Source organism: Prosopis cineraria, unplaced genomic scaffold (genome assembly GCF_029017545.1).
Source record: "Prosopis cineraria cultivar Desert tree isolate PC_DT_omini unplaced genomic scaffold, ASM2901754v1 PC8, whole genome shotgun sequence".
Taxonomy (NCBI): Eukaryota; Viridiplantae; Streptophyta; class Magnoliopsida; order Fabales; family Fabaceae; genus Prosopis; species Prosopis cineraria.
This window is the reverse complement of record NW_026555339.1, coordinates 1144516-1284512: the sequence shown is the minus strand read 5'-3', so window position 1 is coordinate 1284512 and position 139997 is coordinate 1144516. Positions and strand designations below refer to the sequence as shown.

General features: G+C 34.6%; 15 protein-coding genes, 1 non-coding gene and 2 pseudogenes across 30 annotated transcripts in view; 7 read left to right on the top strand and 11 right to left on the bottom strand.

The window, feature by feature from the left end:
• Nucleotides 1–897, top strand: part of LOC129317027 (uncharacterized) — a 4083-nt gene extending 3186 nt beyond the window's left edge. Inside the window, exons 4-5 of one of the 3 annotated variants that reach the window (XM_054961335.1) lie at nt 136–303; nt 380–897. In XM_054961335.1, coding sequence (XP_054817310.1) covers nt 136–303; nt 380–385 — 174 coding nt within the window. In that variant the 3' untranslated portion in view covers nt 386–897. The other 2 variants (XM_054961334.1, XM_054961336.1) reach the window with 2 other exon arrangements.
• Nucleotides 898–986: 89 nt separating this feature from the next.
• LOC129317029 (uncharacterized) lies at nt 987–2403 on the bottom strand. Its single transcript, XM_054961339.1, has one exon. It carries the CDS (start codon nt 2106–2108, stop codon nt 1434–1436), a length of 675 nt encoding a protein of 224 aa, XP_054817314.1. The 5' UTR covers nt 2109–2403; the 3' UTR covers nt 987–1433.
• Nucleotides 2404–5127: 2724 nt separating this feature from the next.
• On the bottom strand, nt 5128–9624 carry LOC129318525 (GPN-loop GTPase QQT1). 2 transcript variants are annotated; one of them, XM_054963349.1, is made up of 11 exons: nt 9322–9624; nt 8971–9015; nt 8792–8871; nt 8506–8580; nt 8278–8381; nt 8129–8173; nt 7825–7913; nt 6486–6558; nt 6272–6402; nt 5820–5923; nt 5128–5717 (listed from the first exon to the last, which is right to left on the bottom strand). In XM_054963349.1, exons 1-10 carry the CDS (start codon nt 9411–9413, stop codon nt 5863–5865), a joined length of 795 nt encoding a protein of 264 aa, XP_054819324.1. In that variant the 5' UTR covers nt 9414–9624; the 3' UTR covers nt 5128–5717; nt 5820–5862. The 2 variants fall into 2 exon arrangements, with proteins under 2 accessions (XP_054819324.1, XP_054819323.1); XM_054963348.1 differs by having other exon boundaries at nt 7825–7912; nt 8017–8173; nt 9322–9623.
• An 8447-nt stretch (nt 9625–18071) lies between these two features.
• On the top strand, nt 18072–20232 carry LOC129318969 (protein SOB FIVE-LIKE 5-like). The gene is made up of 5 exons (XM_054963994.1): nt 18072–18888; nt 19017–19492; nt 19592–19672; nt 19756–19813; nt 19936–20232. Exons 2-5 carry the CDS (start codon nt 19154–19156, stop codon nt 19953–19955), a joined length of 498 nt encoding a protein of 165 aa, XP_054819969.1. The 5' UTR covers nt 18072–18888; nt 19017–19153; the 3' UTR covers nt 19956–20232.
• Nucleotides 20233–24835: 4603 nt separating this feature from the next.
• Nucleotides 24836–29607, bottom strand: LOC129317882 (serine carboxypeptidase-like 13). 3 transcript variants are annotated; one of them, XM_054962296.1, is made up of 15 exons: nt 29522–29607; nt 29241–29340; nt 29001–29146; nt 28783–28859; nt 28583–28696; nt 28363–28465; nt 27710–27747; nt 26675–26770; nt 26186–26272; nt 25941–26096; nt 25751–25822; nt 25523–25638; nt 25299–25412; nt 25150–25195; nt 24836–25064 (listed from the first exon to the last, which is right to left on the bottom strand). In XM_054962296.1, exons 3-15 carry the CDS (start codon nt 29059–29061, stop codon nt 24981–24983), a joined length of 1164 nt encoding a protein of 387 aa, XP_054818271.1. In that variant the 5' UTR covers nt 29062–29146; nt 29241–29340; nt 29522–29607; the 3' UTR covers nt 24836–24980. The 3 variants fall into 3 exon arrangements, with proteins under 3 accessions (XP_054818271.1, XP_054818269.1, XP_054818270.1); XM_054962294.1 differs by having other exon boundaries at nt 29241–29447; nt 29522–29594; XM_054962295.1 differs by lacking the exons at nt 26675–26770; nt 29522–29607 and having other exon boundaries at nt 29241–29515.
• Nucleotides 29608–30797: 1190 nt separating this feature from the next.
• On the bottom strand, nt 30798–34299 carry LOC129317880 (serine carboxypeptidase-like 7). Of its 2 annotated transcripts, none has more exons than XM_054962293.1 (14): nt 33915–34299; nt 33648–33793; nt 33475–33551; nt 33254–33376; nt 33029–33131; nt 32778–32815; nt 32579–32680; nt 32407–32493; nt 32157–32315; nt 31934–32005; nt 31708–31823; nt 31499–31607; nt 31358–31419; nt 30798–31266 (listed from the first exon to the last, which is right to left on the bottom strand). In XM_054962293.1, exons 1-13 carry the CDS (start codon nt 34112–34114, stop codon nt 31375–31377), a joined length of 1377 nt encoding a protein of 458 aa, XP_054818268.1. In that variant the 5' UTR covers nt 34115–34299; the 3' UTR covers nt 30798–31266; nt 31358–31374. The 2 variants fall into 2 exon arrangements, with proteins under 2 accessions (XP_054818268.1, XP_054818266.1); XM_054962291.1 differs by having other exon boundaries at nt 30818–31266; nt 31358–31403; nt 31494–31607; nt 33915–34292.
• Nucleotides 34300–42012: 7713 nt separating this feature from the next.
• Nucleotides 42013–47572, bottom strand: LOC129317794 (peptidyl-prolyl cis-trans isomerase FKBP62-like). Its single transcript, XM_054962175.1, has 13 exons — nt 47173–47572; nt 46940–47026; nt 46547–46804; nt 46340–46420; nt 46179–46259; nt 45473–45667; nt 44579–44668; nt 44297–44472; nt 44028–44150; nt 43789–43935; nt 43198–43325; nt 42976–43096; nt 42013–42312 (listed from the first exon to the last, which is right to left on the bottom strand). Exons 1-13 carry the CDS (start codon nt 47369–47371, stop codon nt 42199–42201), a joined length of 1800 nt encoding a protein of 599 aa, XP_054818150.1. The 5' UTR covers nt 47372–47572; the 3' UTR covers nt 42013–42198.
• Nucleotides 47573–55721: 8149 nt separating this feature from the next.
• LOC129317070 (uncharacterized) lies at nt 55722–56549 on the bottom strand. The gene is made up of 2 exons (XM_054961406.1): nt 55884–56549; nt 55722–55802 (listed from the first exon to the last, which is right to left on the bottom strand). The coding sequence occupies exon 1, from the start codon at nt 56357–56359 to the stop codon at nt 55907–55909; it is 453 nt and encodes a 150-aa protein (XP_054817381.1). The 5' UTR covers nt 56360–56549; the 3' UTR covers nt 55722–55802; nt 55884–55906.
• A 4825-nt stretch (nt 56550–61374) lies between these two features.
• On the top strand, nt 61375–63566 carry LOC129317069 (U-box domain-containing protein 30-like). The gene has a single exon (XM_054961405.1). It carries the CDS (start codon nt 61949–61951, stop codon nt 63275–63277), a length of 1329 nt encoding a protein of 442 aa, XP_054817380.1. The 5' UTR covers nt 61375–61948; the 3' UTR covers nt 63278–63566.
• An 8464-nt stretch (nt 63567–72030) lies between these two features.
• On the top strand, nt 72031–74814 carry LOC129318575 (uncharacterized; annotated as a pseudogene).
• A 4431-nt stretch (nt 74815–79245) lies between these two features.
• Nucleotides 79246–79317, bottom strand: TRNAD-GUC (transfer RNA aspartic acid (anticodon GUC)). The gene has a single exon. It is a non-coding gene; the product is annotated as a tRNA-Asp (tRNA).
• A 3547-nt stretch (nt 79318–82864) lies between these two features.
• Nucleotides 82865–83674, top strand: LOC129317168 (basic leucine zipper 4-like). Its single transcript, XM_054961531.1, has one exon. It carries the CDS (start codon nt 82902–82904, stop codon nt 83361–83363), a length of 462 nt encoding a protein of 153 aa, XP_054817506.1. The 5' UTR covers nt 82865–82901; the 3' UTR covers nt 83364–83674.
• Nucleotides 83675–89309: 5635 nt separating this feature from the next.
• On the top strand, nt 89310–90846 carry LOC129317828 (uncharacterized). Of its 4 annotated transcripts, XM_054962218.1 has the most exons (3): nt 89312–89992; nt 90111–90208; nt 90300–90846. In XM_054962218.1, exons 1-3 carry the CDS (start codon nt 89556–89558, stop codon nt 90833–90835), a joined length of 1071 nt encoding a protein of 356 aa, XP_054818193.1. In that variant the 5' UTR covers nt 89312–89555; the 3' UTR covers nt 90836–90846. The 4 variants fall into 4 exon arrangements, with proteins under 4 accessions (XP_054818192.1, XP_054818189.1, XP_054818190.1 ...); XM_054962217.1 differs by having other exon boundaries at nt 89310–89982; nt 90111–90846; XM_054962214.1 differs by having other exon boundaries at nt 89310–89982; nt 90063–90846.
• Nucleotides 90847–91652: 806 nt separating this feature from the next.
• On the bottom strand, nt 91653–100692 carry LOC129318242 (pre-mRNA-processing protein 40A). 3 transcript variants are annotated; one of them, XM_054962900.1, is made up of 29 exons: nt 100580–100692; nt 99970–100017; nt 99283–99345; nt 98880–99194; nt 98591–98773; nt 98337–98404; nt 98103–98172; nt 97371–97423; nt 97166–97223; nt 96717–97075; nt 96544–96610; nt 96218–96316; nt 96061–96129; nt 95905–95982; nt 95649–95735; nt 95531–95565; nt 95310–95415; nt 95087–95167; nt 94871–94963; nt 94752–94805; nt 94562–94678; nt 94381–94479; nt 93821–93868; nt 93656–93748; nt 93041–93148; nt 92904–92968; nt 92708–92810; nt 92139–92441; nt 91653–92040 (listed from the first exon to the last, which is right to left on the bottom strand). In XM_054962900.1, exons 2-29 carry the CDS (start codon nt 100000–100002, stop codon nt 91903–91905), a joined length of 3045 nt encoding a protein of 1014 aa, XP_054818875.1. In that variant the 5' UTR covers nt 100003–100017; nt 100580–100692; the 3' UTR covers nt 91653–91902. The 3 variants fall into 3 exon arrangements, with proteins under 3 accessions (XP_054818875.1, XP_054818876.1, XP_054818877.1); XM_054962901.1 differs by having other exon boundaries at nt 98591–98716; XM_054962902.1 differs by lacking the exon at nt 99283–99345 and having other exon boundaries at nt 100580–100684.
• An 8563-nt stretch (nt 100693–109255) lies between these two features.
• Nucleotides 109256–112752, top strand: LOC129317574 (transcription factor bHLH74-like). Of its 2 annotated transcripts, none has more exons than XM_054961887.1 (8): nt 109256–110921; nt 111133–111366; nt 111463–111528; nt 111618–111686; nt 111958–112029; nt 112109–112255; nt 112321–112409; nt 112564–112752. In XM_054961887.1, exons 1-8 carry the CDS (start codon nt 110403–110405, stop codon nt 112643–112645), a joined length of 1278 nt encoding a protein of 425 aa, XP_054817862.1. In that variant the 5' UTR covers nt 109256–110402; the 3' UTR covers nt 112646–112752. The 2 variants fall into 2 exon arrangements, with proteins under 2 accessions (XP_054817862.1, XP_054817863.1); XM_054961888.1 differs by having other exon boundaries at nt 109257–110921; nt 112567–112752.
• Nucleotides 112753–114673: 1921 nt separating this feature from the next.
• Nucleotides 114674–118324, bottom strand: LOC129318783 (probable xyloglucan glycosyltransferase 12). 2 transcript variants are annotated; one of them, XM_054963736.1, is made up of 6 exons: nt 116866–118324; nt 116472–116780; nt 116028–116318; nt 115829–115942; nt 115588–115731; nt 114674–115446 (listed from the first exon to the last, which is right to left on the bottom strand). In XM_054963736.1, the coding sequence occupies exons 1-6, from the start codon at nt 117637–117639 to the stop codon at nt 115105–115107; spliced, it is 1974 nt and encodes a 657-aa protein (XP_054819711.1). In that variant the 5' UTR covers nt 117640–118324; the 3' UTR covers nt 114674–115104. The 2 variants fall into 2 exon arrangements, with proteins under 2 accessions (XP_054819711.1, XP_054819710.1); XM_054963735.1 differs by having other exon boundaries at nt 114674–115731; nt 116866–118320.
• A 3725-nt stretch (nt 118325–122049) lies between these two features.
• LOC129317702 (amino acid transporter AVT6B-like) lies at nt 122050–125416 on the bottom strand (annotated as a pseudogene).
• A 1114-nt stretch (nt 125417–126530) lies between these two features.
• LOC129318580 (uncharacterized) lies at nt 126531–128693 on the bottom strand. Of its 2 annotated transcripts, XM_054963425.1 has the most exons (5): nt 128635–128693; nt 128118–128540; nt 127836–128031; nt 127671–127757; nt 126531–127047 (listed from the first exon to the last, which is right to left on the bottom strand). In XM_054963425.1, exons 2-5 carry the CDS (start codon nt 128333–128335, stop codon nt 126883–126885), a joined length of 666 nt encoding a protein of 221 aa, XP_054819400.1. In that variant the 5' UTR covers nt 128336–128540; nt 128635–128693; the 3' UTR covers nt 126531–126882. The 2 variants fall into 2 exon arrangements, with proteins under 2 accessions (XP_054819400.1, XP_054819399.1); XM_054963424.1 differs by lacking the exon at nt 128635–128693 and having other exon boundaries at nt 126531–127032; nt 128118–128505.
• Between the last annotated feature and the right edge of the window lie 11304 nt (nt 128694–139997).

Sequence of the window (139997 nt, the reverse complement as noted above, 5' to 3'; positions counted from 1 at the left end):
AAAAAAAAAAAACAATGTTGTCAACAATAACAGAAACTAGAATAAGAAAGCATTTGAGATGGAGAATACTTTACTAAAATGGAAGCTTGGGGTACTTTGCTAAATAGTGATGATTTATGGGCTGTTAATGAACAGCAAGGGTCACGTTTAAAGGCTGATTATGAAGTTAGTTGGGAGAAAGATGCGCCTTTTCGGAGTTCAAGGAATCAGATACAGGAGAAAGATAACAGGAGTGAAGCTCCCAGGCGCCACTCCTACAGCTCCCGCCACAGTCCAGAGACTATGCGCCCTAGGAGGTTTAAGGTTAGATTACTGTAAAATCGGTGATAGTTTACAAGTCTTCCATCATTTGACCACAAACGCTTTATGTGATATGCAGGAATAAGGAATATTCATTTTAATCGTGGACTGAGCTACCAAAGATTAGAATTTGGATTGTTGTGGTATATGGACTGCAGCCACTTTCTTTGGGAGAGAGACTTTGGGCTCTTTGGGTCTAAGTCAAGGACGCGGTTTTACTCGGTGCATTGTATTGTGCCAAGGTTTTAAGCATTTTCCCCCGGGTTGGCTAAAATCCATGACGCTGATTGCATGAAAGTCTAGCAATTCAGATGTGAAGTAGATGATATTTTCACCTTTTGTTCCTATGGATATCTATCTTGTCCTTATTCTGATGTTGCATTGCCAGCATTGGTCGTGAATTTTATAGGTTTGTGTAGGATGACAGCTGATCCATATGAAATTACACAGATTTGGCTAGGCCTAATCAAAATTATTCAGTTGGGAAGGAGTTGGATGATGAGAGTGCATTTGAAATGTGAGTAAGATTGGATTTTTTTTATATTCATGTGCCAACAACACTGGAAATTTTACCCAATAAAACGGCACATTTAATTCGTTGGTTGATGGCAGAGTTTGGAAGGATGCCTAATATAATATAGGCCAATTGATTAGTGGCAAATACACATTTAAATGAGTAACAATGATTAAAAACCATATTTAATATATTCATTTTATTAGTTATAACCCATGTCCTCTCAAAAGCAAATTGAGTGTGGCAGGCATAGAGCCAATTAATGAGCCACCACATTTACCCTTTTCTCATTGGCTTACCTGCCCGGCCATCCTTTGAAAATAGTTCACCGTATCAGATTTGACTGCACAACCAATGATTTTGTAGGTGAGATGAAGCTCATGACTTACTTGAAGCAGGCGACTACTTGATTTTCAAGATTCTTACAAAATAACCATAGGCTGACATTGATAACCATCTGGATCTAACTCTACCTTGACAGTCAATTCCACAATTTACAAATGGCAAAGGCATAGATTGAATTTTCAACCCCGCCTTCAAAACCCGGCACCAAGAAAACGTAAAACAAAATCCTACCTCGTGATGGGAAAAAGAAGGCAAAAAAGGAGATCAACTGAATTCACCAGCTTTTCTGACGGCCAAATGTTCTGGCAGACTTGTCCTCCGAAGTCCCAGACTTCTCACTCAAGCCTCGTTTATAATGTTTCTTCTTCTTCGACTTTCTTGATGATGGGCTGTCCTTCACGGTGGTGGCTGTGTACCACAAAATACAGGTGCAGATAGTTGCAACTGATCGCCCAAACACTGCCAAGAGCCCCAAAATTATAATCAACATCAGCGGCAGACAGAAAGAAGGGCGCCCCCACATATTCCAACAGAAATTCTTCTTCTCTGCCTTTTCATCAGATCCCAACTTGGATTGCTTTCGCTCTTCCACGGAAGCAGACTCGTTCGGTACTTGCAGTGAGTTAGACGTGACAGCATGTCGTCCCTTGAGTTCTTCACTCTTGTGCTTCTGGTCCTTGTTTTTCGCTTTGACAACAATCGGGACGAAATCATTAGAGCTGGAATTGGAGGACACGAATCGAATAAAAGAGATGTCCTGCGGCCTGGCCTTGGAGTAAATCTCCTGCCTTTTCCTGTCGAGATCAGCTAAGAGTGCAGAAAACTGGTCTAAGCCTCGCGTGGAATACGGGTTTTTATTCCTGCTCTTTCTGGATTTTCTTGGACTATCCACACAAGCTTCATCTTCTTCTTCGTGATGATAGGAGCCGCACACCAAATGATTCAACATGTGGAAGGAACTAGGAAGTACAGGTGGTTTTGGAGAGCAATGTATATGTTTTGGGTATATCTTCTTTGGAAGGTATATATGATTAATATTATTTACTACAGAGGAGGGAAGACTTAGAAGGAGCGTTATTCAAAGTCCACGGAGAATATTGAATTTGAAACCTGGAATTTGAAGAAGAGCTTCAATCCTATAGAAGTTTCCGCTTTCGATTTCGTGGAGAGGAGGAAGCAAACAGTGCCTCAGAAAATGGGAAAAAAATTCAACCTGTTACTTGTTGAGAATGGCCTTGGCCAAGTCCATGTCTATCATTCATTGATCTTAAAAATTCCAAAATAGTGCTGTAGTCTATTTATCCAGGAGATCTATTGTCAATACCTTCTAGAAGCAGGTGGAAATACATATCGCCGGTTGCTTGACCACCAAATGCCCTTTAATGTCAGATTAATAGATGGGGTGCTTGGGGGAAAAAAACAGAGAAAAGATCACGTATGCAAAAACGAAAAGGAAACAATTATGATAATGTGATAAAATGATTGTGTTTAATATATTACAAAAAATGTAGGTTTCATTTTACTTTTAGGTTTAGTCATACAAAATAAATTTTTAAGAAAATTTCATAGAACGAAAGTAGTGTTAAAAAATAAGTTCTTTTGTATAAATAATATTTCATCCTATCCTTTTTATAAGTCATTTATAATATATTTTATCAAAATAAAAAAACTTAAATATTATTAATTTTGTGTTAAAATTAAATAAGTTTTCAATTTTATACCCCTAATCAGGATAAAAAAATTATTTTTAATAAACTTTTCCGACACTTAATAAGAATAGAAAAGTAAAAAATATAAAAAATAGTAAAATGTTTTATAAATAAAATTAAAATTAATCTTTTCTCTGTCTTAAAAATAAGATCAAAAGAGTAAATGCCTATATTGACAAAAAAAATGAGAATATATGTCCATATCAGGGAAAATGAATTCTTTGTTATCCTTAAAATTTGTTTGAAATCAGATTATTTAATATTTTTTGTATTTTCAAATCATGCTTAGTCAATACAGGCCTGAAAAAAAAAATTGTATATCAGATCGGAATAATCTGAACATACACAATAACATCTGCAACATATATACGTGTGTCTGCGCATATACATTCTTTTCAGAGTGCTGCTTTTACAATAGATATCGTTCAGATTTCAATCATCTGCGCGGAAAACGGGTTTGCCAAAGTTTATTTTGACAATTCCGCGAGGAAATTAAAAATTTCAGACTAAATAAGAAGGATAATAAGATAATGGAAGAATGACAAACAAATTTCTATCAAGGGTTGATGAGTCTAAATTTTAAAATATTATGCAAAAAGTGCTTAAACTCTGAAATTTTAAAATTTATAAAATAAATTTTAAATTTTTAAATCCAAAATAAATTACCCTTGTCATTAACTTATAGATAATTTTGTTACTATTAATTTTGTGAGGCCCAATCAAATGTTAATGTAACAATCCTTTACTAATGTGTCATTTGTTAATGAGCACTATGGACTCTCAACTATTGTGTGAGTAATATTTTAAATTTTAAACTTTAAAATTCAGAGCAATTTACCATATTATTTACATGTAGAATGTTAACAGTTATATTGACCAAATAAATCTTACTATGGTTGACAACGGCAAATGCATTGTTGGCCACATTGAATGACTCAAATGACATTTTTTGTCCTCTTTTTTTAATATTTTATAAACGATTGATATCTTATACTTTCGTATATTTTATAACTCTGATTTAATTTTATTGTGAATAATATTTATTTATTTAATAGTAAAAATTTAGGATTTTACTTGAAAAAAATTTAAAATATCAGAGAATTTTTCATATGATGGATGTGAAAGATACTGATTTCATCAATAGATTTTCAATCCAAATTAACCTGTTGATTAAAATCTTTTAATACTTGAACTTTTTTTAAATTAAGGGATATTTTTATCATTTTATAAAAAAATCAATGACAATTAAGTCTCTTAAAATTTAAGAGACATTAGCATATTTTAAAGGATCAAATTGTAATTTTTTACAGGAATTTATTCGTGTTTTTCCTAAAATTATTTTAAAATTTTCAGATTTTAAAATTTTAATTAATAATTAATTAAAGACTTTGATCCTGACATTCCGCAGTAGGCCGTTCTAGTTGCATGACGCCATGACCTATTTATAGAAGAGAGATAGGTAATTATATAAGCTTAGATTTTCAGCACATGGCGGCTGAGTGATATAAAAGATATAGGGGGACTTAACTACACTCTATTCGCTGGCGTTGACTGGAAAATGATTTCTAATTTTTCAATGCCCGCAACCAAATAAGTACTTTAATTACTTTTCCGTCGAACTCCATATTTTCCGCTAATCCACATTGTAGCTTTGCCAGCCGGCACATGCAAGATGCAACACCACCAAAATAATAATGATAATGATAATCATTTTGATAGGAAAAAAAAATAATGATTTTACTTTTTTTGAAAATTAACTTCAGAAAAATAATATCAGACATATAAGGCCAAGTACTTGAATAATTCTTAAAAAAAATCACTTTTTATGCCTTCGCTCGCGAGATGAAAATTATGTTTTTATCATGGTGAGGTGAACTTGTATGTGTTATATTTTCGCCTATTGACCTCCGCTGATGAGCCAATATGAATGTTTCTATCATCTCTCTCTCTCTCTCTCTCTCTCTCTTTTTAAATGACCACGAGGAAACTTAATGTCAGTTTACCCCGAGAAAATTTCAAGCAATCTGCGTCCTGATTACGGCAGCCATGATGTCATGAAAAATAAAAACATCAGCTTGTTTGAGTTTTAAATCCCAGAAATTCCAAGCACGTTATTTATCTGTAATAGGACACTTCTCTTCAATCTTCGTGCCGCAATGTGACGCCCACAACGTCGTCTGTAGTCTATTGGTTTTTGATATTATGGTTCTTAATAAAAAGTTGACGAGTTCTTATATATAGATAAATATTGGAACATCATTGAATCTTCTAAAAACATTCTCAACATTTCACTGGAGAACCTTAAAACAACGCTGGGATATCTTGTACCAGCCCCTTTTCAAGTTTGCGAGACGCCTTACTTTCTTATATAATAATCTGACAATTGAAAAGGAAAAGAGAAATTAACAAGATTCAAGGCCCAACAACCATGCCGCACTTTGTTCCGTCGTTCAAGTCCATTTAAAAATCTTGAAAATTTTGTAGCAGCAGCTTCTTCCAGATGTCGCTCCTGTAAATTTTGTTCCAGCCACCGACTTTCTTTCAATCTGAGCATGGGGACTGTTTCGGCTTGATGGATGGATGTCGCGAACATGACATTACTGTTAAATGCCGGGACCCCACAGTGTATCCAACATTGTTCAAATTCTGACATTCCACAATTACTTAGCACCGATAAATAGGTAAACTTTTTCGAAATCCATTTTACACAAACATAACAATCTCATTTGAAGAACAAGATTCCCATCCACAAATTTAGCTGCCACTTGCTGTTGGCCTGTTCCGGGTAATTCTATGAAAGTAAATGTCAGCTCTGGCGCTTTGACTGAATTCACAAGAGCCTCTAACACCTGCAAAGGGAGTCAAGATCCAATTGGTTGAGTCCAACAATTATTTGACGATCCCCACAAACCCTAAACAGCAAAAGGATTGAAGCAAAGCAACAGACTCACTTGGGTGTCATTCTCCTCCCAAAATGTTTCTCAACTTCCCCCATCAATCATCGTAATCAATGTTTTCATCATACTTCATGTACTTTTCTTGCACTGCTGCAACTGTGGATAGTTGAGTTAAGGGGAAACTATGAACTGAATTCTCCAAATAACGCTTTCATTGGGAGAGGCGGTGAAGTGCAAGTATGCAGTGAATTTGAGACATGGATATTAACCGGAGAACAAGCTAAAAGTATTCTAAAATAGCACAAGTATATTCAACATATCATCTCAGATTTCAGTTTTGCACAAATATGATTATGTACAATTACCTCGTCATCATGATCATTCTGGCTACCCAACCGCAGGTTTCATTTTATTTTAAAACAGTATATAGCAGAAAAGCATAATTCTTCCCATACAATCAGCGTGCAGAACAAAGGTAATTCTGTCATGCCACAATCCAAGGATATCTATAATAATCCCAATCAACAGGGCCAACAGCAATTTTGCTGAATTCAACTGCACTAGCTTCTATGCCAGCAAATATGTACCCATTGCTTTTGTCTATCAGCTTCACTAAATTCCCAACACTTTCTTTGTCCTGAAAAGGAGATACTGACATATAACCGAATTCTAAAATTTTGACACAAACTCATCAAAGACCAGATTATAGATTCGGGGTACCTGAATATCTAAGGTTGTGAAGTTTACAAGACCAAAGTCTTCTACAACTTCACATAATTCCTTCGTTAATTTTCTGCACAGATATATAACATCAGGGTATTGGCACACAACTCAGAAAAGCAAATGCTTATTTTATGGCTGTAAATGAAAGCATAAGAAAATAATCACCTGAGACCTTAAGAGAAGACAATAAAACCAAAAGCTTATCAGTTTGTTTCACATAGGTGTGGCCATGTGTTCATAACCATAATATTCTAATCCAAAACGACAGCCCCTTCTCATCCAAAGATGTGACCAAGTGTTCATAATCATAATATAAATGGACAACAAATTTAATCCAACTCGTAATGCACCTCTTTTACACTGGCTCACATTGGTTCAGGTTAACATTTTCAAAATTATGAAATCTAGAAGATACACAATCACATAATTTGGCACGGTCAAAAATCTTGTGAGGAACTTCAATCCTATTCTGTTCTTGCAGATTACTATTTATTGCCTTTACTCCCTGATAAGATTCCAAATAATATTCCCATGAAGACTCATTCAAGAAGGAAGCGTCAAAAGTAAATTCGGATTGATTTCATTATATATTTTATTCATTATTTTATTTTTAGATGTTTCTTTAGATTTAGTATTTTATTTAGTCAGATTTTATTCTTTAGATTTTATTTAGATCTAGTATTTTATCTATTTAGATTTTATTCAGTATTTTAGATTATAAAAGATATTATTTAGTTATCTAGTTATCTAGATTTTATTCATTATTTTAAATTGTATTTAGCATTATAAATATGACTAGCAACTTAGAAGCTAGCATATCGCTTTATCAATAAAATAGTCTTTCAAACTCTTTGAAGATTCTCCTGAACGTGGCTATTAAGGAAAATATAGAACAAGATTCTCGTTCTATATCATCCTAATAGAGTTGTTCTTATTTTATTATTTTAAGCACCTATCACTCTCCCAAAGAACACTTCTCATTTTGACCTCCTACAACCAAGGGCAAAGCCCACACACCAAGAAATTGTAGCATATAAAATTACAAGCGTAGTCACCTAATATGTTCAAAGATGCCATTTCCTGTATTAGCATCACTCAATATCCATGTGTTCCCACCTCCATGGTGCATAGAATTAATCAACGACAAATCAATACAACAAAAACATTATCAAGTTCAATATCCAAAGTAAACAAGAATAAAAAAATAAAATAAGAAATTGCTACATCATAAATAAGGAAGTTGTGACCAGAAAACATATTCAATGCTATTTAAAACAAAGCACAACAGGGTTTCTCCACATGATTGAGGACAGCAAATTTTTTCCAGACATCAAACCTGTACTTAGCAGCACGAGGATCCTGATCAAGATGGCGCTGTAAATATGACAAGTCTTGCACATCTGTGTAGAAATCAAGGTTAAATGCTGCACCATCAAAATATAATGGTTAGAATGGATCTCTGTCACCCACCAGCACTAAGAGTAACACACATTGCACCTCTAGGACCTAAAAGTAAGTAGCAGCACACCTAGCCTTCCATAGCTCTCAATTAAATCAATTTTTGACAAGACATTAATATGAGGGAGTTCTAGATGTAGCATCGTTGATAAAGATAGAAGCAATGCACTAATATACTTTCCAGGGTCACTGCAAAGATGAGCATCAACCAAATGCACTGCAGTCAACTGCATAAAATGAGCAAGCAAATAACTATTAATAATCTGGCCAAAAAAGGATTAATAAAATAAACAATCTCACAAAAACCAATATGTAGAGATCAGAAGTATACCCTTAGGTTCAATTTTTTAATAAGTTTCATGATAACCTCCTTGGCATTTGAATGAAGAAAGAATAGCTCAACTTGGCCAGGAAAATCAAACAGTAGATAGTGATCTGAAATGATCAATCCATTGTAAGAACAAGAGAAAAGTAATACTTGGTCTGCTCAAGACATTGCTAGAATTGCTGGCTGTCTATAAAGCAAATAAATCTAGTAATCAAGGCATATTGCACGAACCTTTCAGAAGGGGTTCCAACTTAGCTTCTAACCAGTCAATATTTTTCTCTAGATAGTCCATGCAATACACAAGGCCTGGTTGTAGAACACAGGAAACTTTAGAGAACACACTCTTGGTTAGGTTTGAATAGGTTATGATAGTTTTTCCAGCACATTCAAGGTCTCATTCGCGAGAACCATTACCCATATTAGAAAACCATTAGCCATTGCTTTCCATAACCACTTACGTCCCCCCCCAAAAAAAAAAATCTGAATAACAAATAAACTGAAGTTTTTGAAGGCTTACCCCCATTAGGACCTAGAGAATGTTCCGCCATTATATCACTTAATTTCACAATATCCTCGATGTTCACAGCACATTCGTAGCTGTCTTTTATATAAGGGTAAACATGCAAATCAAATTGTGCAGATATAAACGACATTCAGAAGAGTGACAAGGTTTGAAGGAAAAAGAGGAGAGGATACGGCAATGAGTCATTAGCAGGATCCAGATTGATTACAGCAACCTTCCTGCACATTAAAAATAAAGTTGCCATTGGACTGTAGTAGTTGCTAAATTAGCAGCACCATAAATTTCCACCAGACAATCTAACAAATTTATCCTATTTTAGGTCCTGAGCATGCAATTGCCCACATATATTATTACTGTCAACTGAAACTAACAATAGCTATAGGTAGTGCTAGCTTCAGTCAAAGGGCGCTTATCGCTATCCTTGTCATATCTTCTCGGAAACAAAAGAAACCATCATTTGAAAATCAAAAGATTTATTACTTATTTAGTTTCCTTTAAAGGATGCCGTAAAAAGAACACTTTACCTTCCAATTAGTTTCAGGAACTGAGACATGCCATTGCAGTAGGTTGTTTTGCCGGATCCAGGAGGACCGATTACAATTTGCCCAAAGACCATCTTCCCCCTCTGGCTGGAAATAAAATTAAGAAAATTGGGGAACAGCACCCGCGTGAAGCTGGCGACAACCGGCCAGACTTCGAGAATCGGAAGAGGGGCGAACTAGAAAGGAAACAAACAGGCCATCTTCGGTACGCTGGAATGATCTGGAAGGCGGTGATGGGAGAGAGGGGGTGGGGATGGGGATGATATTTAAAAATTTGTGTGGAATGTTAATGAAGGGCGAATGGCAGATAAATCTTTTTTAAATTGATAGAAAGAAAAAGGAAAAATCACGTATTAATATTATGAAATAAATTTATTTATAAACAAGTCTTATAAAATTTAAAAATCACAATTAAATTTATTAAAATTTAAATTTTATTTGAAATTGGAATATATGAATAATAATATTTTTATTAAATACACATAACTTAATCAAATACTTTATAACTATTTCATTATATCAGTTTAATTATTAAATTTATAAAATTATAATTATAAAAAAATTATAATTATAATTATAAATTACTGATAAAATGTTTATAAATAATTAGCATCAATTAACATTAAATTTTATTAGTAATGCATGATCATTTAAGTTTTATTAGTAATGCATGATCATTTGATTATTAAATATGTGAAATTATAATTGTAAAATATTAATGTGATGGTTATAAATTATTGATGAGGTAGTTATAAATAATAAATGTTAAACTTTATTAGTAATACATGTTTGATTTAACTATTAAACATGTGAAATTATAATTGTAAAGTGTCGAAATGATAGTTGTAAATTACTGATACGGTAATTGTATACAATTGGTATTAAATTTGTAATGTATGATTAATTTAACTATTAAATATAGTAAGTTACAATCGTAAAAAGTTTAAGTTATAGTTAAAAACTATTTGCTTGATATAATAAATGTTTAATAGTGGTATTATTATACTTGTACTTTAATTTTAAATTATATCTTAATCCCTACCTAGTTGTGGTTTTTAAATTTTACAATACTTATTGTCTACTCCACAAAACCTGTGTATAATTTTCTTGTAGAAAAATAATATTTTGACCCCGTGAAATGTGAGATTTCAAGAAAGTTTTTTGAAATTAAATTTTTGTATAAAATTACTTTAGTATTTATTTATAACTAATTTTATATGATTCACAAGTTTGGTATAAAAATTCTTAAGTTTGGGTTCACCAATGACTAAAATAATTTATAAAATCACAACCTTCTATCGGTAATTTTCTTTGTTTAGTAAAGTCTAACTAATTTTATATAATTCACAAGTTTGATTTAAGTATTTGTAAGTTTGGCTTTATTAATAACTAAAATTATTAAAAATACTAGTTAAAATGAATGGCGTGGACTTCTCTTTTTCAATAATTGTAAAGTCCTAGAGATAAGTTAACTTTGAAATCATTGTCCTGTTATGATTAAGCTAAACTTAGCTTTCCTTTTCTCCTGACTATAGCTGTCTTGACCTAAGAAAACTATCCTAAACTAATTAACCTAATTAGCTAAATTTTTTAGGTTTTATATTAAAATCCCTAGTTCAATTAATCAATTGGTGTAAAAATTAGCTAAGTGAATCACTCAAATTCTCCCCTCTTATGCCACGACCAAAGTAATGAAGTGAGCAGCCACAGAATTATGTCAAGCTACTCCATAATACAAGTATTAACATCATAAGACTATACAATATCAATACATGTAATTCACTAAATGAAAAACACAGTATTATGTGCTAAGCACCAAGTAGTCAAAATTACTAAGGCAGCAAAAGGAACAATTAAATAACACAATCCTCTTCTCTTTACATTAAGATTAAATTCACATTAGAGTTTATGAGCCAAGATTATCAAACTCAAGATTGAGACATCAAATTATCAAGTAAAAAGAGAAGAGAATAAAAAATAAAAGAAACTTAGACAAATGAAGCTCTAAATTCATCTAAAAATATATTAGGTTTTCTTTGTAAAATATGTCAACATTATTTTTGGTCCCCTACTTTCTTGTGATGTTTCATTTTTGGCCCCCCGTATATCAACTTATGGATCTGTCCCTAATTGCAGATGCTGCTCCACATATGAGATAAAATGAATTGAATGTGATTAAAATGAACAAAATTGAATTACTAGAGAATTATTTTTATATTCTTGCAATACAATTAAATATTACAAGGTATTAATAATTGATCACCTCAAATGACAACTATTTTAATCATCATTTTATTACGATTAGTTGTGATTTATTAATATATTTGATTATATTGTAGGGTATTTCAGAGTGATTTTTCTTTGAAATATCCACCTTGAGAACACATCTCACTTTCTGCTTATTCAAAAAGGGCTATACATTCATCTATGATTACTGTTGGAACATTAAGTGTAAATATGTTATTATTGTTAATCATATTTGTTAATTGGTATCTATGGGTTCTATATAAAGGGTGTCATACTGTGTTTAAAGGTTAGGGAGTTGAAATTTATCTCAATTAATCATATTTGTTAATTGGTATCTATGAGTTCTATATAAAGGGTGTCATACTGTGTTTAAAGGTTAGGGAGTTGAAATTCTATCTCAAAACTTAAGATGAAGGCTAACTTGATCCTCATCTCATGATTAGTTCTCATGTTTGATGTTTGTTTACCACCCAAGTTAAAGGTTGATTAGATTTACAATCCTTCAACAAAAAAAATGTTCTGTTTTGTAATTATTGTTATTGTATAATTAAAGTGTTCAATCCATATCATTCTTAAATTTTTTTTCAACAATTATTACCATTTAGAATAGGCATATGAAGCAAGTCTGCATTGGCGTTTTCTTCTCATGCAATGAGATATTTAATAAGATAATTGAACTCCGTAATCATGAATATTTTAGTATCTATATATGTATAATAGTAAAATAACAAGCATAACTACAATGATGACAAGTGTCCATTCTTTCCATTCTTGTAATTTTTTGCAGCTACATAGAATCTAGTTTTTATATTCATTTTTAATTTTTTTATTAAGTTTTTTAAAAAGAGACTTGGACAAACTATATAAAATTATTATTTTGAAAATCAACAAAAACAGCTTTCTTTAATCTTTGATATTTTCTCCCATGATCTCAAATATATATAACTTCTTAAATTATAATTTAATTTTTAAAAATGTAATTTAATTCAATCCCTACATCTTTTATCTATAAATCTCTATAAATTATACCAATTCATCTCATGACCGGAATATGAATTTGAGTAAATTTGATTTTTTTATTTATAAGATTGTAATCAAAAAATACAACTTCTCTCCCATGATCTCAAATTTTTAAGTATAATTTTCTAACTAATTCATAATTTAAAATTTTAATTTTAAAAATCTTAAATATATTTATATAAATAATAACTATTTCTATATAAAATTATTATTTTGAAAATCAACAAAAATTGATTTCCTCTATTCTTGATATTCTCTTCCATAATTTCAAATATAACCTCTCAAATACTACCATTTTGTGAATAATTTTGAATTGGCATAATAATTTTGTGAATAATAATTTAAATGATTTTCTTGCAAATTAAATCATATAAATAGACAAATTAAAATTGAATTATAATAACATGAATTAGTAAAATACTTACATTAAATTCTATAGATGTTATTAATTAATATAATTCTCATTTATGAATTAAGTAATAATTAGGAGAAATTACCTTGAAGTTGCTTTGTGGGGAGTCTTTGTCGATGATGTTTTTCATTGTATGAGAGGTTTCACACATTGTCTTATCATCATGATTGTTCAGTAGTAGAAGATGTGTGTTTTCAAGGATGTGTTGTCATGTTAACAATTAACTACTCAACTAACATTTTCATGGATATTCATCGTGGTAGTTCAACTCTCTTTTTGCTTCTTTTGTTCATCCATCCTATCATGGATAAAGTTAGCACTTGTGAAGCATCGATACCAAATTGCATTATGCATTAGTATCAATATTGTATTGTATTCGATACCAATACTCACCAATGCTTCTTCGATACGTATTCGTAGAGTATTAAAATATTATTTTTTTAATTTTTAAAATTTTTTATTTTTAATATGTATCTGATACTTCTGGATTGCGAATTGGTACTTTAAAGCTAATATTTCAAGACCATTTTTAAAAAATTAAATTTTGTTAAATATTGTGATATTAATCTCTGTTATTCTTAATATATTTTTATGATTTACTTTTAAAATCAAAGATTATATTTTTCTTAAAAAGTAAGTTTTATATATAATAAAAAGAGAAATATTATATTTTTTAATTATAAAAATGTAGCAATATAATTTTTTGGCAATTAAACCCTAGGTGGGGAACAATTAGCAGAGATCAAGTGATAGACAATTAGGTATAAATAGAATAAAAGTACAAGTGTTGTTTTGGATATTTTATAAATTAAAATTATGTTTGTAATGTTTTTTATAAACATATAATTAGGCATAGATAGAATAAAAATATGAGTAATGATTATGTTTTGATTGATATTATTTTACAAGACTATATATATGTGCTATTTTAGATATTTACTAAATTAAAATTATATTTTTAATGGTTTTATTATTTTTATAAATAAATATATGTGTGTGTATGCAAATTGAAAATGTATTGTATCTTACATTATTAAAAGTGAAAGTATCAAAGTATCAAATACGTATCATATTCAATACACGTACTATCATTCACACATCATAGGTCAGCACCTTTATTAAAAGGTAAATTTTACACATTTTAATATTTTAAGCAAAATATTTTATATTACAATTATTTATTACCGATTTAAATTTATTCATTACTTCTTTGAATTTAGCCTTAAAGCTGCTCGTGTTAAAATTGAGAAAGGTGAGTTCAACTATTTACATTGATTATTGTAACACCATCATATATTTTTAATTATTTTAAAATATACTTATGATTATAATTGTGTCTAAATAACCTCACTTAGTAATATAAATTGTGTCTAAATAACCCCACTTAGTAATATAAATTGAATTAAAAATTTAAAATTATTATAATTCTTACAAGAGGATGCACGAGTGAATTACTAGTTTCTTAGTAAATGTTTAATATCTATACGGACAATTGGGGTGCGGTTTTGGTTATGCGAATCAATAAATTTTCTTAGTAAATGGGCTTCTCAGGTGTGGCCTGCCATGGTACAGTAACAATTCCATGTCTTGGTGGTGGCGGGGGCTTGCAGTTGCAGACATTGTCGTGCTGGGTTGATCTCCCGCAGACGGAGAGACTTGACTGATGTATGCTCTTCCTTCAGGTTCCCCCTCTTGCATCATTCTTACATGCTGTACTGGGTTCATAGTAATTGACTGGAGCAATAATATCGCTGCATTGATACTTTTTGACGGCTCTTGTCATGTCGGATAATTCATAATTTGAACATACATGTCATAAGGCTCTGCTAAAACATTAGCTTTCTTTAGTTGTTGCCTTTGGTTGAATCACAATGCTAGGCCTGAACAAAATTAGTGCTGCCAACAAGTAACAACATGGTGCATTAAGAGTGCCTAGAATTTAGAGACCTGAGCATCCGATCGAGGTCATGTTCATAAGTCTCAACCTGTTTGGTAGCAACAAGCATGGAATTTGGGCAATGGAATGGTAAATAGAAAGGGAACAAGTCGCTTGTTTGGCATGCAAGAAAGAAAGCTGCTTATTGGAAATTGTAAAATTCCATTAAACTGCGGAATTTGTAAACTTCCTAGGAATAATGTTTTTTAATCTTACCTTCATGACTAAAGCAAAATTTTGGACATACGAGTGCCCATCCCTTCACATAGCTCTCATCTTTCCGCAGCATCTCCATTGTCTACGCACACTACCCATGGATGCCAAGCTCCATTTCTAGAACCCAGACTTCTTGAGGCAATGATTTTGTGTTCTCACCTTCGCATCGCTCCCTTCGTGTGGCTAACTATGGCTTCTGGATCTTGTGCTCCCATTTGCAGAACCCATGCTTCTTCAACCTGGCAAAATTGAAGACAATGACACAGGACTGGACCCATGAGACGTTGAAAGCATCGGCATGGAACTTGGTAGTCCTTTCCCCTCCATTTTCCTCTGCTTCCCGTAGATTTCGGCGTCCTGTGATCTGGTTTTTTGGTTAGGGCACTACATTGACAAGAAGATAAGGGTTTTTCCGGGGTTTTTTTCCTCCTAAAACATTGTTTATTTCTCGCATAGGCATTATTATCCTTTCATATTACGCAGCTCCATTTCTAATCCAATCATATTAGGCAAACCAAATAAAAAGTAAATATTATTTATTTTTTTGAAAAAATTACATTCAAATCCCACAAAAAGAAATTTATTACTAAAAGATCTCATAAATTTCATAAAATACTCTCAAATTTTATGGATTGACAATTTGACTAAGGGCCATTTGCTTAATTGCTAGTGTCTTTAGTTAAATTATTAATTCACAAGATTTGATATTTGAGAATATTTTGTAAAATTTATGAGATCTCTTGATAATAAATTACTTTTTGTGAGATTTAAATGTAATTTTTTCTAATTTTTTTTACATATTAGAAACGTATTTTTAAAATCCATTCTATTATTTTTTTCTTTTTTATTCCCATCTTTTCTTTTTTATTTATTAAAAAATAATTTTAGAATACTAATCGAGATTGAGGATCTAAAATCTTAGAAAGTGAAATGAATTGAAAATTTAAAATAATGGCATTTATTGTTCAGCTCAATCTTGACATTGATGATCACACGTAAAGTATTATGAAACATGCAACAACAAAAATAAGGATGGCAAACACATCCGGAATGCCTTTAGTTTTTTTTTTTTTTTGTTTTTAAATAACGTGCCTCTACCACATTACGTCGCATTTTGGGAGAAAAATAGGACTTAAAAAACAAACTAACTGCGCACGTACAACTCATTTTCCACATAAAGTAATAAAATTTCGCGGGTTTAACAGAGACGTATCACCTGAAGGCATAAAAATTCAGTCACATGGAAAACTGGAAAGGAGGAGGTGAGGAGCTGAGGAAGGTTGGACGGCAAATGGCTCCTGAGGACCTATTATGCTATTGCGATGGGAGGGGGGCTTCTAAATTAGCATCCTTTTCTGCATCATTATACGGGTATGATCCCCAAACCATGTACTTGTTCGTATCAAGTAATCTTGAAACTATATTTTGCAATCTAACAGAGGCTGCATCTGAACATTAGTCTGATTTTCTCTTTCTGACCACAACAGGATTGCCACTGTCATTGTGAATTCAGTTAGAGTTAACTCTTGAATCTGGACTCCTTGAGAAAGCTCATGGTTCATGAGCCCTAAATCTTCCAGTCCAATAGCTCTCCATAGTATGATATCTTTCTAGGTATGCTTTGATACGTGATGCATGAAGTTTGAAAAACCAATGGTAACTTGAGAATAGTGTAGTTCATTATAAATTATAAATTTAATAATAAGACCGCGCGTGAGTTCCATTACAATTACAAAGTGAAACCATGTGCTGTGATATGGACGGGATCATTTGTCTTTGCTGAGAAAGAGGAAGGAAGGTGAGGATTTTTTTTTGGGTGGTTCTCTGGAATTCCGGATTTCGGTGGTTATGCACTATGCCACTGTTTCACCTGGCAATTTTTGGCCTTGGCATCCAAAGGGGATCATCCTAGCAATTACCAAACTCCAGTGTTGCTGCAAAAGCTCATGCATACTCTATGTGCTTACGACTCGAAAGGTCCTGGACATGTTCTCTTCTTTGTCATGCTATTATTTTCATGTCCTTTTCTTTCATTTTCAATTTCGTTTTCTTTTAATAAATATAGCTCTGAAATAACTTGCATGATCATCGTCCCTGATTTCAACTGCTCATCTACATGCTTGCAAGGTAATTGGCTCATCCTTTTAACCTTCTTGGCATTTATTCTAAAATTAGATATATTATGGCTTTTCTTTTCTGAAAGTTCTTTGGATGAAAATATCAGTATTTTGACAATTTTCCATTCCTTTTACCTTTGAACAAACCAGACTGATTTGCAATATATTAGGCAGAGGAGTGTCATGCGAAGAAAGATGAGTTTTGAAGTTAGATTCCTCCGTAGTTCCAATTCTACGAACCTTGGAATTCCTATGGGCAGCATTTGTTTGCTCTAGCAGAATAGAGGTTGATATGATTAAGAATAATAAACCGAGTGCTTCAAAGAGCATAGAGTATCAGAAAATAGCAAAGAGACAGCCTATTAAAGAGAAGGGACCAGCCCAGCTTTTATGAAAATCATAGTGGCCCACTATCCTTACACATAGTTGCATTTCATTGCCATTCGGCACAATTAATAAAATTAAAAAAAAAAAGGCGAGAATAAATGAATTCAGAGTCACTCACCTTTGGTATGAGCGAGGGTTGAACAAATACTCTCTACTGACAAACTAATTCAAAACCTATATAGCAAGGCAATATAATTTAATATCACAATATTACCACGTTTCCGATTTCAACCCACAGATTAATCTATACTGTTCTTGTTTTGCAATCCCTCATTAGACAGGCATACATAGTATTATATTCCAAACGGGGTGTACTTGTACCCTATGCAGCTTCGTAATCAGATGCTATTTTCCCAGCACAAGATCACTGACAAAGGAAGACCTAAGCTAGTTTACTTTGCCCGTGATGAGTTGGAAGTACTATTTGGAATTTTAGCTTTTTTGGGCGAGCGGAATTTTGTCAGTAAAGGAACAAATTGCACGAGGGATATATCTTGATTGTACTCCAGTATCTTGCTTCAGCGGTTCACTTTGTAAATTCAGTTTGGCGCCTGCTTAAACTGATCCAAATTTAGGAAGGAGAACATATGCAGCTAAATTACAAATAGTAACGACTGATGACCATTTAAGGTTTAAGAAATAGTAACCAGCAGTGTTTTTCGCTTTTACCATACTTGCTTTAATTTGGCTTGCATTCACTTTGGGGCTCACTAGTGTTTTTGCTTTACCAGACATATTGGTCTGTCTAGTTCCACTCTTGGTGTGCTAAAAAGGACTTGGCTGCTGAAGACTTGGATTAGTTGATTTGCAAACACTAAATTTTTTGTGGGCAGAAGAAAAGTAAGGGTAGGTGAGAGGGAGCAGGCCTTTTATAGATGCGTGTGTGTAGTTTATTTATTAGTCCCAAACATTAATAGAAACAAGGTTGAAGGTAATAATTAAAGTGTCATTAGTTGTGACTTTAGCAAACAGGGATAACTTTTTCTCTCGAAAGGACAGCACTATCATTCTTTGGGAGCATTGATAATGCCACAATTGTTAAGGTTGTGGTGATTGATGACCTCTATGCTTACCACTTTCTCATTTACTCTCACTGTACGCAAAAAATACACTCTATACACACGCACACGAAGCCAACTGGCAATATTAATCCATTCAAATAATGATAGCAAAATGAAGGCCCAAGGATTGAACAGAAGGACTTGAATAATTTGGTAGTTTATTGCAATTCGTTTGTTTCTCTCTTTCTCTCCCTCTGTATCTGCCTCTTTTTATTTGTCAATGAGTTATTCGTTTCTCCTTCTTTTACTGTTTCTCCTCCTACTTATATTTCGAAGAACAGAATAGCAAGCACAAAGAGTCAGAGAGTAAGAGCAAATTAGCTCTTTCTCTAAACTCTTTTGCCCTGATCGCTGATATTGAGATTCCAATTTGAGATAACCCACCTTACGGTGTTTACTAGAGTAAAAGAAGGGTTGAATGGATTTGTCAGCTTCACAGTGCAACAGCGCGAGTGAATCCGGTTGGACCAGTTACATAGACCAATCCTCTCTTTCGGAAAAATATTTCCGGAGAAGTGGGATGGTGGAATATGAGGGAAAAGGAGAAGGACTGGAGGATGAGGAGGAGGAGGAAGGTCTATCCATGGTGTCTGATGCTTCTTCCGGGCCTCCACATTATCATGATGAGGTTGATAAATACTCTAGTCATTCTTCTACTTCCGTACCCAATCAGAAGGTCAGAGAATGTGGCCGAAGAAATCAACAACCTTCGCAGCTTGATGACACTGCCAGTTCCCCTGTTCAGAGTTTTCCCCAGGCAAGTCATGCAATTTAACTACAATGTTTCCATGCTCTTCTGTTATGATTTTAGAATACCAACAAATATTTTGGTTGAGGGTCTTTTATAATCGAACAGAAGAAAGTCAGTTTCTCAGGGAAAGGAGCAGCGGAGAATGCCATGGCCCTCTCTCAAGGTTTCTCCGTAGCAAGATTAAAGGTACGATATCCAGTTTTTTTACGATATAGTTTCAGGTTTCATTACATTATGCCTGTGACCCACCCTCACATTTCATTACCCAGACGAACTTCAATTTCTTAGATTGCTCAAACGCTGGCAAACAAGCCTCAAAAGATCAAGGTGATACACTTTCATGTACATTTTTATTTGTTTGCCTTTTAGCGAAGGCTTTCCATGGGAACATAAAACAGCTGGCAAGTGCCTCATCTTAGTTAGTTTGTTTGTTTATATCTCCTGTTTAGGTGATTCCGAACGGAGATGAAAATCAAACGCTGCTTTTTTCGTCTCTGCTGTTGTTACTAGTTGGAGCATTCCTGTCCAAGGAGAGGCCATTCAATATCGAAGAGGGAATTTCCTTTCCCATCTCCTTCACCTTTTCCTTTTTGGGAAGGAAAAAACTCTTTCGTTGTAATTTCACCATTTCAATCTCTCTCTCTTTTTTTTCTTTTTCTAATTGCTGTACTGCTACTGCCAATGCAGATGGTGAAAACCTCACCTAAAAGAGTATAAGAAATGAAATAAGGTCTCTATTTTTAATATCTTTCTAGTCATGATGCCATCAGGTCAGTTTTTATGGGATGTGTGGGTGTTCTTCAACGTGCAGCTACCCATGTACAAACATTGTATTAGAATTTATGAGGCCTTCATCCCTTTTTGCTGTGCTAAACACAAGTAATTTATCCAACAGGTTAACAAAAGCCTGCCTGTACTGGACAGTCAGGATAAAAAACTTGGTAGTTCAGAGCTAAAACGTCATGGTGGTTTCAATAGCCAGGTTCAAGAATTTATAAGTAGTGAGCATGCAGTCAGAAGGGAGAGGTAGAGAGGCCCTGTGAGGTCTCCTATATTAAGCTGAGCTACTGCCAGCCTAGCTCCCCACAGGGTTGGGTAGGTTAATTTAGTTTAACGTATTCTAGGGGACGCCCTAAATAGACAACATGTCCATATGAAACCAACACGCAGGCTTTATTTTTCAGACAATAGTCCAAACAGAACAACCCCACCAACATCCGATAGGTACTCACTTAAGATGTGATCCATACGTTATCGTTACCCCGGTACAATTATTGAATTTGTTCTGTTGGGACGGGAATATCCAACAAAATCTGTGCTCAAGTGTTTATATCCTCAGACTCTGGCAACACATGGATCTAGAGCACAATAACTAAGATATCAGGAAACGGACAATGCTAGCATGCCTCTTGTTAAAAAAATAGTAAATGGATAGGGTGATTGCATAACCTGTCATTGAAAATATAAATATAAGAAATCGCTCAAACCAGGTATGGTTAAATTTTATATATTGGGAAAAACTCAAAACCTGATGCGAAATTAACCGGTTAATCATATCTTCAACCAAGATTCGCAAGTTTGGTGACAATGACATGACAGGCTTAAGGCCAGTAATTGGTCCGTATGAATGGTAAAGGGGACAATAATACAAATGTAAATTGAAAAGGAAGGCCACGGCATCTGTTGAGTGTTGATCCCTTGAAAAGAAGCGAGCAATAATTGTAGAATTCATTCGGCGTCCACGTTGTCTTTCGATGCCGATCATCAGATGCTCCGCCAATCATGTGAATGAACCATTTCAGAGGGCATCAACATTCCGTTGACCTCATGACTCATCAGATAACGAAAGCGTGGGCCCTTCACAGCTTTCTCCACGAAACATACGACCACACAGCTCAGAAACAAGACAATGCATTAATGCCCCAAGGATTTTATTTTTTTTTGGGAGTGAAGATGGAATTCAATTGGCAAAAGATACGTACTGAGGGGGTTAGAAATTACACAAGACAAGCCAGCGAGGCCTGAGGATCAATAGACCTATGAGATCCTGGGCTTTAGTGGTATGATGAGCAAGAGAACAGACAACATTAACGATGCTCTCGGGCGTAAGGGACTCGATTGTAAACATTCTTTTGTTTATATTTCCCAAAAGCTTCCGTCCTAAGGTGCCAAAGAAGAGTCTCCAGTAGGTTCCCATGATGCGTGGATTGAGATTCCATAACATCCAGTCTCTGAAGGGTTAATTGAAAAGGTCTCTACCCGGAGAATAACCTCTGACCAACAAGCTCGAGCAATGTGTCATTTCTGCGGGACATGATCTGCGTCCTGGATATCATTATGTATGACAGATTTCGCAAAGCCCAGAGGATTACTGTCACTCAAAACCCTAAGTCATGTTTGATTTGCTTGAATGAGGAAGAAGGAAAAGGAAAACAATGTACGGAAGGATTATGACCTGCGTTCAGTTTCAGTGATTTTTATTCCATCGCCCATTCCTTTTCCTTTTGATTTCAGTTTGATCATCCCATTGTTAAATAGATGGCATAAAACAGTGCAGATAAGAAATAAGCATGTAAAGTCGCATTTGCCTTACCTATATGGTTAAAATTTTATAATCAGAGGTAATTTGGTCTATTCATATTATATCATTTCTATTTTATCATTCTTCTACTCTGCCAAGCAAAGGAACGCAAAAATATTCCGATATCATTTAAAACATAGCACTGAAGGAAGTAATATTCGTTGGAAAAAAAGAAGAAGAAGCAGAAGGAAGTAATATTCTTCACATTATGACTCCTATTCAAATTTTTATTTTGAAAAAATAATAAGTAAGGATTTCTATATAAAATTTATATTAATCAAGGACAAGTTATTATCAAAACTCAAATAAAAAACAAACTCGAATGAATCGTTATTAATTTAAAATGAGTTATTATTAAAACTCAAATTGATACTCATTGATAAAAGACCAACCCAAATTAAAAAATATTTATTTAAATTTTAATAATAACTGATTCTTAATTAATATAAATTTCATACAGTGGTCCTTAATTGCTATTTTTCCTTTTATTCTCTTTCACATCCTTGTTCTTGTTTTCATTATTATTCTTATTTATATTCTATTCAATTCTTTTATAATCTATTTTCACACACCAACAATGAAGGAGAATATTAAAGAGGTCCCAAAAGGATCAATTAATTTAAGTTAAATTTTAAGTATCAAATTTCAAAAATATGTAATTTAATTTCTTAATTTTACAATTTTGTTATAATAAATTTATAATTTTTATTTTAAATTTTAACAAGAAAAATATTTTTTATTCTTTAATTATGTCAAAATTTAAAAATAAATTACAAATTTATCACAATATAATTACAAAATTGAGAGATTAATTTGTTAATTTTTAGAGTTTGACACTTAAAATCTAATTTAAATTAATTAATTTTTTTGAGACTTCTTTATCATTCTTCCCAATAATGAATGCTGCTAACTAAGTGCTTGGGCGTTATAGTTTAATCTAAAACCCTTTTTTTTTTTGGGAGAACAAGGTAATCTGTGCAGCTGCCTTTTTAAGGTAGAGGACATAGGACTCCTCCAAATGTGGAAGTCGTATTTTTGGTTCTAAATTATTTAAGATTATAATTTTTTTAACCGTCTAGTTTAATTTATTTCTTATTTCAATAATATTTAAAAATATTAAATTTAAACCATCTGAAAGTGACTTGAGTATAAATCTTGATGCGTCGTTAAAGAAGCCAGCAACCTTTGAAAAACCATCTCTTATTAAAAGTAATGTCCCAGAATCATGTCCGTAGACAGGTTGTGTTTCTAAACCTCTTAATTTGAAAGATGAGCTGAAAATGAAACACGACTCTACATATGCAAAACCAGAGTTCCTTTTTTGTGTAAATATGTTGAGCACATTTTGAGTTCTTTTAAAATAAAAATGTAAGTTATTCGCTTTTTTCGTTTTAAAAGAATTCATAAACTCCACACAAATGAATCCGAGAATTTAGCACATCACTATCATCTTGCTCCACAATTGCCCCACCTCAAAGGAGCACATTGTCAATAATGAGCTCCAGATATTATATATGATGAAATTAAAAACAATTTTTCCATGTTGAATTTATTATTGACTTTGTTAGTCTGCATAGTGCTAATGACTGATCAATCTCTCACGAAGATAATCAGGCAATAGAATAAGGATGTTTTAGCCAAATCTAAACCTAATTTAGCTAGACGAACGGTTTATAGTTTTCGTTTGCTTTCCATTCTGTTGTGTCAATAATCTTGGAAACAGCAATGCCCATCACCTCCCCCCCCCCCCAAAAAAAAAAAAAAACAATGAATGTCAACCTTTTTATTAAAAAAATTAGATGGGTTAGAATTCAGAAGGTCACTGTTACTATATGAAAATTTGATTAGAGAGAATACTGAAATTTAATTTTATTTCGCTATTTCAAAAAAGTAATCTTTATAATGAAATCACTCTCATGCACTATACAAGCAATCTTTATACAAAAAAGTTTAATGAAATCATAAAATTATTTTAAAATCTCACGTTATTTGCTGAACTTGTCTATTTATGTCAAATAGTTATAAATTATTGTTGCTTATTTATTAAATAAATCGATTAACAACTATTAAACAGTAATAATAGAGAACGTCAATATAAAAAACTAACAACTTCAATAATGAACATTAGACTTCAAAATAATTTTGAAATTTCATGAAAAATTTATGTATTATTAATTTTGAAATTTCATGAAAAATTTATGTATTATTGTATTTAGATTTTTTGTGTGAGTGCGTGTGAGACTTGAGAATTATTTTTGTTTGAAAATGCTGAAATATACAAGAGACCCATGAGTCCACCATTGGTAATAATGGTATGTGATCCCACGCAACAAGGTTCATATTAGTCTAGACGGGCTGTAGCAATATTCCAGATTCTTTAATACATGGAGCAATAAAAAAAAAAAAAAAAAGAGGAAGGGTCTAATTCAACTGTAAGGGGCCTTATAGAACGTGGCCCATTAGCCCGTGATAGCTCTTAACAAGCTGAGCATGAAAACGAAGAAGCGGGCACCAACTGAAACAACCCCTTACATACGTACTAACACTCACCAGGGCAGCATGGCCAGACCACGATGCAGGAAGCATGATCGGACGATCATTTTATTTGAATCCTTTTATTTTATTTTATTTTTTTATGGAGTTATAGTATCGCCTCAACTTTCACTCTCATACAAAAATTATACTCAACGCATGTGAAATATTTTACGCGAGGCTAATGGTAAACAGCTGCCAAAGACACAAGACAAGAAATATATTGCAAGTAATGATACCAATAAAATATAGGGATATTTTATTTATTAGTTTTCAGTTTCTTTATAGTAATTATACAGTTCTCAGGTGTCATCATCTGATCACAAGAAACAATCTCAGGCCAGTTTTTATGGATTGTCCCCTTGACTCAACGGCATCTTCCTACAAAGGTCCATTAGATATCCATCGACTGAACATGGCAAAACATTCTTCACGCTTGTATTCTGGAGCTGTATGTCCTCCACCCTGTACTTTCATCAACAACATATCATAAAGATTTTCATTCCACAAAAGATCAAGTTATATATATCAGAAGAAATCCAACACTTGCCTTCACGGTTGCAAATGTCATTTGATTGGAATAAGACCTCGTGTATCTACCCGAAAAGGGAAAAAGGCGGCCAGCTTTGTTATAGCTTCAAGAACAAATATATAATATATATTAGGGTTGTTTTATTGAGTGACGAGATGTATATTTACCCTGCAACCTGGCCATTAGTATCCCATGGCCTCCAGTCATCCACGATAGAGTAATTCAAAGATCTTATCCAGGCTTGAGTGTCCAAGAAAGGAACCATCATGTCATGATCGCCACTGCATTTTAACGCCTTAAAATTAATAAATTAAGCGTACTTAAACTTCATATTGTCAATACCAGCTAGGTTAGGTGAGCATTGAGCAAAGGTACGTAACAAAAATCTAACCTGTAGATCAAAGAACGATAGCCTTTTCTGCTAAGATTCATATGATATTCCAAAGACCCATTGATCTCGAACTTGTAGTTTCTATTTTCACAACGCTGCCATTTCCCTATACTTCCCTGCACCACATGCAGTTTGTAATCTGTATCTTTCGTTCATATCTGAAAACTGGAATATTCCTTACGAATCATAAATCATAAACCACACACACACACACACACACACACACACCTCTCGGATACCCAGCGCCTTGCGAACATCGGGGTGGTTGGCCCAGTAACCACATAGGAAATAAGCATACGTCTGTGATGATGGCAAACCAACAAATATATAAATATTTGAGATACATTACTAAAGTGGGTTAGTTTGTGAAAGAATTAAATTACAGTACAGGCACAGTGCATCGTGCCGGAAAAATTACCCGGCAGCTTAAGGGTGGCACTGAGAGATGAGATTCGAGAACTGCCCTGGGCTTGTAAGTGAAATATTTTCTCCAAGAAATCTCATCAAATGGCTTTTGCAATGCGAATTCGCATAGGGGTTCCAAGATATGGGCAAAATTAATTCCTGAAATGCACTGAAGCAATGCTAGAATAGATTAGGGGAGCTTAGAAACACTATGATCGATCTAGGATTAATATGGATGACCACGAATTGTACGTTTACCTTTTGGAAGGACTGCATATCTCTGACACAGTTTAAATTTTTGGGGTCTATGCTTGTATACTCTCCCCCGCAACTATTTTGAAGTGACTGCTCATTGAGTATATGAAATTATTTAGATTTGTTTACAACATTTAGATTTGCTGGAATATTAGGAGTGATTAGTATTAATCACCTAGTTAGTTGATACTTCTAAATCTATATAAAGGGATCATATCATTGTGTTGAGCAAGGAGGTTAATCCCTCCTTCAAGAGGGTGGTTAACATAAGTTCTCACCTCAAATTGGTCTCCAAAATGACATTTGAGAGTCATCCAAGTGGGTAGATTAATTTGATAAATCCTTTAAGTGAAGGATCAATCCCATTGTCATATTGTATCACTTCCATTAATGAATATTTAGCTTTTCTCTCTATCATTTTATCAACAAAATTACCGGCCTTTAACAATGATTGTCCTTTAATGGTTTTCGGTGATAATTAAAATTAACTACCTCATTAAGCTCATCAGAAATTAACCCCATTCCATGAGCAAATGGAACTCCGTAATTGGCTTGGAATGATGTCACCGGATTACCCAGCAGGTATCCCTGAAGAAACAAGCATCATATACCCTATCCATTTTTAAATATGAAATAAAATATTCAATTCATACAATCTAAAAAAATGAATGAAACAGATTTATTTAATGAAAATAAACATCAATTTTATGAGGGACAATTTGGAGCTAACAAACTATGATAAATTCTTTTTAACATTTATAGTTTATTACTTAGCCGTGCCCCTTTGCAATTGACTGGAGAATTAAACCATCTTGGAAAAAAGACGCGTAGATCCATAAATAACACTCCTGTTTTAAAAATATAAGTCATTTTGGAGAATTTTATTTGTTTTCTTTTAAATGCCATTTTAAAATAACAGTATTTTTTAAAAATATTTTTCCTATCATGCTCTTATTTAACTCCGAAAACATCAAAGCATCGTTTATTAAATTTTAGTAACAGGTTTGACAATATAATCAGTATTCTTCTCTATTAATTGTACTTTCTTAATTTATTTGCATATATCTTAAATTTTAATAAATGATGCTTTGGAGTTGTATCAAAACGTATATCTTATTAAAGATAAAAAAATGTAATCAAATCAAATATTCTCACGAGCAATATTAATTTTTATTAAAAACTTGAAGGTAACTCGGTTAGCCATGTTCATGGTAAAGAGGTTTTTTTCCCCCCACATTCATATTGTCCAGAAATCTTTTTTCACTATTTATAAATCATTGGTTTCTTATAATTTTTATACTCTCCGCTGTTTCAAAGTTAAAAATTCAAAGTTAAGAGTATCTACATACTATTAAGACCGTATCAGTGAATTCACAAAATTCAAATTCGTAATGTTTATCATATCTAACAATTTTCTAAATATGTTTTAAGAGCTCTTTTTTATCCTTGAAAATTCAAATCTCTCGTGCACGTAAAAACACCAGCATAAAATCAAGAAAAAGAAAGTAAAATAGAGTAAATACAAACCTGAAGGTTTATCCGGGGCTGGACACCAGCTTCATTTCCTGCGAATAATGGAATCTTTCGGTGAGCGATCAAGCTATCAGATAACCGTGGCCATGATAATGATCACGATAATGATAACAATCAACACTACGAGAAGTGCAAGAGGAGTTTTTTTTTTGTGCGGAAAGAGTGTGACATGAGTGCTTTATCTGGCCCTATTTATAACATAAGGTAAGAAGAATTTTTATCTTATTTATAAATTATATCATTAAATTTTTATTGTAAATTTTTCTTTTTACTATTATTGTGAAAAAAATATATTATTAAAACATGTATACTTAATAAAAATAATATTAAAAATTATTAAATTTTTAATATAAAATTAATAAATTTTAGTATTTTCAATTTCTGTCAAACATATTTAAACGACATATATTATATGAATAAATATTAAAGTTTCTATAAAGCCGATTCACGTGCGGCCCACTAAGAGGTCCCAGGTGGAGATCCCTATAGGAACACATAGGCGCACTTTGAATGAAGCGTTGGCTGGCTGTTGCCCAGAACTCAATTGAGAATTGAGACGGTAGATTAGAGGGCAAAAATGAGAGACCTGACTCCAGACCTTGCTAAGTTTCTTACGACTACTAATTTCAACAGTGGCCTACGCTTACCATTTGATATCTCTTCAACAATCCCAGGGAGAGTAATGCCGGAGTAGGAGTCGCCGCCGATATATACTTTATTGGTCAGGAACTCTTGGTGATCAATCAGCCACTAAAAACAATAAACATGATTATTACCCGCACGCTACTTCCAAGTATGTCGAATCTATTCCCATCCTTCTCCTCACTGGAACTTAATGAAAAATAACTTAGCACAAGGGAACATTACCTTCCTGAGAAATTGATGGGCATGATGAATTGTTATCCAGTCACCTTGCTGGATGGTTCTGGAGTAAGAGAAGCCGGTACCAGCAGGCAAATCTACGAATATGATGCTGCTCACCTGATCACTTTGAAAACTTTGTATAACTAGCAGAAAGTTTGACCAAAGCACATGATAAATCAAGCAAAGAATAATGATAATGTCACCTCTGTCCAAGAACTGGGTCTCAAGACAAGATCAGGCACGCTCCCATTGTATTCCTGGTTTCGAAATCCAACGGGACCTGCGAAAGTGATTACTTTCATTTCAAGGGTCTGGCTTTTATCTTCTGCTCAAGGAAATATCACTTGCCGTTGCCATGAACCAGTGTACTTTCAAACTTATTAGCTATTTGCAGAGAAAGGGTTTGTATTTCAACTATTACCAATTTCAAAAGCGAGACCCGAAATTCCAGAGCAACCGGGTCCGCCGGTCAGCCAGAGCATGAGAGGGTCATCTCTGGGATTGTTCTGTGACTCGATAAAGTAGTAAAACAGCTGCACATCCCCTGTTTCACCAACTCCAACATACCTGGCCCAAATTCAACACTAAACACTGATCAGCCTCAAAGCGACATACTCTTTCACGCTCTAAATCTCAGAGATCGCGGTTTAACCGAGCCTACCCTGTCTCTAAAACAAAAGGGAGCGGTCCCTGGAAGCCAGGAAGAGACTTGACAATCGAGCCACATGTTGCTGACTGAGACGAAATGTGCAACAGGAGTGCTGCAAGGAGGAGGAGAATTTCAATCAAGTGATGATTACAACTAAGACTTCCCATTTCAAATGCTATGTTGCACCAAGCTTAACGATTCTTCCATAAATAGTATAAACTGAAACAGAAAAGAGAGAAGCCATTAAATGAAGGAGAATCTAGGAAACGCTGCATAACACGTCAGAAACTGACTGTTGTGTGGTGCTCGTTGAAGGGTTTATCCCGTGCTCCTAATCAGAATGTAGCCACTGGGTGACCATCCAGTCACCATGTCTGAGTTTCACAATATATGGAAAAAGGCACCGAAATTAATTTTATTTATTCACGCCAAGTGTGATATGTCTCTGTTAACAAACTGGACCGCTGAAACAGAAATTGACAGCTTCTGTGAGTTTTTCTTTTTGTTTTTTCTTTTGAAGTAAAAAGATACCGGGCGTCACATGATGCGTTAGGAGTTTTTAGCTTTGTTTCTACTTTCTCTCCCTCGCCACCCCGGGTCCTGGGGAAAGGGCAGAAGTACGGTAATCATTTGCTTGACGTATAATCTGATAACCAACAAAATGCAGTTATATTAATAGTAAATGAAAGAAAGATACTAGAATGTTTTAAAATCCTGGCGGAAAGACAAGTAGAATTCCTGAAATCTTGAAGAGAGAGAGTTCCTTTAGTACACGTTACTTCATCTCACTCGGCCCATCGACTTATTCAGACTTGGATTAGTCTTATCCTTGCTTTTTCGAATAAAGGGGAGAGTCTCATTCAATATGAATACAGCGCCAAGATATATACAAATGAACTTCATAAAGAGGAGGAGGAAAGACCTAGCTCGCGATGTCCTCTACCAAAAACCACCTTATAGTTGTTGCCTTTAGAAGCGACTTTCGCAACTCGCGAGCATGTCCACGATCATTTCAAGATCATTATTAGCTAAAAATCGAAGTTACGTACTATAAATAACCCCGTGTACATGTAATGCGAGGAAAGTTGGAAACATATACTCTGAAACGAAGCCGTTGAATTAATTAAGGTGATTAGTGCCAATTACTTAATTAGTTGGTGAACCTAAAAATAATATAAAGGATTATGTATTATCGTATTGATGTAGGGAGATTGAATGCTACTCATAGAGAGATATTAACATAGATCCTCTTCTTAGAGTTTGGGAGTTATAACCAGTTTCACCATCAAAGGGTTGATGATTTATGTTGTTGATTTGTAGTAATCATTGCCAATAATGACTTAATATCATTAAGATCACTTAACACAATCCGTACAATATTTGAAGGTCACTGTGGTCATTGACGCATGCTCATGTAGAATTTCTTGGGATCCAAAGAATATAATGGAAGGTTGTTGGTCCTAGAGTAGCAGAACCAGCTCAAAGTGCATTGCTGATGTATATATAGTTACACTCAAGGACGGAGCTCCACAGATCTCAGGCCAAGCAGTTATATCTAAAATTGTTGGACTCACAATCTTGGAAATCATTCTTTAGAAAGACACCTCCAAGCAGATTTAGGACTTTACAAGAATAAGTATCGATGAACCAAACAGAGATATGGACATTGAGCCTCTAAACAAAACAAATATTGGATGCATTGAACGCCACATGCACGTAAGATTATTAGAAGTCAGAATGTCAAATGATATATTTAAATAGAGAAGATGGTGGAAAATCAATTTTTGCAGAAAAGAAAGATAAACAAACACAAAGCTGTTCAATAATTTAGGGACTTTCAAATTAACTGACAGACTGATATACTAGCATCTGATTTCATCCTTCAAATGGGATTGCTTGATTAAAAGATGGGCGATCGAGAAGCTTGAACTTTCAGCAGATCAATACTTCAAAATTATAATGGTTTATGAGAAATCCACCTCTCAAACATTGCAAAGCATTCTTCAGGTTTGTACTCCGGAGCAGTGTGCCCTCCACCCTGCAAATTAATTTGAACACTTAAAATGAATATGAAATTCATCGCCCTAAACCATAATTCTTTAAAGTGACACTGAGACGCTGTTTCTTGCCTTGACAGTCGCATACGTCATCTCATTTGAATATGTCCTTGTGTAACTGCACAACAACCAGCAACTCCAAATCACATCATCTCGCAAATGTTGGATTAAAATAAGAAACAACTGTTGTGTCTGTCTAAATGCTTACCCAGCGACCTGGCCTTTGACTAACCATGGCCTCCACTCATCTAAAACGGAGTAATTTAAAGATCTTATCCACGCTTGAGTTCCCAGAAACGGGACAACCAAGTCATGATCTCCACTACCAAGAAAAACCAAATGACAAGAATTCGAAGTCACCATCAGCAATTTTCCAAAGGCAGTACTAGTACTAGTAATTCACGTACAGCCATTTGCCTGACCTGTATATGAGCGCACGGTAACCTTTAGCACTCAAGTTCGCATGAAATGGAACACTGCTTTCAATTTCTTTGGTATAAGGTGTCTTAATACATCGCACCCATTTCCCTATGCTTCCCTGTCTTAGCATCAAAATTACACTCACTGACTCAAAGATGCGTTTTCTTGCTTCTTGATCACTATGAAAATGTGAAGTCAACTGGTCAAGGAATCTTATCATTCTCATACCTGACGGATGCCAAGGGCCTTGTGAACAGAACCATCATTTGCCCAATACTGAGATAGCAAACCTTGGTAATTCTACATGCAAATAAACATCATTACGAATCAATTCATAATTCAAGTCAGTAAACAAGTGCTTAAACAGAAGCTGCATCTTTTCTTGTCGTGTTAATAAAGGTAGGATATAGAACCAGAAAAGGAATATCAGTGGAGCAGATTGTGAAATTACTCGGCATGCTATAGGAGGAAGTGATGGTTGAGGGTCTGAGGCGAGCAAGGATACAGGCATTCCATCGAGAGATCTCCTGTCAGAGAACTTCTGTGGTTTTGGGGAAGCAAAGAAACATGTGGGTTCCAAAATATGTGCGAAATTTATTCCTGAAACGCACTGAAATTTAAAATTGGCAGATAAGCATTGCTACAGATCATGAAGAAAGAAAGATTATCCAAGCATGCACCAACTTAATATCATTGCCTACCTTTTGATATGCTGCAATATATCCGGCGCACATTTTATTCCTAGGATCTACATTTTGATACTGTCCCCCACAACTTCTTTTTAATGACTGCAAGGACATATTGATTGATTTGATCAGTAATAAACCTTTCATCTTTAAGTCCAACCCATTGATGTCTCTAGAGATTAATTACCTCATAGAGTTCATGGGGAATAAGTCCCATACCATGAGCAAATGGGATCCTATGGTTGTCATCTATAGAACCGTCTGTTGAGGGGTTTCCGAGCAAATATCCCTTCATTACAACCAGGTCACTATCAGCTAAAGTTGGAGACAATGAAGGGACCCCTATGTCTAGGGAAGGAAATTTAGGAACATAAATAATTACCGACCTGTAAATTAATTGAAGGCTCTAAACCGTTCTCATTTCCTGCAAGACCACAGCATTCAACAACTTTGCTATCTTAATTTTTAATCACCTTTGAACGTTCTAAAAATTAGGAACTCAGCTATCACACGTACAATCTTACATCTAACAGAACGTTTCACACTTCATTCTTTGACCATGTGCAGAGTCTTGAGGAAAATTAACCGTGAATATTGCCTTAGTGTTATGTGCATGAAAGATGAGAAGCAGGCTTACCTTTGGAGATTTCAAGGGCAACTGCAGGGACAATCATTCCAGAATATGAGTCCCCGCCAATGTACATTGGGTTCGAGTGGAATTCCGGGTGAAAACTCAACCACTGGACAAGAAAAACAGTTAATCATTTATAATGAAATAACCTTAGTCATGTATGGTAAATGACAAAACGAAAGAAGATACTCCCCCCTGTTATGAAAAAGAAAAGGTTATGCGTGGTAGTACCTTATTTAAGAATTGAACGGCATGTTGGATTTGTTTAGAGTCACTCCGCTGAGGAGCAATGGGGAATGTTGTATAGGAGAATCCAGTATGAGCAGGTAAATCTACAAAAATTATGCTGGAAACCTGACCATCAATCACCAGCAAGCAAAAATGTTATGGACCATAATATATAAGTTTTAAATTGACGAATCACTACGAGTTCGTCAAAGTTATGAAATAACCTTGGTCCATGAGTCTGGATTTAAAACAAGTGTAGGCAGAGTACCGTTATATTCCTCCATCCGAAAATGAAGCGGACCTTAAAGGCCATTTAGTGGAGTTAGAAAAGCGAATAATCCTAAAACGATGGAGTTCTGGAACAAAATAGACAAGAACATTGCGATCCCCGTGTTACCTATTTCAAAGAGAAGGGAAGATAAAGCAGAGCAACCAGGGCCCCCGGTTAGCCAGAGAATCAGAGGGTCTTGTCTGGGATTTCGCTCTGACTTGACGAAGTAGTAGAAAAGCTGCACACCCTCTGATTCTCCAACCCCCACATACCTTAAATAGTATTTTGTTTTCGTCATGCATTATTAAATGTCATTAACAGTAACAGTCAACACGACAGACGTCACAAAGTATGGTTTCTACTTTCTCAGGGAAACCATGAACAGGAACGTACCCAGTTTCAAGATGGAAAGGAAGGGGCCCTTGAAACCCAGGAAGAAACGCAGCAGTTGAGCGAGAGACTGCAAAAGTGGGGCAATCCTGTGTAGATAGAAGAAGAAGAAGAAGCAGCAGAGTTACTGGGAAGGATGAAGAAACTGGGGAAGTCGAAGAAGCAGCAGCCATTGGCTTGATTCGGAGTGTTGTCCTGCTCATTTGTTTGCGATACGGACTCGTGATCTGGAAACGTTAGAACGATGGACAAGTTTAAGAGTTAAGAGCGGCGAGTTAAATGAGCTGGACTCGGGAAAGGCAAAGGCAAAGGCAAGCACGCAATCGTGAACGAATCCTGTCATGATCAGCATTTGAGAAACCTGAAGGGTGTGATAGGGGATCAAAATCATCGGAGTTATTAGTCTTCGCCCTTCAAATAAAATAATTATATATTCCGTGGCATCTTCTCGGAGGTGATAGTGTGACAGACGAATGAAGAGCATCGTGCTTACTTTGCATTACCATTGATAGTAGCATTGATGATGTATTTCTCCAGTCTTTATCACCGCCTCCTCAGCGAACCGAAGAAGTGGTTAAGTAAATGGATAACTTCGTGTAAAAAAATATTGTAAGTGTTTAATTTTATCTATATTTAAATATAATATATTTTTAATTTTATTTATATTTAAACAAAAATTTTAAAAATTTGCATTATATTTTTTTCATAGTTAATGAATTCAAATGGTAGTAATATTAAAAAGAATATAATTACCTTATATTAAAGGATTGAAAGGTAAAAATAATTTAAAAGTTTTTTGAAAATAATACTAAGTATTATTACCTTTTAGTTGGGTTGATATTATTCTCAAATTTAAAAAAAAAATGCAGTATCACTCTAACATTTACTATCATATATTTTGACCATCAAATCACTTGGTTTGACAAAAAAAAAAAAATCACAACGAACTAGTTAAATGGGGGTGAGTTGAGTTGGACACACATGGCAAAAAAAAAAAATTGCAGATGAGCTGAAGCTTCCATCTCAAGCTCACTGGGTCGAGAAGAGAAAAGGAAAAGACATTTTCTTATTTATTTTTTTAAATGCTACAGAGTATCTATTGGTCAAACTAAGTTATTTAATAATCAAAATATACTTTTTGAAAAAAATTTGAGATAACGTTATTCCAATTAAAAGATAAAGATAGTTAGTGTTTTTTTAAAAAAAATTGGGATATTTTTATTCCTTAATTTTATATTAAATACCAAATTTTTTTTTTTGCTAAAACATAATGGGACAGGAGGAAATAATGGTGTAACCATTTTCGAATAGATTTAGCTTCTCTATATTTTCTTCTCTTCTCATTTTCTCTTCACTTTTCATTTCAATTATTGAATTTATTTTTAAATGATTGAGATTAATATTTTATAAAATTAATTAATTTATTTATTATCATAAAATTTTATATTTTGATAATAATTTTATAAAAACATTAACTCTCAATCATTTAAAAATAAATTTAATAATTAAAATGAAAAGTTAAAAAATTAGAGAGAGGAGCACATGGAGAGAAGCCAGGTGCATTTCAAATTCTCCAGGCTCCAGTCAGTCAAGCCTCAAGTCTGTCAACACGGGCATCTGTCCGACATAGCGTGGTGTCCTACGTTTCCAACACGTTCTTTTTTTTGGATAAAAGCTGAAATCTATTCATCCATCGGGACAAACGTTATCAAATAGTTGCTCGGTTGTCCTCCTTGGATGAGATAGAAATCCCTGTGCGCATGTTCCAAGGCATTTTTTTAAATGCTTTGTAAAAAATTTATATTTAAAACAGAGGTAGTATTAAAAGCTTGTTTCCTATGAGCAAATTTGCTAAAATTTTGCATGAATTAAAAAACATAGCCGACTAATGCTAAAATTTTTAACTCGCGTGAAGTTGTTAAAAATATTCTTATAATTATATATAAATTACTATTTTGGTCAATATATATTGCCATATGATAGTGTAGTTGAGTCCCCTGTACTTTAAATTCAAATGATCAACGGATCCAATTCAAGATGAGTATTAAGATGATAAACTTGTCACTGCGAAGTTTGGATTTTAAAGTTAATTAAGATAGGGTAACTTCAACTAACTTTTATTCGTCAAAGGGTATTCAGAACAGGTAAGGAAGGATTCAGCCATCTCATCAGGAGATCTTCTACCAGAGAACTTCTGTGGTTTTAGAGAAATAAAGGGACATCGGCGTTGCAAAACATGAGCTTCACTTAATCCTGAGACACACTAAAATTTAAAATCCTCACTGGCAGACACATATTACCACAAACATGATGAAAAGAAAAACCAAATTAATCAAATAAGCACCAACTCATTATCAATGCCTACCTTTTCATATGCCGATAAATCTCGATCTAGATTATGATACTCTCCCCCACAGCTGCTTTTCAATGACTGCAAGCACGGATTGATTTATTTGATCAATAACAACCCTTCATCTTTAGATGTTGCCAGGTATATCGATATCTTTATGTAGAAATCACCTCACAGAGTTTATCAGGAATGAGCCCCATCCCGTGAGCAAATGGAATCTTATGGTTCTGATCTATAGCATTGTCTGTGCTAGGGTTTCCCAGCAAGTATCCCTTGATAATTAATAATGAGATCAACATCTTAAAGTTAGGGATAGTGATCATGAGACCCCTATGTCTAGAGAAGGAAATTTAAGAACATGCCTTGAAATTAATTGAAGTCTCTATACTATTCTCATTTCCTGCAAAACCAGAGTTTTAAAAAACTTTACTATCTTGCTGTTATTAGCTTTTATCTCCATTCAACCTTCTAGAAATCAAGAACTCAGCTATTACAGGTATAAATTTATATCCATGCACTTCATCCTTTTGCTCAGTGCACTGCAGGGTCTCAAGGAAAATTATGTCGCTGTGTTATGTGGTTGAAAGATGAGAAGTGGACGTACCTTTCAAAATTTTAAGGACCACAAGGACTAAAGGTGTTCACGAGATGAAATGGGATCGGGATACTACTGTCTAGTGTCCCATCCCAAAAAAAAACAAGACTAAATTTTTGTCTCGTCTTCTGTCCTGTTTCATCTCAAAAGTCATCCCGTCTCGTTATAAATCAGGATGAGATCGGGAGGTTCTACCATCTCAATAAATTTGATAATGTCAGAGAAAAATTTAAATAATAACATTTATTAAAATTTTAAATAATATAATTTATTAAATTTTAAATCAAAACAACACAAGTACATAAATTACCATAATTTAAAGTCAATTATTGAATTATATTAATCACAACTACACATTATAATAACAATTATAAGTGGTCTCTAGGCTATAAAAGCAGGAACAATAAACAAGTTAAGTACAACATCAAATCATTATTCTTCTACTTTAGCTGAGATATGCTAGGCTAACTATTCTTTAGAAAATGAAACAAGAAATACAATATAAAAAAAGTTATTAAATAGATATATATATATATATATATATTGTATTAATATAATTAATATATTATAAAGAAATATTTCACTCTGTTTACTCTATATCATTAAAATTATTAATATAAAAAACTTTAATTTTATATAAGAATTATAAGTATTAAAATTATAATTGATATAATTAATAAAGTATAAATTATATTAATATAATTAGTATATTTTAATATATATTTTTAAAATAAAAAATAATATATATAATATTTAGGACGGGACAGGACGTGCAGATGGTAATCCCTTTTATATCCCGTCTATATTATTTTTGAGCTAGGACGTGACCCGTCTCGATACGATCGGAATGATATTAGACCAATCGAAATGGATTCAAATTGAACACTCTTAAAAGGGACAATAAATCCAATATACGAGTCTCCACTAAGGTATATTGAGTTTGATTGAAATTTTGGGTGAACAGCCAGCCACTTGATAAGAAACAATAGTTAAATATTTAGAGCACTAAGGATTGCAGGGATAACTTTTCTTTTTCTCTCCTTAACGTAAAAAAGTTATCCATGTTAAATACACATATATATATACACACACACACAGAGACTATAGTACCTTCTTGAAAAATCGAACGGCATGTTGGATTTGTTTAGAGTCACTACATTGAGTGGCGGTGGGAAGTGTTGTGTGAGAGAACCCAGTATGAGTGGGTAAATCTAAAAGAATGACACTGGAAATCTGACATCAATGACCAACAAGCAAAAATGCTATAAACCAGCATAGAGATTTTAAATCGAAGAACTGCTACAATTCAATCAAAGTTTTGAAATAACCTTAATCCATAAGTATAGATTTAAAACAAGAGCAGGAAGACTACCATTATATTCCTCCACCCTAAACTTAAGTGGACTTACAAGCCAATTTGTTAGAGTTAGAAAAGTAAATAATCCTTCAACGCAAGAACACATCAATCCTACATCACCAATTTCAAAGAGAAGGGAAGATAAAGTAGAGCAATCAGGGCCTTAGTTAGCCAGAGCATCAAAGAGTCATGTCTGGGATTCCTCTCACTTGACAAAGTAATACATGTTCCATTTGAGCCTTTGAAATCTAAATTAACTATTTAAATAAACTCAACATTTATTAATCTTAGGTGGAATATGAATTTAAAATTACTGATATAAATTTTAATGACTTAAATGAAATAAGCACTCAATACTTATACTAGAGATAGGCACCAAATCTAAATCTAATAGAGGGTGACAGAGACAACCGAACAAATTCTATTATAGTAAAAGGACAATGAGTTTTTTACAATTTCAGAATATTTTCACTAAAAAAAATTTTTAAAAAAGAATATTAAATTGAAATATTCTAATAATTTAATAAATATTCGCATTGTTATGAAAATATTTGAATATTTTCTAAGTTATTCAAATATTCAATAATTTTATCCTGAAAATTTAATATTCTATTTTAAAAAATATTTTGTTTTAGAAAAATATTCAAATAAAAATCTCACATTTTCCTGATTATGGTTTACATTTTTTCAAAAGTCTTTAATATATATTCTAAAAAAATGTCTTGAAGACGCATTGAAGAATTTTGAAAATTAATGAAGACTCTTGAAAAAAATTTGAAATCGTGAACATATTTTTAAAAATATGTGGAAGATAATTGAAGTTCATACCATTGTGAATTTAAATCATCCGTGGAGTTTTCCTTTTCTAATATTTTTAATCATTTTATTATTTTTTATAAAGTATAAAATATTTTCTTCCCTTTTTCGCAGGCAGACTTCTCAACTTCTATCACCCTATATATTAAAAAGTAACGAGGAAGTGTCATGTTCCATTGGACAGAAGTTCCTTGGCGTTGTCAAGGAATTTTCTATGGAGAGAAGAGCCTTTGCTCGACCCTCTAAATTTTTTGTAACTAACTCTCTTGCAAGCTTCGGTTTGCCTTTTCAACTCCAAAAACACAATAAAAAAAAGGGTTGTCACATTACAGCACGTGTGGGATCTACTATACTTTTCTAATACCGATCAATTTTAAATTAGAAGGATATTTTGATAATTTTCTCAGCACAACTTCATCCCTTTGAAGGACTGTGGGTGTTTTTTGAACAGGGGAAAATTTATATACTTGATATTATATATTTAATATACTTATTTTTTAATTAAGTTAAGATATATGTATCTTTTATATATTATTTATAAATATTATTATAAATTTAATTAATATATTAACATTCATTTATCATGACTTAATTATTGAATATAAATATATTAAATATATGAGAATAAATACATAAATCTTATGTTTGAATTTTGGTCCTGATTTCCAAATATTATTGAAAAAATGATAATAAAATTTTTTTAAAATATATAAATGATAATTTAATTCTTCAAATTGTTATAATTTCTCTAAAGTTTTTAGAGACTTTGCTATCATCAATGAATTTATTTAAATTATCAAATTATCTTTATTAAAAATAAATTATTTATAAATTTTATTTAAATATTCACAACTTCTTTTTTATATTCGTAATAATACAACAACAAATAAAAATTTAACATACAAAATTATGTTTTGTTGTTGTATTATTACTAATATAAAAAATTGTGACTATTTAAATAAAATTTATAAATTATTTATTTTTAACTATAATAATTTAATAATTTAAATAAATTTATTAATAATTAAAAATTTTAAAAATTTTAAAATATTAAATATTTTAAGAGATTAAATTATTATTTATATATTTTAAAAAATTTATTAACATTTTTTCAATATCTTTAACCTTTCATATTTTTCATAATCCTTTTGACCAATAAGAGAGTGTGAGGGTGGTGTCAGTGAGGAGTGTCGGAAAGAAAGGGGGAGAGGGCATACTGTGAAGTCCACGTATCGCGGCAGACTGTAGCTACCGTCACATGGTTTAATCAAAAATAAAAATGCACCCTCCCTCAAAAACTTAAAACTATACCGTGTTACGTAGAGAAACGGGGAGTTGGATTCTCTTCATTTCTTTTTTTTTTTTTTTTTTACTTTTCATTTTAATTATTAAATTTATTTTTAATGATTGAAATTTGATGTTTCATAAAATTAAATAAAACATCAAATCTCAACTATTGAAAAATGAATCCAATGATTATCTAAAAAGTGAAAAGGAAATGGAGAAGGAGAAAAATAGAGGCCCCGTTTGGTATGATGGAATAGTTTTTGATGGAATTGGAATTGAAATTGGAATCAGAATTGGAATCAGAATTGGAATAGAATTGAATTATAAAAGTATGTTTGGTATGTCAGAAAAATTAGATGGAATCCTTGCATTACTTTTGTTTGGTATGCAAGACTGGAAATGGAATTATACTTAAAAGACAAAAATACCCCTATATAAAAAAAAATTAAAACATAATAAAAACTTAATTGTGTACCAATTTTCTTATGTATTTATATATTAATAAAATATTATATAAATCATAGATTATATTTGTAACTATTATTCACTAGCTTGGGCCAAACAAAAAGTTTTATCATCAGAGGGAACATTTTCTTGAAAATAAAATTGGCAATGGTTCCCATCCCTTTTACTTTAAAATAAATACACTAACATGTAGATTTAGAAGAAAAATGTCAAACAAATCAATTCTACTTCTTATACCAAAAAATATTATAAATATATAAATTATATACAAATATTATATATAATACCATCTTATATATATATTATAACGCTTTATATATAATGAGAAAAAATATTATTCACCCTTTTATACTCCCTTTTTCTTTCTTTTTTTTGCTAGCATATGAGGGTTTTATTTTTTTTTTTTTGAGGGCAAATTTGTCTTTCTGGAATTTGTATGAGGGCAAAAGTGTCTTAAACATTACAATTCCATAGAATTGCTCCCAATTCCATAGATTTACATAAGGAATCAAAATTAGCTTTTTTCCATAGAATTAGGATTCCCAGGAATTGTAATTCATATCTACCAAACATCACTTTATTCAGATTCCTATCTCAATTCCATTTCCATCTTCACAATTCCAACCTACCAAACATGACCAGAGAGAAGCCGGATCTAGAAACAGAGCCGTGCTTGCTTGGCATTAATATTTCTCTCAGCACCCATGTTTTAAAATTCGGGGTTCTCAACTTCAACAGCCGCTCATGGTCCTATTTTAATCAAAATAGATTGTTTGCTTGCATAATAGTCGTAGTTGTCGCTTGTTTTAATTTCGTATCTAGATAAAATTAAATATAAGATAAAGATGATCATCGTTCCGGAGTCTGTCCTTCCGCAAGAGCATTTGATGTGAAAGAGGCTAAAATTCCTTTAAAGCACTCCCCAACTATCAATTTAAAGGGTTAAAATGTACTATTTTATCAAAAATTATTAGGATTCGGAATAGAGAATGATCCCACAGAGCATAGGGGGAGAAAAGGAGAAAACAGCAAGATTAACTGGAAGATATCATATTTTAACTTAAAAAATAAGGCTTGAGTTTATAAATTATTCCTTCCACATCAATCATTCATATTTGAATAATTTAACCCAAAAAAAAGAAAAACATCATCCGTAGATTCAAACTTTCAAAGTCGTATTGAATGGTTAAATTTTGCTTAAGATGACCCATTATTTTTCCACCACCGAGAGTACCCAAATTAATTAGTTTAACATTGCAAAAGTGCTGCCTTGAATTTTGATCCAATCCCACGATTTCAAAATATATCCTCTTTCCCGAGATGTTAGAATTTGGACGTGAAAATCTCTTTCATTTCATTTTGAGTGCTCCCTTTTCTGCTATCGTGTATTATACAAGTTCCATGGATTGATCAAGCCTTAGTTAATTACATCACCATCAGGGGAAGCTGCATTGTCAGTGACTTTGTCCACCTCCACTCTCACGACCTCTTCATCTTTCCTTTCTTCCTTGCTTTTCTCAACCTTCAATCTCTGTAATACAGCAGCTTGTGTTACATATACAATTTACACTACAATGAAATAAGGGTAGCAGGAATTTATAACCAAATATTGGGAAGCCTGAAACTATTCACTATTTTCACAAGTAGTTTTCCCACATGTAATGATTTTACTAGGAAACCTGAAACTATTCATCAGACTTGGTACCGATCAAGGCATCAACCTGAACAGATAAACTCCTCTGAGTAGCACCCAAATTAAGTTCATAGATCAACAAGCATTCCAAGACACATGCTAAACGCCCCGAATCTCTCCACTTGACAAATGCAAAAGCAAGACCGAGAATCTCACAAAGCCACCCCCACCCTCTTTAACTGAGTCCTTCTAGAGTGACAAACCGCAAGTTCAGATACAAGCAGTCTAGCTCTCTCAACCCAATAATCTACAAATCAGTCCCAAAACCACACTCTCCAGTTAAACGGAGTGAGCTTGAATCGGTTCTGTTACCATATCAGTGATTCTACACCATAACAGGTCCTGGCTTAAAATTGCAAAGTGAAATTTATATCTATAACTTATTTAATCCCTGCACTTAATCAAATCTTTCTCCAAAATATTTCCTAATTGGGGCTCGGGGAAAGACATAAAAAAACTTCCAACAGCAGAAAAGAGTAAACAAGTTTTCACACTGATCACCTTTGTTGCCACAAACGAGTCTTCTTCTTTATGTGCAAACATATTTCCGTAGAATTTAGCATCTCTTCTGTCAGTCTCAAGTTCAAGTCGCTTCAATTTCCTCTGAAGCAGCTTTACTTCCCTGGAAAATGAACAGACCAAATTGTTCCAATATTAAGAAACTCAAACAGCCAACCTAATTTAAGTAGTTCACATTGGTATAGGATTAAGTCTATCATGTACCTGTTCTGTGGATCTGCGTCAAGAGCTCGATTTATGTCTACATCTGCCAAAATATAGTCCCCAGTTTCTATATACGCCTGCGCTCGTCTGTACAATGCTTTCACATTGCGGAACTCAACATCAAGTACCTGGTGCAGAAAGCATGAAACGTGAGACCATAATTTCCCTTAACACTATGGACTCTATGCTATTTCTTTCCGGACAATAATCACATTGTCTCAACAGTGCCTATAGCACATAATACCCCCTGGAAAAAAAAAATAGGAAGTTAAATTCAGGAAAGAACAATCTTAACACAACCAACTTTGAAGTCCCTTCTCACCATCCACATTTCAGGCCATCATAAATAAGGCTGATGTTCATGAAACAATTTAGTAGGGAATTGAATGTTAATCAGTGATTTCAAGAAAATCTTAACAACTGAAGAGTACTCTTATGAAAACTAGTTTGTTTCCCTTTATTTCCCAAGTACTTGACCTAAAGCATATAATTTGTCGCCCTTCCCTTTCACAAACATGTTATATTCTCCAGAAAATGTGCTCATTGAATTGGCTGCTTTAAATCTTATGCGTGACTTGGTGGACTGTTTACCTGCGAGCATAATTTAACTGCTTCTGAAAAGTTATCAAGTTTGAGCCTACATGCTGCACCATTCAACCAGCATGACACTCTCAGTGCCTTAGCTAGCTTTTGCTCATCATCCCTGAAGGATTCATCTTCACTAACATAATCAACAGCCTAAGAGAAGACAGAGGAACATGGAATTAACAACACTAGAAACAGATTAATGAAATTTCAAAAAACCAAAGCCACTTCAAAACAAGACATACCTTGTCGTACTTTTTCCCTGCTCTCTGATACTTGCCGTTTTTAAATAACAGATTTCCTTCTTCTTTCTTCTTCCCAGCTGCCTCAATTTTCTCACTATTATTTAATTCCCATGGTGCTTTCTCCTTTTAATGGGGGGGGGGGAATATACATATATGAATATGCAAGCAAACTATATTTCTGGTTTCCATTTCTCTAAGAAATAAGATTCCTTCACATTCAATAGAATGAAGCCAAAATCTACAATTCACTGTGGAAAGTAAAATGTTACCTTAATAAAGTCCATCATGTCAACTTCATAGACTACATTGGAACCCGGGGGAACAGTAGCCAAATCAAATCTTGCCTCAGCATTTCCAAATGCATAATCAGGATGTATACTTATTATGGCCTTCTCACCCTTCTTCATTGTTGCCACTGCTCGATCTAGACCACTAATGACTTGTTCTACAGAAGTGACATACAAAAAATAGTATGATTTCTTCCTAGATGGCTCAAACTATAAATCAAAAGAGTAAAAAGCAAAGTTAGGCAACAGTAGGGATAAAAATACCTTCATCAGTTATGAATTCCAAGGGCTTTGTTTCATCAATTCCTTTCTTCTCAAATATTGTGCCATCTTCTACCTTAGCTACATAGCTAACTGCATGGTAATCAAACCGAATCAAGAAATCATATGATTGAGATGTGCAATGGAAAATAGCTGGAATAATATCATATAACTCATATATACCACAAAAAGGATATTACTAAAAGGAAAAAAAAATGTCCATATATCTATCGGTTGCAACTCAAACGTGCTAATGTTGTTCACCATATTATGATTAAGAGGTGATTCTTCGTTGTGCTTCAAGAAAAGAAGGTAAATATCATAAATTTTCCATCCCTGATCTTCTATTTTCTAGCCCAAAGCTCTACTATAAAATATCAGCTCCATTTTGTGTCGCATTAAGTGTTTTATCTGGTGAGACATAAAGTACACTCCTTAATATATTTAAACATTAGATTTCATAGAAGCATGATGCATTGCCAAACACATTTTTATTTACTTGCCCCTTGAGCTCGCCTTTCACCTTTTGACAAAACTGCCTTCAATATGGTGACTTGAAGTAATTCAAAAATTTCCCCAGATCTAATAAATTATCTGTCAAAGACATATAAAGTGGCACGGAATCTGTGAAAGCTACACATGAAATTTGTCACAGACTATTAATAGATAGAAGAGATATGGCTTGAATGATTTGTCAGTTACATCATTTTCAGTTCACTTTTAAACTTGATAATTAGAGTAACATCTCAGAGCAGATCTATCAGGTATCTTTTACAAGTCTTATATGCTAATGCTACTGATGTTACAAGTCGTATTAATGTTATGTTATCAGATAACATAACACATAAAATTAGCACTTGCTCAGTTTGAATAATGAATTGGTCATTATTATCTTACTCGTAACAATGGCACCCTCATTGGCAGTGAGGGAGCCTTCCCCTTCTCTAAGTATCTTTTTTAGAACTTTGGAGTCTCCGGTAACATTAATAACAGGCTTGAAGGATACCAATTCAATATTAACATGCAATACTGAATTTGGCGGGATTGAATGGAGCCTGCTTCCTGCTTCTCCCCCCTTCTCTCCAAAGGCATCTGCAGTAAACAAAAATATCATTATTTCAAAGTTCAAACTAATTTGAGACGTTGGACCACAAGATCCCCAAAGCTGAGGAAGACAATGAAATTAAAAGCTGGCATCCACATATAGAATAGCTGATGAATCTGTAAAAATCATTGAGATTAATAGGATTTGAAGTTTGAACCTTAACTCACAGACATTGCTATACCTAGATCAGTGTTAACTTTCACTTGTAATTTCATCATTTGGCTTCTCATGACTGATGCATATTAATTCCTTCCTGGTCCCATAAGTTAACTTCTTTTAGCAATAGCAATTATTCTATTGTAATCAAAGTGCTATAAAAGTTAATATTGACTAATACTTGGCAAGAACATTTCAATAAAGATGATATCACCATTCTCAATTCAGTCCAGTTCATATTTTAAACACCAAGGTTGTTCCATCACAACAAGACTCTGGACAGTAAATACATGAACATGAAAGACAGAACTGGTTGAGGGACTAACAGAACAGAAGACATACACTGAGGTTGAACAATTAACGTAGCCTTCTCTCCTATCTCCATAGTCATAATTACTTTTGGTAATCCTGGAAATAGATGACCTTCAAGAAGTATGATAATTGGTCAGCCACAAGATAAACATAAATTCTCTTCCTGTTCAGTGAAATAAGTGTATAAATACCATCCTTCACATGGAATTCAAATCCCTCTTCTGGTGTCTCTGCAACGGTATTGCCATCAATTAGTGTAACCTGGTACTTCACTGCAGCAGTAAAATAATAAGAAAGAGAAGCCAGCAACAGAAAGCATTAGATGGATATAATTCATCTAGTTTATATGTTAACAGGAAAGGAAGTAAAAAATATATATACGTGTGGCGTTTCAGTACCTAGGACTTCATCTAGATCACTGGGTCGCTCATTCCTGTTTCCCTTCTCCATAATTTTCTTGATAATCCCACCATCTTTGTAAACATCTACTACTTTGATCCACGAAATGAGTTCAACCTCGAACTGTACGATCGAGTTGGGTGGAATACTACTGGAATTCCCAGCTTCATTGCCTGACTCGGCAGGCAATGTGAATAATGCGACCTCCCCCATTTTCATCGTGATAATCCCGTGATCTAACCCAGCAACCACATGAGCTGTCAAGCCCATCAAGGTATCAATATATGAGCACGGTTTTATCACACCAGGAATCAAACAGTTCCTTAAAAATTATACCATGAATTTCTAGAAGCAACTCTAGGACAAATATCAACCAGGGTTCTAGAAATAACCTTGACCGACTGTAAATGTGACAGGTTCGCCCCTATCTCTAGTGGAATCGAACTTTGTCCCGTCAAGCGAAGTCCCCACATAGTGAACTGCATTCAGCAACACCATCGTTATCCTTATATTTTACGAGAAACGAACGGTGTCTACGTCTCATCTACTTCAACTAAAAACTGAATTTTACGTTGTTTCTACAACTGTCTTCCATTAAAAACCAGAATGTTGGAGAGATGAGTACCGGTTACTTCGTCATTGTAGTCGGGGGTCTCCCATCCACGCCCGGGCTTGAGGAGCTTTTTCTTCAGGCGGGAATTATTGAGTTCCCTCTCTTCGCCAACCTTTTGTGGAGGCGCCGATTCGATCGCTTCTCCGGGTTCTTCGTCGAGGTCATCCTCGTCCTCAAAGTCTGACAAGTCCGTGGCTTTCTCAGCAACCATGGCTTCACCTTCCGATCAGTCGTTCACGACAGCAGGCGGCAGCTACCACAGTTCTTATTCTTCCACAAGAATATTGAAATGATGCCCAGAAGCGTCTGCTGTGGGCTGTGGCGGAGCTCTGTGGCGGGATCGTACACGATATATCCCTTTCTCCGCATTTGCCACTGTGGCAATGTGGGAACCATCCAGTTGCCTTCTTGTTGGTGGTGGTGATATTGTCATTTTATCCAATAAATATAAATCTACAGGGAGTCAGGAACACAGTAACGGTTCGGTAATGCACCTGAATGGGGGCCAATTTCTTTTTTTTTTTCCTTTAGTAAACGAGGGGGGCTGAGCCTACTTTAACTATATTATATTAAGAACTGAATGAAGTCGGGCCATTGAAATCCCATGGTTTTGCAATACAAGATCCCTTACAAAGTGGGGAACAACTTCAAAAAGAGAGGAGGAAGTAACTGTGTCTTGCTCTATTGGGACAAATTGCACCAGCACGTTCCAGTCATGTAGGAGGAGGTTCTGGATCTCCAACAAGACTAGGCTTCCATTGTACAGGCCATAATGCAGTCCGTTTTTAGATCCACTAGTCTGTTCAAATCAGATTCAATAATTTCTTTCTTGAAGCCCATATCCCAAGCCATGTGATGATACGAAGGCTGCGCATTACAGCCCATTCTTCAACTTTAAAGGGCGCATAGTTTGCGTGTGAGTTGAAGAAGCCTACGACCCATGAACCTGTCTTTTCAAAGCTATTTTTATCATAATCTAGCCCATTGGAGCTTCACAGTGCGGGCCTCACTATACTTTGGAGGGAGCATTAGGCTTCACACTATGAGTGGATTTTGGCCCAAAAAAGGGGCAAAAAAATTATCAATAGTTTAATTGTTTTTAAAAAAATTATATTAATATACCATTTTGTAATTATATTAACTATTAAGGTTGTACACTGTCCTGTCATTTCCTTGGTAGAAAAGAAAACGATTGTTTTTACTCGTTTAAGCCATGTCACAGGTTATTCATCTCCCCGAAATAAGATTTTGGAAATGAATAGAACCATTGTCCATGTTGAACTTGCAATAGCAATTTTCCAACGCAGCTGTTGAAAGCATGATGTCGAATGTGGATAACTCACAAATAATAAGAAGATTGGGTGGGACGGTGGGGCGGGCAAAATGGAGAGAATAATTCAAAACATTGTTGCGGTTAAAACGTAATTGTAGCGCGGTGAAACGAGATTATAAATGAGATGCACGGCTTATGGGTGTATATATATAGATATATTTATGGATCTATAGATATGAGTAAATAAATAATCTTACTGTAAATATATTATAAATATTATATTATGGATGTCCATAACTCATAATTTTTATAATTTTTTTATCCTTAATATCCTAATAAATGGCATGAAAGAAGTTTATTATTGTTAATAACTTATAACCTTCAAAAGTTAATCAATGCACCATTATGTGCCATTTATATCTTTGTAATATTATGATAGAACTTAAATGATTGGAAGCCTATCAATAAAGGTCTTATCTAAAGTATATGTACATTAGTAAATACAAATTTTCCTTCATTATTTTCTCTCTATTTCTTGTATTGTCTTGTTCTTCTCTTGTCTTCATATTTACTATATTTTATAACATGTTATCAGCACAATTTAGCTCTGAAAATAAGGTATGAGATTTTAATTAGATTAATGTGTTCTTGTATTATATATACAATTATATTTTATATTATTGTTCTATTAACATTTATTGTCATGTTGTCTGTATATTTACTACATTATATTTATTGTTTTATTTTCCTACCTTTTCATTTTCCTAGTTACAAAGTGATTTTACATTTTTTCATTTTATTAATTTAAAAATAATAATGTGATTAATGATTTAATTTAATCACATCTCTTTGATCATCATTGCTTTTTTTATTATTTGTTGTTCTATATTTTTATGAAGATTGATATATTTATTTTTCTTTCTTGTGTTTATGTATTTGATATCATTTTTATTTTTTTTATTCTTTCTTGTGTTTATGTATTTGATATCATTTTTATTTTTTTTAGTCCTCCATTAAATTAATACTATATATACATATTATACATTTTGTGTTTGTTTATGTGTGTGTTGGTCAATTTATGTTGGTAATATAATTTTTTTTATGTGTAATATCATATCAACTGTTTGCTTTATCCATCAGTTATTTGCTTTATTGCATTTTTTATTTTTACTCATTTAGTAAGTTTGGTTATTTGTATTTGTATTTTTTATATTGTGCTTTATTATAGATTATATTCTATGGTTCATTTATGGTTATTTATCATTTTAGTATGTGTATGTGAATGATTTTTTACTATAATATTCATTTATTATGCTTTATTTATTAATTTTGTCATAATTCTAATTTTCATTATTATTTTAGTTTGAATCATGAAAAATTGATCAAACTTAAATTTACAGCTCTTGCTATTTTGAGAAAGAATTATCTACCATGGATGTTAGATGATGAAATTCATCTAGACATTAAAGGTATAGAAAATGCAATTTTATCTGAAAATAAAGCAAGTAATCAAGATAAGGTTAAGGCAATAATATTTTTTCATTATCATCTTCATGAAAGGCTAAAAGTTGAGTATTTAGTGGTAAAAGCTCCATTAGAATTGTGGATTAATCTTAAAAAAAGGTATGACCACTAGAAAATAATAATTTTACCTAAAGCTTCATATGAATGCATGCATTTAAGATTGTAAAATTGTAAAACTCTACGTAAATATAATTCAATATTTTTTTAAAATAAGTTCTCGGTTGAAATTATGTGGTGAAAAAAAAATAATGAGGACTTGTTAGAAAAGATATTTTCAACTTTTAATACTTCAAATGTGCTTTTGTAGCAACAATATCGTGAAAAGAGTTTTCAAAAGCATTCTAAATTAATTTCATGTCTTCTTATAGCTGAACAAAATAATGAGCTGCTAATAAAAAATTATAAATTCCATCCTACTGTGACTATATATAATAATTGCTGTGGACATGGTCATGGTAGGGGATGCGCTAATTACCATTATAATAGTGGTGGTGGTACTAATTATAATCATAATATCCACCAAAAGAAGGAAAATAATGAAGGGCCAACGAGAGATAAGAATGGCCTTTAAAAACTGTTGAAAATCAATGCTATCGATGTGTCATAAAGGAGCATTGGTCATGTACATGTCGTATGCCCGAGCATCTAACAAAGCTTTATCAAGTCCCCATAAAAATAAATTTAAATAATGTGGAATCAAATTTTTCTTTTTAAAATGATAATGTTGAGGCAAATTTTACATGCAAAAATGATGATATCAATGAGTTAGATAGTATTAATGATCATGATATTATGACATTGGTTTCTTTGAACATTAAGATTAGACAAGCTTGGTTAAAAATTAATTAAAATAATTTGAATTATGTTTCTTGTTTTCTTGTAATTTAGATTATGTTTCATTTAACTTTCTTGTTTTCTTGTAATAAAAACATTATTGCTTTGAACAAATCTCATTTTATTTATTTTGATACATTCTCTTTGTTTTATTGAAGATTATGGATATTCCATTTTTTTATTGGACACAAAAATGAAGATAAGTCTCATGGATAGTGCTGCAACGCATATCATGTTTAAAGATAAAAAATATTTTACTTGTGTAACAATAAAAGCTGAAAGCATCAATACCATAGTGGCTAATACCAAATTAATCGATAGTTTTGGAAAAGCAATTATAATATTACTCAAAGGAATAAAAATTACTATAGATCATGCATTATATTCATCTAAGTCTAAAAAAAATTATTAAGTTTTAAAGATATCTGCCGAAATAGATATCATATTGAGACTATAAATGAGAAAGGTGTTGAATATCTGCACATTACATATTTTAGATCTAGAACGAAATGTGTCACAGGGAAATTATTCACATCATCTTCTGGTTTGTACTATACAACTATTACTACATTTGAAATAAATGCAATAGTCAATAAAAAATTTACCAATCAATATACATTTATCATTTGGCATGATCGATTAAGCCATCTTGAGTCAACTATAATATAAAAAATTATTGGGAATTCACATGAACATCTATTAAGAACTAAAAAATTCTTCAATTTAAGAATTTTTCATGTGCTGCTTATTTTCAAAGAAAATTAATTAAAAGACTTTCAATTACAAAAGTAGGAATTAAATCCCCTATTTTTTTGAACGTATCCAGGGGGATATATATGGGCCTATCGATCCACCATGTAGACTATTTAAATATTTTATAGTTTTAATAGATGCATTTATAATATGGTCAAATGTGTGTTTGTTATCAACATGTAACTTAACATTTGCTATGTTACTTGCTCAAATAATCCAATTAAGAGCATAGTTTTAAGATTATACAATTAAGACAATTTATCTTAATAATGTGAGTGAATTTTTATTGCATATCAATTGAAATAACAGTTAAAAAATCTATGACTCATTTCTACACTCAAAATGGCATAATAGCATCATTTATTAAACACCTCTAATTGACAGCTAAATCGATGCTCTTAAGGATGAAACTTCTTATTTCAGCATGGGGACATGTGATTTTACATGCAGCAACATTATGTGCATCAGGCCAATGTTATTATAAATTTTTTTCATTATAATTGACTTTTGGTTGAGAGCTAAGCATTTTCTATCTTGAAAATTTTAGATGTGCTGTATTTGTTTCTATTGCTCCACCACAACACATAAAGATGAGATCTCAAAGAAATTAGGAATATGCATTGATTTTGTAATTAAGTATCTAGAATCATTAATTGGAGATTTATTTATGGCACCTTTTGATGATTGGCATTTTGATAAAACTATTTTCCCAGTATTAAGGAGAGAAAATAAGCAACTGGGTAAAGAAAGTACATGAAGTGTATTATCATTACCTTGTTTAGATCCCCATATAAAGTAATATAAACTTGAAGTTAAAAAATAATTTATCTATAAAATATTACAAGTGAATTGCTAGATGCATTTACTGACCTTGAAAGAATTACTAAGTCTCATATTACAACTAAAAATGCTCCTATTAAAATTGATGTTCTGGTAAGACAATTAGAAAGTACAAATGAATCCAAACCATATTTGAAGCATAGTAAACTAATTGGTTCTAAAGATAAAAATCCTATAAAAAAGAAAGGAGTATAAAATAAAGATGGCATAGTTGAGGAGGTTGATACTCTAAAAGAGTACAAAGATATAACTAATTAGAAGACCCCAAAAGAGGTCTAGGTACTTGAAGATAATAAAGAAGCCTCAATAAGTTATGTCGTTGTGTGAAAAGGATGGAATTGAAAAAATATAGTTGTATACGACATATTTTCACATAATGTTATTGTAAAAATAATAAATCAAAATGAGACTCTAGAATTGAAATCGTTTAAAGAATGTAGACATAGAAATGATTGGCCAAAATGAAAAGATACAATTTAAGTAGAGCTAAATTCACTTTTAAAATGTTAAGTTTTTGGACCTATAGCCTAAATACCTAATGATGTAAGGCGAGTTGGATATAGATGGATATTTGTGCAAAAATAAAATAAGAAAAATGAAGTCGTTGAATATAAAACATAACCAGTAGCACAAGGATTTTTGCAAAAACCTAGCATTAATTATGAAGAAACATACGCTCCTATAGTGGATGCAATCACTTTAAGATATTTAATTAGTTTGACAGTACATATAAAACTTGATATGTACTTAGTGGATGTTCTTACAGTCTATTTGTAATCCTCTTGATACAAAAATTTATATGAAAATCCTTGAATGATTCAAATTTCTAGAAGCATGTAAAGATTATTGAGAAAAATATAGAATTCATTTGTATAAATCTTTATATGGATTGAGACAATATGAAAGAGTGTGGTATAATCGTCTCAATAAATTTTTATTGAATGAAGGGTATAAAAAGATCAAATCTCTCCATGTGTTTTTATAAAGAGAAATGAGTCAAAATTTGTTATAATTCATGTCTATATGAATGATCTAAATATAATTGAAACTACTGATGAGCTCTAAAAGACAATTGATTGCTTAAAGAGAGAATTTGAAATGAAAGATTTTGAAAGAACAAAATTTTGCCTCGATTTACAAACTGAGCACTTAGCAAATGATTTTTTTTAATCAATCAACTTACATTAAAAAAATATTGAAGCGATTTTACATGAACAAAGCACATCTATTAATTACTCCAATGATTGTATGATCTCTTGATGAGAAAAAAGATCATTTTCTTCCTTGAGAGAAAGATGAAGAACTTCTTAATTATGAAATGCCATATCTTAGTGCTATAAGTGCATTGATATATTTTATTAATTCAATAAGATTTGACCTTGCATTTCCTATAAATTTATTAGCAAGATTTAAATTTTTCCCAACAAAAAAGTATTATAATGGAGTTAAATACTTATATTGATATCTTTGTAAGACAATTAATATGAGATTATTTTATTATAATAAATTTGAATCACAATTTATCAATTATGCATATGCATGATTTCATTTAAAACCACATAAAGGTATATTACAAATTGAATATTTGTTTACTTGTGGATGTACATTAATATCTTGACATTCAATAAAACAAACTTTATTGCCTCATCAAAGTATGTAGAAATAATTGCAATTCATGAGATAAGTAAAGAATGTATTTGGCCAAGGTCAGTGATCCATCATATCCAAAAGATGTGTGGTTTGTTGTTAGGAAAAAAGATTCCAACAACTTTATATAAAGATAATACAGCGTTCATAATTCAATTGAAAGGAGGATACATCAAAGGAGATAGAACAAGACATATTTTTCCAAAATTCTTTTCACTCATGACCTTTTAAAGAGCGGTTATATAGATGTTCGGCAAATTTCTCATGTGACAATCTTGTAAATTTGTTTATTGAGACACTACTAACTTCAATATTTGAGAAGTTAGTGCATGGTTTTGGAATGTGCGGACCCGGAGACATAAAGTGATGGTGTCACCATAGAGAGTGAAGTAATATTGTTACCACAAGAGACCATAGGGAGTACATATCATGTTGTACTTTTTTTTTCCTTTCTATGGTTTTATTCTACTGGGTTTTCTTGTAAATGTTTTTAATGAGGCAACACTAACGAGTGTTTAAAAAGATTGTGTACTCTTTTTTCTTCATTAAGTTTTTATTCCATTGAGTTTTTCTTTGTAAGATTTTAATGAAACACAATGTTCATCATGAATATTTAAGGAGGAGTATTATAAATATTATGTTATGAATGTCCGCAACTTATAATTCTTAAGATTATTTTATCTTTAATGTCCTAATGAATTGTATGGAAGGAATTTTTTATTATTAATAGCCTATAATCTTCAAAGGTTATATAATGCACTATTACATGTCTCTTTGTTAATATGACTTGAATGATTGGAGGCCAATAAATAGAGATATTGTCTAAAGTATATGTACATTAATAAATAAAAAAAATTATTATTTTTTTTCAATTTCTTATATTGTGTTGTTATTCTCTTCTCTTCTCTTCATGTTTATTATATTTTATCACAAAGTGCCTTCAATTTAGACTGATGAGGGTGCATTTTGAATACATGTCCAAGCAGGCGAGTATGTCGTGAATTAGGTTAGCACAGCCCAGCTTTCTGAAGCAGGTGGGGAAGATGGGCCCTGAGTGGAAGTCTCATAATCAAGTACCCCTCCCACGGGGCAACTAAAAGTATATGATGAGACGTTCACCTGCTCAAGCACGTGTTTCCTTGTCTGACTGACGGCTATGCCTGACTCACACTCCCATCTGGCATTATTATCAAAATCTTTCATAGAAATGGCTCCCTAATTCAGCCTTAATTACTATTCTTCGTCACTCCGCCTTCATCGAACGATTTATTTTTTTTTAATTCTCATTTCCCTACAGCAAATGGGATGAACTCCAAGAAATCCATTTCGTCAGCGTTTGATTATTCCTCATTGTACTCCCCTCTCCCCTGCTCTTTGGTTTCCAGATAGCATTGATTGAACATGTGACGCACTCACACCCTTGTCCTCCGAACGAGCTATTTCCTAAATTTGATCAACAATTTTAAAATGCGCCACTTGATCCCTGCTTGGATTTCTTTTATATAATACAATTCTCAACCAGACCAACACCAACTGGAGGTTTTCTAATCTCAAATTCCCAAATGCTACCAACGACGTCAAAATTGACCTCGTCCAGATCGACAAATAAATCCCCTCGTGTAGTGTGCAACTCTTGCCATTATTGTTCGTGATCCCAATTCTGGGCAGAAGCAAGAGACAGACATCGATCTGGCTAGTTCCATATTTACTGAATTAGAAACCATCGAGAAAGAGAACACTACAATGGTACTGATGAACTGTGATTATAAACCTAAAAGAGGGAGAGATATATAAAGTCAAGAACAATCCAAATGACAAATCTAACCGCCATTAAAAAGAAACAAAGCCTCGCCTGGGGGACGCAAAAGGGGAATCTCAGAAAACAGCAACAGCTCTACTTGTAACAGCATAGCTTCTACTTCTTGGGTAAGAGTCAGGCGCGGCAGGAAGAGGCGTGTTTTCAAAATCACAGGGACTGTCTTCGTCGATCCTGCTCATACCGACACTCACAGACTTGGGTAACACTCTTGACGCCTCCTGTTGTTTCAAGACAAAATCTACGTCCAGTTTCTCCTTCAACGTCTTAGCCGACGCTGCTCTCACCAGCTCTGCGAAATCCTCTCTGTCGGCTTGCTTCGTTGTGGCCGCGCTGTAGCTTCTGGGCAAGGCTTCGAACCGTCCAGCAGCATCCATAGGGTTGCTGTAGCTCATGCTGTTGCCGCAGTTAGTGATGCTTCTGATGTAAAAGTCCTTTGCTTTCCCCAGAGCTCTCAACGGTGAAGTAATTATCCTCACCAAAATGTTCTGGCTTTGTCCCTTGTTCCTCATCTCTCTCTCTCTCTGCGCCTTGTTATGCTCCAAGATCGAAGAAACAAATCCAGCAGCAAAAGTTTCGGAGGTGAATGATATTTGCAGAAAAATATATCAGGGACGAGATGATAAGAAGGTGATTTGGAGGCTAGTGGGTGTGTGGGAGGAGTGGGAGATGGAGGGTATAAAAGTGGAGCACCTCTAGGACTTTTTCAGACAACACCGGATTAATTAATTAAGGAAATTATATTGAAGACGAGAATGAATCCGTGGGGTTCTTTAATGACTTGGTTGGTTAAACGGACTGTCTCGCTACTCTTACAAGTTTCAATTTCAGTTTCTTAATTTGTGACTTGTTCTATTAAGTGTATAATAATAAAGATCCTCGCTCGGTCGTCGCAACAGCTTTGTTCTGTAACTTCTACTTTTGTTTCCCTTTAACAATATAAGTGAAATGTGATGTGCGTAACTGCGTATCGGTCAATCTCCTTCTCAGCTAATAATTCAAATTCTAAATAAGCTAGTTTAAAATAGAAGCTACGTCCCACGTAATCATGTAAAGATATAGGAGAACCAATTATCACGGGGACAAAAAGATGAGATCATGAAAGTCTGAGGTGATATGGTTATAATTAAATAGGGCCCTTTGTAAGTGATAGGCGGGTATATGAATTGTGCTGAGTTTTACTCAGTCCAAAATTCAATAGCAAAAAATAAATAAATAAATAAATAAAAATATGAATTCGATACTGTTGTAGTTCAGCCCAAAAAAAAAAAATGACTGACTGCGTCTTTTCTTTTAATTTAACTTAAGTGGAAAGCATGTAATAATGCTTCATCAAATATATTGTTCACATGAAACGATAATGTACCATTCAAAAATGAAATATCAATTTTTTATATAAACTTTTCATTAAATACGTGATTGAATGGGATCGAACCGAGTAGTAATACCATTACCATGAATAGAAGGAAACACCCCTGGCAAGTGGCCATTCCAATGCTATTTTCTAAAAAGAAAAAAAAAATAAAGAGAGTAAGTGCTGATGTTGAGATCGCAATTGTAAATCCAATTAATTAGTTGTTTTATGATGATGAATATGTGGTCTGATTGCGGTGTTCTACCTACGTATCGAGATTTCGGCATTATTTAAAGGAAATAGGTAAACCGATCCGATCCCCAAGCCTGGTGCTAGATCTGGTATAAAAAAGTGATATAATAATGCTGCCGTTAGAATGTTTCCATATAAGTTAGGTGTATAGTTATTGGTATGAATGCGCAGTGATTGATCCATTAAGCTAACTAAATGAAATTACTTGGATTCCGTCGCATCTTTAGGAATCGTTTGCATGATATACATGTATATCATACTTTTTTATGTTTTGATGAGGAAGATTTAAATATTTTCAAGCTGATTGCATGCACTAATAGGTTTTGAATCCTCTAGAGCTCATACATCTTTAAAATGTCGGAAGTTTAGCCACAATTGGTACATACGTACATACATGTTATGTGTAAATTTTAATTGAATATGAACGAAAAGCATGTGTATTGTGTTGTTGAATCCCCAGCTGAGGGTTTCATACTCGGTGTATATTTTATACTAAACACGCTCTTAGTTGAACTTGTAAATAGTTTTACTCGATGAACAATTATAGATAGAAGGTCAAAAGGCCAACAACAATTGGAATAATAATTTGAAAAAATATTATCATTTTTTTTTTAAAGAAATGCTGTTTTAACTGCTAGCTTCATATTCTGATTCACTCGGCTAAAAAGAGTGGCAACGAGAAGCAGTGAACATGAACCAAATTAATTCAATTTATTTTTGATGCATTGCACTTATTCAATGTCAAATTATCAACCAACAACTACTTCTTGTTGGGAGTGTTGTGATTACTCACTTTTTGATTCAAGCCAGCTGTCTCCTCTAAGCCCATAAAGATGCACAGTATTTATATATGGAGGAGGGGTGGCGACTCCAATATCATTCCTCCCTGGCAATGTTTTTAAAATTAGAATAGATATTAAACTAGAAATGTTAATGATTTTCGGTTTGCATGGTTGAACAAGTAACGTAATAATTAAATTAAAAAATTATATATAATATAAATATAAAAAATAAATATAAAATTGTTACTTAATTTTAAAATAAAATTAAATATTTTAAGTTTATTATAACTTTATAAGTCACATGATATACCATAATGTCAAATGATTAAAAAAATTAATTATTTTTTAAAAAAATTGATTAAAAAAAGAAAAGGGTAATTTTTTTAACAGTTTAGTTTTTGAAAATTAAATCCAGTTTCTAGTTCGACCGTCGGTCCAAGGTGACCCAACTTTTTAAATAATTTTTTTGGCTAGACCGAACCAGTAGTCTGACCAATCTACAATCCAACTAGTTTGACTATTTAATTTGATCTGATTTTTTTAATCATTGTTCATAGATCACAAGAAATATAAAGCTTTCTCATGTTTATTTTTAATTTGCATGTAAAAAAAATCAAAGTGAGTGAGTTTTGGAAACTTACTGAAATTAAGACATGCTTTCAAATTCACAATGTGATTATAAAGATATTTATAAATCATATATCAATAAAATCTTTGTATTGATTGTTAGTATATCTAAAACATATGATCTTATAAATTATTATACGTCAAATTTTTAGCAGCTGAACCAACATTTGTTGGAAAAGCTTTTTCATGTTGGCCACAGATACTTGGATGGTAGATTTTTTTTTTTTTTAACTGAATCAAAGTCGTGCAGTCATATATATAAACAAGAGAAATAACATGTGCCCATTGTAGGCATTTTGCGGCGATCCCGTTTTGGCGTGCAAAGAAGTGCTTAGCTTTGAATTGCTGTTTCTTTGAAACCTAGAGCATAGTACGATTCAAATTAATTTTAAAAAAATATGGAAGCAGTCGACGCTTATGTTGATGCATGTTCGTTTACATTGACCGAGCATCATTCTAATTATTTTGAGATTACCTTCCATTTAAAAATCATTTGACATTCCTTTTCGGTTCGGTGACTAAACAATTGGGACTCCATACCATGTCCGTTCTGAGGTACAACGAAAAGACCAAATCACTTTAAGCTCAACTGCCTTCTTGATGAACTCGTCTAAAAGATCTAACCGATCCATGCGCTTTATATTGACATTTTGGGACAAATTTTGAATTAATAAAATTTAATAAGATTTAATACTTATAATTTTATTTTCTAAAATATAGAAATTAATATTTTAAATAGTTAAGAATATATATTGAGTTGCATTGACTCAAAATTCATAAATTAAGTTATAATTGAATTAAAATTTGAACAATTAAATTATAATAAATTGAAGTTTATGTTCCAATAAAAAACAACTAACATAATAACATCATATAAATGTTTATATTCAATACCTGGTTATGTCTCAAATAAGACTGTTTCTAGCGGAGCACTTATATGCAATAATAAAAAAATATTGAATATTATGCAAGAAAAACTAGATAATTAATTATCCAGTAACAAGTATTCTGGATTTGGAGCTTGATGTCCATAGGCCAGTCGAGCGAGCACTATGTATAAATCATCTAATAAATATTCTTAATCTATATCTGTGGAATATAACTTTGCTGTATAAATTTAATTTATTTCGAATTTTATAACAACAAAGGTAGACGACGTACATTTGATTAAAAAGTAAATATAGAATAAGCCGCAGCCATCTGAACTAACCACACACGATGAACAAAAGATGCGACGAAGATCACGCATGGATCGGGGAATGATTACAATGTTTGACATCTCCAATTCCCCCCCGCACTTATATCTGATTGATCAACATGGCATTTTGTCGTTGGTAAAAAAAAATGGCATTTTGTCATTTATAATTTAATTTAATGATTATATTTTACGAAGAGAGGGGATTGGGCTGAATTGCAGTGGATTCAAGTCCAGAGAATATGATGGCCTCTCATGGTTCAGAAGTCTTAGGAGTGGAAAAGCCTCGACGGGAAAAGGAGAGTTAGGCCCAGTCTGATCCCAGCTTCATCTGTTTTTACGGATATTGGGCCCTTGATGGCAATGCCGAGCACCAAGCATGGTGTTTAATATTGGGATTGTGCTCTACCAAAAAATGATATATATATATATATATATATATTTGGGCTTGTGTGTAATTGACCAGGTTGGGTTAATTTTGGAATTTTGATTTGGTCAGTTAGCCTTTTCGCCACTTCTAATGGAAAGAAGGAGCAGGCCTCGTGCTCTGACCATGCTTTTTTCTTTTTGCTTTTTATAAGTTGGTGGTCGCCGGTCACTTCACTTCCCTCTCTCTGCCTTCCTCGCACGTCTGGATTCATCGCTTTTCATCCTCTAATTTTGTGCCCTTCCCTTTTCTGCTTTTCCTATTTTATTCGCCTTCACCAGACTATTCTCATTTATCCTTAACCTCATCTTCTCTCTCATCATTTTTTGCTTCTCGCCCCGACCCCTGCCCAGACAAAAAGCAATATAAAACTGGAATTTTAGCCGAATCCCCCGTCTTATCAATATTTATGTTACTCTGGACAAGTGAACAGCCAACCACAGTTGGCATCTTTTCACCTCTTTGTCCTTCACTGCTAATAAAAAAAATCTGGTAGAGGGGCACGGCCCGATTATAACATGGCTAAGCAACGAATAATCTTCAAGGCAACGTCGCAGGACGCTCTTCTAGGAGTACTTCATTTCTTCAAATTATTACAGATTCCTCACAGCCGCGGTTTCTCAAGAAAGCTGACCTGGTGAAGGTTATCCTAGGGACCGAGAAAACAGTACTGGTGCGTGGAACGACGCCGTTGGGTGTGGTCACCGATAATCCCCGTCTAAGATGCTGTAAATAATTACTTTAAGTTTGGTGGCATCTGTTCCCCTTTTTGACCGTCTGTCCCAGGTTGCGTCTTCAAGTTCAAGATTGTCCCTGCCGAGGCCCGCAACACCCGCATCTCATCCATGGAGAATCCAACTTTTACGATTTTCTTTACGCTAAAACTACACTCCGTTGCATTTCAAGAGAAGATAATCACCACTAATACCGCGGCACAGCAGAGGTCACAGCCTAACATTATGACTGCACGTGTGCTACACGGTCCCCCATTGAGAGGATGGGAGGCGCTCCGCGATGAGCCGGTGAACAGAGTCCCTTTGATAACTGAGCCGAACAATGCTGCCAAGTTTTATTAAAAAAAATCATTTTAAAATTTCCAATTTCCAAGTCTAACGCCTAAGGGGAAGGCAACAGATGAAGGGAGCTTTGGCATCGGGGAAGAAAATTATGGCTCAATCATATCGTTGATGACCATGATTGAATGAACTGGGTAAAATATACTTTTTTGACCATTGAAAGGGCGCAGTTAAAGAGGAAAAGAGATGGGTGTGGGGAAAAAGTTGTCTCCTTGACGGGCTTTGCATTGTTACCCAAGAGTCCAGACCCCGACTTTCTTTCTGTCTCCCTTTCTTATTTCTTTCTCACACGCTTCGTATCCTGCGGATTTGAGGGGCCTTCGCCTCATATTTTATTTTTCGGTCCCTTGCAAGTTTCATCACACTTTCGACCGGAGCTCCGATAGAAATGCTTTCGCATCGGTCGTCTTCAGGTGGCAGGGCCGAGGTCCTCGATCTAGAAACTGCCGTGAAAGATGGGGTTTTGGACGGCAAAACTGCTCGACCCGGTGGTGTTTGCGGCGATGGTGAGAAAATAGATCTGACGGTGTTGATTGAGGAGCTGGGCTCGGTTGATGTGCCCTCCGTGTTCGTCTGTCCAATCTCTTTAGAGCCTATGCGAGAGCCCGTCACCCTGTGCACGGGTCAGACCTACGACAGATCCAACATTCTCAAATGGTTCGCCCTCGGTCATAATACGTGCCCCACAACGATGCAGGAGCTCTGGGACGATTCCGTGACGGTGAACAGGACTCTCAATCAATTAATCCATAGTTGGTTCTCCCAGAAGCACCTCTCATTGAAGAAGCAGTTCCAGGATGTGCAGGGACGAGCCCTGAAGCTCTTAGAGACACTCAAGAAGGTGAAGGGTCAGGCCAGAGTTCACGCTCTTCGTGATCTCAGGCAAATTGTCGCGGCCAATGCGTCCACAAGGAAGACGGTCCTGGAAAACGGTGGGCTTGCTTTAATTTCTTCTTTGCTGGGTCCTTTCACTTCCCACGCGGTCGGGTCCGAAGCGATTGGAATTCTAGTGAATTTGGATTTGAGTTCAAAGTCGAAGAGAAGTCTGATGCAACCGGCGAAGATATCATTGTTGGTCGATGTCATGAACGAGGGAACCATTGAGACCAAAATGAACTGTGCCAAATTGATCGAAGCATTGTTGACGGAAGTGAGCGAGTCGGAAACGGAGATTGTGTCGAGCTTGAGTCTTCTGGTTGGATTATTGAGGTTGGTGAGGGATAAGAAACACCCAAGCGGGGTCTTAACCGGACTCATGCTACTGAAGACTATCTGTTCTCACGAATCAGTGAGAAGCTCCATAGTAAGTGTGGGAGCGGTGGCTCAGTTGATCGAGCTCCTTCCAAGTTTAAACCATGAGTGCCTGGAGATAGCCCTGTACATTCTAGAGTTATTGTCAACTCTTCCAGAGGGAAGACTGGCATTGAAGGAGTGCCCGAACATCATACCCAATGTGGTGAAGTTAATGATGAGAGTATCAGAGAGCAGCACTCAATTCGCACTGTCAATTTTGTGGGCTATCTACAAGCTGGCCCCTGAAGAATGTGCTTCGCAGGCCGTGGAGGCAGGTTTGGCACCCAAGCTGCTGCTCGTAATTCAGAGCGGTTGCAACCCGGTGTTGAAGCAGATGTCTACAGAGTTCTTAAAAATGTGCAGTCTCAATTACTCCACGAGTCTCTTGGTTTCTAAATGCATGCTCACCAGAACAATACGATGAAAATTGTAGAGCAGCTTGTTCATATTCCTTCCCGGTCATATTTTAGCTCAACCAACCGTTTTCTTTGCCACCCTTGCTTTGTGCATATTAAACTACATAACTTTCATATTTATCAAGTGTCAAATTGTTTTCCCCTTTCCTTTACAAGTCATTGCTTGTGTAAGTCATTGCCAATCTGCGGTATGTGACTATTTTCCGGCTCTCATCTATGTCGTAAACAATTCGGTTAGAAGTTGAACTGTGATAGGCTGATAGCGAAGTTGATTAATATGGACTTTTTCTTCTTCTTCCTCTTCATCTTCCTTACTATACGTTACTGAGATAATATTGGGGAGTTTAGATTTGCTTCGGGTGGTTTTCCTTTTCCACGCAGTAACGCTGGCTACGACCCAAACTTGAGCGAGGTCTCTCCTTTCAAGAGTCAACACTGGTGGAGTGATTGAAATTTGAAAGTGGTTTTGACTATGTGACGGGTTGTAGACTGATTGGCTACTTATGTTTTGCTTGAAGATAGTGTATGTTCAGGCATGACAGAATCATTGAGGAGAAGTTAAGGCTGAATAAATGGCGATAGCGACGTGGTAGCCTTTAATGAGAATGAAATGAGCAAGAAAGAAGAGGGAGCAATATTATTAAAAATGAAATATTAAATGATTGGATAGAAAAGCTAACGGATGAATGAAGGGGAAAGAATCTGAGACAGGTGGGCATTAAGTAAGGTCAAGATTGGCACATTTGAAAATCGTGATTTGAAGTTTGAACGGGAGAGAAGGGAATCACGCATAAACAAACAATACCTGATTTATAAGAAGCCTAGTCATTGTCTCAATTAAAATAAATTGAAAGCAATCTTGTCCTTATCAGCTGTGCCCGTGGGCGGGCTGCTCCCCATTCTCAAAATTTCAGGGAAGTCCTCTCCCTCCCCGCCCTTTTCAGTGTACGTTTCGTTTCTGATTTCCCCCTTTTTTAAAAAAAGAAAAGAAAAGAAAAAAACCCGAAGGCCACTTGCTGCCTCGTAATTTAAAACGATGCTTTAAAAATAAATAAATAAATAAGCATGTCCATCTAAGCCTGAATCTAGTTACTACTAGTAACGAAAATAGTGAAATGCTTTTCTTCATTGAAAAATATAACTTTATGGACTTATATTTTACTTGAATAGGCTCTTGCATTTGTTTTTATATTCTAAATTTTTATATTTTTATAAATATTAAAAAAAAAAGTATAAGTATTTATGACACCTGAAAAAAAATGTAGGACTTATAATAAAATTTGAGATGTTTTTCTTTTTTTCTTTTTGAATTTTTAAGGTTTACATCAATTCTCAGATTACTTGGTTTTAGTTCCATTCCTGGTCCTGGTTATCGAAAACTAGATAAGATTGTTATATTCTCTGGAGTGAAAAAATGTCGTTGCCGGATCGTAGTGGCAGGCGGTGAGTCCTGCGGCAGGTTTCCCAGAGTAATTTTAAGTTCGCATTACGTCCAGAGAAAGAGAGACTTCAAGCTATGGGGATTTGAAATTTGAGTCCATTGTATGTAGCTTACCTTGGAAGTAAAGACATCGGCCGCGGCGATTTGCAGAGCCCAGCTTCATCGATGTTTGCAGTGCCCTTGTTCGGCCTTGCCTGCCAATCTGCTGAGTTTCATTCATGCCTGGGAAGCTGATTTGATGGGAAGCCGAGCGTGGGAGGCGTCTGAGCACAAAAGGAAAACAAAAAAAAAAACAAAAAGCTGAGGATACTTGAAACTTGATCCTCTTGAGCTTCTCCTGGAGTCCTGGTGCCTGTGGAGATAAACACGTGTGCCTTGAATTTTTAAAATGCAACTACCAGTTTGCTTAGTGCAGTGAGGTGTGATTGAGGATTTAAGGCGCGTTCCCCTGATATCAACAGGATTGTTCATGGTTGTTCCTGCCGCGATAATCCTGATTTTATCCACTCGCTGCTGCAAAAAAATGCAGGATATGGGATTGGCGTCACAACATATAGTGTCGTTTCAAATATGTTATTGTACTTTTATTTTTCTTTATTAATATTTAATATTTTATTTATACAGTTATACTCTAATTATGTTTTTTTGTTTATTTGTTTTATTTTTTATATTACTACAATGGCGGAGCTGCATAAAATTGAAGGAGGGCATATGCCTCCCTCATTTGAAAAAAATGACATACTTGAAAGTATATGGTTTTATATTTTACAATTTATACCTTTCACTTATTATATCTTATACCCTTTTATTTTTATTTTTTAAATTTTAAATTCATTTCAATCTTATTTTTTTAGTCTATATCTATTTAAATTTTTAACTTAACCCTGTGAATATTAATCCACAATTTTATTATACTTAAATACCAATATTATTTATCAATTGTTAAAAAAAATTTAATATGATTAAATAGACTATCTCCTCGCTTTGAGTACTACTCAGGCTAGTTGGAAAAAAAGACAATGATAAATAATAAGGATTTAAAACTCAAGAGAAAATTAGGTGAATATTTTTTGCTAGTTTGTTGCACTTATGAATCTATAATTGAAAGCTGGATAAAAAAAAAAGAAAGAAGAAAATAGAAATAATTGATTTGAAAGAGACAGAAATGTTTTCCTTTTACCTATGATCTTAGCTTTGTCATTGCCTCCCTTGATCCAAAATCTTGACTCCGTCGCTGCATGACTATATACTCACTTAAGTTATGCAACTCGACAATTATGTTGTTGTCATAGTATTTGAAGCCCAAAAATCATTTAAGGTTATTGCATTTGTGTTCTTTCAATTTAAATTTCAGTTGTTGTAATTCAAATATTGAATTTATATGAACATATTATTTTGCTTCTAAAATTAACAAGTTATTTAATTTATTTAATAAGTTATTGACTTTAAATCCCTATACTTTGTTCACGTTTTACTGCTGGTTACTGTACATTTTTTCAATATTATAGGTCTCTGTACTTTTCTTTTTCAGGGGTTTAGGTCCCTCTATAAATAAAATGTAGGAACTTTAAAGTATAGCTGAGAAAATGAGCTAACCCAACCTTATAAGGCTAACCCGTGACGAGTTCAGGTCTAAAAGAATTAACCCATTTAAGCTCAAGTTTTCTTTATAATCATAAAATATAAAGTCATAACCCTTGATATAGCAGGTTTAAGGCTGGCCTTGTAGGTTTTGAGCCCTTTTAACTTTTTTTCTATCAATCAAAAAATAACTTCATTCCAATACAATACCCAATCAAAAAAATGATGAGAAAACTAACTAAATAGCATTTAAATGAACTAAAAAAACACAAATACAATGACAACAAGGCAACAAGAAATTGATCATCTAAGCCAAACAAATGCCCAATCTAGATTAGAAGGGATTGGGAGACTAGGAGATCTATATCGATTAAGAGATTTAGGGTTATAATTTTTGTTCCTTCCATCTTCAACAAATATGGACTCATATGTGATATGAAGTAAAATTTAATTAATATTTTTTCAAGTTCAAAAAGAGATAAAATCATGAGATTTGATTGAAAAAAATGTACATGCAGGCATAAAACGGGCTAGCCTTTAGCCCTCAAAGACCAATTCGTTTAAACTCGATTTATAATTTTTGTGTCATATTTATAAGACCGGCCTATTGTTATACGAGGTTTAAACAAGCTGGCTCACCTATCTCTACCTTGATGGAATTTAGAATATCAAAAAAATAAAAGTGTGAGAACGTAAAATATAAAGAAAAAAATACTCCAAAAAGCAATAACAAAACACGAATAAAATATAAAAATTTAAAGTTATATTCTCTCAAGAAAAAATTATGGGGTTTTTTAACATTCGAAACACTTGTCAGAATTTTTCTTTTTTAACCATCTTTTTTTAAAAAAATACCCACCCCTGTTCTAATTGTTGATCAATTTATAGAAGATTATTTCAAACCTTAATGTAAGTCACTTACCCTTGTTTTACTTAATTTTCTGTGCACAGTTTTGAAAATATCTTTCTACACTTTCTACCAAGAGGTGGAATGGCATATTTCAAGTTCTAAACAAAAAAACTCTTCTTCAATATTAAATCGCTTTTATAGAAATTTAGAAGTAAAATTGAAAGTAATTTATTTTTAAAATAATTTTTTATTTTAAATAGTTCACCTCACTCTCGATGAGTTAGTTAAAAAATGACTTACATATACAGTGAAGGGAGTGTCTATTGATAAAATCAATCATTAGAAACTGATAGTTTGACTATCAAACGATGGCATTTTTAAAAGAAATTTAAATGTCTAACACATGCACCAATTTCAGCTCATTAATTACATTCTTAATTTTGATAAATTAATCATTACTCGTGTTTGTTTTTTAATGAAAAAGAGACTGGAAAGAGAATTGAACAATTGTGGCTCAGCCTTGGGCATTGCATATTGGCACCTCCGTTTTAAAACATACTCCCTCATTTTAAAATATAAAATATTTTTTAAAGGAGGTGGTTAAAAATATAAAATATTTTTAATTTTTTAAAGTATAATTATTATTTTTTTAAAAGTATCCCTATTAAATAAATTATTTTATATTTGTTTTATGGTAAAATATCTTATTAAATAAGGGTTAAATATAGAAAGATGTAATCACTTTAAAGATAAGTAATTACTTTATTGGGGGTGAGATTTAGTTAAAAATATTTTATATTTTTTAATAAAGAGAGTAAATATTTTCTCTCAACTCATTCTAATTTAAAAAAAAGTATAAGTAGACTGGTACTTGAAAAAAAAATTATCATTTCACTCATTGTATTTGTTAATCTAAATTTCTGTATTTGTAAATTTATAATTTTTTTCTTCTAATCATAAATTGGAAATTAGAACTAATAATATAAAAATAATATTTTTTTAGGAGAATAAAAATTTTATTAACATGCAAATTACGGTTAAAAAATGATATTTTAGGTCAGAAGCAGCACATCCTGATTTATCCTTCCGGTTTCTGCGCATTTGGCTTCAATCAAATCAATAAATAATGTTTTTACCCAAAAAAAAAAAAAAAAAACAAAACAAAACAACGACAACGCAGACCCGAGATGGACAAGCTTGAAAACCTTTCGTTCCCGCTCCGGTCACTGAAACATGGCCTTCTTTGAACGGGCTGGTGACTCGTTGTCCAGTCAAAGGAATGTTTTTAGATTTTTTTTTATATGTAAAATCATGAACATTCCTCTTTTTTTTTTTTGGGATAAAATTCGCGAACATTCTAAATGTAATTATTCTCTGATGCTTTATTTTTAGCAAAAACCAGGAAATGCTGAAGGGTTTGAATATTTTTCAGTAAGAGGGAAAAGTTTTTAAAGTTTTTCTCAAAAATGCTGCGAAACAGTTCGATAACAATTCATGAATATATACAGGATCTTGTGTGATTGCCATGGATCATACTCTTCTTGTCTTGGTTATAGGATATAGATAAAGCATTTTTTTTGATCTTATTTGCACAATTTTTTTATGACCTTTGTGTCAATTTTTTTACCTTTGTCCATATTAAATGTTAGTATTATTATTAAATATTAAAATTAAAATATTCTACTTTTAAAGTATTATGTTCTAAGACGAGTAAAATTAAAAGCTTATTAAAATTTTAAACATATTTAATGTGGTTTAAATTTTTCATTAATTCAAATGAAATATGCCAGAATGAGTTTATAAATAACACCATATAAATATATGCTATATGTGAAATGAAGATAGTTCTGGGCCTTGCTTTTAATTTCTTGATGTGAAACTCATAATCCCTGCTTCAGGTGATAAAATTCACTATAAAAATGGTAGCAACTGGTGGGAATTAGTAATGTGCTAGGCTTCAAGCAGTTCTCCTGATAATCAATACTTGCTGCAAGCCTGCGACCGGGGATGGACATGAGACGGTGTTCCCCACCACGCTGCAAAATCGCTCCTACAAACTTGTTGATTTTTATTTATAAAAAATTTTATAATTACTTTTAGCCCCGCTTTCATGTTCTTTTCATTTTGGGCTTCCCGTACTTGTAGGCCATGCCGATAAATAAAACGACGCAGCAAAAGCAAATTTAAAAGGCTTGGCGTTAATCTGGATAAAAAATAACAAAATATAATTCTCATAAATTCAGAGGAGATGATTGATAAATAAAACACATTTTGATTATTGTCTCGGTGAATTGGAAGAACAGGAATAGCCAAATAGGTCGAGGGAGCTATTCCTAATTCGAGTCAACGGCGTTTAAATCTAACCCCACAGTATCAAATATTTAAGTTATATATAGATAGGAGTAAAAAAAAAAAATCCTGAAATCAAATAATTAGTGGTGCCAGGGTGTGCATATAACTCAAAACCTGATTTGACCTGTCAGTGACCTGGTCTGATTTAGTCCATGAACAAAAAGGCAACCCAATAAGAAGACTGGACTAACCAAGACAGGTTGCATAGCCAAGTCAGACCGAGCTGGTCCCATTTTTTTTTTTTAAAATATAGGTTTATTGTTTGTTTCTTATATATGTGTATTTGTAATGCCTTGTATAGAATATGGGTTTTAAAAATGGTCCAATACATAACGGGCTTAGTAAAGATGAGAATCCTTCGGCCCATTCATCTTTAAACTCCTCTCCCCCTGGCATGTTCCATTCCCTTTTCTATGTTCTTTTGCCAAATCATCAGTTGTCGCCTTGTCTCTCTCCAATTTCCATCATTTTGTTCCTGCTCGTCCGTTGGCTGTTGGCCGCTTCATCAATCCTCGGTTTGGCCGTCATTCTAACTTCTCCATTTGAGGCAGCTTCTTCTTCTTATTTCGTCTTTATTCTTCTATTTTACTTCCTTAGTTGTCTCGATTTCATGCCCTCTTATTAGCCCCTTGGGTTCCGTAATACTTCAACGATGCTCCTTTTAATTTTATTTATAAATTATTTTTAACATATTTTATTAAAATAAAATAAAACTTTAAATTTTATTAGTTTTATTTTAAAATTTAATAAATTTTCATCCTGACCACTAATAAAGATTCTTAAATCTCATTAATGATATTTTTATATAAAATATTTAATAAAAATAAAAATATAAAGCGAAACATTAAAAATTGATAAGTGCATATAAATAAGAATGTTTTCCTTTCTCTCTATCTTATAAATAAAATCAAAGGAATTTGTTGCATTGCATGGTAGTGTGAAAAAAGTTTTGAACATAAGTTGAAATTTCTAACAAGCTTAATATATTATCATTTATTTATTTTTATATTATTTGTTAGCCTTTTTAAATTGCAAAATCATATATCTAAATTATATAATAAAAAATTCTAACTTTTCATTTTCAATAGATAATATAAAAATGCTAATATATTTAATTTATCTTATAACATGATTAATTTTAAATTAAGTTTAGGCAATCTTAATTTTTAAAGAATTCTCTCAACAATTGTACTGTAATTGTTAGTGGTATCATCAATAACATTCTCTAAACAATATATTTATTCGGAAAAGAATTTAATTTTTAATATAGCACGTGCATGTTACTCTTTTAATTAGAGAATGTCAATTGATATTGGGAATGAGGTGATAGGTGTAATGAAACGTGAGGCAATAAACTTTTAATAGGAATATATGTAATTAATATTTATTCTTGATTTAAAAACGATGACAAGTTAAAAAGGAGATAAATAAGAAATAAATTATTAAAAAAAAATACTTGATTAACATTGACACTTAAAGGAAAGATAATGGCTAGTTATACAGGTGATTTTTTTGTTTTTTTGGCCCAAGGCAATGGCCTTAATGTATGCGCAGCGTTGATGAATTGTTTTGTTATCTTTGTGTCCTCGCTTCGTGAACCTTATTGCGTCATTTTGCTATTGGGGTAGTATAGATTTCTCATCCTTTTCTGTGCGATTGATTCGATTTATTCATAGTTATTTTTTTTCTTTGTTTTTTTACCAGCTAAAAAATTTGTTTGTAAAAAATATAAAAATTAATAAAATTTCAGTTATAACCCCCCATAATTAGATAAAATTTCAACCATGGCCTCCTATGTGATGAATTCTAAATTCATTCTTGATGCCAAGTCTTATCAGCAAGATTGTTAAACTTGCAAGCTTAAATAAATTCGTGTAAAGATATAAATTTAAAATTTAGATTTGGATTGTGTAAAATTATAAAATTTACCTCAATTAATAAATAACCTTTTAAAAATATATAATTAAATAATTAAAATATAAAATGATTTTATAATTTAATTTAAAAATATTTAAAATATGAATCATTGAAATTAAATTCATTTATGTTAATAGATTATTATACTTAATATAGAAAATTTAAAATAGGGCAACTTATTTTTAATATTTTTTATTTTTTTCTTTTTATTAATATTAATTTTTGTATTTTGAGTTTTATTTTTGTTTAATCGGGTCCTATGCTTACACCATATATAAATATCCTACTCATTGAGTTTATAAATATTTTATATTATAAGTTAAAAATATAAAAATAATAAATTTAAAAAACAAGCTTGCAAACTTAACTGAATTTTACATAATTTAAATTTATCAATAAATTAATATAATTTTATAAATTAAAAATATAAAAATAATAAACTTAAAAAGTTAACTCAATAATTTAACAACAATATCTATTAATCAGATAGGACTAGCCATCATGCCACAATTTCGAAACCGGCCTTAAGTCCGACAAGATTGAAGGTGAACCCGGTCGAACCCGGTCTTTGTTCAGACCGTCATCCTGTATTCTCGTCAGTGTTTAACTGTTTATCTCGTCGACCATACCTAAAGCGTTTCACCTGTTCGGGACCCCGAAAGCGAAATAGAAATGTCATGGTTTGCTCGCTCTCTCGCTAGCTCCCTCCGACTCGACCACGATGACGCCGACGACGATGAAGAATGCGACGTCTTACCCAATCATCCACACGACCTTTCTCCTACTTCACCTAAAAACCTCGAACCACGTCGCCTGCAACCAGAACAACAACCGCAGGGGATTGAGTTTGGATTAGAAAATGAAGTGCGTGCTCGTGGAGTCCAAGAGGATCTTCACGTATTCAAGAAAACTCTGACCCGTCAAATCTGGGGAGTGGCATCCTTCTTAGTTCCTCCTCCGGTGGAATCCCACCCTTCCCTTCCCTCTCATCGCCCACGCAATCTGATCCTTCTGCATCCGCTCGTGATCGATCAGTACCGTCCGATCACCGCGTTTCTGAGAATGCTGAAAAATCGGAGGCACGACGGATTCGGCGAGGCTTTTCCCACATCGAAGAAGCGAGTTTCCGCCGGGACGCCCCTGAAACTTTGGGTGAAAACCCGGATTTGATTTCGTTTGGATCCGAGTCTCCACAAAACGAGGAATCCGCAATGGAGGAGCGTGATTTTGAACTCGTGGTTGGAATTACAGATGAGGTGTTGGCCTTCGCGAGAAATATTGCAATGCATCCCGAGACGTGGTTGGATTACCCTGTTGATGAAGAAGATGATACGGAAGGTAAGCGGATTTGCTATTACTCATCTAGTTGTGCTATTCTTGAACGATGCTTTTATTGCCTTTCGATGCAAATTCTTTATGTCTTTGAGTTGTACGCGAGTCATAGACCACGGAGATTGTGTCATTTATGAAAATTGTTGACTTAACCGGCACACTGCGTCCTCATGAGCCATTGGCAGTGAGCTTGACCTCCCCTTTTATTTGATTCGTGGTCATTTGTTGCGTACACCAATACTTCTAGTGATGAACTTGGTTGTCTGCTCACAATTAATTCTGCATATCTACTTACTCGTAGATTTTGACATGTCCGATGCCCAACAAGAGCATGCTATGGCCATTGAAAGACTCGCTCCTAGATTAGCTGCGCTCAGAATTGAGCTGTGCCCTTGCCATATGAGTGAAAGTTACTTTTGGAAAGTCTATTTTGTACTTTTGCATTCAAGGCTTAATAAACAAGATGCTGGGGTTTTATCTACACCTCAGGTGAGTTACTGGGATTTCGCCCTGGTTTTAATATTGTTCTTGCAATCTGGGATGCATAAATTGCCTTACTCTTGTGGTGGCTTCCTTGGTTGATATGCCAAGATGGCCATTTTATCTGAGGAGACCTTGAGTGCAATTTAAATCCCTCTCAAATGGATTCAAAATTACAGAATAGTCAAATCCTTGATTATTGTGATTAACATGCTGGCAAGCCATGAGCCTTGCCAGCAAATAGCTTCCATGTAAGCATTTTTCCCATCATAGACTGCGGGGTTCAGTGCTGGGACCGTAAAGTGTAGTTTATCCTGAAAGAATTGCTCTATCATACATTGTTCTTGTGGCATCGAAATTGAAAAGATTGGTTATTTGCTTTTGTGAAACACCACTGACCAATATAAGGTGGTAGGAAAAAGATAAAAAAATAATAATCAATTGTAGTTCGTTTTAATGTTCTTCTCTATATGAATAAAAGCGCGTTTAATTTAAAACTTCTTTATGCCAAATGTCATGCTTGAATGATAGGCAAACAATAAAACTTGTTCATGAAGAAGAAATATCGGCCTGGTTTATTTTGAAAATATTAAAGTCTTCACACCAAGAGGTGTTGGCTCCGTTATTAGTTCAACTTGTTTTGCTGTGCAAAGGCCTTCGGGTTTCCCTTTGTGGTCTTTGGTATAATGATCATTTGCAAGATCTGCTTCAACTGTTTTCATTCTGCATTTGTTTTATAAGCACTAACTCATTCAGTCGGCATTAACTTTGTAAATATCTTCATGATAATGTTCGTAGGTTTTGGCAGCCAGAGCAGTATGGATGCAAGAGTTACAGAAGCAAGTGAAACTTGAATCTGAATGTTTTGGAAGGAGCAATTCCTACCTAAGAGACACAGCTTCGCAAGAAGACTTTTCTCCCAGATATTTCGATAATGCCTATTGCGGTGTCCTGCCTCGTGGAACACACAGATTTGAGGAAGATTGTGAGAGTGAGAAGCACATGGGTGAAAGCTCTGAAGCACATTTTATCGATAAGGAAGTCAGGGAGGAAAACCCAAAAGCTAAAACTGAGGATAAGGACCTATTAAGAGTTCGATCCTCTAAATTTGTTCTCGAGGACTATGAAGATGATGATTTTGAATGGCCAGAGGACAATTTTGATGGAATTACCGTGCCTGAGGTAAATGAAGAAGAAATATCTTTTAGTGATCTAGAGGATGATAATTACTCGTTGAAACCTGTCAAATCCAAAACAGAATCAAAAGCTCCATGATTCTTGATTTCAAGCTGCATGAAAGTGGTGCCGTAGTGCCAGTACTGAGTAGATCTCCAGTAGAAAGAGGAGAGAAAGTATTGAGTTTCCCCAGCATTTTTTTCCTTGTACATAGTTATTGATTTTTTATCCCAAAAAGAAAGGGTTGCAGAGGTGCCATGACATGTTGCATTTTGCTATATGAGGCTGTTAAGCAAGGTTAATGGTATCAGTTTATTTTTTGATTGGTAATGTATGTACACCAGGTTTTTTGGGTGGATGTACTTCGACACATGTCAGATATATGGATTAAGAAAGATATGGGCTAGTATTTGATACCCGTTACTTGAAACAAATGTGGGATGCAGTATACGCATCAATTCCCTGTTTCTTCTGAGGATATTATGCACTATGCTTGTATATAGTAACGCTAAAGCAGATGTCGCCGGTAGGAATGATTTCAAGTTGTCTCTCGTTGTCAAATATTGAATGTGAGGTTTCGGAAACATGATGATAACTGCAGGGTTTATGGGCTCACCTGATTGAATGATCCCGTAAATTATTGCTGTGTGTCTGGGTTGTTTTTTTTTTTCCTAGTTCCTAATTAAGGAAAGCAGATTTGCAATTGACATCCCATCAGTTGGTAAAACAGTGACGAAACTCCATTGTTGAGACAGGATATTGCTATTTCTGTCCGCTCTTCAAAATCAAGGCTTACATAATTACGGAGATAAGTCAAATACAGAGGGCTCATCAGTCATCAACATGATCGAAATTTGAGATGCACGTCAATGTCACCCAAAATGTAGTTCCATTGCCTGGAGCAACTCGTCTGATCGAGAGTGGGTGGAGCTTTCAGCTATCTGCAAAACTTTGTTGCTGTTAATTTATGGTCTGAAAATGCATGCACACTCGAAGTACCTTTGTATCATCTGCACCAAAAAGAAGAAAAAGATAGGATCTTGTTCAGATTGAGATCATTCAATCACTGGGAGCAGGCTGTTCGGGTAATGGGCCTCTACTGAGTACTAGTCATACTCAGTCTTTTTGTGAGGAATGGGGGTATCGTTAGTGGACGCGGAACGCGCTTCCACGCTTTGCTTCTCGCCATCATTCTCAGGTTATGTTTACGTTTCCACCTTTTCTTTTCTTTTTTGAATAATACTGAAAACAATACTGTCTATTGTCTACGCTACAAACAAGAAGGCAATACTAAAGCGATTGTTCATCCTCCTCCTCTAACAAAAAAATCGTCTCCACCTTTTGATTGATGCAAAGTCATCCTCCGTAGATTAATGATCAATTCATCATAATGCTTCATCTTGTATATTTGTTTCTGCAATGATTGTGCTCTGCTCTGTTATATATCCTAAATAGGTCATTTAGTTGAAGAATTTATTTTGATCATACCAAATGTAGGACCTCGATTTTTTTGTCTCCATTTAATGGTATATTAAATTATACGCTCGTATTTTGTAGAGTTCGATGTGCCAGTTATTATATATTTTATATTACATATGGTAATACCAATTTAGATATATTATATTCCTTTTCTTTTGACAGAGCCTTGTTTTTTTTTTTTTTAAACGCGGGTTCACTTTTAAAACTTCTATCAGAAAATTGACGGCATGTGCTCCTCCAGATTAAAGTGAAGGCCAGGGAAAATGAAGAGACAGGATCAGGCCCAGCGGTGAAGTTGCTATGTTTACGTTTTCTTTATCAGAAGCTGGTCCAGAGACAATAGAGACCCCTTGTTCTCCAAAATTCCAGTTTAAGAAGATTTTTTTTAAAATTAAATTCAAAACATTTATTTAAAAGATTTTTTATTTTTAAAAATAATTAAATTTAAATAGAGTTAAAAAGTAAAAAAAATTTTACGAGAGGCATATGATATTATAAATTTTTGTTTAGAGTAACGTCCTAAAATTTTTAAAAATAATATATTATTATCTCATCATTAAATATGAAAACATTGGCCATTAAAATGAGATTTGAATAAGGATATTTTTGACCAATCTTTCCTTTTGCATTGTTCAACCTCCTTCGCCAGCCTTTTCTTCTCTCACTTCTCCTTCTTTGACAAAACGATGGGAATTGCAGAACGCCCGACGATGTTATTGAGATTGAGGGAGTTGGGGCGGTACCCCAGAGGGTGAGATAGTAGAGAAGGCGAAGTGTGTCATCGATGTTACGATTCTTGGAGCAGAGCCTGTGAATCTTCTTCATAGAGTAAGTCCTATTGGAGATGCTCTCTTTTGGGTCTTTATCTTCAAATCTAGCATCAGGCTTCCACAACTAGACATATAGAGAGGTGCTCGCGAATCTGAATGCGAGAGAAACTGATAGGGATTTCTGGGTGATTAGATAGAAGTAAGGAGGTGGGGATCTGGGTTTCGCAACCTGCTCTTGTTCAAGAGAGAAATCCATGATCTAATGAATTTGGTGTTTTGACTTCTGAGCATGTCATGTTAGATTTGATCCACAACCTGCTCTCGTTCAAGAGAGAAAATTTTTGACTTTTGACATTTCCTCTGGCGGTAAATCAAGTGGAGAACCTGTCATGGTAGCAAAAGAATTTAATGACGACTTTCTCGTTGCTGAGGAAGGGGCAAGCCTAGGATGAAGTAGAACCTCTAGATCTTTGTCTTTCTTCTCCCTCCAATTTCTACCTCTCCAAGCTGCTAGCCTTGTTTTGTTCCTTGTTGAGTCTTGCAAGATATCTTCTCCCAACTTAGTTAAAATTTGCGTACCCTTTAATCATGGCTTTTTTACTTATTCACTGTTATTTTCATCTGCTGCCTATTGAGTCAAGATTCAGCTATTATTATAAAGGCCATTAGTTAGTGAATTTGTGAGAGTTTAGCTATTCAATCCAAGACATGGGTGGCTATGAAAATGCCATGGGGTTCCGACACAGGAGAGGAACCTCTCCATTTCTTCCTCTCAATTTTCCGCCATTTCTTTCATCTCAATTATTCATATTATTTTATTAAATAAATTTTTAAAAATTATAGAATTAATGAATTGTTAAGATGGGAGGAGTTGAGGAAAATGGAGAGACTCTCCACCCTTTCAACACGGGCAAGAGACAATCCTAGATTGCACGTTATCGGGCCTGAGCACCAATGTTTCTAAAATCACGATTAGCTGTGTGTCTGTGGCCAATCCTTTTTGTCATGATTAATCCTTATGTCTTCCTCCACCTAGGATCCTCTTGTTTCCCTGAATCCAACTCAAACTTTTGGAGGCTCGTCCATAGTTTTTCACAACGAGTTTGGCATTTCATCTTCCCCGAAAACAAAGAAGGAAGGAGGGTCAAAATGCTAAAATACCCTTAGTCAAACCTCATTTTTAATGGTTAACATTTTCAGATTTAACGGTGGAGCAAAATTACATTACTTTCAAAAGATTTCAAAAACATTGCTCCAAATGAAAGTTTAAAATACTAAACATTTCTTGCAAAAAAATTCTAAGACATTTTTACTTTTTAATCCTTTAACATACTTATTCAAACGAGTTTTTTTAAAAATTTTTAAAAAATTAATTTTGACCTAACAGGCTCTTAGTTCAATGTATCTCTTCCCTATCACCTCATTTTTAATTTCTAAAGCCTCATCTTTCTTTCTTTCTTTTTTGACCGTAGAATTTATAATTCTTTTTAAGATGGGCAGTGCTTAGTTTGTCTGTATATTTAAAGCTCAAGAGTCACGACCTTTATCTCATCAATATCAGCGAATTCTGAGTATAGTTTGATCTGGCCATGACTATATTAAAGCAAGCAAATGGGTATCAATCAGGCTTTAAGTTTTCGACCAAGCTCAATTAGATGGAGTGAATCGCAACATGATGAGATTTTTTTTTTTTTGAGAAGTGATTGTAATTAAAGGAAAATTACAGCTGTAGCATGATATTTGAGGATTTAATCCCGAATAATTTTAGTTAACGTTTGAATCAGTGGATTTAAATTTGTATTTTAAATTTAAAATTTCACATTTTAAATTCATGTATTTAAAATTTATTATTTGGATATTTTAAAAAATTTTAAATGAAGAAGAGTGATAAGATATGAAAAAGATATAAAAATTGTAAAGATATCCATAGTAATACACTAACAGAATAGCAGGGAAAAAAAAGACACTAAGAAAATGAAATGTTTGAAATGATTAAAATTGTAAATAATTAATGTGTAAGGATAATTTAAAATCATAAAAGATTATAATACGAGGTGAATTTGGATTTAAATACATATTTAAATGAGAGATTTGATCCAAATTAAATCCAAACTTACCATTGAGGTTATGAAGCTTGTTTATCTAGTACCATCAATTAATCTGGCATAACATCAAACAGGTTGAATATAGTTCAAAACAAAAATAGTGTACATGTGACTTCATCTTCTTTTCCCCACCATGCCATGAATTTTTGGGTTGTTAGGAAAATTTTGCCTTTAATAACAAGTTTTGTTGTTCACGTCTGAATAAATGATATATAACTTATACAAGGCAAAAAAATACTTGCACATGACTTGTCCATATGTTTTTGTTTGGCCCCTCATAAATTGTTATACTGTGTTCATTGGCGACAGATAATAAACGGGTTGGACGAATTGAAACCGAATGATGGTGTCGTTTGGAATCTCAACGTACTTAGCTCGACATCATCAACAAGGATTTAGGAATCCAAATACATACTGGACATAAAATTGTGCTTTCTTTGCAAAAGTTGATTTACCCCACGTTTTTAGGGTCGATCCATATATCAGAGCAAAACGCCGTTGCCGGGGATCGAACCCGGGTCACCCGCGTGACAGGCGGGAATACTCACCACTATACTACAACGACTTTGTTGAGAATCTGGAATATTAATTTAATGATGACCTTTTGCTGCGTGCATCAAACTTTACACACGCCAAGGCTTATCGTTTGGTGCTGCTCTTGTTTCTCTTTTTGCTTGACGAGTGATTATTTGGTTGCAGGATTTAGTAATTTATCCTAGGATTCTCATTTACTTCTTCATATAAACATTTGGGTCCTCCATATTGTAGTTGGGTCTGGCAGATAATTTTAAGTCTAATTGTACTTTGTCAGATTTGTCTTTGGCAAATTAGTTAGAGGGATCGATCCTAGCTTGAAAAGATGTACTATGCATGACCGATATATATGCATTAATTATAATTTAATCAATTAATATATATATATATATATATATATGTATATATCCATTGAAGGTTTAAAATTTAATCCCTCCTTTGTGGTCATATATTTTATCAAGAGCTAAACAAAATATATATCGTGTGGATCGGATGAGAATCCTTGGAGCAGATGCAGATCCTATCATCATCATCAGCATATATATAGACAATAGTGCGTATGATTAATGGCGCGAGACGATCCTTAATTCTCGTTAGGTTTATGCCTATTTAGATGGCGGACAATTGCGAAACCAATTCTATATATACATGACATATCGATCTACATATACAAGCTCTCAATTACTTTCATCATATTTTAATTTTCCTCAAAAGATACTTACAGGTCTATAGCGAGTAGCGACGTTCCAACTTTCCTCATGACACTTGCTTTTTCATCATCCGCATCATTCCCTTTATTTATTAATTATCGATCAGGTGCACATAACTGTAAGCCTTATCCCACTATACCACGATATGACATGACCTCCAACCAAATCGGCTTAATATTTAAATTTAATAATTAATTAATTTTATCTGATTAGATAGATTAGATGTGCCTGGTTAAAAAGGAAAGACGAAGAATTGGGACTTGTTGGGAGAGTGGAAATTCTTGGCAACGTATTCAAGACCCAAAAAACAAAAGAGACAAACGTATTCAAACCACGCATTAATTCTATTGATTAGACGCAAACTTTTCCTTTAATTAGTTCGACGGCCCAATCCCTCTTCAGTCTTACTGGTTCATTGATGTTTTTTAAGGTAAAAAAAAGTTTTCTTTGTTTGAAACATCATGGCGCCGGCGCACGGCAATATATATCTATTCCAAGACCCTTTTAAACTTACTGTAAGTTAAATTAATTACAGTAATCACTATAACCCTTTATAGCCTAACATGGAGATGGATTCGAATGACATGTTCGAGATGTGGAGGTAACTAATCAGTAAGTTTTTTAGCTATTTTTTTTTAGTTTGAGCTTTTTGCCCCCTTTTGTTCATCAAATAATAATGCTAATAATAATAATAATAATAGTAATCAGTAAGTTTAACGCCTTCTTAAGAGAGCTGGGAAGTGAAAGCAAAAGAGTTAACACGCTCTAAAAAGAATCTAATGTATATAACTTGAATTTTGAGAAACGATGGCCACAGTGATCAGAACCATCTTTATAATAATAAAAAAAACACATTAAAAATACTGACGAACTGCCCAGGAATAAGATTCTTACATATTCAACAGGATGATTCAAGCCAAAGAGATATTACGCCAATTTTTATCAATTGAATAACAAATCTTTCTTGGCAGTTATATGCTTCTTTATTCCTTTGAAAATTTGGAGGCAGCACATGCAAGCTACTTTGGCACACTGATCAAAGTAATAACCAAAATGGCAATAGAAGGATTGCATGTTATCCTCCACTCACATTTGCTTTTTATCCTTGCTACTATAATGTAGGTCCAGCCCAACAAACTGCCCTCCAAGAATGCTTAACTAAGAAAACTACCCCCAAGACCAAGAATATTCTGATCCTTAGTTTTTATTTGTCTATGCCATGTCTATGTATCTGTTGATTCTGTTCACATTGTGGATTATAAAGCTTGTAACAAAAGCAACTCACTTCTCAGCAGTTATATTCTATAAGCATATACTTGATGTGGGCATATATATAAGTACATAGTTAAGGCAAGGGACGTCGCGAATATGTGCAATGCGCACAGCCAAACGTCTCTCTCGCTTTACCATTTTCATCTCCACAAACTTTGAATTAGTCACTCTTGATTTTTTATACGTTCCTTTTATGTTATCTTATTAATTTGAAGGGGCATAATATATCTATCCACCATCTATATGGAAAGTTCAGTATCGGGTTAGTGTATATGGAAGTAAAGCATCATTTCAAGCCTTTCCCTTAGCTTGTAAGAAAAATGTAACGCATTTTCTGAAAAAAAGAAAAAAATTTACGCGACTTCCTCTAGAATGTACGAAAAGGGAAAAAATGACTAGCAATGTACAATATATGAAAGCTTAAAAGCATATTATATTAGAATTTAAATTTGGTGACTTTACTTAATATGGTATGCCTGTACTATCTAAATCATTAAAATTTAAATCAATAATTATGAATTTATATTTCACTTAAGATTAATAAATAAATAAATTTATCTGAATCGTTGATTTAGATTAAGATAATATAGGCACTGAATATTTGCATTAAATACAATTATTGAATCCAAATCTTATTACATTATTTCCGTCATCCCTGCATTTTCTCTCTTGTGCATCTCCATACTCAAGAAATTAACGAGCGCATGTTGAACGATCTAATTTGGAAATCTTTGCAACAAGCATGCACGCAATTCCCAAATTTTATCAAGTTCACCAGAATACAAAATGAGAAAAAACATCGTGTTTGAGCTAAAACGAATATACGAAAAATAAATAGCTCGTGGAAGCGTGTCAAGAAAACCTCAACAATTAGCCCCATTTTTAGCGAAGTTTTTTTTAAAACCTTGACAAGTGACGGAAGCCTTCATGAATGATGAGGCCGTGAAGTGAAATGAATGAAAAGAATTAATAGCAACAGAGGGACGATTTTCCGCCAACTAGACGCTCATTAGCTGGCCCACCTTTACCTTGGCAAATATATATAATTTTTTTCCCTTTAACATGTGTGGGTGACAACTTTAATACGCTGCTTTTTTCACCTTTTATGTGCGTATCCAAAATGGCTCGGGGACATACACAGTGTCCGGTTCCAGTAACTTTCTAATCCCATTTGTAGTTTATTCGTTTCTGTTAGATTCTTCGTCATTAAGTTAAAGCTAATCTTCCCAAGGAATCCATGATCTCTTGCTCCTAATTGATAAAAAAAAAAGCGAAATACTACCATAAAATAAAAAGGCTTCAACTACATTTGATTTCCCCCACCACCACCTCCATGCCACCTGACATTAAAGTTTCATGCAATTGTTGATCTGCAGCATTTGTTTTTGCCAAAACAATGACACCCATACGTACACCTGAAACTTGATCAGTTCCTTTTTCTATTTTTTTTTAATTTTAATTTCTTCTGGGACAAATGAACTCTGGCTTTCCGAAAACTTTTGCTTCCATGGACCCCACGGGTCTCCAGTCCTCCTCATCTTAAATACCCAACTCTGCTCATCTGGTTCTTCCCTTTTCCCTTTCTTTCCTCTCTCTGGTTCACTCTTTGAATATAGTAGTTCTTCTGCAAACCATGGTCGTCCACGAAGAAGAAGCGGTCCAGTTGCCATGTACGGTTCTGGAAACGGGGCTCACACCTGCAGATATACAGGAGCTGTTGTCGCTTATGCAGTCAGGAAATGAAGAAGATGAGACCAGCCCGAGCTCCGGTTCACAAGGCTCGAGCCGGGAGGTTTACTCCAATGACGAGAGAAAGCGCAGGCGGATGCAGTTGAACCGGGAGTCGGCCCGACGGTCTCGCTGGAGAAGGAAGAGACATTTAGAGAACCTGAACACTCAAGCGAACAGCTTCTCAATTGAAAACCAACAGCTCAAAAACCGGCTAGGTCTCGCCATGCATCAACTCCGTCTAGTATGGTTAGAGAATGAACGCCTGAGAACCGAATCCGTGGCCCTCCTGGCCAGACTTTCTGATCTGTACTTGATTCTAGGCTCCATGAATTCGCAAAAAGCGTTGAGCCATATTAATTATTAACATTACGGTAACAAAAAGGTATATTATAAGTACGTATTACGTGGTCGACGTCCCCCGTTATATATTGTAAAATAAAGCTGTGGAACGATCGATCCGAGTAGCTAGAAAATGATCTGAAACGTAGGAACTGATTGGCGAGCGCATGAAATCTGCTCGATATATTAAATGAGAGAAAAATATCGGTGGTTAGCTTATTGTTATAGCTTGCTACTTGTTTCCTTTCTTTCTCAGGAGGAGAAAATGTAGTGTGCTTCTTGAAGCCCCACGTTGTTGGAAGTAAATTAATGTAAAGATTTAAGTGTCTACTTTTGAATCGCTTTGTCATGCATGCGCGTTTTGCTTACTTTTTCAATGTGATAAGCTTAGCTTCGCATTAATTGCCTTGATAGTTGATGGTGAATAATGATGTTATTAATAATGAATGACGAAGAAGCTAATTATTCGCGGGTTGACGGGTATCTCCGTGGAATCTCGTTGGTGTATATGAGAGAGTCTTATTCGATGTCAATACGTGGCTTCTTCTTCTATTGGGGCCGAACGCCATGCATGCATTCTGTTTCTTCCTATTTAATTTCTTTGTCTGTGCTTTTGATTGAAACATCTACAAGCATAGACTTGACCAAGACCTTAATTATTAATTAGTGGAGGGGGAAGCAAAGTCGGAAAAGAACGTTCAGCCAAAAATGTCACCAAGGACCCACACACGTGAATGACTCCTTGCTAATCATGATGTGATGGAAATTACTTTTTTAGCTTATGCTTCTATGTGACATCTCACATGGATAAATATAATATAATGCAGCTGCTGGTACAGTTTTTTGAACTAGATTTTATGTTGAAATTATCTTTTTTAATATTTGTTGATCAAACAATTCATTTCCAGTCATTTTTAAAATTGCACCAATTATTTATTTCTATTATATAAAAGTACTTGGCTAAGTTCGAGAAGCACGATAACTCTTACAGTTTTTATTTTTTTTATTTTTGGTAATTCGTAATTCTAGATAGATGCTATTTTAATATACATAAAATAAAGTACGAGTTAAGATGTTTAGACTTAAAAATATCAGTCACGCACACGCACCAAGTGGTTAATTGGTTAAACATATGATAGTGTTTCAGTGGTTACACAATAATTCCCAAAGGCCTTTTGTCTCAACGTTAAGAAAGATTAAAAATACTCATATCCTTATCAAAAGAAAAAAGAAAAAGAAAGGAATACTCATATCCGATGCATAATTCTTATTCACTTGGATCTGAGTACAGAATGAAATGAATCTAGATCTAAAGAAAGTCTGATTGATTATTTGCGAGACGTTTTTTCTCCTCTGGCGGACTCTGCCAAGGCATTGAATTTTCCAATTCAAGGTTGCTACAATATTATTTCCTTCGAAGAAAAAAGCTTCCCACGCTTTTATATAGTTTTTCTATATGATTATGATCATGCTCCACCAAAGGCATTGCTATAACTTGGCACCATGCTTCAATCATGTTTCACGCTGCCCACGACACAGTTTATGAAAAAAAGGAAAGGGGGGGGGGGGGGACACCTTCGTGGTGGCTCAAAACCATCCCTCACCTTTTTAATAATCCCTCTTTTTCTTCATGGGAAAGACGGCCAGGTGAATTTCGCACGGTGATGTCTCTTGATGGTTTGTAAGTTGCTTCCTTTTTTCTCTTTCTGCGTTTAATTACCAATAATTATTTTGTCACAAATAGTTACTATTCACGGATCACAACCCTTTGTGTGTATTTCATTATTAATTACGATGTTGAGTTGCACGTGTCGTCTCCGCTTTAATAATGAAAGCTGAAACCAAGAATATTAGGTGCCTGCAATTGAGAAAGCCTGTATATAGTAGTAGTAATAAATCTCTACTACATTGAGATTTGAGATTTCATCTGCTCATATAAACAGAAACTCATGGGAAACTCCGACAAATTCCAAAAAGTAGGGTCATGTGACGAGAAGAATTCATGAATGGGACCTTTGATCCACATTCAGAGAATGCATTTGAATTAAAGATTTGTAGCCCCTATGAAATCGACGAGGAATCACTCTCGAAAGTTCGGAAAAGAAAATGAATTAAAGCAGAAAAGCGACGGTCTGTTATTGCTCAATTGATTGGTTTGGTGCCTTCCCCTTGCGTGTGCGTGTTGACCATGCATTAGTTCTTCGTCTACTTTCTGGGTAGGCAAGTTCTGCAGAAGTCATTAATTACCAGAAATTTGGGTTGTTAGGAAAGCTCAGAGAAAGATGGTGTTGTGTTATCTTCTGACCTGCTAGACACGTGGACAAGGAGTTTAAGGATCACTAAACTCCTGAAAAACAATAATGGCGACCAGGGGCGGACCCAAGTAGTGTTTAAGGGGGGCCATTAATTTTTTATCATGTTATGAGGTGGTTTTTTGTGAGGAAAAAAATTAATCCTCTGGCCCCTTAATCTTTTAACTTTCACTTTTATCCTATTTTTACTATGCATTTCTTACTCTCTAGTCTTTATGCAAGTCCTTGCTCCCTAGTTCTTATGTGTAGCCTTTTCACTTATAGGTAGACAAATAAGTTTTGTTTTGTTCAGTTTATAAGTAACATTATTAAATTTTTATTATATTTTTTTATTTTTATTAAATGTTGAAGAAATAAAATATATTATTAAAGTATGTGCATTTAATAGAAGCAAAATTAAAAAAATTATTAAATTTTTAAAGCTAAATTAATGGGTTTTTACAGTTTTCTTAGTCCAAATGAAACATATTGAAAATGATTTATAAATAAAATTATAAAAATATCTCTATAAAATAATAGTAGATAAAAATATAAATAAATTATTAATTTCTATTGGTTTTTATAGCTGAGTTTTTTATATACTTTGCAAAGCTTTTTTCTTGATTTTTTTAAGTTTTATATAAATGATTTGTTATGTTATAAATTTTCTCAATTCTATTATAAAATTATTTTTAATTATTAATAAACAATTAAATAATTCAGTCTATGTATAGTTATATACCATAAAATTGGGCCCCAGCTTTCCTAGTCTGGTTCCGCCCTTCAAGGCGACATAGATTTCTGGGTTTGGTATTCTTTGTGGGTATGATATTACTTTTCCTTTCTAATAGATAACGCAACTTTCACCATTTGATTGATTCATTCGGTTCAAGCCTTTTTTCCGACAAACTCTTTTTCTTTTCTCAGTCCACTCTACCATCCCAGGTTTCATCTTTATCTCTCCTCCTCCTCCTCCTCGGTTTAAGGGTGGGATTATAGAGTTCCAAAGGCGAAGTAACTCTATGGGCCTAAGTAACGATGGGTTCCGGCCCATAAACTTCATTGCGATCCATTATAGATGACAAGCCACTGGTGAGTATGGTTAACCGAAGGGCCCAACTCATTGTTTCATGTTTGAACGAAAACAATTTACTTGACATCCTACCAAAACCAAAAAAAAAAAAAAAATCTGTTACCTGACAAACATTTTCACCCGAAACAAGATGTAATTTAAACTGATGTTTTATATTAAAATGTAACATGTATATAATTTTTAATTAAAACATATCATAAAAAATTAACCCTCTGTTTCTTTTATTTTAATCCGTCGGACCCACCATGAAACATGATTTTTTTATAAATTCAAGTTTAAATGGTTTTTGTGGCAAAAACAGTTGTTTGACACATGAGGACCATTTCATTACACCATAATAAAAGATATCATTATACCAAACTTTGTAATGAATAGTATCCAGCTGCATAAATTAAAACATTCCGTAAATGATTAATGGAACACGAGCCAGCATGATAGACGTCCAATATTGTCACAACAATTAAAGTTAAACACTACAAGGACATCAGGAATCAAATATATTGTTAAAATCATTTCCTCCATGAACATCAGAATGTTTGTGCACTTCATAAAAAAAATATTAACTATGAAACGTGTTAAGGGTGCGCCTATAAAATTAACATCATGGAGAATTAATGGACAATAATTGCTTATCAATTTGTATATAGATTCTCAATCTCATTTGATACAAATTACAAAACGCCAACGTTATCCAACAACTATATGTAGGGGCTGTGCTGCCTGCTTTTTGCATTATTATTATTATAAACATAATTGAGTTTACTTTAATCGCCAAACGATTTAATTTAATCTCATAAAATTTAAATCCACTTTATTCATACTTAAAAAGACGAAACCCACGTTTTGCGGTACTCTCAATGCTTTTCCATCGTCTTTTTTCTTCCTGTTCCCCACCCATTGCCTAAGTGATATCGTCGGTCGGTCAACAAAAATGTCGTTTCCCTTTTGCTTTCCCCATTTTTTATATTTCTTCCCTGCACCACATATCCTTTTCCCACCTCAATTATGTTGGACTATATATATTCGATCTATTAACATATTTGTGTCTAAAACTTTTATACGCATGAATAATTTCTTGTTTTTTTCCTTCCAATTAAAAAGCAAGTTTGAATGTGGACGTTTCATGAATCTCGAGTCACGAGACTCATCTCCTAATTATATGCAATACCAATGACGAAAAGTAATGCAAAATGTAAGAATTAGAATTGCCAATGCCCATGGAGGTATTAATGTTTTTTGTGGCGCATTTTCTTGCTGCTCAGAATCGCAAGTGACTACATAAAAATTTTATGAGGCAAGCTTGTTATTGACAGCTTCTTCATAATAATGTTGGTCATGTCTTGATGTTGGTTTATGTCCTAATGTTTTGCTGGTTTTCTTTTATTTTGTCTATAAGTGTTTTAGGTTTTTTATATATTGATTATTTTATTTTAATACTCTTTTTGTTAAAAAATATTGTAAAATATTTTTAATTAAATTTCACATTCCCTAATAAAATAATTATTCATTTTTAAATTAATAGTATCTTTCTATATTTATTATTATTTAATAAGGCATTTCACTTTAAAATAAATATAAAAATTTATTTATGATAAACACTTTTCAAAAAAGCACTTGTAAAATACTAAAAAATGACTCATATTTTAGGTTAAATTGAAGAAGAGAAGACCCAAATAATACTTATGCTAGCGTTGACAGAGAATGAAGTAGACTAGGAGTTGGGAGAAGGTAACAGTAAATATTTTTAGACCAAATAAGGTAATTGTTAAGGGACAAAGGTATGTCTTTTTCTGTTTCGGCCGAAGACAGAAGCATAATACACACAGAGAGAGAGAGAGAGAGAGAGAGAGAGATGAAAAAGGCCTGCTTTCGATTTGGCGAGATTCGAATTTCAAAACATGAGGTTTGACGACAAAAAAATGGGTGGGAATGGACATGGGAGGTGGCTATTTTTGAAGACGACACCAATTAATTATTGAATGGCCACACCATCGGCATCCGCTCAAATTAATTGTGTCTGTAGCTACGTTCCAATGATTCCGAATTATATTGTCAATTTGTCAATTGTCTGTCACGATGGCCTTCTCTTCTAGCAAATGACAAATTTATCACACCCTTTGCTCTTACTTTTCATATAATATAATTGTATCAGATTTAAAAATCAAAATATGTCTAAGTTTTTTATGATGTCAAGAAAAAAAATTAATTTTTTTAAAATGTGTGAAGGCAACAAGGATCGAATGAGTACTCCTTTTATTTTTATATATAAAATATTTTTAATTTAATCTCACATATTAATAAAAATTTATTATTTGATTGAAAGTCATGAAATCACCATAAGTTTTCAATTTCACTTATAATAATATCACAATTAATATTATGATGGAAAGTGATAAAGCATACAATTAATCTTACATTCTCTTTTTAAGATACAGACAAAAATGTCTAATTATTATAAAAATATCATAACATCTCCTATATTTAAGAGACAAATCAACCTTTTAAAAAAATATCCAATTTATAAAGATGAAGGGAGTATATTACAAGGAAACGTGTCCTGATCAACAAATAGGGGAGGGAAAAAAAAAAGAAGAAGAACCCACTGACTTAGAACACCACATCTCTCTTCATGGGACCGCTGTTTTAATGTGCAAGAGCACATATATGGGATAGCCACCAGCTGAACGTTAAATCCATATGAACTAGAGTGTGTCTGACACGGAGTCATAAATTTCCAAAAACTGACACATACCTTGTCTATCCCAAATTTATTCCTTTCTCTGCACCTTCCCACGCACTCCATTAACTTCCTTCAACCCACTACTCGCCTTCCATGGCTTCCGCATCATCCATACATCAGAGAAGGCTGCAAGAATTCCTCAGGGAGCGGCAAGAACCTTTCATCCTCCACAATTACCTTTCCGAAAGAGGCTGCTCCAAAGCATGGAACCTGCAAAGATCAGCCAATTCTTGCCTCAATATGAATGCCAAGCTTCTGTTTTCCAGAGTTCTAACGTCTCTGTATAAGAAGCTTGCTTTACAGCACAACGAAAGCAGCAGCGTTATGGCTGAGAAGCCTGCCGTTAAAGATGAGGATCTTCTTGTCCATGACAGTCCCACAATTGGTGAGATTGTCTTGGAAACAGATAGCTTTTCATCCTCCAGCAACTCAACCATGTTCTACTCTTGCTCAGAGATTGATGAAGACGAGATTTCTTCTTCTTCAGATACCTTCCCAGCTTCTCATGTATGCCCAACTGGTACGCAAAGGTAACTCAATTTCGTTGTCTATCTTCGCAGTTTTAACTGTTCATTCAAACATCAGTTGAAACTTGAGTAGCACAGGAAGAAAATATACATATGAATTGGTTTGATTCCTCTTGCAAAGCCAACAGGCTATCAACAACGGAAGACACCGCCGGAGATGCACAGGTCCTGCCTCACTCGGCACAGTTCCTTCACGCCGAGCTACAGCATCTCAAAATGGCAAGTCTCTGTCTCATTTGCAATTTTCAACTCATCAGTTTTTTGGTTGATTTCCATGTCTTTTCTCTTAACGTGGCGGTTTGTTTGGCAGAGGTAGCAGTGAATCAGGATGTTAGGAAAATGGAGAAGAAAGTACATAGTTGCAGTGCCCCTCTGCCAAAGAAAATGAAGGAAGAGTCAATTTCATCAGCTGCTATCTGGGGATTGCTGATGCAGTCAGTTAAGAAAGAACGGAGTCCAAGGAAATTAGGAGAGAATCTGAGTCCTAATGCTTCCCACGGATTGAAATCTAAAAGGATATTGCAGAAGACAAAGCAACTGCTCTTTTATTGTGCGAGAGAAACACTTCCAAGGAAGGACAAGGGACAGCGATGCTTCAACCAATACTTGGGGCCTCAGCAACTGGGGAGGTTCTTTTGTAAGAGAACAAACATATGGGATCAGCGAAGCAGACATGGGAGGGGCCTGACCTGCTTCTTCTCTTTGGATGACTTGAATTCCGTCTACCAATGGAGTGATTTGGAGCCACGTGTGAATGATATTGTCCTAGAAATTGCTGATGCCATTTTGGAATTCATCAACAACGAGTTTGTATCAGAATTTATTCAGTATAAATGCTCACATTAGGTTAATAATCATTCAAGTGTCCTTCATTTTCTATTCTTCCTGGTGTTGTTGACCTCCGCTTGAGAAGCCCTCGAATCAGAATTTTGGGGACTCACTACTTATGCATCATGAAGCTGCATCTCCTCAAACTCATCTGACATGAGAAGAGATCAAGCGGAATGATAATGTTATCTGACGTTTGGGTTCTTCTAATAACCGTAGTCCATAGTATCATTTAAAATTTAAAATCATATAAAAAGTTCTAAAATGAAAATTTAGTTTTTTTTTAACCAAAAAAATGAAAATTTAGTTCAAAAATAACTTGTCCATTTTCGAAGCTAACAAATTTAGTTAAAAAAAAAATCTAAAGTTTTATATTTTATTAATTGATTAAACGTAATCAAAATCAGCAATTACATTTTCCAAAAATCATATGCAGTGGTCCTTAAAATTTTAATATTGTACAAAGTATATGATGATTTTTTTAATTCAAAATTTTAATGATAAGTTTAATTGATAAACTAAATAATAATTAGTAATTCAAAATCTACTTCATCTTGCATCGCTAAAATTTTTCTATGGCTAAGGAATTGGAGTGACAAGAAGTTTTGAAGACTTTGACTAGTCGCGCAGAGAGCATAAAATGAAGTGAAAACACAATTCTAATATAAAATAAAAATTCTAATAACTTTAATTAAACATAAATAGGTTAGATATATTAAATAATTATACGTGATCAATTAACTGAATGAACAATAAATCATAGTAATAAAAAAAATTAATTTCACCAAAAGTTATTAAAATGATTATTTAAATAAAAAAATATGAATAAGAAATCTCAAGTTTAACAGCATATTGATTGAGATGTTACAATGGCCTCGCACCCTTGGCACTGAGTGAAAATAGCACGGGAAAAGAACAAATCATCTTTTTCTATAGCTGAAGATACATGGGATGATCCAGCATTCACTAATGTATAACGGAAAAGAAAATTAGAAAAAACATATAATGATGATAGTTAGACATTCCCTCAGAGATACAGATTAGTTTCATTAATCTCACCAATGTAAAAGGGACTAGCAACACAATTACTCGGTCTCGCCATCTTCGCCGAGCTCGCCATCTTCGAGTTCCACATGCCCACTAGCTTTCCTATAACCGTCCCGGTAATCCCTCCTGTGTCTTTTATGCCGAGTTTCATTTTCAGATTCAGGTGAGTTTGCATGCTGCAAAGCACAATGGCAAATATTTCCACCCCATTTCAAGTCTTGTTCTCCATTCATCAGGAACACAACGCAGCCAAAAAACATTATATATGACATACCTTCCTAGACTTTTTGCGGTCACTGCCATGTCTTCGTGATTTCTTTGACTCTTCCTTGTCAGCCTTTTCAGAGTCTGCGTCCTCTGCGCTACTTAGATGCCTCTTCCGATGTTTCCTTTCTTTATCCTTTTCTTTTTTCTTGTCCTCCTTGTAACCATGACTGTCACTTATGTCTAGATTCTCACTATCAGTTTCGTCCTTCTTATGTCGTTCCTTGTTCTCACGTTCCCTTTCCTTGTCTTTCTTCTCCTTTTCTTTCTCTTTCCGTTTCTCTTTCTCTTCTCTTTCTTTCTCCTTCTTGGCCTGCAGATAAGTTAAGCTATTCATTAAAAAATATGTTTAGATAAAACATTAATTAGCAAGGCAAAAGACATAGGCAAGAAAAGAAGGCCCCACTTCCTGCGCAGCATTAGACACGAACCACCAATTTTAGGACCAATACTTATAATTATCAATGTGATAGTTCAAACTCAGCTTTCCATAAAATTAGTTTTAACAACCAAAGCAATTAGCAAACAAGCAGATGATATGAAACCAAATGCATAGACAGATACAGAAAATTCACACACCTTTTCCTCTTCCCGCTTGCGCTCCTTCTCTTTAGCCTTGTCCTTCAAGTAAGCTATGTATTCCTCAAAAATCTCCCTACTGGAGCTCTCATCACCAATCGACCTATGGGAGGCAGTTTACATGAAAGAAAATGCTCTCCTCATGACACAATTCACACAACATGTATGCATCAAGTACTTGAAACAGTTAAGTTACCTGTACTCTTGCGCCTCCTCAAAAAGTGGCTTGCAATCCTCCCATTTGGAAGAAGCAGTAATATCCTACAAAAGACAATAAGAAAATCAATAGTGATCTCTTTATCAAACGGGCTCACAGAAAGACTATTAGCTTACCTTAAATGTATATAACAGCTTAGTAAATTCATCAGCAATGCGTTGACGCTTCTTAGCTTCTTTCTCCTCCTTTTCCTTAGCTCTCTCCAATAACTCTTCATATACAAGCTTCATAAGGAAATAAAGAATCAAATTCTAATCAAAACACGTTGGAGATGCATAAAATGTTTCATAGGTGATAGCTTGCATCAACATCCAGAACACACACGATGATGTAAAGTGAAACTGACTTTGAAATCAAAGCTACAAAATTTACACGCATTACATCATCATTCCCCCCCTTTTCCCCAAAACACAGATTGGTCTGCGCGCATGCACTAGTTCGTATTTCAGTATATTTAGGTAATTCAACATCTTTGATATGAGAAATATAAATCTGAAATTAAATCATCGAAGTTAATAGTGAACTACTCCACTTTCATATATGAACACTTGAGCTAAAAATATGCTTGTTCTCCAATTTTTACAGCTAATAAAGCTCATTCCCACGAGTTTAAGCAGGACATCAAGGTAGAGCTCCATTCGAGTAAACTACTCCCACAACTAAGTAGATTCCAAGTCAGGCAACGAAACATGAAATCAAAATAGAGTCAAAGTTAACAAAAATGAAATTACCTTCAGATTAATGTCAGACATCGATGGAGGATCAACCTCTTCCAGGACAGCAGCCTTAAAGTCCTCAAACGCTGTTGTAGTATCTACAGCAATCTGCTTAACAAGGGGCATGACATCAAACACAAACTACCAGTAAAATATGAGGAAGAGTCCTGAAATATCTACCTTGCCTAACTTCACTGTATCTTTAACCAGCGTCTTGTCTTCATGATACTGTCAACAAAATATCTATATATTAGAAAGAGAAACAAACTACCACTAGAGGTGTTTTAGGTTTGAGTCATCCTTGCAAAATAGTGTGTTAAAATTTCACAAACTAGATTAAGTTAGTCAAGTCATCAAGAAAAAGAACTACACGTTCATTAAGTTATAAACTTCAAATTTAGTAGTTCATTATCATAACTCAAGATTACCTAACATACATTTAACCAAGATTATAGAACACTAATATGATCTTTTTCCAAACCAGGTAACATTCAACTCAAAAGATAAACTAACAGAATTTACTTCATTTGCTACCATCTGGTGTAAACCCTCAAAATAAACATGTAGCGTAATGCTAAATCATTATTTTAATACAAATGATGGGTCCTCTGGATACAGAAAGTTACTGCAACAAAGAACAAGACAAGCAACTAGCAACGAGCATAATGAACCTATTGGTTTACAACCACAACCAACTCCAAATTAATTTTCAAACAAACTTAAAATAGAAATTTTGCAACCTTTTGAGCGAGATCCTCAACAACATCTTCAAATAAGTCTTTTGGAGTTGAACCAGATGTGTTTGATGCAACAGCTTGATATTGAGGCAAATCCTTGACCTATGAAATAGAGAACTTAAGGGTATGACTTCCATTATGTATTACACTGCTTTTTTGCCATCATAAATAAAAGTTGCGTTACCTTCATGCAATATTCTCGCCAGTGTGTTTTAGCAGTAAGAATTCCAGAAGCAACATGTTCTTCCAATAACTTCCGAAATGCATCACGGTTTTTCCTTTCAGACCGCCGGAGTTGATCCTATTTTATGGTAATTAAAGAAATATAAGAATATTGACAGAAATAACATCAATAAACATCACTAAGATTTTACCTTTTGTATTTTTTTAAGCTCCTCCTCTTCCTTTTCCAACTCACGAACATAGTCCTGCAACATCACATATCAACATACAGATCCTTTAAATATGACCATGAACAAAATAGGAAATATACCTGGAAAACAAGCAAGCGATCTATCTTTTCAAGACGCATGCATCTTTCATCATCCTCTAACCGATCTTGGACCTTCCGCCACTGACTATACACCTACAGCAAAACATAAATTACAAGGTAATGAACCAATTGTGACAAGAAATGCAAACAACTTCAATTTGATAGATTTAACTTCACGAGTCCCCCCCCCAAAAAAAAACCAAGAAAATAAAGTACCTTCACAAAGTCACAGGATTCCAGAAATTTCCTGAATTCAGCAACATTCCACCTGTGTTCTTCGGCAGCTTGTTCTTTTTCCTAAATAATTAAATTTAGATGAAAAACAGTAAGAATGGGAATGACTTGAAGAGTATAAATTAGAACATCCTTGAATACAAGATCCAAACAAGAATGAAACTATCCACAAAAATTCACATGTAAGCAGAAGGGATATTCTTGCCTTCCTCTCAAGTTCCACCATGTAGCTTTCAAATAGATCTTCCCGTTCTCTAGCGCGTTCAACAGCCTTAAATCGTTCATCATTCTCAAACATGGTTACAGCTTTACTGATCACAGAAAACGACCAATAAGAACAAGATGCAACTTGCAGCTACATGGAGAAGGTTAGACAGCAGAGAAGAAGGATCAACTAAATTAAACTCAAATTAAACAGAGACATGCCTCCATCTAGTAGATGATGTAAGCTCCTTGCACTCCTGAACAAACAAAATACAGAATTAAATAATAGAAGCAAAAAGTAATCATGAATTCATTATGCAGTAAGAACTGTTCAACATACCTCCAGCATCTTTGAAAACTCTTCTCGAGCCTTTTTCTGCCTCATACGCCTCTCTTCAGCCTCTAGCTTCTTCCTTTGGCCCAAGTACTAATTGAAAGATCAAATCAATTCAAAATCAGAAAGCAGGCTATAAAACCATTAATGCACAAAATTGAAATTGAGTTGTTACTGCATTGCAGCACAAAACCAATCCACTAGATACAAACCGAAAAATCCATGAGTTAATGCAATCTGAAATGGAGGGCTTGTTTCTCACCTCATTAAAAGCTTGCTTCCGCTCACCAAGTGTTTTTAGAGCATTATATCTTTTGTCATTGATGATCTCTCTCATTGTCTAATTCAAAATTCAAGAATAATGATGAGCATTTAAAGTACAGAAGACTGGGAAAAATATATAGGTGAACCAACCTACCTGTTCCCATGTCCAATCAGACTGAACATTTGCAGATTCAAGAAGGGCTTTGAATGCATTTTTTGCCTCCTAAAGAGGAAACGAAATGAAAATAAGGATGCTATATCTTCCAAATTTTATAAAAATTCAATATATCCATAAGATACTGAATTCTTACCAGCTTATTTGCATATACCATGGGTTCTTCATCATTCGTTTTCTCCTCAGGTGGATTGACATTGATTTTTCCAGCCAAAGCCATTCCCTTTTTGGTTTCCTGTGAGAGTTGTAAGATATCAAAATGCCTTGCAAATCTGAACTGGTAATAATCGGTCATGCTACCCATGCATGTTTTCTCAAAATCATTAGCTTGTGCCCTATTATTAGGGCAAGTTAGTTTATGAATGTCTCTGCCAAAGGTTTACTGTGCAGTGGTGGCCCAAGACTGATCAAACTTCAATGATAATAATCCAACAATTCTGAACATGAAATGAAAAATACTACCTCCATAACTTGAAGAGAAGCTCCGTTTGTGGAAGTGACAGCATCCTGAAATGCTTGATTTTCAATACTGTTCAGTTAAAAGTTGATGTGCAAGTCAGGTTTGAAGCAATAATGAGATCATAGAAAGATTAGACAATCAGAAAAACTAAGAAAATCACAGAGGATGTTCATACGTGGATGAAGCATTAGAATTGTGCATATTTGCAGCTACTCCTGATCTTCCTGCAACTGTTGTAGGTGCAGCATTCAAATCTGCCACCACACTTGGTTCAACCCCACTGGCACTTGAAGTAACTGTAGAGTGGGAAACGGGGATTGCAGCCAAATGGGGAGGATCAGTCGAAGCAACCACTGGAGTGACAGGAGCTGGGCTAGTAACAATCCCAGATGATGTTGAAGTATTAGAGCTAGAAGCATTAGTGGCCGTGGGTGCTGAAGTTGCGGCCAAGGAGCCATCAGCAGCATTGGATGTATCATTTCTTTCTGACTTCACTCCCGAGTTACTAGCTTTTTGTGCCTGTTCACGAGCCAGCTGGTAGGAAATTTTACATTTCATAGTCAGATTCAATGCAGCCTGCTTCAAATCTAGACATCAATCAAAAGGATTCAGTTAATCACAGACCCTTAATTCCTCTGGTATGGTCCACGTAGATTGCTGTGTAACCTTGTTGTAATAGTATCTACAAGTGACCAGCAAAATATGAGTCAAGAGGTAAGCGATGACAAAGAAATTCCACAGAAAGGATACAACAAAAAGTTGAGGAACACAAATATGTGTCAGATAAATATAGAAGATAGAATTATAACAGAAATAAGATAAAACGCACTTTCTTCCCTCAGGAGAAGTAAACTCCTTCCAAACAGTTGAAGCATCTGCCCTCTGTCACATCAAGTAGATATTGAGGTGGGAAAGATTACACAGTTATGAAAAAAAGGATCAGGCAAAAATAAGTATAATAAGTCCATTATAACATATCCAGAAAACAAATGCAAGCAAAATACAGCAAGAGAAAAGAGAACAAGTTGGCCAAACAAAGTTAGAAAGAAAAACGCCTAGAATTCATTACCATCAAATGATAATATTTCCAAGACTAACAATAATAACGAATAATGAATAATGCCATGAACTTATCTTTGCATATCTATTTATAATTATGTAAAATCAATAAAGCACTGAATCTAAATAGAAATCTCAACACAAGAAACAAAAAATACAGTAAAATGAAGTAAGAAAAACAAGATGAATGCACAACCAAACACCAATTTCACATTTAATAAGAAAAAATGAAGTGTAAATAGCAAACTGTTGCCTGCCTTGAGAAAGTGCAAACCTTCACAGTGACCATATAGAGCAGTTGTTAAAATTTCTCCTGACTTGCCATGATATCTACAAATCAGTGGAAGCACATGCATATAAAAGGAGAATTCATGTAAAATTCATTTGTTCATTCAAAGCATTGAAGAATTTGTCAACATCCACACTAGATACTAGATTGATAGACCACAGAACATTTAGAGCACATGTGGAACAATTACAGTGACAAAGCACCAAATCCCACCTCGATAGGTGACATTAGCTCCAAAGGTTTCTCCCAACTAGACTGTCTTGTCCTCTTGTTGTAGTAATATCTGAAAATATTGAGGGAACAAGAATACTTACTACTAATCGCGATGCATGAAATAGTAAAGCACCAGTTAATCAAGTAGGTAATAAAATGTAATGTATTAGGCAATAGAAATATTTAAATGACAAACTAGAGTAGTAAAATACAAAAGATTACATTAACTAATACCTTCTCCCATCAGCTGAAGTGTGCTCTTGCCAATCAGAGGATGAATTCTGGCTAGGGCCATTTATTGCCTAAAATTTGGCAGCATGGAAAAAAATCACACTCAAATTTTATATGAATCATAGAAGTATTATCCTTAAAATCAAGAGATGAGTATCTCACAGGCAGACAAGAAATAAAAATTTAACAAAGCAAAATTATACCAGAGCAGTGTGCATTAAAAAAGGTTACGTAATCCAACAAAAAACGAAACTTACAGCATCCATTGGCGTAGTACCAGATGATTGTAACCCGCTCTGCTGCACTGGTGGTACAGTTGGAGTCTGAGATACAGAAAACATCCAAGGTTGTCCTCCAGTAGGTGCACTCATCTGATGAGGAGCCTGGTATTGAGTCACTGAATTAGCATTATCTTGCTGCTGGCCATAAGATGGCGTGAACTGAACGTGAAAAACAATGTCAAATGAGTCAGAAATGTAAAAATGGGCTAAACAACTCAGACCAAAAAAAAAAAACTGCAATTAGAAATTTATATGGCAACCATACAGTATATGAAGAATGCGGAGGTGCTCCAGAAACAGCCAACCCATGCACATGATTGCCTAAATGAGGAACAGTTTGCTGTGATTGCGGTGGAGCAGATGTCAGCGCCCTGCTTGTCTGAATATATGGTGCAGGATGAGTAGGCTGAATTGGTCTAGGATTCAATTGTTGCATAGGTTGAGAATACTGCAAGTGCTGGCTTTGGACAACAGGCATCCCAACATTTGAAGAAGAAATACCTTGTCCTACAGATCCGAATTGTTGTGGAGCTGTTGGTGCAAATTGTTGCCCTTGCTGGGCTGGCATCATTGGTCGAAACTGCAGAAAAAAGAGTTGCAAGAGCAATTGCACCAGATTCTTACAAGAGAACAGCTAACTTGGTAAAATGTACAGAAGAAGAAGTTACTTGAGATAAGGATGAACCAAAACTTTGAGGAACAAAGGATCCAACTGCTGTAGGTGGAAGAGGCTAATCGAAAGATAGATTGAAAAAATAAGAAAGAAACAGATAGATGCAGGAGGAAGGCAATAAGAGGAAATATATTGAGAGAATCATCATAATGCGCTTGTAAATTGCAGTAATTAAAAGAGGAAAACAGAGAAAATCTTGTATAATTAGTATTTGTTAGTATATAGGGCAAACATTGGAGAAGAAAATTTGATGGCCGTGCATATCATGATGTTGTTGTTGTTGTTGTGCATATCATGATGTCATCATTAATTGTATAAAATGGATATTAGCTTTTAATAAAATAACTTGATAGTTATACACTGACAAGAAAATCGACATGAACTGACTCGGTAAGACTCGTCACTATGGATTTATGACACCATTGCACATGGACAAAACTCACAAAATTCAACATTTCAAGTAAATATGGCGAAGGTTTACTCCTCTCTCTCTCTCTCTCTTTCTTCTCTTTTTTGGGGGGGGGGGCGGAAGATGCCTCGTGACAAAGAAAATGAGCTCTTTTTCAAACAACCATTTCAGTTCTCATAGTCAAAAACATGCAACCAAAGCATATACAAATAATTTAAAAATAAAAATGTACTACAGAGAGATTCTTTGTCAATGCAGAGAACCAAGTGTTACCTGCATGCTGGGGGGCTGAGAATTATTGGCCATCTAACATAGATCACCCTGCCAAGTGCCAACAGGAAGGTAAATCGAAGTGTACATTTAAATAAATATCTTTCTTCCCCTTCTAGCCCATTCTCCTAGCTTAAATGTTCTGAGGTTAAGAAGGTTATCCTCAATCCCAATACCCCACGTTTCATGATTTATTTATTTCAGCGGCTTCGTTTACGCATGTCACCGACCAGCACGAGTTCTAATGGCGCATTCAAATTAAATGACCTACGGCCCACGAATATGGAGCGAAATGTTAAATTAAAGTAAAGAGTTTCGGACCATGACTAATGGCAAATATAGGGTGTGGACTATCCTCTGAAAAGAAAATAATAGATCAAGCAAGGTCAAAATTTTCTACATCTTTTACTTCTTTGAGGGCCTTGACCTTAGCCAGGGAACTACCCTAGAACACAATCCATATCGTCTTAATTTTACAGATACGGGAGAAAATTAATATTGATACAACGAAAATCAATTCCACGATAACTAAGTTAAATTGAAAACTTAAACATAAAAGGAGATTGGATCAAGAGCCAATGACAGAGTATATATGTGACCATGTCAAACTCACCTGTGTTAGGGTTTTACGAGGGTTTCAAACGTCCAGCCAAGAAAGTGAACGAAAATAGCGAGGAGGACCGACTTACAGCGAAAACACACCGAGGACGTGAACAGATGACTCAGATTAAAATGATTTGTAAGGCGTCCATGTTTTGCGGTATTTACACTGATGCCAAGGTCACGCATCAGCGTTTTGCGGAATGATGATTTTCCTTTTTTTTTTATTAATGATTTTCTTTCACAGCCAAAACAAATCAGCATTTATTATGTTTTATTTTTACATTTTATTATGAAATATAAATATAAATATATTTTTAAAATTACCTAAAAATCCCTTAAAAAATTTTAAGTTATGCTTCATTATAATTATTTAAAAATAATCACAAGTGCAAAAAATTGGCCAATCGACGTATAAACTAATAAACTGTTAAACCAATGCTTTATCTGATTTAATAAAATTGTTTGTTTATGATTAGTTTAATCATAATTTAATTATAATTTAATTATTAACTATTAAATTAACGTTTTGACTAGTTTGATTTTCACTTCTTTGTTACCCACAACGCCTTTAGAATATGTGTTTTTTTTTTCAGGGCTTATTTATATTTTTTTAAAGTGATCAGATATATGTCCACATGCATAATTGTTCATTTAACTATTTTTTAATTAATATATAATTTAAACTTTAAACTATATATCCAGAAATAGTTTAAATTCTAAACTCATATACATTTTAAATGTTAAACAATTAATTTTTGGATAATTTCACCCCACTACTACTAAATTGAAATTAACATCGATTAGTTTAAGCAAAAGGCGGCCACGTGGGTCTATTCAATTGCTCATCCATGTCACCTCTTCTCTCTCTCCAGTTGAATTTTTATTACCCCTGAATACAGTCCTCTCCAGTGTTGTAGCTGGATCGAATGCCAATTTTGCTAGCCTCTTTTGCAAATCAGGCTTGAGAAGTGCTGGAAAATTTAGACGGAATTTTCACCAATTAGTTCCAAAGCATGTGTGCGAGAACCTTACTCTGTAGTTGTAAAGATATTGCCCATGCAACCCATGGTGAAGGCTTGAGACGGAAAAGGAAAATATGCATGCATGAGCTTCTCAGCCTCAAAAGGGTTCGATTCTTTCAGTTACAAGGGATGTAGAAGCTGCAGAAATGATTAACGGGATACGAAGAGGCTGTGTGAGTGATAAAAATTGCTCAGTGAACACAAGTGACCTCATAGTTGCAACCATCAACATGACTTTCAGATGTATAACTGGACAGAAATATGATTTAGAAGAGAGCAAGCCACGAAATCAAGAGGGAGAAATATGCATTCTCTTAGGATCATCCAACCCAATTTTCGATTTGATTCGTGCCATTCAAGTCGGAAGAGTCACCTTAAATCTTGTGCAGCAGAGTTGCCAATGGCCGCTGAGCATTACTTCTTCAAAAAAGATGGAAGAGGAAGCACGCTCGGCGACAGAGACGCCGCAAGCATTAATCATGTGTACCCGTTGCTCTTCACAATATGGATCTGCTTCAAACCCTTTTTTGAATCTAGACCCAATCTCAGTGTCCCACAAACCACCAAGTCCTCGCCTTTCGTCTTCAAAACCTAGCTCTTGATCTTTAAATCCACAACAACGTTGGCGGGTATGGTTCAGGTGAAGGTGAGCGCATGCATGCTAGAGAGTGTGGAAGGAGGTGAGGAGAGAGATGGAATGGAGCTGAGGGGTGACATTCGGCCATTTAGGAGCATACTGGGCCTATTTATAATTACCAATATTCATCTGAAAATATTGACCTGCCCAACTAGCATGAATCTTAGGCAAAATCCGGTAAAAAAAAAATCTCTCTCCTTAAATAATGGTCAATGTCAGACCAAATCAACAATGAGGCTGAAGTATTTTAAGTTTAATTATTTAGGATTTAAAATGTATCAATTATAAGATTAAGATTCAAATTATCATTGAACTTATAATTTAGAATTTAAATTGTATATTAACTTTTTTAAAAAAAGAAAGATGCTGTAATGCCATGATATATGTAGGCTATTTTTGTATTTGAATTGCATGGACTCTGCCTCGATAAGTTTTAATTAATTATGCGCGGTGGTAATTCTTTTATATATGAAATATCTATGAGAGTAAAATTACCAGCTAATTGAATAGTTTACATTTATTTTTGTAAACTTTAACTAGTAATGTCATGTTATTTAAAAGAATCAACAAATTCCTTCACTCTTGATGAAAAATAATGGCTCCAAAACATTTGTATTGGCACGTGAACTAAACTTGTGATTGTGATTACACTTTGACCAAAAAAAAAAAAAACTTCTGATTACACAGGTGAAAAATAAATAAACCAGTGACGCCGGGGAGGAAGAGTGAGGGTGTTGTTGATCATGGGGCCGTTCATTCAAGATTTAAAAAAAAGTACTTTTTAAATAGGTCAAAGATTTTATAAAAAAACAGATATTATTTTATGGTTGATTTTAATAATAAAAAGTAATTATCAGTTAGTTATTTTTAAATTTTATGATATCTTTATTAATTTCTATTTTATAAAAATAATTTATTATTTATTATTTGAAAATTTTATGACATTTCTATATGTCCCATCTCTTTAAAAACATTACCTTTTAAATAGCTTATTAAAAAATGAAAATTTTATTTTTTTTAATTTGATTATTTTTAAAATTTTAAATAAATACTGTAAAAACTCATAAAATATATTTTTTTCAATAAATAGGTAATTTTTTACAATATAAACTGAAAAAAAATGACTCTATTTTTTTATTAAATAATGCCACTGCCATGGGTACCGTTGATTAATCACGGAGAAGTGAGGGATTGAGATGCATGGTCAAAATTTTAATTAAAGTATAATTAAAAAATAAACATTATTTCATGTTTAATTACAATAATAATTACTTTTTTATTATTGTGACTAAATACAAAATAATGTCTACTTTAATTTATCAAATCTTTATAAAAATTTTAAATTTTTTAAAAATGACTTTTTTTTAATCTTAAATAATTGTGTACTGTATAAATTTAAGACAGTCCACTAATTCTAATCATCCTATTTTATTCGCATAAATTATTATAATCTATAAGATAATTATATTGATGTCCTGCTACATTTCTTTCCCCTCTTCTTTTTAATTTTCCACCGTATATCCTTTCTCCACGCACATACTAATTTACGTTTAAATTTCGTCCTTTTGCTAGAATAACTCGAACCATGTGAAGCACACCTCCAATTTATATATCATCAGGTTGCCTCCTTAGTTCTTACTACTACTAAACCAGGACTCTTTAAGAAAAATAACAATCATGCCCGCGTGTAGAGACGAGGGTAAAATGGACGAATATATGACCGTCCATTAGATTGCATAAATACTTCTTTCTTTCTTTCTTTCTTTTTGTTGATACAAAGATTGCATAAGTACTTTCTCTATGAATTTCAACCTTTTAAGTGATAACGTTATGTTCTCTTGACTCTTACGAGCACAAGTATTCTAAGTGGATTGTGTTTTTAAAACTTTCAATTTTTTTCAGGTCATCATAATCATAACTGAGAGGGAATTCTCATTTTGCACACAGCACTGTAGCTTGCTTACCAAGGCAAGCACAAGAAATCATGATCAAGAGGAGAAGCCCCTTAACATAATTAAAGAAATTAATAAACGAGAGACTTCAGACTTGCCATGATAAATTCAGGGCACGCAAATGAAAGGAAGCAGAATCCGAATGTTAATCATACAGCGGCATGAAAATGAGATAGTTACTGGCATCACAAACCAAACCTGGTAGCTGAATTCTGACGCGCAGTGGAAGCCAATTAGAAGGACATGCAAGTTACAGCCATACCACGAAACCCACGGGATTGGTCACTTACATCACACTACAGCTTCAAGATTAATTACAATCAAGCCATTCTGTTAATTTCAAGTCCGAACTAACATGCCTGGCCAGAGTAACAGGGAAGAGCATGCACATATTTTGTAATGTTGGACCAATTGAAGGTTCTCTTGCCACTAGTTCCGGACGTCGTGGATAGCTTTAAGGGGCTTTGAGTGCAATTCTTGTAAGCTTTAAGAAAAGGGTCATCTTCCTTGCGATGACTCTCTTTCATCTGAACGGCGCAGAGAATCAGTGGCGGAGCCTGCTGCTTGTCATCCAGAGCTCGTACGCTGTAAGGCCCAGCTAACGAGCACGGAGGAGGCGATAGTACAGATTGAGTGGAGTGCCTGACTGCGTCTCTTTTGGACCGTTGACGGGCAACCTTGGAGAGACCAGGCTTGTATTCCCATGAGAAGGGAACATTGATTGGAGAACAATATACTTCGTTACAGGCATAGCCGCCGATGCTGTACTTCCTCTGCAGCATCATCAACGTGGTTGGGTGCATCAGTTGCTCACTCTGCTTCAACTGATCACGATTCCGGCTACTTAATTATTATGGATGGTAGCTATATATGTCACGAGCTTGGCGATTTTAACGGTGGAATAATTCCACAATTTGGTAGATTGAATTAGCTTGTAGATTAATCTATGGCAGCATAACATCCGGGTGAGACGAAAATATGTGTAACTGCACGAAGATTCGCGTAAGTTGTGATTCATGATAAATATATAAATGAAATTAAGGAAACGTAGAAAATGAAACTCTGGCACGACTTACAGAACTAGCTATAGCTTCTATCAGTTAGACTAAAAGACAAAATATTGATTGGACATGCCTTCTCTTCACCCTTTGGTCCTTGCCCATCCAAATACATATACATGGGTAGGTTGTTAAAAAAGCTTAGTTTGATCGTTACGTGGGTGGACAATTACGGGAAGATTAATGCCGAAGAAAGGAATGGTAAATCGGGATGCAACAGAATATCTTTACATCAGACAACGTACTTTAATTCTTTCGTGGTTGAAAAAGGCTGAATATTGGCATTTTTCAAGTTAGTTTCCACGATATCAGTTAAAGAAGAGTTTTCGCATCCAGTGATTGATGTTGACTATCTTGTCTCGTGGTTGTAGTTGATTGTTTGTTTTGTGAAGAAACAGTCGACTTTGGTATTTTCTTCAAATACAGTTGTAGGTTGTAACGTAGATACGTAGGTATGCCGTCTTTGTCAAGGAGCAACTGGTAAGATACAATCAAGGGGGTCAAATAATCAATTTCTGTCATTTCGATTCGGGCGGAGAAAATTGATCCACCAGTTGCTCGCGGGACTTAGAGAGCTTTGTCGTCGACGTGAATTCAGAGTAGGAGTCTTGTTGGAATTTGTTTTTAGTTTGATACAAGGATCGGTGAATGATTCTTGTTGATATGAGGCGATAATGACATCGGAACTCATCTTTTAAAACCAAATTTTGATATTTTGATTTCCGAGATAAGTCAAATGTTGCTTCGAAACACAGAAAAAGTATTCTGAAGTCTAATGTACGCACTCGAGAATTTTATGTTGGTCCAGACATTTGGCTTCGAAACAAGGCATTTCTCTGAGCCAATACTTCGTGAGTGGTATTCAGATGGTTCGGAACCAGTAAAATGTATGGGTTACAAAGAATTCTGTATCCATCTTAGTAATTAGCACGTGTTGACGAGGGAAGGTACGTGATATGAAGATGTTCATCCAACCTGATTAAGCGCGATTGATCTAAAATGCAAGCATCGCCTCACCCACATCAGTATATATGCATCGCCTTTTTGGGGCACTCGCTATTCTAGCTTGTATATTAATAATTGGAAATATCCCACCTAGTGGCGTCCTGCTGCTTATGACTTTGGGCCTTAAAAAAATGGGCGGAAAAATCTCTTTAGTTAACCTGCACATGATCCATAACATGTGAATATGCCATGCACATTAAAATCAGAGAAAACAATTGTTGCGGTCACCGTCTAACATTTCTCTGCCAGAGATCTTGATTAGTGTTTTCTTTTAAAATAAGTATATATGTTTCTGATCATAATTGATGAGGCCAACTAGTATTTTATATGCTACAGTGGCCAGCTGGGTCGATGTCACTTTTGTTATTGTATCGCTCATATTTTATTTTAATCTGTACCATGTAATGCATAAAATATTTGATTCCACTGCGCAGGCTTTCGTTTTAATTCATGTCTTACGAATGATTGTTGCCACGGGTTTGATCGATGAGGGGGCGAATACCCGAGAGTGACTAATGAGTAAGGGCCTTCAGATTTAATTATTGAGCAACTTGACGGTGAAGATGATCACTTGTCTTCTCCTTTACCCTTCTGGCGTAGTTTGCGCATGTATGCTTCCATGTCTCTTTATGTGATTCACCTAATCCGATTAGCATTAAACAAACCTTATATGGTAGTACTCTCGCTGTAAAGTTGTTGAGCTGTAATTTGCAGCATCAGCATCTCCCTATCCAGATTCTAATTAAGCATCCCTCAATATAATAATCTACACAAATCATGAATATAGCATGAGAGTTGCATTTTATTGTTTTTTATTTCCATCTCTTCTTTTTATATCGATCTTTTTACTATCCAAATTTGAACCAATTTTTTTTTTTCGCAATAATTATTTCACCAAACATTTATTTATACTGAAAAATTTCAGTTATTGAGGTCTTGAACTTGGAGAAGTTGAGTTGGCTGGCAAACTAACTAAATAAAGAGGAGAAAGGGAAGGGAAATATTGTTGATGATGACCGTAAAGATGATGGGGTGTAACCATGGAAAGCAAAGAGTGTTCTTAAAACGAGGCCAAAACAACTAGTAATATATTAAGCAGAGAGGGAGAGTACCGATGCACGAACCATATCTTGAAAAGATTGCTCTCTAAGCCACAAGCTCATCATTGCTAATGAAAAACAGGACCACATATCTCGGAATGTGGACCGTGTGAGTTTGCAGCTTCACGCCTGATATAAGCTTCTCTCTTTTGGTTGTCTTTAATTAATGGTTCAGCTTCACGTAATTTCAGAGGTGAATGGATGAACGCATTATTTATTTATCATTCTAAAAATAAAAAAAAAAATAGCATGGATCTCGCTCCATCTTCTTGCCTCCGATTAAGGTGGGTCAATGGCCTTTAATCTAATCTATATGATGCGACAGAGCCTCAAGAATTTGGGATTCCCCGCTCAGATTGAAGTTATAATATTCATTGATTATATCTCAACTTGCTAGCTGTAACTGTTTCTTCCCCATTTCCGTTGTTAATATTGTTGGTTTCCACACTTTCCACAGTCTCATTATTTGTTCATTTTCAAACCTCTTCCAAATCTCTGACCAAAAAAAAAAAAAACTCTTCCATGTCAGAAATTTGCGGATACTTCGTTTCCCACGGCCAATTAAAGTTTTGTTTAATGACATACAACTGAGTTTACACAGTTTACTGGAAATATATGATCCTAAAATGGCAACTTAAGTTTAACAGGTCCATTGAATCCACTGATTCTGCACAATGTTGAAAGCACACAACTTGCGCATGTGAATATATATATATGGAAAATGTCATTCAAGAAGGTGCCAAAGGAACCGAACATTTTCATTATATGTTCCTTCAAGTGGAGCTAGTTGCATTCTGAATTCCTAATTCAAACCCTGTAAATTGACCAGTGAGAAGTGGGAAACGTTGATATCAGTCACGAGTTAGGTAGGCGTACCATCTTAAATATCACATGCCCTATTCTAATTCCCATATAGCTCCCTCAGTCATCTCAAATCGCAACCACTGCTCAGTACTCTGAGATAATTTCAACATATTATCATCTAATTTCAAAATTGGCCCGTTAATTCAGGCTTCTTAGATGCATGGAGGACGTAACAGCAAGGAGACCCAAAGGAATCCTGCGAGGCATATTATATTATTATACACCTATACGGTTGTACTTCTATGGTAAATCAATCAGTAGTATTCGTTCAACTTGATACTGATGTTATAAGTAATGGGATTTATTAAAATATTGTTACCATCAAATTTCATATATACAATGATAAAAGCGTGTGATGATTTGGTTAAACTGGATTGGGTGGGGGTAGGCATGGGAATAAATAGCAGAGCTACAGCTGGAAAACCGTACAAGAATAAGGTAAAAATGATGATTAGATTCCCATATTCCTTCCTCATCTTGCTCAGGCTCGAGCTCTCTGTTCCTAGTTACTACAATATACAAAAAGCCTGCTGTCCCCTGCCTGCTGGTACCGAGATTATTGCTTAAATAATTGTCAAAGCAAACACAGAGGAAATCATAGCGTGTTACTGCCAGGCTGCCTCCACACACTATTCTCTCCCTCACTCTGCATCACCGCCTTACACTTGTCCCCTATAGTCCACCCTCCGAATTAATCCAAATAGTTTTTGAAGCAAAGATTTAGTGGGGCCGGTTCTGGGGACCATCATGTACACTCAACAGGGTGGTTCATGAATAACATGAGGGAGGCTAGGTGAATAGTTGTGGGTTCATCAAAAGAAATGGAAGAAGTTAGCTCATTATGATTAAAATGAGTGCGTAACACGCTCCACATAGAGAGAGAGAGAGAGAAGATCTGTTTAAACAGTTGGCAAATGTGTCAGTGAAAAATCATATCATAGTATATAAAAAGATGTACGCCAATGAATATTGATTATGGAAGGAGCAAGCCCTCCCTTGAAGAGAAGTCTTGAAACCCAATGGACACATGAAAGTAGGAAAAAGCAGAGGTGTAAATAAAATATTAATTAAACAAACCTGAAAATTACCACTAGTAAAGTGTAAGAGGAAAAAGATACTAGGTTCTCTAATAATTCAGCAACAGGAGCAGTTGGCAGTAGTTTGTGTTTCTTTTAAATACATACATGTCACCTCTTGGCTTGGTCAGGTACACGAGTCTCTAACTCTTACTTCTCTGTCTTTCTAGCTTGGCAGTTGTTCCTGGAGTTGTCTGTAACATATGAAAGTTGGATTTTTATGCTAATACCCTATTGGTATGATTGGTTTGTGCTGTGGAATTTAATCAAGCATTTGATGCTCCTGTTGATACGATCACACACGCAGTGAAGGGTATCAGATTACCGTGCTAAGCAGCCCTTTCATCGGTCATCGTATGATTTACGTAGAATTTGATGCTTCTGCTCGTTCTCAATTCTGAAATTCCCGCCCGAGAATTTGCTAGAGTTTCCCCTGGTTTTCTCCTTTTTTGTCTTTAAATCCTCACTAGATATACTTTGTCTATTCGTTCGGATTTCAACAACATACGCAATATCGACATCTCTTATTCGTTGGAGCTCGTACTTGAGTCAATCAAGCTCTGGTCGAAAAGACTAGAGCTTGCTGGCATCAGTCACTTGGGTGTTCGACTAAATGTGGCAATGAAACCTTTAGTTATTTTAGGGACAAAGGATAAAAGGGAATCTGCTTTAGTTGTTGTTTGATGGGCTAGATGTTGGCAAATCCCATGGTTTGTCTAGTCTGCTTTGTGCTTTGAAAGGTTCACTTTCCTGTCTGAGCATTATAGCAGAGTTGATCCTAGGGTTTGCGAGGGATGAGGGAAGTAGCCGGTGACAAGTAGCTTATATTCCTTTTACTTTGGGTCTATGTTACAATAAGATGTTTCTTTTACTTTAACTTCCTCTCTGTCCTATAAAGCTGCCAAGCCTATTTGTTCCTTGTTGAGCCCTGCAAGATATCTCCATTCAACCAAGCTTAGTCAAAATTTATTTTCCCTTTAATCATGCAATTATTTATTTCTAGTGTAGTGTAGGTTTATTACTTTACATGCAGCCCCAGTCTGGTCAAATTTTGGAATCATAAGTCCTCTAGTTATATTATATAGGTTAGTTTATTAGTTCTGGGAGTGTGGGTATCGAATGCAGGATATGGGGGCTCATGAAAATGTCATGGGGTTTCAACACAGGAACGAGAGTATTCTGAGTCGTCCAGTATCTGGTTTGGGCACCAATGTTTCAGATTTAAGCAATCCTTTTCTTGGTCCATCTGCTTGGGATCCACTTTTTTCATTGAGTCAGACTCAAAGCTTTGGAGGCTCGTCATTGGTTTCCCAGAGTGACCTTGCCAACCCTTCTTACCCGAGTGTCATGGAAAATCAGGGAATGAGCAGCTCCTCTCCCTTTGTTCACTATATGCCTGACTCAAATTTTGCGGATATGATCCCAAAAATCCCCTCCTTTGGCAATGGTGATATAGCTAACGCAGGATATGTGTCAAATTATAATCCACGTAAGGAAACAGGCATCGGAACGGCTTCAATAAATGATGCGCAAGTACTAGGTGAACATTCCACTCCTGAAGATGGAGCCACATCTGCACCTATTGGAAATAAAAGAAAACGAGGGCTTGATCATGATCCTACATTCAATCGAAGTAAGGTACGTCGAATATTTTCAGAGAAAATTGAATGTTCTGAATCATTATTCTGTATTTCATTCCTTGAAAAGTCATTTAAAATGGTGCTCAATTTATAGAATAGAAATGCTTTTATGACTCATAAAATATCAGTCTCATCTAAGAAGTATTTCAATCTGTATTTTATTTTGTTTCGTGAGCTAATGAATGAATAACTGCATATCCTCCGATTAGAGCGCTGAAGGGGAAGCACTGAAGGGTTCATCAGGGAAAAGTTCTGATGGCGTGAGAGAACAAGAAGATAAGAAGCCAAAACTAGATCAGAACACTAGTGCAGATTTGCGTGGTAAGCAATCAGTGAAGCAAGCTAAAGACAACTCTCACAGTGGAGAAGCTCCCAAAGAAAATTTCATCCATGTGAGAGCTCGAAGAGGTCAAGCTACAAATAGTCATAGCCTTGCAGAAAGGGTACCTTCTTGTTGCACATGTTTGCTACAAGTAACCCATTTGTTTTGTTTAAAAGTAAATAATTGTCAAACGATTTCTTTTCTTTTTCGGGGGCAGATAAGAAGAGAAAAGATAAGTGAGAGAATGAAGTTACTTCAAGAACTTGTTCCCGGATGCAACAAGGTTGTTACAGACTATTGTTCTTCTCGTGATTTCTCATGTAATTACGCAGATTTTCATACTGATTTTCCGCCTTCATTGACTTGGTTTAGATAACTGGCAAAGCAGTAATGCTTGATGAGATTATCAACTACGTCCAATCACTGCAACAACAGGTTGAGGTAAGCTGTCTGAGAAGTGACCAGTCTCTACATTGTTAAGAAATTAAGCTATATCTAAGTTTTCTATTGCATATCATTCAAACCTGAATGATATGATTTCCAATATGTACTTGCTTCATCAATCATTTACCAGAAAATTGAGTTTTCGTTTGCCATCTCACATGATAACATGAAAGATTTAGACATTTTCCCAATCACTGAGTGCTGCTAACAGTTTTTATGATAAATATCGATCATGCTTATGGTGCCTCTCAACTTATATGCATTGCAGTTTTTGTCCATGAAACTTGCTACCGTGAACCCTGAACTGAATCTTGATGTAGAGCGGATCTTATCCAAAGATGTAAGTGAAGGTATTGACGCTTGAATTTGAATCATTTCTGTTACACAAATAATCTAAAGCTGTATTTTCTCGTGCTTAGATTCTGCAGTCGCGCATTGGATATGGGGCAATCGGTGGATACGGAGGTGCCATCATCAACTCAAATCACCTATTCACCGGTGGAAATTTTCAGGGGACCCTGGGAAGCATACCCAGCGCATCACCAAATATCCCACCTTTGCCTCAGGTAAATATCTTCAAAACACCGTAATCCTATCTTGTTTGTAAAAATGCTGATGCTCGCCGATGCAGAATGTTATGGATCATGAGCTCCAGAGCATTTATGGAATGGGATACGATTCTAATTCGGCTCTTCAAAATTTGGGACCACAAACAGGCCGGTAGGATATGTGCCCTTGCTTCTTTGGATAGTGTCTTGGATTCTTGCAGCTGAGTGCATCATTTCACTAAAGTTGAATAGAGAGGGAGAGTGTAAAATAATGGTTCGGTTGTATAGCATGTTAATACCTAACCCCTGGCTCTTCGAATTTTTAGCAGAAGATGCTTGATCACATCGAAGGAACCAGGTCATGCTGTGACCGGTGAAATTGATCACAAAATGTGTGAACTTCTGTAAGGTTTTTATATAAAGCTTTGAGCACAACAGATATTGTGAGGAATGCAAATATGTGGAAGCATATATATATATATATAGTTCAGAGAAAAAAAATTGTTTGTTTGTTTGTTTTGAGATGAGTAGCATCGGTCCTCTAGTGTATCATCGCAGTACAGTACCAACTACTGTAACTGCGTTGTTTGTCAATCAAGATTAAGTCCATGAGTGGAAGCTTTCAGCTCTCAGTTTATGTGAACCTATGCTAAAATTAAAGTTGATAACGACTCAAAACCCAACACAATTTGATATTGGGTGAAAACGGCAAGCTTGATTTTGGACAAAACAAATTGCGCGGTGATATACATGGTCTCGTCAAAAGGGGGTAGTGTGCATGGGATTGGGAATTGATCTCATTGTTAATTCCTGTTACATTTGGATTAGGGGAGAGATTTGGATTTGTACCAAATCCATTATTTTGATACATAAAGTTTCATGATTAATTCAAATCTATGCAAATTTTTTATTACAATTCTTTCAAAAATTCAAAAACCTAATCTACTCTAGTTAGTTTGCACATTATCCATCCTTTTTCAAAACTACTTATAAGTCATACAAGTAGGACAATTCATTATTATTGGCGTGAATATTTTCGGGTATGTTAAAATCCACTTAAAATAGGTTAATTTTGCGTGCACTTAAGCAGGTCCGAGCCAAAAAAAAAACCTAAAATATTTGGCATAGAAAGCATGCTAATAATGGTGGTAACGGCACGCATGAGTATGTTTGTTTATACGTGAGCGCATCTCTCCACGAATGATTTTATGAAGCAAAGAAAACTAATGTCTGTTAAGAGCGATGCTTTCTCATACACAAACGAAAAAAGCGCTTGCTGATAACCATGAAATGACAAAATAGCACAATCAGCATCAAGCGATGGTGAACCCTGTGAAACTGCCAGTTTCGCTTCTCTTAATCATAAGCAAACTTCCAACGGAGTGCAGTTAATTAATTAAATGCTTACTAAAATTTCAATGCATATGTGTCAAAAAAAAATTAAGGAAAATCAAGATTGAGAGTGCCGAATCTCGAGAGTTGAGGACTGGCACGTGAGGTGGGCCGAACAAAAGTGCTGTGATCAATGAAATGGGGCAACAAATAGACCAAAAACCTGGCGCTTTCGTTTACGCCCACCACATCCGTCCTAATCATGGTGCCTCGTGAAGGAATCAGTCAACTTGCGTGAATGATCCAACGTTAGTCTAGGCTACCTGCTACTACACTCTCATTAAATAGCTTCACAAGTATTCCTACGTACAGGGAAACGAATCCGTGCTCAACACCTGTGGGCGAGGTTCTCTCACGCTTTGTCATTACTTCTCTTCCGCTCTTTTAACTCTTGCCACATCCAGATTTAATTGCCGCTTTTTTTGTGTCGTACTGCCAAAACCCATCGGGATTTTTTTTTTTAAAAAAAGATCTAGATCATGGATGAATTATGAATTGTATTGAAGGTTTTAGAGAACAGTGCTAAAGCTACAGCAAGGATTTGGCGTGTCGAAATTCTTCTAGTAGGTAGAGCCTTCACAAAAAGCAAACACGGAACCATTCACCTCCTAGTGATGGGAAACAAGAAAGCAACCCCGCAAGGGAATTTCATAAAAATGGACTGTCGCTTTCTGTGTCTAGCAAGTCACAAATGATTTCGCATCTTTTGCGTGATGTTTGCCTACTAGAGCAGGCAGAACTTTTGGCTCCAAAGCGTGGAGCCATTTTGCTGGACAACAGTCCCAAGTGATGCAATTTCCAATTTCACTAGGTGAAGGTTGAACCACAATTTCAGCTTTCTTTATGACCAGACCTCAGCCCAGATAGAGTAAATGGCTACTGCCAATAGACCAATAAAACGTCTATATTTGTTAGGCTGCAAGGGGGGGGGGAATACTCAACACTGCAAATAGCAAACCCCCATCACAAATATAAAAATCAAGGGAGCAGAGGACCACTGAGTTACTAAGATAGACGTCACATTAGTCATCTCTTTTCTTGGAATGTCTGAAATGTTGAATTTGTATTCTAGCATAAAAGACTTAGAAACAGAACAAGAATGATAATGCCGTTCCTGCTTTTCAGTGTAACTAAACCCCTCCGCTGATAGTTGAAGCACAAGTTTTCTTACAAAAGAATTGGTCCAACAACAAAAGAATCGACAGTTTACAAGTGGAAAAAAAATAATAACAACAATAGTATTCTTACACAACGAAGAGGAGCAACCATCTTCTGATTTACTCCTGGAAGTCTAGTTTTTTGTGTCCAAAAAACGTTGATATCTATTGTATGGCAGATGGACGTGGAAAAGAAGCGTGGAGGAAGGAAGATGGACAAGTTTCCCCATAACTGCGATCATTGATTGATGGCACAGGGCAAGGGCGTCCTCCCAAGTTAGCCTGTATGCATCAGCCGTGTATATTTACAGAGAGGTATCAGTCCACCTGTTCCCCTATCAAGTCTAGACCAACTAACAGGAAGGATATTCCTTGGAATAGCAAGAAGTAGAAGTGGATTCCCTGAGCAGACAGGAGACTCCTTGCTGATGCCGTTAAAAGAAGAAAGGCCAAAGAAAGCTCCTTCAAATATATTCTGTTATGCTTCTTCTTCTTAAATGCCTTTTGCTCCTCTCGTAGAATTACCTCCTTCATTTCCTCAAGATCAGGCACCGACGCCCCTCTTTGATGCCTAGGGGTTTTCTCAACCAACGCAACAAGATCACCCTCAGAGGAACGACCAGATTTCTTAGTCACAATCCACTCATATGCACTACCAAGCTGCAGTAGGCCAGAGATCATGGCATTAAATTTAGTAACAGACATTGTATTCTCAAAGAGGAGGTAGGGTACAATGAAGGGAAAGGATTTTGGGGCTGGAAGGATGTTAAGAAATGACATGACTGCGGGGATATAACATACAACCCATTCAGGAAGCACAGCCTCTGGAACAAACATTGTCGTAGGCAGAATTATACAGAACAGGGTAAATGAATAGAACGGCAATATCAGTTTTCTCAATAGAAAGAAGAGAAAGATCAAATTGAATTTCTTCCATATGCTTATCTGCAGAAGCAAAATTGGTATCAGAATCACAAGTACCAGCATTGCATAAAGCTGTCAAGATTAATGTATTGTAAAATTGCCTCCAGAAATAACATACATTAGACTGAATGATGTCAGGCAAACAAAGGCGGAATAGTTGCATTGGACCAGAATGCCACCTGTGTTGTTGTTTCCTGTAAGCTTCATAAGACTCTGGCACTTCACATTGACACTGGAAGCATAAGCAACTAGCATTATATTGTGTGAGAATTAAGCAATGGAATCCAATGATAGGTTTGAATTTATGAGAGGAAGACCTCAACATCATTGAGATAAATAAATTTCCATCCGTGAAGATGAGCCCGAACAGCAATGTCCATGTCCTCAACCGTGGTCCTCTCTAACCACCCACCAGCTTCCTCTAAAGCCTTGATTCTCCACACTCCAGCGGTTCCATTGAACCCAAAAAAATTAATGAAAACACCATTTACCTGCTGTTCCACCTCAAAATGGAATGCCAGGTTTATGTTCTGCAACCTTGTTAGCAGGTTCTCATCCTTGTTCACGAAAGACCATCTAGCTTGAACTAGTCCTAATTCCTCATTGTCCTGTAGCATCATCAATTGGATTGATTCACTATAACATACGTAATTACAATGCTTGCCGGATGACGTCTGAGTACTTCTTCGATCATGACAGAGACTATACCCTAATTTTGGACTAAGTGATGAGGTACATAACAAGCCATTGAATTGAATTACCTTGAAATGAGGAACTGTTCTCTTCAGGAAATCTGGGGCAGGTTGAAAATCAGCATCAAAAATAGCCACGAATTCATAGTCTTTCACATAGCTACAATTCATGGCAGACTTGAGATTACCAGCCTTGTATCCGTCTCTTATCACCCGATGCCGGTACAAAATGTTGGCACCCTCTTGCTGCCATTTTCGGACCTCTTCCTTGATCAGAAATTGTGTGTTCGGGTCATCGGAATCATCAAGAACTTGAATTAGTAACTTGGGTTTTGGCCAATCCAAATTACAAGCAGCAGAAATTGATTGTTGATAAACCTGAGCAAATTCAGCATGTTAGACCAACAAAACTCGGTGCTCAATTCAACACAGATATTAGAACAGATGGGAATTAGATCTTCACCTCTCTCTCATTACACATGGGGATCTGCACTAGCACCATTGGGAAGAAACCTTTCTCGCCGGACTCGAGATCTACAGCACCTTCCTTCGGAACAGGTTTGATCTTCTTAAACCGAATCCAGAAACAACCGAGACATAGAATCAATCTGTCCAGACTCTGAATAAGGAATAGCACAATACATACATTGGCCAGGAGTTGCAAAGGAGGAGCGAGATAGGCCACCCGAAACAAGACCCACCGCGAATACAGCCAATCGAAAACATCTCTAACACCAAATGAGGCCACCCACGTATAATCAAGTTGGAGATGAGGCGCACGAAAATGCCAGCCCTTAAAGTAGGCAGCCACCTCGAAACACAGCAGAAGCACGGACAACCAGAGGAACAATTTTATAAACGAATAAAACCTGCTTTTCACGGTGGGGTTCTCTTTTTCCCTGCCACCACGGATTTCGTTTTCGTTGTCGGCGTCGGCGTCCGTTCTTCCCGAAGCTACTCGGCGCTTCACAGCTGAGGCCAGGCCCAACAATGCTGAGCCAATGGAGGTCAGGCAACCGGCCGCTCTGTGGGCTTTGAGGAGAAGAACCCATGTGAGTTGCTTCGCATTTTTGCCTCTGCCCTTGTCTCTCGGATAACCCGACTGGTCGGTGACGAGGAGTTCTTCCTCTGAAGGACCTTCAAGCTCAACCATGGACCAATTGGGGTTCTCCATCTTCACCACCACCGGGGTCCCTCTGGGAGGTTCTTTCCCCGACCAATTGAACAAGGATTTCATTTCCGGGTTCGATCTCAGAAATCAAACTCAAAGAAACAAAAAATACGGATTCCTTTCTCAGTTTACCAGCAAGCTCTCTCTATCTCAATATCTACAGCGAACCGCTTGAAGACCAAAAGACCAGAAATGAGAAGCAGAAGGCTAGCGGAATAATCCCATTGTCAGAGAAGAATAAGGGAAAATGGTAATGGTAACAGCAACAGACGCGTGGAGAAGGAAGCAGAGGGAGGCGTCTTTAAACCGCAGCGACATTCGGAGACAATCTATACGCGAACTAGTTCTGAGACAAAAGGTCCGTGAGTGGTTTAGCCAGAGATAATGGATGAGTATAAAACACCTCTCATCCAATTACGGCTCGCAACAAAGCGGGTCTCAAGCGTGGTCAGGAATGGGGGAGTGGGAAAAAGGAGCCAGATATTGGAAACACAGAGGGAAACAGCTCAGCACGTCTTTGATCTTGATTCCAGGAATTTTCCTGCAAAAATCGGCTTACGTGAAATTAACAAGAATATTGCCCAGAAAGCTCGTTCAGCAGTCAAAAGCCCCCCACACTTGGCAATTGATCTCTGTTCCCGTAACGAAAAATAAACTATTTTTTTTCAAAAGGACTCAGATGAATTTTTCCCACTCCCAAAATTGAAAGGGATCAATCATGGAGCCACACAGGCAGTACTTTAGGAGACAAGTGACAAAACTGGACAAAGTCACGATACGAGGCACGTATTATCCGACAAACGCCTTCTTTTGCTGTTAATCTCCACCAACCCCTTTTAAATTTTAATAAACATTCACAACAACCCCACCGTCAGAAAAATGCAAAAAACTTTATTTTCTTACAGCGGTAACAATTTAAAATGGCGGATATCTTCCGCGCGGGGGAAACTGAAAGGCATGATTATGCTTGCTTGCAAATCGGTTCTGGATAAGTCCCATTTGGCGGGGCGGGCGACCAAAGAAGGAGAAATTGAAAGATGGTTTGATTATTTACAAATGGTAAAAAAGCATCTGAATCACACCGAAAAGCAAAGGTGGAGAAATTTCGAGCCAACCAACAAAACCTCTCTGGTTTTAGTTTCTAATCGAGTTCGTATATATTTGTTTAAAAAAAAAAGAAATAATTCTATTACTCATTTCTTAATCCATGATTAAATGTTGATTGAAATGATATAGCAACATTGAGTCGAAGAGGATTGCCATTGCATGCACAGTAGATGACCGGGTCGTTCGTTAGTGAAGGCACCTCCAGGATAGAGCCGCAAACTCCAAGCTCCTGATCAGCGTATTTCGTTGCTATTCCATCCGCTCTCCCAAGAGCGTGTCAGACACGCTCTGCCAGTATTCATCATTTTGTCTACTTATTTTACAACGCCCCTGCTAGAGTACGTAGGGCTGAGCAAAACCTAATAAAAGTTATTTAAATTTTAATGGGGTATGATTGATTATAAATATAATTAATTAAATAAATAATTTAATTATAATTAATTATATTACAGTACAATCTATTTAGATATTATTTTTTTAAAATTAATTTTAACAAAATTAAAGATATTTAAATAATTTATTTAAAATTAATTTTTACTATATAAGTTACCATAAAGAATTTTTGCTCAAAAAAATTAATATAAAGGATACTTTTTCTATTTAAAAATATAAGATATTTTTAATTGAATCTCACCCCTCAATAAAATTTTTACCTACTTTTAAACTAATCCTTATCTTTTCATATTTACTCCTATTAATTACCCTATAATAAATATAAAGTCATCATTAATAGAGGCACTTTTAAAAAAATAATAATTATTACACCTCAAAAAATTAAAAATATTTTACATTTTTTAACATCCAATTCCTCAAAAAATGCCTTACATTTTTTAATGGAGGGAGTATTACCTTTCAAAATTAAATTATGAATAAACTTGTATCTAATATTATTAAATTTTATTTAAAAATTAAAATATATTATTTAAATGATATATCTAATTAATTATAAAAATTTAAATTATATTAATATTAGCAATTTTAATTTATGTAAATAAATAACTTAATATATTTTAGTTCAAATAAATTTAATAAAAGAAAAATATTTAATTTTTAAATACCAAACATTAATTTTATAATAACTAGTGAAGATAATAATATATAAGTTACTCTCTAATGACATCACAAATATGAGTCATATCTGATAAAGATGTTAAGTATTGACTAAAACTTTTAGTAACATAAAAAATATAACAATGTAACAAATGATAAAAAATCTCTCTTTCTAGACTTTTGCAGAAAATTTTATAATAACCCTCAATTTTAAATAAATTAAATTAATTTTTTTCTACCAATTAATATTTTATTTAAATTAATTTTATAACAAGTGCTAAATAAAAAGTGGTGGTTAACAGAAACTTATGCTAATAACTTTTTTAAGAATTTAAAATTTAAATTTTACTAAGAAAAATAGAAGAGAAGAGAGTTTAGTTTTAGTTTGTTAAAATTTGTGCTTTTCTTTTTTTTTTTTGTCTTTTTTGTAATTTTCTCATGTGCCTTTGTAATTTGAACGCAAAAGCTGTCTCTTGGGGCTTTGGAGATTTTTTTTTATGAATGGGTGTTTGAATAATTGATTGAAAATAAAAAATTAATTAAAAGAGCTATCCAAATATACACAAAACCAATGAAACCAAATCAATTCAATTAAAATTGGATAAGACTGATTATTAATAAGGTTTGATTTGATTTTATAAATTAAAAAATTGAATAGTTTGGTTCATATTTTGATTTTTTTTTACCCTTTGAAACCTTACCCAAACCTAAAGCATACATTTTTATATTTTTAAGTGCATTTTTTATAATTAATGTTTGACTGTTAATTAATGTTTATTGTTTTTAAATTCTAACCTTGTAATATCCCAAATTAACTATTAAAATTTAACTCAATGGTACCAGACTTCGCCTCAACTTCATTAAGGTGGTAGAGGTTGGAGGTTCGAGTTGGGGAGGTTCCAAAAGACCCCCGTGAGGGTGGGGTGAGGAATAACCACTGTACCACCAGTGGGAAAGCCGGCAATCATGTGGTGACATGTGTGTTGTCCAGCGCTTGGGAAAAGACCCTGGAGAGGCAGTGGTGACCCAGGAGGGCTGTTACATAACCAAATAAAGTCCAACCTAAGTCCAAAATTCTTTAACAGAATCCCTAACATTACTTTAAATTTTTAAATTTTGCTAATTGCTTTTAGAGTAAAAGATGCTCTAGAGTGAGGAAAGGTGTGTTGTTGCTATTGATTGAGAAGAGTCAAATATTTTACAATTTGCTACTGAAACATGCTTCCCTTTTATTGATTTAAAACAAGTTTATTTTCATATAAGCATTACTATAAAGTGTAATGAAATTTAACTCATGTTAACATTACTTACAATGCATTTACTCTGATGTTTATTATTAACAAATTTTGAATATTTTTATTTTTGATATGATATTCATTTTCATTCATAAATAATAAAATTGAGAATGTGACTTGGTGGTAGAATATGAAAGAGTCCAAACCAAACCAATTATGATTAAAAATTAAATTAAATCAAACTGTCTAAAAACCAAACCAAATTGACCTTAATTAAAAACTGATCAAGTGTCATTTTCCGTGCAAATTGATTAATTTAGTTTGGTTTATGTTTTGATTAAAACCAAACTAAATCATACCTTTGACCACCATCAAGTGTGGGTAATTTTTTAAAAATCTGTATGGTGGTCATAAATATAATAACTCTCTCTAGGAAACCATTAATAATGATTTTAGTATTTTTAGTATATTATCATGTGTGTTTTCCTGAAAAAGTGTGCAACAAGCGGCGGGCCGCAGATCGTTCATTTCTCTTTAAAATTTAATATTTGTATTTTATAGTAAAAAATACGCGCATCTCACATTACAAGAGTATATTAGTATTCACATTCATGTTCAGTTAGTCAACAAATTGATTTGAGATTTATATGCAGAAGAAGTAGTAGTAATAACAATAATAATAATGCTGTATTATCATAAATACAAATTGTTATGCACAGTCATGTTAAAACGGGGAGAGAAAATCGGTAAAAGCCCCCGATGGTTTTCCCGTTTGGAGCCTTTTCGCGCCCAAACACGCGACTGTGAAGAATATGGCTTGTAGTTAGGAGTTGCTTTAATAATTAATTGGGACTATTTTCAAAAAAAAAAAAAAACACACACACACACAAGTACTGTTGTAGATTAAAAAGAGGAGTGAAAGGGGGAGTGTGATTTTTTTTTTTTAATGTGTTTTTCCCAATAATGCCACAGTTGAGGTTTTATAAAACTGTTGTTCACAAAACAATCATTTGTGGGCATCAGGGAACGAATATGATGAAAATGCGAAGCGGGCAGCGAAGTCCATGAGCACGAGGAATACAAGTGTTTTAATATCAACACTTGCTATCAAAAAATGTTTCGACATTTCCCTGCACTTATATCTAATTAAATGACAAACTATACAGCACAATTTAACTTTGAAATCCCATGTTCAGAGGTATAAAAACTAACTACAAATGCTGTTATCTACACTCTACAAGACAGAAGGCAGGGCCCTGTCAAATAATCAGACGAGTTACTGAAGCTCTATTTTCCCCACCTCAACCTGGCAGCCTACCCTTCTTGTTGGATGAAAATCCTGGTGCTCCAGTGAGAGAGACGACTTGAACAAGTAGCAAAGCAATTGTGAAATTGCTGGCAAGTGATGCAATGTCAGGTACCAGCCGCTGCTTCTTCACCGCTAAAGAAGCTGTACAAGTCACTGGATATGGCTACAGCACTAGAAGAGACAGCCAAGACAATCATCAACCATGATAATAGCTTGTCCTTCTTTGCTGCCACTCCATGTGTGTCCCTGCCAAATCAAGGGTCATTTAGGAAATGACAGAAAATGAACATGCATTCGCAGCATGCAATAGGATTTAACTAGCCATTGTCACTTAACTACCTGAGAGCTATAGCAGCGGGGAATATGAATCCAGCACCAACGGCTGCAGTTGCGCCAGTGAACTGGAAGGCATCCCAGATGCTGGGTACAAAATTGGCTCCAATGAAAATGAAAGACATGAGAAATACAGTCACTGAATAGAATCTCCTGCTGTCAAATGCAATGGGAATGGCATGTGGAAACAAAAGACCATCTAGGTTGAGGCGAAGGGAGTAAAACACAATGGGAAACACCAGCATAAGGTGAATCCCATAGCTCACTCTAACCACATCATTAAGAAATGAGCCAAAAGGAACTCCAAGGTCGCCATCAAAGTTAGCAAGCACATCATCCTGTGTTTTATCCCCAAACAACAAATATCCAAAGAGGCTGGTCACCGTATACACAGCCGAGCATAATGAAGGGATGTCCGAACTATCAACTTCATATGGGCAGGGTCTTTTAGTTCATTCTCTATAGGGTGAACTGCATTGCAAAATATAAAAAAGGAGCGATCATAACAGAAAAAGCCATAAAGTCTAATGCTAGCCAATAGTATGGTGACAAATACAACCATCAAAGAACAATTATGCATTTACACGCAATGATAGCACATTCCTGAATATACCTGAAAAATTCAACGCCTCATTGACAAGTGACGACAGTAATAGCCCCAAATCAATCAATTCAAACTCTGAATTGTTGAAAACAGAACGAAGGATCTGTCGCAGTACAGTACTTGGTACTCACCATTATGATGGCAGATGTAAGCTGTGACTAGAATAGGGATCGTTGTGAAAAGCTTCCAAAAGGATTCTTGGCCAGTGAATTTTGGCATTAAGCGTGGCGTCCCAATGCTTCCATTGATAAACTTAACAATTACTACGCCTGCTGTTATCGCCACAAAAATAACAGCTAACCCCACTGACAATGCTGAGGTGTATCTCAATGAATCTGATACAACAAATTAAAGTTCAAACAAATTCAACAAAATATAATAATGCTCAAGAAACAGGGTAAAATTATAAACATAAGCTTGTAGAAGCAGTGAATCATAAAGGGTGCAACAAATATTTGGCAAAATTGGTGCAAGAAATAGCTAAAGCAAGAAAACCATTATACTATTATTGCGAGATAGTTTATAACCTTGATCTATCAGCAAGCAAGAAATTTCATAAGCCCACATAAAATTTAGTGAGTATAATTTGTTATTCACAAAAGGCATAAACACACAAACTTGGAGTCCCATAACATACATCACTTGAGTCCTTTCAGTTCAAGTTAGAGAAGAAGACAACAGCATATCATGTCACTCCATAGGTCAGTCAATCACCAGGAGGTGGTACTAATATATTCAGTTTAACTGGGGTATGATGCATTGTGGTACTAATATATTCAGTTTAACTGGGGTATGATGCATTGATATTTTCAATTAAGGGTGAAAAAATTGATCTTCAATTATCGAAGCAACGGGACATATTCAAGGATCGATGCTAGTGCACATGCCAGGGTCCAAGTGCCAATATGTAGGCGCAGGTTCTAGGAACAAGTCAACAAGGTATATTAGAAAATAGTGCGCATTGAAAGACCATATATCCATGAAACAAGAAGTTTGACAGGAGAACAAGAGTGAGAGGAGACGCACCCACGCGCTTGAATGATATAAGAGGGAGGAAGACCAAAAGGGTCGTGAGCATCAGTAAGACGGAACGCGTAGACCACCAACGTTGACCAAACCATTCTTCAATCACCCCTGAATAGTGGACCCCTTCAGACCAAGTTCCCGATAACACATCTCCTGTAACCATGCAATCAATTTTCTTAGTTTCAATCAGATGGCATCCGGTGATGTTAACGCATATGTGATATAAGGCAATTATGAACCTGTAGAAAGAAAAAAGGAGACCATACACATTTTTTTCCTTAGCATTCCAAAGGCCAAATACGAGAAATGAATAGAGTAGATTGTTCCCCGTCCTGGGGCAAACAATGACAGAGTAATCCCAATCCAGCTTTACCAAACCGAAAATAAAATTTTCGGGCAAAGAAAAAACTCAAATAAAAATATCACAGAAATCCATTTTTTCCTCCTCCAACTTGTCGGGAAACAGACTAGAGCTTAACCGTTAAAGTGATGACCTAATGGCCTGGGAACCTCTCACATTTCCCGAGAAAGACTCCACCTTTAGTATCGGTTATTGCAGAGTCCCAAAATTGTGTTCAAAGAGTCTAGGGAATGAATCCAAAATCGATTTAGAAATAGAATTGCCCTCTTTGGAAGAAAGGAATATTTAATTTTGTTGTATATAAACGTAAAATTAGAAGAGAGAATATTAGCACCGATAATAATCATGTATACGATGAGCATTCCCATATTGTTAACGACAATGCAGAGTTGCAGAAGGATGCGGCCAAGGCCACCGAAAGCGTCGTGAACAACGCCGGAATAGGAAGAGGACTTGGAGACACGGGTAAACCTCAGGAGTATGTCAATGGAGGATTCGGTTAGCAGGGCACCAAGAAGAATCATGATGAGGCCCGGAATCAACCCCAACTGTTTAACGGCGGCGGGAAGAGCCATGATGCCGGCGCCGACGACGGTGGTAGAGAGGTTAAAAACGGCACCGGAGAAGGAAGCGCCATCAAAACCTGTTTCGGATTGGAGGGGTTCGAAATAGTCGTGTTTATGAGGGGCAAGAAGAGAGAGGGTTTTAGGGCTGCGGCGACATTTGCGTTCGGAGGTGAGTGGCATTTTCGAAGGGGGGAAGGGGGATACAGAAATTGGCAGGATTTTGGAAATTGAAAGCTGGGGGTGACGGACTCGCCAAGCAGGAATTGGCCTCTTTCGTATAGTGGTGGTCCACAGTCCTGACCCAAACGTCCAGTTGCCTGCCACAGTGACCTCCATGTAATCATATAATTCTCTCTTTTTTAAAAGAAAATATTGAAAATTGACTTCTCTCCATTTCTTATCTTAACCATTGAATCTATTTGTGAATGATTGAGATTTGATATTTTATAAAATTATTATGATCTAATGGTTAAAATGAAAGTGGGGAGGAAATGATGAGGAAAGAAAATGGAGAGAAACTAACTCCAAAATATTGGCAAGAGCTTTGTCATGGTTTAAGTAAATTAATAATAATAATAATAATGCACTTACCTTTCAATTATTTTACAGAAACTGATTTTGAAAATAAAAAATTGACTTAACCTTTAAAATGATAACTAAGCAATATATGATACAAATAACTTACATTTTGTTTTAAATTTTTAAAACGACCTCGTTTGGTTTTTAATAACTAAGCAACTTCTTGATTTTTTCAATATTGCATACCTTCTTTTTGTCGAGACAATACTCGGGAGTACATATTGACTTAAAATTTAACTGCTGTATCAATTACCAATGGAGATGCTAGTATTATTCATATCAAACCCACATCAGCTACATGGTAATGCCTTCGTATGAAATTAAAATTCACAAGATATGTTATTTATAAATGATAAGTAACATGACATATTTTGTAGACTCAAAATAATGAATGCATGAAAATGATTGTATGATGTTGTAAACGTTTGGAGTACAGTTCGAATGGATTTCACTTCCACTCTCATTTCATCAACAAAAGAATATTCCGACCCCCCCCCCCCCCTTTTATTTTGATCAACAGTTTAGGTAATTTTGACTTTTGAACTGATGGACGCCTTCGACCCAACCATACGAGTCATGGTCTTCCAGAAGCACATTCTCATCCCCCCCCCCCCAAACAGAAGCTGGAAAGAACAACAAAGGGAATCCACAATTAATATCAATTGAGGGAACAAAAAGGAATCGAGAAACTATTAGAGTTGGATCTGTACTGTAATTATTAGAGCTTTTGTTATTGTTTGCTTTGCCTCCTCCCGAAAATAGTTCCTAGTTGAGATGTTCCTTGATCTTCACGCTAAGCAAGAGAAAAATCTTCTAGAATAGTAACTATAAATGTAGTTGAGGAACAAGAATAAAGCACGAACCCCGCTTAAGATTCAACACGATGTCTATATCTAATTCTCCCTTGCATTCCAAAGAATCCATTTGGCAAAATAAACAGGTGTGAAAGCCGAAATGTGATACCAAGAGGGTGTGGGAAGTACATAATTATTCTTACAGGATGGTCCACTCCACTGTTAAATCTTTTGCTTTAGTCAACAAAGTTAGTTCTCCCAATTCACCATGTTGCTACTTGCTAACTCAAATCTAGCCCCTCAGAAAAGAACGGGCATGACTTGTAGTTTCATTCATTAGCCAAGTCAATTTTTTCTCTTTCTTTTGGAGCCTCTGATTGGATTGGTCTTGGGATCCTGGTTCAACTGTGGTGCTAGTGACTTCCCCACGGCACCACTCCATAAAGCCCTTTCTACATCTGATGGGGTAAAGGAGTCTCCTTCCCTGCTCAACTCCTGCAAATCATTTCCCTGCCGGATGATTAAAAAAGATAGCCAAGCTTCCCCTAATGAAATATACTTCTGATGACAAATTCAATCGTGCTCGACAAGCATAATCCCTCCACCATCAAAACAAGCATCAAATTTAAATCAAGAGGAAGCAAGATTTGGATATGCAGGGTCGCATCATACAAAGCAGTGCTCGTTTGATCAATATTTCTTTGTTGCCGCTCAGTGAAAAACTAAAAGGAAATGAATTGTTAATCATGTATATCTAGGGCTGGCAGGACAATTCCTCTCTCTCCTTTTGTTTTTTTTTTGGTGAAAATGAGGCCATGGCATGCAAGAAGGAGATTTGCAAGAAAGAATTTCGATACAACAGGGGAAAGGGCAGTTTTGTGGTATTCCAGTGATTTTGTTTTGTTTTGTTTTTTTTTTTTTTGCGGTAATTTACAAGATATTATAGCATAGTGGGATGTGAAAATGGAACCTGAACTTGGCGATTTCAAAAATAATCCACGGAAGCAACTGTGGCAACAGATGATTGAAGAGGCACAGAGTTCGCTCAATGAAAATTTGGGAGATTATATGCATCGGGGTGAAAAATCGTCAACTTTAACAAGACAAAATTACATTGAAAGGTGGATGCATACCTTCGCTTTTGTCTGCACTTTGCTGGCAAACAGTAGATATTGCTTCAGAGAATAATCTTTAGAATTGCCAAGGACTGCCTCCAGAGCCTGCGACGATAAAGAAAGTGAAAGAAAGAAAGCGCAGCGATTGTAAAAGGGTAAAAGAGAACGGTGAATGGAGGGAACCTCATCGGACATGAAAGGGGTGATGTGCGGGGCGAAAGCAGCAAGAATGGCGGAGGCAGTGGCGGGACCAACTCCTTTAAGGACAGTAAGTTCAGAAACAGCTTTGGAGATATCAGGAAGACTCTGAAAGGCCTTCTGAGAAGCGGACTTCACTAAGGACTCGTCCAGGGACGAAACGAAATCCAAGAGACGAGGCCTGAAATACAGGGCATAACTTTAATTGTGAGATAATGAAACGAAGAGGCAGAGTGAAACGGAGGAGGAACAGAGAAAAAGAGGAACCTCCATTTGCCACGGGTGAGCTTCCATTGCATAAGCTTGGAAAGCTCAGAAGCGGTGATGTGAGGGTTAGGGTTTCGTTGGAGAAGGAGAGGAGGGAGTTGGTTGCAGTAGAAATCATCCAGCGAAACCAAATTTGGTTTGTTAAGAGATTGGATTCGAGACTGATAATTGCTCAAAGCTTGTTTCCAAACACTGGGATCCGAGCACTCAAAATCCATCTCGCTCACCTCGGACAGGCAGTTCCTCCAAAATTCCCGTCTACCTTTCTTTCTTCGTATTATAGTAAAATTGTTATTGCGAAGTTTAGAAAATTTTAAATGATCGGCATGAATCTTGTCCTTTTTTATTTTTTGGGTCCTTTTGGGTCGTTTGAGAAGGGATGCAAAATCAGCAAACTTGATTTCCACCGCTTCCCGCCACTCTCTGCAAATTGGTTCAGGAAAAATTTATTCGTATCAATCATTTTATCATCACGATTCATAAGTGATGGTCCATGCAAGCAATCAATGAATTTTACCCTCGCTGCTTCTTTAGGGTCCAATTCCTAGGTATTTCTTTGGCATTCTCAAACACTGGTGGCAGAATATACTGAGATTGGGTTACACATGTAGCCAGCAGTGTTATCCAAATTCCTAAAGTAGCATTGCATGGTCAGGAAGCGCTGCGTGGCAACTCTGTGCCCTGTAGACAATCAAAATCAATTCATTTGCATTTTACTAAATCGTGGCCTTTGATTACGCCCAAGGCCCAACACCAAAAGACCTAGGCCGCCTCAAAGGTTCTAATTTTTAGCCGTGGTTGTGTCATGATCCAATCCAATCCATCAAATTTGGAGTTCTCCCCCATGGCCAGACGTGCAGGCGAATCCCGCTGCCGGACAGATTCGAGTTTGGGAAGGGCCTCACAAATGTTAGACCGCAATGATGTTTACTGAGATTGATTGGTTAAACAGCCAACAGCCCCCTTTGATACTCGACTTGCCTTTTCTTCAATTCTTTTTTTTTCTCTCTTCATTTTCCATCTTAATTTTTGATCAAATTTTAAATAGTTAAGATTCAACATTTTATAAAAATATTTTTTTATTTTTTATAACAATCATGAACCTTGAATTTATAATTTAGATTAATTTTTAAATTTTAAATCCATTTATTTATTTCTAACAATTTTACATTTTAATATTAATTTTATAAAATATTAAATTCTAATCATTTAAAATTTGATCTAATAATTGAGATGGAAACAGGAGAGAAAATAAAAATGAAAGAAATGGAAAAATCCAACTTCACTTCCTCTGACATTGACCCTATTATCTAATCACATCTAGAAATCTCTGAGAAATGCAGGCTTTTATCAAACCAATTGGATGATTGGTTGGGCATGTTTATTTGTTTTTTGCCCTTTCTTTCTATCTTCTAGTTTTCTTTTCTTTTCTTTTTTTCCCGCCCCAGTATCTAGGTGTCTTACTTTGTTTTCCCCATTTCGCTTTGAATTTTTGTATGTTATGGCTTAACTGTTCAGATTACATAGATTTTCATGGAAGGGGAAAAATTAACCTAGTGCTACAGTGCCCAGATGATGAACAGCATATGATTCTCTCTCTGTTTTTTTTTTTTTTTCGGCTGAAGAGCAAAAGAAGAAGAAGAAGAAGAAGTAAAAAGCAGAAGGAGAGAAATATATTATAGTAAGAAGAAGAAGTAAAAATAGGAGAGAAACCTCTTCTTTGTCCTCCCCCTCTTGTTCTTCTCCTTTTCTTTTCAAGATAGAGCCTGTTTGGATTGACACTATAATTGAATTTGAATCCAAATAATTGATTTTTGGAAAAAATTATCCAAACAATTAAAAAAGTTAATAATTAATTATTAAGTCATAATCACATTTTGAAATAAATTTTGAGAAGTTACTTATAGATTCAATTTTATTGTTAAATAATATATTTTACTTCTTAAATAAAGTTTAACAAATTTAATAATATTAAATATAATTTTATCACTAAGTTAACTTTGAAAAGCAATATTTTTTATGATGATTTATATGATTAAAATTAATTTTAATATCCAAACAGATTTAGTTATAACATAATCAATTATAAGTAAAATTAATTATATTAATTAATTATTTTCATAATCAATTACATTCAATTGAAATCCAAACGAACTAATAATTGGATTAAAATTTTAATGATTCTAATTTGATATTTTATTCAACTATAATTATAGTGTTATATTTAAATAAATTTAAATTGTTAAAATTTTGATCCAATGATTATAAAAAGAAAATGAGAAAAGGCGAGAGGAAGGGGAAAGAAGAGGCTCCTATGCCATGGAAAATGTGTGATTAACAGTGATTTGAATTTTGCTGTCAGAGTTAAAAGTACATGTGAAAGTTGTCAAAATTAGGGATATAAAAAATGCCAAAGGAACAAATATCAAGTTCGCGACTACACTTTATTTCGCTCATTTTATCATTTCAAAGATATAATCTACTGTTAATGATTAAAACCGCAATTAGTGCCAGTCATATTATAATCATTGATACAGGATATAACGAAATGCAGACGATATCAGTGCTATATCTATACAAATAGAGAAAATTACAGATAAATAACATATAACAAAATAAATAACTGGCAAATTGTTTGGGTTAAAATATAATTCTCCCAACCCTAACTATTTGGGCAAAAATGGTAATTTCTAAAATAGGATGGTTAATGAGAAAGATTTAGTTAAGCATGCATCGTTTTATAAAAAGCAAAAGCGAATGAAGTTACAGGAGAAACTATAGTCAAAAAAATATCACTTTGTGCTTATCAAAAGTAAAGCTATTACACATGTATGAGCTAGACAACATGTCTTTGAACACTTAAATAACTCAACTCAAAATTCACTTGCTCGCCAAGTGTTAAATTCAAAACATTGGTCTTGTCCCACTCTAAACTCACCTAATGTGATTTGTTTTATTTTTTAACAAATTCAACACAATGCCCTTAACACTCCAAACATTTAGCTATGAGTGATCCAGCAATAAGTTGAGGACTAGTTATTTTTCTTTTAGCTTTTCACCTTATATTTATTGCAATTTTTCTTTTGTCATTATCAATATCATACTAACTCTCATTATGCAAGTTTTACATGTTTTTCTATCTTTATTTATTCATTTTTTTTATCTTTAGGCACTTGTATTTGAAGAAATTGTAGTAAAAAACTTCAGGAACTCACTATTTGATGTAAAAGTCAGGCAAACCACACATTTTGATGACACTTGGTGTGGTCAAGCAAAGCCATCGTGAACACAAGCATTTTAAATCTGACTTATTACTAGTAAGTTTCTTAGAAATGTTGCGCAAATATTACTCACTCCATTTTTATATATAAAATATTTTTTAAAAATTTATTTTATCCTTAAATATAAGAAGTGGCAATTATATTTTTGAGTAATTAGATAATTTTATTCTTGTTTTGAAAAATAAAATAGATCATTAATTATATATTATTTCTACCACCATCATGATATTAATTATGATATTATTAAAGGTAAAACTAAAAAATTATTGTGTTTTTATGTGAGTTTATTTAAATAATAAATATTTATTGATATATGAGATTTGATTAAAAATACTTTATATATAATGATGGAGTAAGTATACAATGAGTTGCAAATTTTAAATTTAACTTGTAAATATTGTAGGAAGACGTAGAAAAAAATTAGTTAAATCTTCAACCAAAGAGTGGAGGAAAAAAAGTATTTTGCAAATTCTCTTGCGGCGTTTACAAAAATCAATCTTAGAAACGGACAAATTACACGTTTTTTGCACAAGTCTCCATGAGACCTATCAGTAATGATTTAAATTTAGGATAGTTTATAGCAATTAATTATGCACTTGCTTAAGAGTTCTACGGTATTTTCTTTTAAAACATAACCTTATAGAAACATTGGCCGCGTGTTAAATAAAAAATGACGATGATTTGTACACCCGAATCATTAAGAATTCAAGAGCGCAAAAACCAAATGCACACGCTTCATGCTCCTCGTTAATTTCATTGAAACTTTTTTTTTTTTTTTGTTGGACCTCGTTCCATGACCGCACACCCACGATTAACACGATTTAAAGAAAAAATTGAAACAGAAATTCACACTATAACTCAATAAGCGTCTCTTTATGATTACTTGAATGCACTACTCGTGACCAGACTTGTACATGCATGATCCATTTACGGATTGTATTGAAGTGATAAATCTTCTAATCAGATTGGATACACGCCAACATCCCCATGGAAATGTGTTTGAACGAGCCATTTCTGTGCTCATTTTCTAACTAAACATACTTTTGTTGTATTAGGAAGCTATTGTGCTCATGATCAACTTCTACTTTTTTGTCAAAAGGCAGCGGATGATTATGAGAATAGGTTTATTGTTGTAACTTGATGACTTTTGTATCCTTATTGGATTAATGCACTCTTTCACATTCCAAACAAAAAAAAAAAATTAACACGCACATTGCATACTACGATGTCCTTTTTCTTTAAGAAAGTTAAGAATAAAATAAAAACATACTCGTATTTACAACAGATGATAACAAGTTTTAAAATTCAAGCAATCAAATCTCAGCTGACAGTTAACGTGTTAATTGGACCGAGGAGTTTTAGGTCCCCCCCCCCCCCAAAAAAAAAAAAGGAAGAAGAAGGGGAGCGAGGAGTGAGCACGAACCGGCTAGAGCTTGGGTGTCACCAATGCGATCTTGACAGAACAGTACTTTCAAAAGGCATTTCCAAATTCTTATGGATAAAGTGTTAAATATGTAAAATAATCGACCGTCCACGTACAATAATCTCCTTGAATAACGCGGTAAGTGTTTAATAATGGTGGGAGAGGATGTTTGCAAAAGGGTCGGGAGAGCTTTTAACAAAAAAGCTCTAGGAAAGAATGGTGGCAGCACGTGGATTTCCTTATATAAGTAAGCAGGGGAGAGTGGAGTGCGAGCAAGATTGGCTCTATAATTGACCATTTACTTCCAATCCATGCCTCAGTGGCTTTCCTTCTTTGTTTCTCAGTCTCGAAATGGTTAGGTCTCCAGTTCGCTCCCTTGTTTCCCCTATTTCTCAGTGACTGAAAATCTCATTACTTTTTGAGCTTCCTCTGTCCTTGTTCATCAGATCAATATCCAATTTATTTATATATATATATATATATATAAATATATATATCTGATAATGTGCACTCATCACGCCACACTCATGTTCCATCTATATATTCCATGTTCAGCTGCTTCTCGTTACTAGCCAGTACGGGCGTCATTAATTAAAACGCATGTATTCATAACTGAGATTTTCAGTCTGGGTTCTCAGATGTGGATAAACCTATTTCAATTTGTTTATCTTAAATATCTCATCCAGATCATATCGACACCTATGGGCCAAAACATATGTATATTTTGTTTTTTTTTTATGACCCAGCCCTTTGATTCTGAAGTATCCACACTCCTGCCTGCCTATCGACATGTCACATGGTCATGCGACAGCCAAACGATAGATATCATCCATAAGAAGCATAATCAATACTTGTTTACGTGTACACTTTCGCATTGCATCTTCCCCCGTCTCACCAACACATGCCTCATCTTGGACAAAGCAGAGATACTCCACTATAATATAGTAGCCAGTAATTGTGATTAAGCTAATGACATAACACTTGCATATGAGAATAAGACTGCAATATCCATCTACTTTATGCCATAACAGTTGCTTCTCTGATCTCATTTGTAAGGAAGATAGAATTATGTTTTAGCCCTAGTAAATCATGTCATTAATTTTATTTTATCTTCTATAAAATGCTGGTGAGATAAACTATATTAACTGTGTGTATTTAATAAAGACAAATTTAAACACTTAATAAATTTTTTTAAATAGAGTTGATGAATTTTAAAATTTTTTTTAATTTTAATAAAACTTGTTAAAAATTACTCACGCACGAGGACAAGACGAAGTAGCTTGTTTGAGATGCTTGTGAGGTGTATACACCATATAGATAGCCACGAATCGATGAAAGGAATATTCCCAGGGAAAGAAAGTAACGCAGGGCAAATATGTGGGAGGCAACATGTGAACAATCTAGAGGGAGACATATTCTATTTTGGTGAGTAGTCCAGCTTTATTGTACGGTGGATAACGTATATGGTTGTTTCTTTAGCTCCGTGGGGTTAGGTATGTTTGGATCAAGTCAGCACTTGCAATAAGTGGCACATAGAGTCCACTGAAAATGGGAGCTGCCACAGAGCTAGTGGTGTGGCTGAAAGGACTTTATGAATCGGGAATACGTATATTTGGTACGTATGATTTAAGCTGTTAATGAAATCATACTTATATTTGGGCCATCGATGCGAAGAGATACTCCCTGCGGAGAACTTAAAAAAAAAAAAAAAACTGTGAAGTGTTGCTAGTGTTATCCTAAAGTGTAATTTTTTTAAAAATTTTGACTATTATGTTCTTTATTGATGCGAGATATTTTAATTTTCAAATTAAGTATTATTTTATGTAAATATTTAAATATCACTTCTCTTGAAAATATAACAAGAAAATTGCTATAAAATTCCTCTTTGAGAAGAAAATTGTTTTGATGGATCCAGATCAATTTAAGGACTAAATACACACAATGTCTATCATTTTTCACATCGAGCCTATCACTTTAGATGCCAAGTATATAACTTGCAACATGATAGATTTGGTATGCAAGGTGCAATGTAAGCCTCAAGTGCAAGATTGTAGATTTGGAGTGCAAAGGTTAAATGTCCAGTGTGGATTTGGTCTTTAAATTGGTCTTAATCTTTGTAAACAATTTCCCTTCTAAAAAAGGATTTTATGAAAAATTTCCAAATATTACTCAATTTGTTTAGTATTATAAAATATTTTTAACTCGTTTACATAGTAAGTTAGTCAATGACATTTAAAATGATGTATTCTTTTTATATTTATTCTTATTTAATAAATTATCTCAATTAAGGTCATTTAAAAAAAATGCATTAATTATAATCAAGACAGGACTATTGGATTTGATTGAGACCAAAGAGCAAGCGATGTCTTGGATCGAATTGTCGACTTCAATTGGGATAGGATTGCCAACCCCAACTAGGATTGGACAGCCTCCTACAATCAGGACTGACTAGCCTTGACGGTTCAGTCTTGGTTGGAGATGGCAGCGGCTTGGTCCTAGTCATCGTCGGCAATTTAGTCATGTTCAACTCTGTCGAAAGGCCAGTCAAATCACAAAGAGATTGAAATGAGATTTAAAATAATAAAGGTTTAAAAAATATTTTAAATTACTAATAGTTTGAGGCAAAATCATACATTTTTTATTCTCCAAACAATGAGTTTGGTTCAAATCTCAATTCCCATGCACCCAAACGTAGCATATTTTTTTTAATGTGATTCCTAAAAAATGTCTTTTAATGCTGAAGGGAGCAAGTGGCATTATATTTTTAAATCGAAACAGTGCCAGTGATTTTAATTTTAATGACTACATCGACCCAGTTGTTTTAACAAAGGGTATTTATGTCATTTGGTGACTTTAATTCCGCTTCGTCTCTTAGTTGCCAAGCTTCCAATGAAAAAAAAATCCATGATTTGTTTTTTTTTTTACCTGCCCAAAAATTAAATTCAATGGCGCTATTTCACCAATTCATGAAAAGTCTCCCTCTTCGTTCTCTTAAAAAAAAAAAAAAAACTCAGACCTTAAGTTTTCTTTTATATAATGCTTGTACAGCTGTCAATTAAAGTTGAACCCGTTGAGCCAATCTTTTTAAATTCAAAAATAATTAAGATTGGGCCGTTACTTTGAAATGAAAAATGATAATTCGGGCCCTAAGCCCTTTTAAGTCTGAAAATAAAAAGGCCAGCTCTTTGAAACTAGGGCCTATCCTTTTAAATCCTTTTATTATTATTTTTAAATTATAATATAAAAAATAAAAAATTAAATATATAACTAAAATAAATAAACATACTAGAATCATTTATTTCTCTCTCATTCATTCATTAAAATTTAGCTAATAATATTAATCAAGTTTAATTTTTATCGATATTAATTTTAATGTTGTTATTTAATATTAAATCTGAATATTTAAGTTTTCTTTATTTATTGTGGTGTGAATTGATTTAACTTTTTTTTTAAAATTATAAATATATCTTTTAAAATTTTAAATTAAAAAAAGTAAAACAAAAAAAAAGGGTCAAGACCCTAAAAGATATAGCTGAACCTTATCAAAGAGAGCCTTAAAATATAATTAAATTTATTAAGATCATTCCATTTAAATCTTGATCTTTCAAGTGACACCTTAAAGTTGAGTTGGCTTTGACAATTCTAAGTGCCTGTGAACAGTTGGCAATGGCTAGAATTACTGTAAGGAAAAAAAAAAAAGTAGATGATAGTACAGAGTGACGTGTTATCTAGTTTATCTGCAGGCAAAATAAACAGGTTAGAAATAGGAGGGGCGCGGGGAAGTTGAGAGGGGCGGTTGATTTTGTGGGAATAACGGTGGCGGAGCGGCGAGTGGGAAGGAATACAGATGGCAGGAGAGGGAGAGGTGCCATTGAGAGGGGTCGTATTGGCTGACCACAGTGTTCGGTCAAGAGATCAACCTCCCATCAGTCCATCACCATGAACACGTGGACATGCTTTTCTTATCACATCCTTGTCGGGAATCTTCATCTTAGTTCCACTCTCTGTTACTTCTGTCAGCCCTCCCCCTCCATTCCACTCCCACCCACACCCAACTAACCTTTTTTTTTTTTTTTTCAGTGTTTGAATTTGAATCTGAATGATTACGGCTACTGTAACTTGCAAATAATTGAGCGTTACCAAGTACAAGAAAAGACATCTAACTTTAGGGAAAGTTTAATGGGCACGTGAATCCTGTACGAAAGAGGGCCTCCACCAAATTATGGTACCTCCTTGTTCCCGCGTAGTGGAACTCGTTCTTCATAATTCCTTTTTCAATTGCCCGTTTCCCCTTCTGCTTTTCATATTCCTGAATCACACACCCACGCCAATCTGGAAACACTATTTCAAATATATATATATATATATATATAAAAACCGTGTTTCTCCCTTTTTTCTATACCCATTCATTCAATGCGCCCATGATGATCACAGCGCTATGCTGTATATTTTATGCACTGCCTAACTATATATAAATCGACATTTAATTTCATTCGTCGGAGAGAAAATTAAGGCGGCAAACCGCGAGTGGCCAACATAATATGGGTTGTGTACATAATTAGCATGTCGACGTCCTCCAACCACCGTGAAAATGGGAAGAATGTCTTCTGAATATTTAATCATTTTTGCTGTGCAGCTAATGAAGGATATATATATATATATAGTCTAAAATCTTTCACTGCTCGTGAACTGTATCTCACGGATTATTCATCTAATCTGGAAAACAATTAATAGCTAGCTGCATGCACACCATCGCTCGTTCTCGCACGCCACTAGAAACATAATTATACATGGTTAAATTATTTTCTCGCAACATATTTAAAAGGAAATATCCTTCATATTGGAGCAGGTTCATATATTATACTACAACAGTGCAAAAATTAGTCAACTTAAAATTAAAGACCATCGTTTTTAGGTAAACATGACGTAATTTTAGAGTATACATGCATCAAGTACTCTGAAGAAAACATAGAGATTGCACTGATTGATTGAAGTTGAGAGCTGTGAAGTTAAACGGAGTGCAAACTGCGTAAGCACCAGTACCTGCAATTATCGTTATATTGGTAGCCAGAGTATGAGTGATAAAAGGGAGATATAAACGTCATTGAAAGTAGATGCTTTGCAGGACATGAATTATTAAGCCTTTCAATAACGTTCAAACGCATGATCTATTTACATAAGAAAAGAAAAATGTCCCGGATATATGAGCAAAGCAAGCCTTTTTGTCAACTAAAGTCACTAGACTGGCGTTGTGTTTGAAATGGCCGACACGGACTTGGGGGAAAGGCTAAGCCGTCCAGGCCGATGGACTAGCACCTTCCGAGGGAGTCAAGCGCCATGGCAGTGGTCCATGACGATGCAGCATTACGCCAACCCGTTACAGGCTCGACATCTGTCATGTCGTGCACCACCCCGAACCATGCATAACATGCATCTTAATCAACATACAATTGCAACTTAATTTCTCTCAAACTTGCCTCGTGACTTTGTTGTTAAGCCATTGACACGAACTGGGGTCCTTGCATGATTCATGTGCATGGACCCCGATAAACGTTGGGTGGTGGCAGGGGGGGGAATAATGAGGAACTGCCAGGTTTCCAAAAATATGGAGGAAAATGAGGATAAATATCGGAGCAACTTTTTCCGGGAAAGGACCAAAGCCCAAACGAGAGAGAGGAGGTATTGTCAAAACGGTGTTTGATTTGATGATTGACTGGGATGGAAATTCCATCTGAAAACAGCTAAGGCTACAGGGGCCAAAAAGAAAAGAGGATGAGGGAGTGGGAGAGGGGTTAGGTATTGATGAGGGGTGGGGCAGGGAGTAAAATAACTTTATGGTGGAAAGACTTGAGATTAGGACATGAGCAGCACCGTAAGTAGCAAACATAAACATAATCAAAAGTGATGGAGTGCTTTGTGCTCTGTGTATGTGAGCGATTCATGTTTGCCATTTCCGGCTCTCTGGCCTCCACTCTCCCCTCCACTTCCTTCCCCGCTCTCTTCATGCTCACACCCTCCGTTTCGGTTGCTTTCAATTTTTCTTCCTCCAAAGCTACTTAGTTACTTCCTCCTGCATCTAATTATCTCAGTCGAACCGGCAAAAGATGATTAACTTTATCTGAAAATATAATAAATTTTTAATTTACTCATATTTAAATAAAAAATTTTCATATTTACATCCAATTCTCTCTCGCATTGATTAATTTAAATAAGAATAATATTAAAAAACATAATTGTTTCCCTACTAAGTGTCTTATATTAATTAAAGATCAAAGAATCATTATACAAAGTGTTTTATAATAAGGACCGAAGAGAGTAATTTATAAATGTTAAAAAAAGTTACAAATTAAATAAATTATTTGTAAAAAAATATGTTGTGATTTTTCTAAAATATCCCCTTTAATCATTTGCATGGAAACTGCCAATTTTGATGGAAACCCCTCTAATTTTATGTGTAGTTAATAGGGATATATAGTTTACAAAAATTATAATTTTAACAGACAAAGTGGATTAAAATCTTATATTCATGAAACGAATCTTTACTGGTTAATAGTTATTGCATTTACAGCGGGATGGACTTGGTTTCAGTGCTGTTCAGCCTAATGAGCATATGATAGTTGGACTTAGACTATTCAAATTTTAATCTGAAAAATTCATATTTAAATATTTTATTTTTAATTTTTTATTTATATTTATTAAAATAAAATTATAAAATTTTTAATAAATTTATTATATTATCAATCTATACAATACAAATTTAATTTGGATAGTCGAGTTAAACATTAAAAAATTTTGAAAATTTTTTAATATCTAAATGTATTCTAAATAGTCTAAATTTAATATTAATATTTTAAAATTTTTATTTTGGCAAGCATAATAATAAAATTAAAGAAAATATTCAAATTGAAAATTTCAAAAAAAATATTTTTTTAAAAAAAATTGCAAGTTAAAAATTTTAAATTTAAAACTTCTAAAGCATATTTGAATAATTAATTTATAAAATTATATTAAATTTTAATGTTAAATTAAATTATTCATATTAAATCTAGATTGGTGACAAAATAAATTTATGAACATTTTTATAATTTTTTTATAAAAATAAAATAAATCTTTAAATTTGGACCGATCTTATCAGCACGATGATCCCCCGTTCCATTCAAGCTTTTTTATCTGGCT

What these genes read in the sequence shown, in the direction of transcription:
- LOC129317029 (XM_054961339.1), bottom strand. Translation starts at nt 2,108, where the DNA reads ATGTTGAATCATTTGGTGTGCGGCTCCTATCATCACGAAGAAGAAGAT.
- LOC129318525 (XM_054963348.1), bottom strand. Translation starts at nt 9,413, where the DNA reads ATGGTCTTTGGGCAAATTGTAATCGGTCCTCCTGGATCCGGCAAAACA. An exon ending in TTAAAAAATTGAACCTAAGG is followed by an intron (nt 8,174 to 8,277) that starts GTATACTTCTGA and finishes CATTTTATGCAG; the next exon opens with TTGACTGCAGTGCATTTGGT. An exon ending in GTTGATTGGGATTATTATAG is followed by an intron (nt 5,924 to 6,271) that starts ATATCCTTGGAT and finishes TCAACTATCCAC; the next exon opens with AGTTGCAGCAGTGCAAGAAA.
- LOC129318969 (XM_054963994.1), top strand. Translation starts at nt 19,154, where the DNA reads ATGGATTTGTCAGCTTCACAGTGCAACAGCGCGAGTGAATCCGGTTGG. An exon ending in TCTCCGTAGCAAGATTAAAG is followed by an intron (nt 19,673 to 19,755) that starts GTACGATATCCA and finishes TTCATTACCCAG; the next exon opens with ACGAACTTCAATTTCTTAGA. An exon ending in ACAAGCCTCAAAAGATCAAG is followed by an intron (nt 19,814 to 19,935) that starts GTGATACACTTT and finishes TCTCCTGTTTAG; the next exon opens with GTGATTCCGAACGGAGATGA.
- LOC129317882 (XM_054962294.1), bottom strand. Translation starts at nt 29,395, where the DNA reads ATGGGAAGTCTTAGTTGTAATCATCACTTGATTGAAATTCTCCTCCTC. An exon ending in GGGTCTCGCTTTTGAAATTG is followed by an intron (nt 28,860 to 29,000) that starts GTAATAGTTGAA and finishes TCACTTTCGCAG; the next exon opens with GTCCCGTTGGATTTCGAAAC. An exon ending in AGGCGCTGGGTATCCGAGAG is followed by an intron (nt 25,639 to 25,750) that starts GTGTGTGTGTGT and finishes CATGTGGTGCAG; the next exon opens with GGAAGTATAGGGAAATGGCA.
- LOC129317880 (XM_054962291.1), bottom strand. Translation starts at nt 34,114, where the DNA reads ATGAGCAGGACAACACTCCGAATCAAGCCAATGGCTGCTGCTTCTTCG. An exon ending in ATCCAGACTCATGGACCAAG is followed by an intron (nt 33,377 to 33,474) that starts GTTATTTCATAA and finishes ATTGATGGTCAG; the next exon opens with GTTTCCAGCATAATTTTTGT. An exon ending in TTCCCCATGAACTCTATGAG is followed by an intron (nt 32,494 to 32,578) that starts GTAATTAATCTC and finishes ATGTCCTTGCAG; the next exon opens with TCATTAAAAAGAAGTTGTGG.
- LOC129317794 (XM_054962175.1), bottom strand. Translation starts at nt 47,371, where the DNA reads ATGGTTGCTGAGAAAGCCACGGACTTGTCAGACTTTGAGGACGAGGAT. An exon ending in GGAATTCATAACTGATGAAG is followed by an intron (nt 44,473 to 44,578) that starts GTATTTTTATCC and finishes TCACTTCTGTAG; the next exon opens with AACAAGTCATTAGTGGTCTA. An exon ending in CAGGGAAAAAGTACGACAAG is followed by an intron (nt 43,936 to 44,027) that starts GTATGTCTTGTT and finishes GTCTTCTCTTAG; the next exon opens with GCTGTTGATTATGTTAGTGA.
- LOC129317070 (XM_054961406.1), bottom strand. Translation starts at nt 56,359, where the DNA reads ATGAGGAACAAGGGACAAAGCCAGAACATTTTGGTGAGGATAATTACT.
- LOC129317069 (XM_054961405.1), top strand. Translation starts at nt 61,949, where the DNA reads ATGCTTTCGCATCGGTCGTCTTCAGGTGGCAGGGCCGAGGTCCTCGAT.
- LOC129317168 (XM_054961531.1), top strand. Translation starts at nt 82,902, where the DNA reads ATGGTCGTCCACGAAGAAGAAGCGGTCCAGTTGCCATGTACGGTTCTG.
- LOC129317828 (XM_054962214.1), top strand. Translation starts at nt 89,556, where the DNA reads ATGGCTTCCGCATCATCCATACATCAGAGAAGGCTGCAAGAATTCCTC. An exon ending in TTCTCATGTATGCCCAACTG is followed by an intron (nt 89,983 to 90,062) that starts GTACGCAAAGGT and finishes AAACTTGAGTAG; the next exon opens with CACAGGAAGAAAATATACAT.
- LOC129318242 (XM_054962900.1), bottom strand. Translation starts at nt 100,002, where the DNA reads ATGGCCAATAATTCTCAGCCCCCCAGCATGCAG. An exon ending in CTCAGCCCCCCAGCATGCAG is followed by an intron (nt 99,346 to 99,969) that starts GTAACACTTGGT and finishes TCTTTCGATTAG; the next exon opens with CCTCTTCCACCTACAGCAGT. An exon ending in ATACAGTGAAGTTAGGCAAG is followed by an intron (nt 93,749 to 93,820) that starts GTAGATATTTCA and finishes CTTGTTAAGCAG; the next exon opens with ATTGCTGTAGATACTACAAC.
- LOC129317574 (XM_054961887.1), top strand. Translation starts at nt 110,403, where the DNA reads ATGCAGGATATGGGGGCTCATGAAAATGTCATGGGGTTTCAACACAGG. An exon ending in GTCATAGCCTTGCAGAAAGG is followed by an intron (nt 111,367 to 111,462) that starts GTACCTTCTTGT and finishes TTTCGGGGGCAG; the next exon opens with ATAAGAAGAGAAAAGATAAG. An exon ending in CACTGCAACAACAGGTTGAG is followed by an intron (nt 111,687 to 111,957) that starts GTAAGCTGTCTG and finishes TATGCATTGCAG; the next exon opens with TTTTTGTCCATGAAACTTGC.
- LOC129318783 (XM_054963735.1), bottom strand. Translation starts at nt 117,639, where the DNA reads ATGAAATCCTTGTTCAATTGGTCGGGGAAAGAACCTCCCAGAGGGACC. An exon ending in GAACAGTTCCTCATTTCAAG is followed by an intron (nt 116,319 to 116,471) that starts GTAATTCAATTC and finishes ATGATGCTACAG; the next exon opens with GACAATGAGGAATTAGGACT. An exon ending in TTTATCTCAATGATGTTGAG is followed by an intron (nt 115,943 to 116,027) that starts GTCTTCCTCTCA and finishes TTATGCTTCCAG; the next exon opens with TGTCAATGTGAAGTGCCAGA.
- LOC129318580 (XM_054963425.1), bottom strand. Translation starts at nt 128,335, where the DNA reads ATGGATTTTGAGTGCTCGGATCCCAGTGTTTGGAAACAAGCTTTGAGC. An exon ending in CTCACCCGTGGCAAATGGAG is followed by an intron (nt 128,032 to 128,117) that starts GTTCCTCTTTTT and finishes CCTGTATTTCAG; the next exon opens with GCCTCGTCTCTTGGATTTCG. An exon ending in AAGTGCAGACAAAAGCGAAG is followed by an intron (nt 127,048 to 127,670) that starts GTATGCATCCAC and finishes ATCATCCGGCAG; the next exon opens with GGAAATGATTTGCAGGAGTT.